The sequence below is a fragment of the Pollachius pollachius genome, assembly GCF_949987615.1.
Source record: "Pollachius pollachius genome assembly, chromosome: 3".
NCBI classification, from domain to species: domain Eukaryota; kingdom Metazoa; phylum Chordata; class Actinopteri; order Gadiformes; family Gadidae; genus Pollachius; species Pollachius pollachius.
The window spans coordinates 9,550,804-9,694,982 of NC_136936.1; the positions used below are offsets into that span (position 1 = coordinate 9,550,804).

A 144,179-nucleotide genomic window follows, 5' to 3' on the forward strand; every position below is an offset into this window, starting at 1 on the left:
AAAGCATTGATAGATCGATTGAATCATTGTTGAAATGATGCCAGGTTTCAACAATGTGCAAGATTGCGCCAGGTTTCTAATATTTTCATAGTTTTATATTACAGAAACTGATTTTTTGGTTTTCAGTAAAAACAAAAAAAATAAAAATACTTCCATATGTTGGTCACAAAAAAAGAAAGATAACAGAAAAATAACATGGCAAAACAAAACTTCTTCTTCTGAAAGTAACACATGAGCTAACAAGTCTGCCTTGCCTTCTGTAGACAAGACAAATTTATATATATATATATATATATATATATATATATATATATATATATAGAGAGAGAGAGAGAGAGAGAGAGAGAGAGAGAGAGAGAGAGAGAGAGAGAGAAAGAAATAAACAGGTCCTAACATTACACCCAGACCCCAGGTGTGCAAAACTTCCCTACTTAAAAATAAGTCACCTTTAGAAAAAAATCTAAATGTCTTTGAAGCTTGCCCTACCTGGAGGTACACACAGGTGAACACTACTGTATAAAGGCCTCTCAAGAGAGATGGGTGACGCAATGTTTCTGGTTTATTTTGAACTTATTCACTTTTTGAAGAGAGTTTGATGGTGAAGCTAGGTTATGGGATGAAAGCAGTGTGTGACAGAGAGAGAGAGAGAGAGAGAGAGAGAGAGGGGGAGAGAGAGAGAATTCTGAGGCAGACTCTGTATGTGGAAATAAATATGCGTATGTGGTCAATATTGTGGTACATTTTGACCACATACGCAAAATTGAGTAAATTGGACAGTGTTGACACATATTGTTGATAAGTAATGAGAGATGATGCGGTGTGCATTTAATTTGGTGCCACGCTCACATTCTGGGATTGAAAAATATGTTGATTAAATCAAAGTAATGATTGCACAGGATCTCTTTATAACTTCCCTGCCCTATATTCTGCACCCCAACCTACAGAAGAACTGTGATGAGGATTTCTTCTCAAAGAGAATCGAATATCACACTGGTAGTCAAGATCTGTTTGAAAGTAAATAGTAAAATGGTGCAATAGTAAAATAGTACAGTAGAGAAAAGGACAGAGGAGCTTCAAACTGGAGCAACGACACTCGATATGAGACAAACTCAGAAGGATTGACCATATAAAAATACAAATAAATGGGAAAAAATTGGGACAATAGATCAATCCCAGGGCCAGGATCAGTATTGAGAGAGTGAAGTAACATCCAGGCCTTCATTCACAAGAACATATTAGTAGGAATGTCATATTGACAACTGATATATTATATTTTAGACCGTGACATAATAATATGACAGACACGCTTGCCATAAGTGACTGATTGTCTGCCTCATTGCTCTCGTTTCCAGGCAAGCACTTCAGGGTAGCTCTTGGACGGGTAAAACCCTTTCATCCCTGCTCTCTCCGTGGAGACATTCGGGAAAGAATTACCCAATCTGTGCGTGTTTGTGTGCATGTGTGTGTGTGTGTGCATGTTTGTGTGTGTTTGTGTGTGTGTCTGCATGTGTTGTGTGTGTGCCTGTGTATGTATGTGTGTGTTTGTATGTGTCTGCGCGTGTGTGTGTTCACGAGTGTGTGTTTGCCTGCCTGCGTGTCTGAGTGTCTTTGTGTTCATGTGTGTATGTGTGCACCTGCGCTTTGTCTTAACTAGCGCGCGTGCGCGCGCGTGTGTGTGTGTGTGTGTGTGTGTGTGTGTGTGTCACACATACACAAACACACTGCAGCTTTCCAAGAGGACAAAAAACGTTAACATTCACAGTGGAGATTCACCGGATCCCCTGCAATCTCGCCTTCCTTCAGCTTCTAAAACACTGTTTTTCTTCTCAAATCCACTCCTCTGCCCCCCCCAAAAATACTCCATCCTCCATCGCCTTCTCAAAACGTGAGCTCTGATTGTTTAGGAGGACAGCAGCATGTATAATCCAATGGTGGTGGCAGGGCAGACGCAGGTGTCAAACAGAATAGGGAATAGGGGATCTCAGCCCTCGGTTTACCAACGCAATCAGGAGCAATGAGACCATGCATCCAATCAATACACAGCACAGGAGCAGAGAGAGAGAGAGAGAGAAAGAGAGAGAGAGAGAGAGAGAGTAGAGAGAGAGCACAGTGAAATAAGGCCAGCAGAGAATCATATGTCCAACTGTTATAAATGGTTCAAATTACACTCCCCGCATGAATTAAAATCATTGCTTCCGCTAGAACTCATACCGGTGTGTCCATCAAGGGAGGCAAGAGGGGAGAAATGAATCAGCACTAACACTGTGAGCTTTCAAGTTTGAATATCTCAAATCGAAATACATTCCAACACACACAGAGCTCTTCTGGTTACCCCCTGCTGTCCATCTGGGGGTACTGGCTGAGATTATGAAGAGTTAGCCAGGCAGAGAGGGGGAGGAAGAAGAAGATATAGAGGGAGTGAAGAAGAGTGAGTGAGGTAGCATGAGAGAGGTACAGCAAGATAGAGGGTGAGAGAGGAAGGGTGAGAGATGTAGATAGAGGGTGAGAGAGGAAGAGTGAGAGATGAAGAGAGAGGGTTGTTGGGGAAAGGTTGTGATAGTGTGCCAGGTAGGAACAGGGAGCGATGTAGACAGAGGGGGATAGAGGTAGTGTTTGCAAAGGTGACTTTTGTTGTTTTAGTTAGGGGCTCAGCAAAGAGACCACCATCTCTTCGATAGGATATCTCTGTGACAAAACTCTCCCCATGACAAGTTTTTGGTTCCCGGCCCAGGCTCTGTGCCGCTTACCCTCAGAAGTTCTGCTATAACAAAGGAGGACTGCTGGACCCTGGATTAACATCTACCAGACTCTGTTAACCACTCAGCACTGCCACTGCCCAGATATGTAGACTTCTGGGGAGAAGTTGGCGGAAGGGAACATTGTGCAGGAGAGGAGAACTTCAATGGCTTAAAAAAAAAGAGAAAAGGCCAGACCAGAAGATCAATAATTACTGTTTGTGACAGTTTATAGAGACATAAGCTGGACCGGGCCGGAGTAGAATAGCATTCTTATCGCCCGCTTGTCTTCGAATTCAGGTCCGGCCATTAATCCAGGGGAAAAGAATGGAAGTGCTTTAAAATATACCGTCATTGTTTTGTAAAGAAATGGAAGTTGACACTTCAGGAAATATTGCACACACAAACACACACACACACACACACACAAACACACTCATCTCTGGTCCAGATTTACTTTCTGCTCAGGCTGAATGCATATAACGACAGCTTACTCCATCTACATGTTCCGCCTTTGTGTGAGTAAAATAGGTTATTCCTTGAGTTAATACAAAAGAGTGAACAGAAAATATAAAAAAGCGACTTAGTTCTCTTAGCTTCTTTAGACTAATGAGTTGAGTGTTAAAGGCATCTTACAATTTGGGGTTCGAACCAGGAACCCTGCGGTTGAGAGGCAGACACCCTAACCACTAGACTATACTAAAAACTCAATCTCTTCCAGTGTGTTTCTCAGCAGAGACGCTAGGCGTCATCGTGTGGGTGTTCTTAGGACTACCAGAGGAACACAGACTCCGGTCGGTGTCGTGATATACGCTACGGAGCCGTAGCTCATGATCCAAACGTGGGACGACTTCCCCCAGCCCATCTCTGTGTCCCATCTCAGCTTTGGCACAGTGTAGACACAACTAGATGAATGTGAGCTTTAATTCGGTCCATTCCGGATGCAGATTTCCATCTTTTTCATGCCGAGGATAAAAATTGCAAGCGGAATGAAATGAAAAGTACAAAGTCAAACAACAGCTGAGCGTTCGACCTAGTCGCTTTGCATAGCAGACAATGTTGACGTCAATAGAAAACCCAAGGGGCTTGAAGCTGTCACCAAGTCGTGTGTCTCTGTGGAAGTGCAAACTTTACAAGTGTGTGTGTGTTTGTGTTTGTTTGTGTGTGTGTGTGTGTGTGTCTGTGTGTGTGTGTGTGTGTGTGTGTGTGTGTGTGTGTGTGTGTGTGTGTTTGCGTGTGTGCACACGTGTCGCTGCTTGCCATGCCAAAACACTGTGTTAATGAGAGATGAAAGCGGTTGGCAGCAGACACATCAACACATCACAACCGGAGATTGGGAAAGAAGACTGAACAAGTTGAGCATTGTTTGAAACTTCTCGAGCGCTTTAATCATGCGTTAATAAACACAAGAAACTACTCGCAAACAGGTTTAGGTGGTAAGGGTGCCAACGTGTGGGTATCGCCTGTTGCAGTGCTAGGCAGGTGTGCTGTTGATAGGCTGCAGCAAGCCATTACCAAAGATAGATCATCCTACCAGCCTTCCCAAGTGGACTGTACCAACAAGCAGGCTGGCCTGTCTAACATACATCTCGGTGGACACTCCCATGTGTGATGTCACAAATGGGTAGGCTTTTAAACAGCCTAATTTGGTTTGATAAGAGCAGGTTAGAGGGGCGTTGTCAAAATGTATGTCACACTAGCTCGACTTAGGTTTTGCAGCTCATAGTTTTATCCCTTGTTGAAGTGTTTTTAGTCTGAAGTAGCAGTCTTAGCAGCCAGAGTTTTCAGAGAATTTCCCCTGTCTCACAACTATATTATTTTTTGTAAAAAATAACACCAAAATATATTGACTTCATGAAACCGAAATGGAAGTTTTCAACTGAAAAGGTGATTTGGGCGTTTACTGGCTCTTTAAGGAGACAGAGAACCACCTTCACGGCCCGATGACAAACCCAAGCTCAAACAAAATGCAGATTCCCCGTATTTGCTTTGATTCAATACAGCAAAACGGATCCTTTCGCACAGTACATTTCCATGGGAGGTCATTTAGACGCTGATCAACAGAAAGAGAATTCCTTCGAGACAAATCTTTTCATTTGCTGCCACAGCAAATGAACAGTCTTCAGAAAACTTCTTTAATCAAATGATACCATCTTGACAGTGGCACACTAATGCAATTTCACCATTTCCTCGAAGCTGCCCATCACGGTGCATCTTAGTAAATGAAGCGCGCGGCTACGAAACATTTTTTTTTTCTTATTAAACAATTATTGTTTGTGTGTGTCGAACGATCGTTGAGGTTTTAAAACCAATTCAAGTTGTCCTTTAAGTCGCGTCAAGTTCCTCCGAGATGTGATTTGCCCAAACATGTGCTTGGAGAGGGTGCTTATTATGCTCTCCAACAATGGCACAGTATCCCTAATTCCACACCCTTGATGTATTCCCTTCCAAAAGAAGAATGAAAAAAAAGGATTCAATTTGTTCTGTGAATACCAGGGCCTCCACAGCCGAGTCTCAGTGTGAGCCGAGCTGATTAATCTCAACAACAACGGGATACATTCACGTAAATCCTCCGGCCCCGTACTGACGAGCTATACATCGTCCTGCAACCACCTGATTGCTCTTCTGGGATTATCTTTCGTGTGCATGCGTGTGCGTGTTTGTCTGTGTGTGTGTGTGTGTACACGCTTGCACCTGTGCGTGTTATTGCCTACCTGTCCTTACAAGGTGCATGCAAGTGTGTGTTTTAATTAAACTTTCAAGGAAACAGCGGTGGGGGGTTGGGAAGTTTAATTTAGCTGAGAGCAGGCTGAGGAATGGTCCGGGGTCTCTTGTCTGGGCTCCGGTGCCATTCCTTATCTTGCTCAAAGCTTTGCCACTGCTCAACTTATCTCCAAATGACCAACAGAACTCATTTATTCTTCAATTGAATTAGGTGGTGGTGTGCGCTGTGGAACAAGCCAGCAGCAGAGCTCTCTCTGTCAGGCCGATTACACTCATCCGCCACCCCGACCACAACCCCGCGATGGGAACCCACACACAGCAGGCTCTCTATCGCGCTCACTCTACCTGATTTCTCTCTTCCCCACAACATCACTCTTCCTTTCTCACTATACCGGATTTCCCTCGTCCTGTAACACTCTCTCACGTCTCCTCTGCTCACTCTACCAGATTCACTCTTCCACCTCTGCTCCTTTCTTCCTCTCGCATCCTTCCTGATGTTGCCCTTCCTATATCACCCTCCTCCTCGCTCACTCTTCCTCCGATATCACTCTAACTCTCTCACTATGCCGGGTTTCACTCATCTTCTCTCTCTCCGCTCAGCCTTCCTTTGCTAATTCTACCGGATTCCCTCTTCTACTTCTCTTAATCTCTTCCGCTCTCACTCAGTCTTCTCATCCACTCTTGCTCTTTCCGGGGACCGGACTTCACTCTGCCTCAGACACTGTCTCTTCCTCTCTCACTCTGTCTTGGTGTCATTTGTCCTCTCTTACCCTCTCTGTTCCTCTCACCCTATCGTTCTTAGTCTTCGTCTCTATCTCCCTCGCTCGCTATTTAATGTATTCTTCATCTATCCTGCCCTGTCCCAGTGTCCTGTCCTCTTCTACTTTTGAAAGCAGTGATAATATTAATAATGAATACGGATTAATAATGTTATGGATTGTGATAAACGGCAGTTTGATTGCTGAGTGTAGTAGTGGACCGATGTACGTTGTAGAAAAAATCAATGCAGTACCCAGCTGTCACATATTAAAGGAGGAAAAGGGAAGGAAAAGAGAAAAATTAGAATGAGGAGGAGAAAAATATTGAGCGTTACAGCAGACATTCACGGATATGTTAAAGGGATTTTACACATACACGCACACACACACACACACACACACACACACACACACACACACCCAACACAACACAACACAAATACACTATTATTTATGGTATATAAATAAGTACAATGATGTGTAATTGATTACAAATAATATATCATGGTTTTAGATTATTACTAATTAGCTTATTAGTTCATAATTAATAATTAATAACATTAATGTACACATTATGTAGTAAACCAATACACTGAGCCGGCTTGAGAGAGACTCTACGTCTTTAAGGTTGCTCATGATTGCTCCCACCTCATCCCCCCTGTAGCCCCCCTACTCCACATCTGCTTTCATTTTTCCCAGTGTGTATGACAAAACGGCAAAGACATTCCAAACTGTGGTTGCTCTAAACCCTGCGGCCTGCAGTCCTCCTGCTCCCCTCCCCTCTCCTGCTCCCCTCCCCTCTCCTCCTGCTCCCCTCCCCTCTCCTCCACACCTCCCCTCTCCTCCTGCTCCCCTCCCCTCTCCTGCTCCCCTCCCCTCTCCTCCTGCTCCCCTCCCCTCTCCTCCACACCTCCCCTCTCCTCCTGCTCCCCTCTCCTCCTGCTCCCCTCCCCTCTCCTCCTGCTCCCCTCCCCTCTCCTCCACACCTCCCCTCTCCTCCTGCTCACCTCCCCTCTCCTCCTGCTCCCCTCCCCTCTCCTGCTCACCTCCCCTCTCCTCCTGCTCCCTCCCCTCTCCTCCTGCTCCCCTCCACGCCTCCCCTCTCCTCCCCACCTCCCCTCTCCTCCCTGACTCCCCTCCCCTCCCCTCTCCTCCTGCTCCCCTCCCCTCTCCTCCACACCTCCCCTCTCCTCCTGCTTCCCTCCCCTCTCCTCCACACCTCCCCTCTCCTCCTGCTCCCCTCCCCTTCCCTCTCCTCCTGCTCCCCTCTCCTCTTGCTCCCCTCCCCTCTCCTCCTGCTCCCCTCCCCTCTCCTCCTGCTCCCCTCCCTCCTTCTCCATCCCTCCCCTCTCCTGCTCCTTCTCCTCTCCTCCTGCTCCCCTCCCTCCTCCTCCATCCCTCCCCTCTCCTGCTCCCTTCTCCTCTCCTCCCCTCTCCTCTCCTCCTTCTCCTCCCCTCTCCTCCACCCCTCCCCTCTCCTCTCCTCCTGCTCCCCTCCCTTCTCTTCCTACTCCCCTTTCCTCTCCTCCTTCTCCCCTCCCCTCTTTCTCCTCCCCTCTCTTGGCAGGAGAGCTCCTCGCCTCTCACATTGTAAACCGCCGCCACAGGCTGGCCGAGGCTGGCCGAGGCTGCTGAGCCAGTGGGTGTGGGGGGGGGGGGGGGGGGGGGGGGGGGGGGGGGGGGGGGATCATGGTGAGAACAGCAGAAAGCTGATCCAGTGAGACGGGTCCAAATCAACGCGCAGGACAGACACTCTCCAGTGTGTGTGAGTGAAGCCAGTTTCTTAGCAGGGGGGGGAATAGCTACGGATTGTATTTACGTTGGCCCTAAAACAATAGGAGCTGGCCCCCGACAGGGGATCGGGATCGGGGGAGAGTAGGGGGGAGGGAGGGGGGAGGGCGGACAGAAAGTTACAAGTTACAGCAATCACCAAGAAGTCCTTGCCTTGCAAAATATCCACAGCAGATTGAGAGAGAGGTGGGGAGGGGACACGTCATACTCCCTGTACGGCGTCCACATTCATATTTCTTACAGGATCGAACATGCGAGCTCTGCCAAGACATGTGTGTTTGGTTAACGAAGACCCGATCTAGCCACGTTGGCCCGCGAGCAGTTTCAACGCTCGCATCCCATTGGCTAACCTCCTCCCCCCCTCCACATTTGTTTCGAGTAATTGCGTCGGCTAGGGGGTCGAGCGGTGGGGGGGAGGGGGGAGGGGGGAGATAACACGTGAACTTAATCGTTTGGACGACATCTCGCAGGGCGGTGGCCGGCGTGGCGAGCTCTATCTGCGGCGGCCACAAAAGAACCCACTTCCACTTAATCTGAGCGTCCGCACAGAGGACGACAGCCGGCTCCAGATGATTAGCTAGCAATCTCGCGCCTTTGAGTCCGACTGGGGAAATGTTGCATTTTAAATTAGCACTTGCTAGGGAATTGCAATAGATGACATTTTGGGCCGTTTTAATCTTGATAAAAGGGGAAGAAGATTAACAACAATTGTTAAGTCAGGAGCTCGACAATGTTTCCAACCCCAGGAAGGGTTTTGATGCGTTGGCGGGGAGTCTATTTTCACCGGTCACTGCGATTCCCTTCCCAGCAATACTCTCCGAGATGCTAAATGGGAGAACTATCGCTGGGAATTAGGGCCCACTATCTGGCAGGAAGTGCGAAGTTTGCTGCGGCGCCGATGATTCCGCGCCCAGGCCGGTACCAGCTGGGTTGGGGGTTTACTTTCCCTCCCCATGCGGAATGTCATTTGGCAAATTGTATCCTAACATGACCAAGTCTTCATATTATCCTTCTGCATGGCTCCGCTCCAGCGTTCCCCTCTGAGTCAGTGGAAACATCCATGGTATGACTCTGCTCCCTCAAACTGGAACAAATGGGACCACTAGAGCCCTTAAAGACAGCTATTGAACATTAAGTCCTTCAGCAGTATATTTTAGCAATATCAAACAAATTAGTAATAGGTAATTTAGGAGCATGTATGAGGGTTTGGCCATGTTGCTCTTGGATGACTACTTGTAAGCAGTGGCCACTGTGAATCGAACACAGAACCTTTTTGGATGGGAGTCAAACACCATTGAACTTATGAACTATTCTGCAACATTGTACAGCGACCATTTTGTTCTCAACAAGAGAGTACAATGGGAGTATGTTACATTGAGTTCATTTGAAAAAATACACATGTGATTAAATCAATTAATAAACTGTAATGGCAGGAACATGGCAGCCTTAGACTACCTTGCATTCTTTGAATCCCAGCGCTATCAGAAAAACTGCTGTCTTTCAATGGTTATCCGCTCCTTGATAATTATTTTACTCTGCGAAACCTGTGAGGCACAGACACTGAATATGATTTCAATAAAAAATATATATGAAAAGATGAGAGGAGTATTAAAGAAAAGAATGTGTAGTCGAACGGCACTGATGTGTGGAAGAAATGTATATGATTGAGGGCTAGGTTAATGATTCAGACCAATAATGTGATAGAGAGGGAATAAAGGGGGAAAAGAGAGGGAAGGGCGAGAGGTAGAGGAGAGAATGAGAATGAGAGCGGCAGGGGGAGAGAACTAAAAATAGAAACACAGAAAGGGAACTTTTCTTCTCCTTCTGGGAAGTATTTAATCTTTACTGTTTTGTTGTTGCTATGCAGGTCACACAAATCTCTGCTTATTCCTACGCCAGTCTACTGATTAAAGACAACATGAATGCAGAATCTATCCGGCTCTGGCAGGGTGTACCTGTTTCTAAGTATTAGTAAATATTTTTCGTTGTAGGACTGGAGAAAATGTAGGTGGGTGTGATTTGAATCAAGATTTGATTGGAAATAGTTTGGGCAATAACTAACGACTGTGTTTTGTTTAAATAGATCCGAACCCAAGAGCAATGCTAAGCGTGGCAATAGGACCGTATCAAAGTACATCCGAACCCTGCCGCGATTTGATTGGCTGAAAAATGACTGTACAGAAGTACATCCTAACCCAACAGTGATGTGATGCCAGCTGACTCAAACTTGGTGTGCCAAATTACATAAAAAATATTTAAATTAAATGTCAAGTCAGCGAAGAACGGATTTGATCAGCCTACTTAGAACAGGGAAATGAGCCAGGGAAGGTATAGAGACAACGTCGTTCTGCAGGCGTAAATCCACACTGGTAATCTAAAACAACCTTTACATTACACTTGTGTTTGGAACAAATCACACCTCTTTTGCTCCAAGATGAACGGCGTGCATCGGATATAACCCAGGGGAAAAGGCAGTGACTCTAGAACGAGGAAAATCTCATCAAAAATAATGATGCCATTACTGCTTCGGCGACTTAAGAAAAATAAAGTTTTACGTTCCTAATCAAGACCGGATGATCATTGGAGCGGGGGTCCTCCGGGCGGCGCTGTGGCGATTAGACCAAGAGCAAGGAGGCTGGAAGAGCACAGGGGCTTAGAATAGTGGAAAACCACTCAGTGGTTTTCTGAGAAATGATTCTGTGGACACTGTCATGTGGTCTCCTCAAAAGCAAAGTGTCATATTTCTGTAAGTCCGAGACCTCAAGCAGGGACACACTAGTCTGTTTCACCCCGCTCCTCCGACCCCAAGAGTTTCCTCTGCAGTGGTCACTAACGCCTTCGCTCTCCATCTGTCCGAAGCGCCGGCGCTGGCCCGTATTTATTTATTTGAACTTGTGTCTGGGTTGTTACAGGCCCTGTCATGGGGGCTGACAATGGCCCGAAAAACGAAGGCTCGCAAACCACTTGTTCTCCGGTTACTCGGATGCCTCTGGAACGAGGAGGAAATGTGTTTGCAGCAGAGAGCCACAGCTGTCTCGCTCCTCATTGATCACGTTGAGCAAGAGGCCCAAAAAAGGGGACACATTTAAACAAACTTCAAACCCCCACCCCCCGCCATAGCACTGAAAGTCTACATTTCAGCCCAGTGCCATCTGACCACATCTAGCTCTGCAGAACTGATCCCACCACCTTTAGCTATAGAACCCACAGAAACCCAGCCTTACATGGAAATAATCTGTCACCAAATGTTGATTCCTCGGTTGCTACGCTAGTTTCAGCGTTTTTTTCAAGTGGAAAACAACAAAGCATTGTGGGACATTAGATGTCATGCTTATTATGACATGTTTACTGTTATTCTAGGGTTGTTTTCAAGTTGGAGAATAATAAAGCATTAATGGACATTACGTCATGCTTATCATAACATGTTTGGTGTTACTGACACTTAAAAGTGAACATTACATTAACATGTTGAGCATTCCAACTAATGGTTAACATCATATGCAATGCTTGCCATAACATATTGTGGTTGCGGGTATGGAATATCAAAATGTAGAACTCTCCTCACACATGGTTAAGATTGAAAAGCTTTCCCTCTTACCATCTTTCTTTTTCAGGCTTTATTCCCCATTTTGTGAGTTGTCAGGCAACCGAGAAACGTACGTTTACACTGTTTTTTATTTTAAAATCCTAACAAATGAAATGTAATTTCTTTGACACTCCTCCATGGGGGGTAATCATGAACAGACTTTCACAAGCAGTTTGTTGAAAAAGGACAAAGAACGGTCTCACACCAGGTACTTATTCAAATTATTCCTTCTAAACGCACCATTAACATTTCACTGGCATTCCCCTTCGCTCTTAAATACAATGGATGCTTCAAGGACGTATATAATATATAAGATTACTCCCATAACTCCAATAAGTACTCGAATTGGCACGTAACACAACTTCCTCCCAAAATAGTTAAACAATAGAAATAACCCTAAGCATTTTATTTTATTGCAGAAGAGCACATTTCAACACTGCAAATCCCTATTTCTTATTTATGAATCATTGCCCAAGATATGCTATCGGCAAATGGAAAAAAAGAGAGAAGAAAATAAAATGGCCTCTTTCACTCCTTCCTGGCCAAATCCCATCGATGTGCGAAGAAGTTCAATATACAATAAAACGTGTCAGGGAAGAGAGGCTGGCACCGCGCCGTACGTCCTGTCACACCAGTCCTGATGAAACCATTAGGCGCCTGGGCTCTGGCTTACGACCGCCGCCACCGTAGATTATACTGTACCACCAAGCTCCAGCGACGGCTTTTTTGGAAACAAGTCATGAATTCAATAGAGAAAGGTCTCTCTCTAACACAATGGATCAGCTGATTGATGGGGGCTCCTGAAGGACCTGCCAGAGCAAAACAAGAGCTCCCTGCTCCAATTCCCTGAGAGCCGATGAGTTTTGTCGCGTGTCAAAATGAACAAGAAAAGAGAGGAGAGGCAGATTCATTCTGCCCCTGAAAATAGATGACAGAGAGAACTGACACAATGGACTACAGCGGCTCCAGCTGAGAGGCCTCGGAGCGGGGCTGAAAGGGGGGAACGCTCGGCTTCAAATGAGGTAAACAATGGGGCTATCAGGCCCATCTCGCCGGCACTCGGCAGAGAGTCCCTCGGAGAGCCGCAATCATTCAAACATGGCCGCCGGCCTCGCCGTGGACGAGGTCTGTTATTTAAAATATGACTTTGTTTCTTGTGTGCTCCGGAGTTGATAACCTGCACCAATGGCCTGCCAGAAGAAAGTTGTCACCAAAAAACTGTAGTAAACCTTATGAAAAGATAGATAAAGAGCTTGAACAAAAATTGCCTTGGTGTTGGTGTTTTCGTTTTTTTCTGTTTATGGTTTCTTCTTCGCAGAGGTAATTGCAGCCGTCTGTAACCGTTATCAGCATATGCTGGTGAACCAGAACTGGTATACTAGTAATGACAGTCATTTGCATATTACTCTTCACAGACATCTGCTTTGTGTTGCACAGTTAAGCCAGAATCTGCCGTTTGGTATTTTCCTGCAGGTTTGGTGAAAGACATCCAGATGTCAAACAGCTTTGCCTTCCAAACCAGAAGCTCAGTGAGTTTGATAAGACGCTGGAGTTAAATATTCTACCTTCCTCTCTGAGCCTCACTGAGCTTATTCAGGGTTATGGAGGAGGGTCTGTCACCTTGTTATTATGTGTTTCGCTTCTTCGTAGCCTAAGTTAATTTTTGATTCCCAAGGGTTGGGCACAGACCAAAAAGCCTCCTGGACGCAATTGTCTGGACCCACACCCAGTTAAATGAACTAAACAGGTAAAACGTAAGCGGCAACCATCTTGGTTGTGTATGAAAATGCCCCAACCGCGCTTCACTAGGGCACCCCTCTGTGCTGTCAATGTTTCAGACCAACCCCATATTAGATAAACGGTTGTGATCGGGCCAATTGTAACTGTTTATCTAATCTGGGGTTGCTGAAAATCGGTCTGAACAGCACGGGGTCAGAAAGATGTACCAGAGCAAATAAAACATGAGCTCCCAAAGTCCTCTGGTTCCCAGGGTTATCCATTTGTCCTCTTTACTGTAAACCTAACAATCAATTGTATATACTTATATAAACTCTGTTTCTATAGCGCCTTTGAAAACAAGAGTTACAAGGTGCTACACAAAATACAACACCATACAATGTCGGTGCAATGAGAATTGTACACAAAAGCTTTACAGACACAGAAAATGCAAAAACAGGGATTTCAAAAAATTTGTCAAATATATAGATACAACTAAAATATCAAAGAACATTAAAGCATTGACTAGAAAAATACAGTAAAAGCACAATCCCGATTTGTTTTACAGCTAGGAGTTAGGAGTACGCAAATGTTAAGAGGAGCCAAACCATGTCAGGATTGAGAATCTACAGAATCTTGAATACTTGAATGGATGGGGTGCCAGCACTGGAGGGATGTGTTCCCTACGTCAAAGTGTTTGTGAGCAATTTTACTGCTGCATTCTGGACCAACTTAGACGGGCAACCCCCAAATAGTAGGAAATAAGGAGTTGCAATTGTCTAGGCGGGAGGAAATAAGGGTGTAGATAAATTGTTCAACTATGTTTTTAGGGACCATAGATACATATAAATATCAAAATATATTTCATGTATAGCCATGGTGTGTTGCAGGTCTTTGTATATTAAGCATCGTTTATTATTTTATTTGCTGAATCATTTTGTTGTTGTCAGTCTCTGGATTTCTATATATATTTTTTCTCTTTCTTCCTCTCATTGCACCTGTAGCTGAAGGCGACAAATACAGATGGGAGTGAATACACCTCCACAGTAAGCACTGCCAGTGTAGTGCTGTATGCTTGAGACTGAGTTAGCAAAGAGGTGCTAATCCTCCCACTGTCAGGTGGGTATTGGGATTAATGAGAGGAAGGGCGAGGGAGGAGGGTGACATTAGCTCTCTGTATGTCCCCTTGTTTGTACTTCTGGAAAGCAAGCACTTAAATGTTCTTCTCTATGACAGTATTATCGCTGGGTTACACTAAACCAACACAGCCACCGACCCAGCGACCGTCCCGGCAACAAACGCAGTGCAAACACATACGCAAACGGCTGTAATTTGCTAATGAATGGGGCTGAACAAACACGTTTTGTAAAGTCTTGACAACAGAGGGAACAGGAGTGAGAACGGATGCACACACACTGGTGAACTCTCGACTCTTCCCGAAGATGCTAATTTCACGATTGCACAAACAGCGCCAGCAGTCCTAAAAAAGCTCTGGGAATTTCTAAAATCTGATTAACGAGCTGGAACAGACATATACAAATATAACAACAAGTATAGAATACATGATGTCATGAATAAATAATAAGAAACTTTTGGATTTCCCAGCTGCAGCTTTAGAATACTTTTATGAAATTATTTTTGGCGGCTACTCTCCCCAGGGGGTAATCACAGATTTCAACCGCAATGTTGATGAAACCACAACACAACAAACGTCGTCTTTACTTGCTAGCCTTCTAGTCGGGGATGAGATTAATCTGTATTTTATCTTCCTTTCAGTTTCTTTCTTTCATTTTGCCTGTCTGTGTCGACCTTCTGTTATTTAATTTATCTGTATTTACTTTGTTTTCTTTCCTTTCTGCTCTCCTTCTTGCACTCTATACACAAATATGACTCGTACTCGACGTATATTGTATAATCACAGTCACACTAATGCACCAGCAATCCATTGTGTCCATTTGACATTAATCAAAAGCAATCAAATCAACAAATCAACCTCTGGTTGGCTTTGTGCGCTAAAACGTATTTCTTTACTTCACTGAAGTGGTGTGAAGCAACAGTCGTGCAGCAGATTCCCAGTATGGCCCGAGCTTTATCAGATGATATTTCAAAGACAAACAAACTCCAAACAACTACAAACGTACAGCTGCCACACTTGATTGCTCTGGAGGAGCCACCCGACACCATAAGCCTTCCTGTTTGCGTTTAGGCTGAAAGGAGAAGTTCTGCATCATCCTGTCAGGGGACAACATTGTAGTCGGTAATCAGCCAGACATCTCCCCCTCCTTGATGAATGTCTTCTACTCAAACAGGAAGCTTTTAACCTATGGAGTTGGTTTTGTTAGCAGAGGGTGAAAACCTGTTGGACCAACAGCGCGCCATCCGTGCTTCCATACGGTGGCGTAGCTTAGCCCTGGGGGATAGGGTAGCGTCGTGTCGCTACTCGCAGCACGCAACTCGGGAGGCTTCGGAAGGGTGACGCAAAGCCTAAAGTCGTGTGTGTTTCAGGTCAGAGGATTATGGACTGAAGGCCTGTGTCATTATCGTCAACCGACAATGGGTCGAAATGTTGCTTCTTGTGGCAACTGCCATTTCTGCCTAATTTTTTTCAAATGTTGGTTTGTAATTCATTTGTATAAAGTAAATGATGAAAACAAACACACACGCACAGACAACACATACAATCATGAAAGCAAACAGCATATGCAAAGTCAACCTCTATTCCTCTTTGTAGGACATACACACTAATAACACTTACACACACACACACACACACACACACACACACACACACACAAACACACACACACACACACACACACACACACACACACACACACACACACACAGAGCAAAGTGCATGCTATCCTTTCAATGACATAATTGGAGTCCATTTATTAAGCTTCAAAGGCAATGTCCCACATTCACCTGTGAATTCACCCAGTCATACAGCTATTCATACAGCCATTCAGACACAGAGTCAAGCACCTTAAGCTACAGCCTTGTCCTCCTCATGACGGTGGAGTATAAGACAATTGGGTTACCTCAGTTTTAGAAATACAGCCGTGTTGGGGTAACGCACTCAGAGCGATTCTATTCAAACACCAAGTGGTGACAGATAATGATCTTTCCAAGGCTACACCTTGGAGGACAGTCATTCACCATCTTCCAGCCAACACAGAAAATATGGTAACAAATTTCATAATTATAATCAGAAAAATGTAATCAGTGAATACTCAACACATAAGAAAGAAAACCTGAAATTACCTGCAAACATGGTTATATATATTTTTTTTTTGATGCTTTTATTCAAAGCACATAAAGATGGGAGGGAGGGGGAGCAGCGTGTTGCTCCAGGATGTCCATGATTGGTAGAGACATGTGGACATTTGGGATCGAACCCGGAACTATAGGCAGGGAGTCAAACACCCCAACTACCACACTATCCTGCCCACCACACACATTGAATCATGTGTGATGACTTCTGTGTTAAAGGCTTTTTAATGTTTTTTATCGATTTATTTGTTCCTGTTCATAACCGAGGCAAAAATAAAACCTTTGATTGAGTTGTATGATTACCAGACTAATCATTCCAGTAAACATTGCTCACGTTGTGAGCAATGTTTACTGGAACGATTCATAAAAGGAAATGGAGGATTTTCAATGAACTTTCTCACAGTTCCCTCATTAACTTTTTACTCCTGCGGAATATACCATGACAGCCTTTCACTCTGCGTTTCTAATTGCATCTATCTTGGCACAAATACCTCTCATATAAAGGGATTGGAACATAAACTCAATTAATGGACAATTTGGCAGCATTTAATCCAAACCAAACTCTTGGGAAAATGTGAAAACCAAACAATTGAATATGTGTGCAAAGCAAAAACAATTGATACGCTTGCCAAGTTTGAATCACTCGACAAACAATAATTTAGTCATTAAAAGTACTAGGGGACAATAAATGAACAAGTTCCACAAGGTAAGCTCTGGGTGAAACTAGGAGAGACTGCTTTTCCCAACTGTCTCTCTGCCGTCAAAGAAAGAAAACAGTGACAGAGTTACAGCCAGGAGAGTGCCTTTCTGCCTTAGCGAGCACACAGATTTTCCCCCTCTTAGTTGTCATTATTTCTGTCCAATTAGTCCTCAAACTGCTTATTTTAGATTTCTGCATTCTTCGTCTTATGTCTACATTTATAGCTCCTAATTTGAGTTAACTTGTAATTATTTAAATTCTGTTGTATTTTCTCTTGAGTTATCTAGCTGCATTCCAGCCCACAGCAGGATTTGTGCTTAAGGAGGGGAATTATGTCCTAAAATTATTGCTTTATGATGGCTAGCAATGACAGACACAACATTCTGTTGTGAGGATTAGATTTGGATGTAAAATAAGTCATAAACCAAAGTATTTGTTTTTTTTCCTCGGTATGCATGTTGAATAAGTGAATAATATAAAATAAGAATGTAAGAACAAGCAACAAACAAGTTTAAAAAGCCTTTCTTTGTCATTGCATGCCCACACCTGTGTTTAATTTTAACTCAGCACTGCTTTAATTGTATCTCAACACTTTGCTCAGCGAAGAAATCAGCCAAAGTACCTTCTCTTATCCCTTGTGATGTTTCAACCTGTCACCACCTCACTGTGCTTTAAAATAAGCCCTTTTGGCACTTTTCTATAGAAATACTTGATATATAAATATCTAAACTGTACAGTTAAGATACGCAAACGTGTTATCTGGCAGCAACATCTCAACATAAGCTGTTCCTTTTTATTGATAACAAGTTCCGCTTGTCACAGCCGATTTGTGCTTCTTTGTGTGTGTGTGTGTGTGTCTCTCTCTCTCTCTCTCTCTCTCTCTCTCTCTCTCTGAACAGTGTAACAGCTTTCATGCGCCATCTTTTCTTTGTATCTTGGCCCGTAGAGACAGAGAAAGAGGGGCAGAAAGCTCTGCTGTCTACAACCTCTGTCAGTGTGTCAATGCAGAGGATAAAAAACAGGGTTTCTATAAGGACTGCAATGGTTATTTTCATAGTCTTTTTTGTATTAGCAGATCAATCAATTGGTCTACAACATTGCAGGTAATAGCAAATGCCCATCACAAGCTTCCAGAATAGAATAGATGTCTTAACATTAAAAACATGCATTATCTGGCAAGCAGCCCAAAAAAATATTAATATAATAATTATTATTATTATTATTATTATTATTATTTTCATATCTTCTTATGTTTGATTCATCCATGAACCCAATATTTTTATTTCTGCACTATTAAGCTGCAAATGCTTTGTATATGTATTTGATTAATGTCTCTAACGATTCATCATTATCGAAATGAGATGCTGTACATTTTCTGTCAAACATCTTACCAATTATTCGACCAATTGCTGCAGCGCTTTCCTGTATGTAAGGATACACCTCGCATAGTTCTGCTGATATTTCAACTAGGAGGTGCTCAAGTTACCAAACAAGATGTAAATAACGATACACAGCAAACATTCCATAAAACGGTAAAACACAAAAAAAGGATTTGTTTGGTGTCGATTCATGGGGAGACGCTTTACTGTACACAGGAGCTGGAACAAAACAAAGGATACTGAAGTGAACGGGGGTTGACAGAGGGCCATTGGCTGTGCATGAGAGAGGGCGAGAGAGAGACATGTACTGATAGGATGTCTCCTCTGGCTTAGTTACTGCAAATGCAGACTGGCGTTGACATTAATGTGGTCTGGTAAAATGGAGGGAAAGAGGGGGGGGGGGGCACATTCGCTGGTTTTACTCATTTTAAGCACAGCTATCACAGGCGGGAGGTCCATGTTGGCTCCAGAATCAGATTAGCACAGGAGTACGATTTGATTTTGGGGCCAAAATGGATGGAAATGCTTTTCCCATTTCCATACCTGTCAGCTCCAAAAGCCTTTTGCCACTCCTGTGAATCTCCCTCCATGTTGGATCCACCGGTATTGTTATCTGGGTTTGTTTGTTTGTTTGTTTGGATTTCATAACAGACGGCCCTTTTAACATCCTCTGTAAACACAGAGGATGTTTACAATTTAGTTAGATTAAACTTTATTAATTATACTTGTTATACTGTTACATCACCACGGAGCAGCTCATCTACATAATTACGAATACGATTCATTCGCAGTCCATTTGATGAGATATTTTGTAATGCTATTAATATCAAATATTACAATTATTATTGTCGAAGTTCATTATAAATAACATTTGTATTAAAAAAAAATAATAATCATCTCAAATGATCATCAGCTCTCTTCTATTACAAATACTATTACCACTACCTCTTTGGCTACCTTTATAGTACTATAGGAGTGGTACTTTTTTATTTGGTTGCTATTATTATAGTAATACCATATAAAATGCCTATTTTCTGAAGGAGAAATCCACTCTGTTTGAAACCTCTGGGAGAGATTGCAAATGTATGGCCGCTAACACTCACAGAGAACCAAAGGACAGGTAGACAAAAGCACACAAAATATGCAAACTCATCCTATCTCCATCTCTTCCTGAAAACACACATACACACCCACAGACACACACACACACACACACGCACGCACACACACACACACACACACACACACACACACACCCACACACACAGAAAGACACACCTTTGCGGGGGCAAAGTCCTAGTCGGGTACACAATAGCACAAAGAATATGCAAACTCACACTCCATGTGTTTTTGAAGACACACACCTACCAACACCTTCACCCATACAAAAACACACCTACCCAAACCTTCAGACACACACACACACGCGCACACGCGCTCACGCGCGCACACGCGCACACACACACACACACACACACACACACACACACACACACACACACACACACACACACACACGCACACACACTTATATATAGAAAGACAGAGCTTGCAGGCCCTAGTATGCCTAAATGGTGGCGGGGACCAGGAAGTCCCAGCAGGACTTAAGAGAAGGAGGGCCGTCAGCGTTTTCTCCACCAAAGGGTTGATTCCTCTCCAGTACGGGCTGCCTTTAATTGGAGAACTCAAATACACAGCTGGATACCAGGGTAGTACACGGCATGCTGAGCATGTGTCTGTGTGTGTGTTTATGTGTGTGTGTGTGTGTGTGTGTGTGTGTGTGTGTGTGTGTGTTGGTGAGAGAGAGAGTGTGTATGTGTGTGTGTGTGTGTGCATGGCTGAGAGACTGTGTGTGTGTGTGTTTGTATGTGCGTGTGTGTGTGTGTGCGTGTGTGTGTGTGTGTGTGTGTGTGTGTGTGTGTGTGTGTGTCCAGTAGCCACCCATTCCTCAAGAGGGGTTTGTTTGTAAGTCCTGTCATCTGCTGAATAATAACCATAGCTAATTTTCTTCAGATCATCTTCGGGTTAATCCTAATAATTGGCATTTCACAGTAATGTTTAGCATTTTATTGAAGTGAAATTGAGTTTGGCTGGAACTCAACCACAAAACAAAATGGCACAAAAGCTGTATGGAACTAAACATACCAATGTAGCATTTTCAAACAGTGAAATTAATCTAATTCCAGTAAGAAACTGTAAGCATAGTAATTATATTGAGTGATTTTCCGGTGCTGTATTATCACAAGTATTTTTTAGCACTTTATGTCTCACCCCGACATAACCAGCGTGGTCCTGAATGAATACAGTACATTTATTTGAATTCTGCAGAATAACATAATAATAGTCTTGCTTCATGTAGAAGGATAAAACGATTGAGTGTTTGTGTTGACTGTATTATATGGTCTCTTTTCTGTTTGCAATCCATAAAACATTTTATAATTATTTTAGTTGAATATTATGGTTTTGGCAAAGACAGGCAGTTAGGAAACAGAAATAGCCCCGTGGAATACACCAGAGATGATATGTTGGTGGTTAACCACATAGCACAGTTGATATCAAACCTGCCAGCTCAATAGATAGCTAACCTACTAGAACCAGCCAGCATGCTATGTTTGTAGCTAACCATCCAATATCTTGGTTTACTAACCATCTAGCTAAATCCATGACTTCCTATTTGAACTCTGGGTGTGGTCCACATTGAGAGATCATATGTTGTGTTGTGTATTAGTATAATACTTTTCTGGTTGATATGTAATCTCATTAAATTATTTACAATGGCAGAACCCAAAGCAGTGTTGACAGCCTGGGATTATGTATCTGAAAAGTTACACACTCTTCAATGCTAACCACTCGAAAACGTATGTGGACATTCAATCAAAACCACGATTTGGTGTCACTGCCTTCTAACAAAAACACATTTACAAGCTTTGACACCTTTATTATTAGTTAATGTGAGCCTGGTGACTACTTTTTATTTTGAAGTATCCAAATTGTATGTGAATTGCTGGAGCAGGCTGGAACAGAAAAAAACAAAGGATTCTACTCCTGGTTTCTCTAAATGACGGTCTTATTTTGGTAGCGGTGACAACATGACAGATTACTATTTGACAATCATTTTATCAAGTTTAAGAAAAATAAGGTTTTTGTTTAACCACCACTTAAGAAATATCAAACAGCAATAAGAAATCAGTTTGATATGATCCCTTTGAATCCTTTAATTAGTTGTGTGGTAATCACTATTGCTGTATTATAAAGAAGACTTTAGTATCGTAGAGTGTAAAAAGAGGAGCAGCTTAAGAAACATTTAATTGACATTTAGGAGATGCTGTTAGCCAAAGTGACAAACAAACATATCCATCTGCTTTACAAACAAAGCAGATAGATAAGTATTTTCTAGGCTCCGAGGCTCCTTGCCTACACCACGTACAGAGTTTACTGCTAGACACGATAACAACTTATGGGTTTTTCTCATGCTTGTAATATACCATTAAAGGGAAAGCTGTGGGTCAAAGAGACCTTGGTCAGAACAGAGAATACAATAGCTCTTTTAGTAAGTACTATTTTAAAGTGTACTTTTGGGACTGCACACGTTCAAAACAGTGTAGAATCTGATCAAGAATTCAAACCTATGCTCGCAAGCGATGATAAAAAACTTAAAACAGACTCACGGGTCATGATTTTTACAGGCACCTGCACCAAGCGCACACCCACAACGTTTAAGAGTTCAGTTCACACGGTGTAGCTTTCATATCGCAACACTCATGTTACCCGGCTGCGACATGGTGTTTTGGTGATAATTGGAGTGAATGGTTTGTTAAAATCCTTTTCAATATTCGCAACTTACCAATCCTGTTTTCTCCACATTGGTAACGTTATTTACATTTTATTCTTGGTAACCACTGGCTTGGTTGAGTGGTTGAATTATGATATTATAATGATGTAATTATGTTTGCGGTGCTGAAGAGAGGTGACGAGGGAAGATATTGATGATTTAACCTGATGTTACAATACATTAATGGTGTTGTACAGCCATCGCCATCTTCAACATCAACAAAGGCCTTCTTCAATACTGCCACAGTATTAGTATTGTATCGTTGTACCTTTGATTATAATTTTATTTAATCATCAACATCATCCATTTCTCTAAAAGGAACCCAGTACTAATATATTTTACGTTTGCGCGAGTGTGCATGCGTGTGTATGCATGTGCGTATGACCATTTGCATACATGCACACAAGCATATACATATGAAAGAATGTATTTGTGCATCTATGCATCTATTTACACATGCATGCATGTATACAGCACCATCAGTATCTGCTGTTCCTATGTATGTGGGAGGGCAGACCTATGTCTTACCCACCACGCTACATCACACCTCAGGCTGTGTGGTCCGCCTCATCCTCCTCCTCCTCGGAGAGAGAGAGAGAGAGGCAGACGACCGCTCTGGCTCCGCCAAGCCTTGCATGTTAAAACTCTACACTCCATCAAAGGCCCTTTGCAGTAACAGAGGGCCCATTCAGCTGAGACACAGCAACAGCTGCAGGCCCCGGGCCCCGGCCTAAGGGATCGTGGTTAAGATGTCTGCTCTGGGGGCCCAGTGGACTGATGCGGAGACGTCTGGGTTAGGGCCCATGTTTCCATCTCCGGCCCCGTCCCTCTGGCCCCACTGCTGTGGTAATGAGACGTCCTTCATGCCCTCCTGTGTTTACCCCGGCGTTGGCTGCTCACCATAGGCAGCCTTTTACATCTTTATATAAAGGATTAAGCTAAAGGTTTGGTTAGGAATTATGTAGGTTGTGGCTGGAAAGTGAACGAGGTTGAGGCTAAGGTTTCGGGCCAAATGGGGCAGGATAGTCTAATGGCTAAGGGGGTTTGAATGGGACTGATCCCCCTTTTCCACAGCCTACCCTGTAGGCATCCTTGAGTAAAGACGCCCCTACCTGCTCCTCAAAGACATGCATCAGACTTCCTCATAAGTCACTGTGGATAAAAGCTTCTGCTGAATGACTTAATATTCATGTGTAGAGTTGATTCATTCATTCACTGGCTGGGTGTGCCGCTTTAAAGTTTTAATAGATTCAAGTTTAACATGTGCACCAGGAGCAGGTGGTGGAGCTTTCAGAAGCAGCTGAAGAGGGCTTCCAATCTCCAATAACATCCGGCGCACACAATAAATCTATTTATCTGAGAGGATATTTACGATTACTTTTTCATTCTTTGACACTTTTATCCAAAACGAGTCGCATAGCTGTGATTTAAGGTACCTGTCACTAAGGAGCAGATTGGGCTTAGTGCAGCTTGTGGACATGAGGGATCAAACCCAGAACCTTTCGGCAGTTTGTTGAGCCCCCTAGCTACTACTCAGGCGGCCTACACTATCCTGCCAGCACAGCCGTAAATATTGAGTTGTTGAGAATCTTTTGCTGCTTGTTTGACTATGTTCTCATATGTTTGATTCTACACATATTGAACCTTTGGGATGTAGAGAAATGTGTATAAATAATAATGGTAGTGTATAGGTATATGTTTTAATTTGTTTATTAAAAAGTATGGGTTGATCAGCAAACAAAAAGGACTATGTGTTAACAAGGGAACCAATCAGAATTCAGCACCACACACATCTAACCAATCAGTGAGTAGCAAGGGAACATCGTTGACTATTGAAATCATTTAATGCTCAAAAACAAATACAGTTTACTTCACTGGGTCATCACAATTGAACATGATTTTTTTTTCCAAACTTGTAACACCCTCAGGAAATATACATTCACTTGGCTGCATACAGGTCTCTCCTTTCTGCCGTAACATCGAGTCAACAAATCTATGCAACACCCCTTTAAATGACCACAAACACGCGAGTGGCATATATCAAAAAAACAGAGTGGCATCTTTGACGAAACTTTGGACATGAGCTATACATTGACCTCTTGTCTATCCATCGTTACCAGGGCTATATCTGCAGTCCAAACAGGAATATTTTACATGAACACGGTTCCTATGCATTCTTCCCTAAATAAATCCCCACTATAATTTCAACGTTATGTACATTATTTACAGTGGAATGTGAACTCTTGGCGTGAGCAGGATGGAATGAAGTTACAGTTCGCTTTTACAAAAATCTGCTGAAATTAAATCACCCCGACAGCATTAAGACAATGTTACATCTGCTAGTATAGAGAGAGAGAATGGAGACCGAAATAAAATAAAACACAAGAACCCCCAATTCTTTTCACTCTTTGAAATTGTCCAGAAAAAAATGTGTGGCAGTTGTTTCATAATGGAAATAGGAGAAAAATAAAATAAAGAGTAAACAACTTAATAAGGTTAACTTAAATGAAAGCAAGTATTGATTTGTGCTTGACAAGGAGCAGGATTGATCTTTGTTTCTCGGCCTGTTCCAACATTGCCTTTGTGATTATTAAACCATATGTCCAAACAGCTTGTCTAGTTGTGCTTTCAAAAGTCAGCAATGTGTGGCTTTTTTTTTTTTTAACCTCCTGTAAGGATTTCAAATGTTCAGTTACGAACAGAAAAAAATGCTGGGACCCCGCAGGTATCTTTAAAGGTTTATACCGACACACTATTTCATTAGTTTTCCCAGTATTGAGTACAGACAGATATTAGCATCATGATTGAAATGTTATTAGCAATATTCCCCTTCAGGGATATTCTATCTAAAACCACACATAATTTTATTTAAGAAAAACGTAACAAATTAAAAATAACAAACTGCAATTTATCATATTTTATATTTTAAATTTGCATGACATGAATAAGCTGTTCGGCTAGTGTCCAAACAATGTGGACTCTCTTGAATAGACTCTCTAAACTCTTTAATAGGCACTGAATCACTGAATGCAAGGATAAACTTTCTTTAATTTTCCATGTTAATCTACGCTAAGGTGTGATATTAAATATAAAAAGAAACTGCATATCAGTTATCAAAAGCTAACGACATCAAACTAAAAGATATCAGTTCATATTAAGCGAAACACCTGCGATACTGCCTATTGGCTGTCCAGTCGTCTGGAGTAAACCTAAATCCCATGTGACTGTACCTTTCTAGAACTACTGTAGTAGCTCACCTACAGAACACTTGCAGAATCACAGTACACCTACATACGGCTGACAAATTTAGGAAAAGATTTGAGGGAAAATATGATGCTTCCGTTTCGCTCGCAATAACATTTTTTGGGATGTTTGTTCAGTGAGTTTAACGTACGTTCGCAGTGTTTCGAAGCCTGTGGAGTTCATGCTCAGGGGAGATACTATAGACACGCCTGAAGGATTTGAAAAACAATGACCGTAGCAAGCTGAAGGCTATCTGCTCTGACAGATGTGTATTTTTTTTCTAAACACATTTTATTGTGAACTGCAGAATGCTTGACCGCTGCACATTTCGTGCACACATACCAGAGAATATTAAACCTGCAATTATTATTATTTTTTAGCTGCAAATGAAGTAAAAAAAATCTAACAATTAAAGCGACATTCTTCCCACACAAATCATGCATAAAATAAGTGATTTATTAAGTGAGTTATTTAAGTTGTTCAGAGCTAGTCAGATACTAACGCCACAGATTGGACTCCTGTTGCAGGTCTCTTGTATTTCCATAGGTTGGTTATGTCATTTTGTGTTTGTGTTGCATTCATTCCTTGCAGTTTTTGCATCTCAGATAATATATATTTATGTATTCTCATTTACCAGAGGCCAAAAAAATATATATATCAATGTTTCAGTCCTTCTGCCATATTGTAGTCATAATGTGTTCCAGGATGGCTGACGTTTGAATTATTCGTTTTAAGTTCCCTATACATTTCTAAATGTTTGCTCGGTGTGTATAAAAAACAAAATAAGTTACGAGAGGTCATTCTCTGTATGTCCACAGCATGGACAGAGGATACCTAATAGATGATGCGGTTGATGTGTGCAACGGGCAACCATCAAGATGATTACGGGGAATCCCGACCACATTGTGTCTACATCCATTTGCTAAAGTAATCAAAATAAAAGAACTACGAGTAAATCCACATCGTTATGACAAATGTCACCCCCAAACAAAACCCCCAAAACATTTCATTACAGTGGTCAATTGTATAGTTCTATTTGTACAGGCACATTTAGTCCAACGTCCCTGGACTTCAACGAAAATCCATCTCATCTAACTCGGTCACCGAATTCAAAACGTTTGAGACAAAGTACACTCCGCCCCTCCTACCACCACCACCACCACCACCACCGCTATTGTACTCGCGACATTTCTGTTAAAACAAAGAAATAAAATCTGTCAGGGGGAAGGAGATGGAACTATTGAGCGAGGGACTTTGGAGCCCAGCGGGGGCCTACTTAAGCCGGTGTGTCGGCATTGGAACACAATGCAAAGGTGGTGTCAGTGGCTTTTGTTTTGCTGGGCACCACAAAGCCTGGAGTTTCTGCTATTACTTACAAAGTGAACGACGATACCTGGACTTAAGAGCGGCGATACCTGGACCCCCTTCGTACCCCTTTGCGTCGGGCGTCGAAGGTGGTGGTAAGACGTGCGTAGCATGCAACGGGCCTGGCTGTGGTCAAAATGAGCAGACACGGTTGGCGCTATCACTGCAAATGATACTGACACCACCTCTAAGCATTGTTTTTCCTGTAATGCGGCCAAGAGCAGAAGTATCTTGAAGTATTTTAGACCATTTGTCCTTTTTTCTTTTTCTCTCTCTCTCTGAAGCATTTGAGTGAATACCTTAACGTCCAACAGTAAATTTGTGAGACATTTCATTAACAATTCTGTTTTCACTTTTGAAATCATACCAAAAAGAAGCCTTAGAAAAACAACCATGAAAAAAAGAAATGACAATGATATTCCAAAAAACAATATGAAAAACAAGATTCTTACATCCAGTGTAGGACTTTTCACGAACACACTCCGGTACACCCCTTTCCCACAGTCACTTTTTTTAATACATTTAATACATTTATAACATGAAAAATACACACAAAATAATAATAATACACCAGTATTAATAAAACAGTCACCTCCCTCACCGTTTCAAAGTCAATGGGGACTGGCGCTCTCAAACCAATCACAGTACGTACCTTGTGTTTGTATTCTTTGCTCTCATTCACAGAAAAATTCAGGACACCGAGATGCTGCGTGGTCGAGGCGATGGTGCTAGCACTTTGAAGATTGACACGTTGCTTTTATTTTGTTTGACCTTTTTTTTTTTTCCATGGACATTAGTTGAGATGCGCAGGGGGAGGGTATATGATGCTGCTGGGAGAGGTTAAGGAGTTGGGGGGGGGGGGGGGGGGGGGGAGGTTTTCAGAGCCAATGAGTGACTGGGCAAATTTACAGAGGGAGGAGGGGGGTGGGGGTCGGCGGGTGAGCGAGTGTGAGGGTGGAGGGGGGTGAGGAGGGGTGTGGGTGGAGAGGTTGCGGGTGAGGACAGCCGGAGGCAGGAGGACTGGTCTGAAGGGTTGGTTTGGCGCGCGCTGCCGCCCCCTCCCCCCACCCTGTCCACGCCACCCCGTCCCGCGCCGTCCACGCCGCCCGACGCCGGCCACTACACGTACCACTCCTTCTTAGAAATGACGGAGCCGTCGGTCTGGGAGATCATGTCGTCGGCGATCTCCGCCTCGGCGTCGTACTGGAAGGCCAGCGTCCGCTCGTCGTAGTCCCGGCTCTCGCCCTCGTCCACCGTGAAGTAGGGCCTCTTCAGGTCCTCCGTCTCGCCGTCAAAGTCGCGCTCGCGCCCCTCGAAGCCCCCCTGGCCGATGACCTGCGCCGGCTTCTTCTCGTCGTCCGAGTCCTCAGGGTACTGCAGGTTCTTGGGCAGGGGCGGGTGCGCGGGCACGCCGCCGGCCTTGCTGTAGCCGTTGCCGAACACGTGCTTCTTGGTGTTGTAGTCGCCCTTGAAGGTGCGCTGGCGGCGGCGCAGGAACACGAAGAGCAGGACGGCGAGCAGGACCAGCAGGGACACGCCCCCCACCACACACCCGATCACCGCGCCGGTATTGTGCGGCTTGGCTTCGATATTGGTGCTCCCGGCGGTCGGGTTGCTAGGGAATTCTGGGTGGGAAAAGACAAATGGAAGGGAGTGTGTCAGTGCTCTGGTGGGAGGGAGGTGCAGTGAGTAGGTACAAGGACAAGAAGGAGGAGGTGCAGTGAGCAGGTACAAGGAAAAGGAGGTGCAGCGAGCAAGTACGAGGAGGAGGAGGAGGAGGAGGGGGTGCAGTGGGCAGGCACAGGGAGAAGGAGGCGAAGGTGCAGTGAGCGGGTACGAGGAGGAGGAGAAGGAGGAGGAGGAGGAGGAGGAGGAGGTGGTGCAGTGTGTCGGTGCGCTGGTGAAAGAAAACGCAGGTAGAGGACGAGGTGGTGGTAGCTGGGGGTGTCCCCTGCGTCTCCCTCCAACTGCACACGGCGCGGTTGGGAGGAGGCGCAGTGAGCAGGTAGTAAAGGAGGCGCGGTGTGCGGTTGTAGGAGGAGGTGCTGTGATTAGTGTGAAAGATGAATTTGGGAACAGGGGGTTGGGGGAAGGAGACGCAACAGGAAGGAAGAAGGAGCCACCCTCCCACCCCAGCCACCGAGGCACAGCCCTGCGGCCCCCCCACACGGCGACGCCCACCGACCGAAGCGGCCCACCCTCTCCTGACCAATAGCAGACCCCGGCCGGTTCCGAGAGAGGCAAAGGTACAAGATGGACAACATGCGCGCTCGGAAGATGAAAGGGAATGGACCACAGAGGAGGCCGGTCTAGGAACAGCACGTCACAAAGGGGGACGTCGCGTTTGATTGAAGAGAAGTAAGGCTTTACATCATGCACCCTAACCCTCCATTTGAAGGCCAAAACGGAAAATAAACCGACGTTATGCCGTGGGTGGGTTGTTAAAAGTGGCCCTCATTCCAGTCTGGTGGTTACGAGATAGTTTCCACACAGTTTCTCTCTAGACATCCATGTATTAAAACAGTTTGTTATGAGATGATACGGGGCATAGCATCGTAGCGTAGCATCGCGTGAAACCCAATATTGCCCCTACTGTATTTGATTTAGCAGAGATTATTATAGAAGAAAACTTATTTTTGCCAGCGATGATTAGCAGCAGCCAAGCAGATTAAAAGAGCATGCCATGATGGGAAACACATTGCAGATACATATGAAAGACGTTTGGCCAGCCAGCCAGAGCAAAGAACAGAACAAACAGAGACAGTTGAGAGAAGAGAAAAGTATCAAACAAGTCAAATATGATTTTTTCCAGCGGAGTGGAGCAGGCTGGGACAAAGACTAATGACTTCGCCATCAAAGACAAACGTTATGAACCTCGCCAGCCTCCGCAGCTCAGCGACAGAGGGGCTGGCATCTCTGCCTTCGCAAATCCTCCTCCAGCGAAACACAGACCAATATATTGTCCCGCTATCCGTTAACGCCGCCACATCTGGGGCTGGGCCTTCAGCATTCACCTCGCGGCGCTGCTGAGCTGCCAGAGCCCCTTCGCCAGCAATAAACAAGGGCTCGCCAGTGGGAAACGCAACTGCTCTTACATTATGATGAGGCTTAGAGAAATGTGTCGCCTTTAATAGCAAGCTTAACTCTGAGGCTTTGAATACACAGGGGCTGCGGCAAACCCTAAACACCGGGAGTGTTATTATCTGAGAGGCAGATGAAAGCACAGCAGAGATAGGCCCGGGCGAAAGCCTGCAGAGAAGAGAGACGTGCATCCCCTTCCACGGCAAAAACACTGCCAAGTGTTTACCAAGAGGAGAGCGAAGAGACAAACGCCGTGGGTGGAGAGGAACGGAATAACGTAAGAGGGGAGAGAGAGAGAGAGAGAGAGAGAGAGAGAGAGAGAGAGAGAGAGAGAGAGAGAGAGAGAGAGAGACTGTGCTACTTTTGCAGGAGACACAGACAAACGCTTCACAATCTGCAGCCCACAGCTAGGGATCCAGGGCGTTGAAACAATGACCATATCCTACCTCTACATAGGGCGTTTTATGTATTTGTTACAAATCCCATTCATATTAATCTGTAAACCGAAGTTTCAAATCTCTTCCAAAACAAACAACATTTCTTTATTAAAAAGACTTTGCTACTTAAATATCTCCTATAGCCACATATAACAGTATTTCTTCAACTTTCACCACTAGATTGGGCCGAGTTTAATATAAAACACATTCAAACATCTCCGGAGTTATTTGCTGTTTACAATCGAACAAAAGAAAGACAGGAAAGAATTACAAAGCCATTCAGTGTAAAAATATTGACAGATAATAGTCGATTCATCGCCCAAGTTCCAAGTAGAACAAACACGATTATGAAGTGAAGATACAAATGAACGCTATAAACGGGGGATCAGCTAATAACACGACGTACAACTCCTGTGGGAAATCTGTTGTTGCTCCAGAGCGGAGGAAACTACAGCGACATTAACCAATATGTAACATAGAACAGAGGAACCAATCCGCCTCCCCAGGGACATCTCAAGATTATGTTCTACATTATTCAAGGTTGTTCAGGATATCTTTATCGGCATACCATCAAAATAACACAACAAAGGCTGAATCCGAAAAAAACATGGTGCCAATGCGAAGGTCTTCGATTTACAGGCATCCATTTAGGGTTTTATGATTTTCTTTTATGTTTTTGTTATAAAAGGTTATTCTTATTTCTATTGGCTTGTCTGCACCGTTTTATTACGTGTTTTCAGTGTTGAGGAGGCATGGCATACAAAATGCTTTTATTGCTATTACTGACTGTTTCTCGTTTAATTAATGTCACAATAACCTTCAAAACTAACACTTGAAACTTGAAACCGACAGAGAAAAGCCACATGATTTCACGCTGATGCATATAGGCCCTAAGTAATAAAAATGACTCGTCAGCAGAGAAAAACATGGAGGGATCCCTTTCTATCTCAAATATAACCCACAGCTAATATGAACGTATCAATATCACCACTAAAACATCTGGATGTCTGAATCACAGCTCAACTCTCACAACGGTCCGTCCAGTTTTTGTTCTTATAAAATACATAATCTTGCCAGAGACATCCCAAGAAGAGGCAAACATACTCTGTCTGTGTTGTTATAACATCAAAAGGCCAAATATATATTATTAATAACAACAACTTGAATCAGGCCATAAAAACCAACCCAGCGATAAGAGTTTTGACTCGATCTGACATCAATTACATCCCCACAAAAGTGTGGCAGTTTAATTAACACCAAATTTCACAAGTCTAACAAGCAATTATGATATCGCCATCGTTCAACACAAAAGAAAGACACATTTCCCACATGAGCGGTGGGGGGGGAACGATTTTCAAATCATTGCGTTTAATTGTTGACTCGTTTCATTACATGCAATTAGCGGCATTCTTCAACTGATGAATGTTTTAGACGGCGCCGATCTAGGCAGAGGAAGCCAATTGTTCCCTCGCCTGGAGGGGGGCAAGGAGACTACAGGAACGGCAGAAAGCCTTCCTCTCTCGCTTTTGATGATCACACTAGCGCTACAGCGCGCCATATACAGCACTGCCACCCAAATATTGTCCTCCGCCATTCTCCCCCCCAAACCCTCGCCTGCATTGGTGGGGGGGGGGGTCTCAGGGAGAGAGAGAGAGAGAGAGAGAGAGAGAGAGAGAGAGAGAGAGAGACAGACAGACAGACAGACAGACAGACACGGAGAGGGATAGAGAAACAGAGAAACAGAGAGAAAGAAAGAGAGAGAGAGCTGGGCAGCGTCTCAAATATCAGCTCAGGTTTTAATCTGTGCACCTAATGGGATTATTCAGACACAGGCCTTCATTACACACATGAATGGCGGAGAGCAGCGACGGGTCACCCCTGCCTGAGAACACGTCCTCCCCTTCCAACGCCTTGCCAAGGCCGGGGAGATGGGGAGCCATGGGGGAGGGAGTGAGGGAGGGAGGCGGGAGTCGGCTCCTGTAATCCTCCCCTCTGCCCTCCAGTGTGTCTCTCTCTGCTGAGGGTTGCCTGCACCCTCATCATCCACTCCTCTTAATCCTAATTGGCCAGCTCCTTTCTCCCCCCTCTCATTTCAAAGGACTCCAGATCCCTATATTCCCCATGCGCGGATTTAGGACCCGTAAAAAAGGAAGGCTACAAAAATAGAGGTTAAAAAGGTGAGGAAGAGGCGAAGGAATGATAAAAATTAAAAGTAGTACTTCTATAGAAGACACGGCCAGTGTTCAGAGGAGCCACTTTAGACCACTACTTAGTTCTCTTTATTGCCGATCCGGTTACGACGCCACTCGGCACATGTATACGAGGAATGTGCCAGTAAACTAGCAGTTATTAGCGGCAAAAAGATGGCAAAAACAGAGGCGCCGAGACCGCTATCTGTGCTGGGAGGCCAACCGGTGTCTTGTATTTTAAAGAGGCCCTCTTTGTTTATGCCACGCAAAAACTGGGAGAGGAATGGAAGGTTGAACTGCCAAAAAGCCGATAAACTGCAGCAAATATGCCCGTTTGTGTGAAGCTGGGAGGTATTTATGTGTTGTTGCCCAGAAATGTGCGGTATAGGAGGTGGTGGAGGTGGTGGAGCTGGTCGATGCATGTGGATGTTCTCCGGTGGGACGGAGAGCCTCTTGTTGTTGAAGCACAAACTTCAGAGAACCTCGGGGGTGAAAGCCAAATCAGCCATTCTCCGGATACCTCCTCCACAGCTTCAGACACACACACACACACACACACACACACACACACTCAGAGGTAGCTGTCGTATTTGTAGATTCAAAACATGAACTGGCGCCGGGGGTACCACGGAATGGTTGAGTAACAAACCACAGTTCTGAGTCCGTTGGTGGGTACCCTTTGCTCTTTCAAATGCTCTAAAAAAAATAACAATCAATGATATTTTTGCCCTCTGTGGGTCTTATTAACCAGTCTGCCATCTTTGTTCAGTCTTCACACTTAGTTCAACAACCCAGCTCACTTTAAGAACCAAGAAAACCCCCAGGTGAATAGGGCCCAGGGGTAAAGCTGTGTACAACTGAGTAAAACTGTGTGAGGTCGAGAAAGCAGTGTTTAATGATAATCTCATTATGTAAAGAACGCTAATAATAAAATATCGAGCGAGGGGTTGCGCTGCGTGGGCCAGTGTTATAGCGGTAGGGCTGGGGGGAGAGGTGTGGGTGTAGCGATAGCACGGCACTAGTGCTAGCACTAGGGCTAGCACCTGCCAAGAGATAGATTAAAAAAAGACTTCAAAGCGAACTCAAAGCGCAGTCGCTGTGATTCTGTTCCAGGCAAACAAAAGACGGCTTCGGCTCTCGGGGGCCCTCTGGAAACATGCAGATAGCGCGGGGGTAACCTTGGCTATCAACGGCTAAAATATACACTATTGAGATTAATAGGGTGGCATGAGAGCCGTGAAAGGCCCATAATTCACCCCCAGGGGCCCCTGATAGATTTACACAGGTAATGTGGAACGCGAGGTACAAGCGCCTGTTTTTCGGAACGTTCACAGCTGGCTTGATCTGACTTGTGAAAAACGACAAGTGAACGGCGTCTGTAAAATGATCAAGTGTCAACAGTTTATAATCCTTGACTTTATATAATCCTATTACAGCATGTTAAAGTCAAGGTTTCGTTTACCCCGTGACCCAGAGGTTAGCCCTTTCATGTTTTATCTTCAATCGAACATAATTATAATTCTACTATTACTATAGTTTGTGTGTTGCACTGCACCTGAAACCTGTAGTGAAGCTGTAACCAGACACATTCAATGTGTCTGTTGCCTCAGACACATTAAAACTCATGTTTTTTTTAACATGAGTTTCGCTGCAACCACCGCAAGACCTCGCTGATCACGTCTGATCGGATCAAGGGGCGGCCTGAGAGGAGAAAGAGACACTGTTTCGCAACCCTGACCCGGAGCTACCGCATCTTGGTGCGCCTCGCTCCTGTCGGAACACGCAAGAGGTACAAACATTCCCTGAGTCTCACTGCAATTACTCGGACAAAGTGTCGTAACATTGGTGCGTGTGTGCGGTTGTGTGTGTGTGCGTGTGTGTGAGTGTCGGGAGGGGAGAGGTTAAAGGAGGGATTTCAAAGAACGGTACAGGGAGTGGTGTTTTAACACGACCCAATGGAGAAGAACAAGGGGGCACGCGGGCGGTAATGAAAAGGTAGTGGGGGAGAGAGAGAGAGAGAGAGAGAGAGAGAGGAAAATAGGAACAGGAGGAGCAGCCCTCTTTTGGATGACAAGGTGAAACATCTTTCTGAGCAAATGGGGAAATTAAAAGAGTAAGAAAAAAGGCTTGGGAGTGGCACCCACGTAGAGCAGGTATATGGGGGAGAGGGAGAGAGAGAGAGAGAGCGAGAGAGAGAGTGAGAGAGAGAGAGAGAGAGAGAGAGACAGAGAGGGAGAGAGAGAGAGCGATAGACCGGGGGAGAGAGACCAAGAGAGAGAGAGAGAGAGAGAGAGAGCGATAGACCGGGGGGGAGAGAGAGAGAGAGAGAGAGAGAGAGAGAGAGAGACCGAGCGAGAGAAGGCGAGCAATAGGCAAAGTCACATTAAGTCAGTGATTCAAAAGATCCTCATTACTGCGGCTGTGTGGAATTGCCGGTGGTTGTGAAGACGTGAGAATGCATCGCTGCCACGAAGAATGGCTCAACACCAAGGGGGGAATTAAACACGCATGTCCGCACACCATGAAGCAGTCCTTTCCCTCCTCGCCATCACGCCCACCCTCCCCCGCATTCACTGCTTATTTCCGTACACCGTTAACAAAAACAGCCAGGCGATGATAGTTTCCACCGCTATTCGCTGTGCTATCACCACCTGAACAGACGCATAAGCCCTTCGTTTGTGTGAAGGTAAATGCCGCTGATGTGACGGAAATCATCAGCGCTTTCGGTTTGAGAAACTGTGCCCCCCCCCCCCTGCCCGCACTTTGACAGGGTGAGAGGAGATAACACCCACCTTCATGACATCATCGCTTCATGACAGCCAGGCAGTCGTGCCGAGACCTGAGCGCCTATCTGTCTCTCCTCCTTCCCTTAAGGAGCCCCGCTGCTGCTGATATTCTAATCCCACGCCGAGGAACATCCCCGGGTAGACTCGGCGCCGCACGGGGGCCCCGGCGTGACGGAGGCGGACCGCTAGTCTATGCACGGCTCTAGATTGCATGCGTGCCCGCGGAAAGGGTAGCCACGGCGGTGTAGATTGCACCCTGGGTAATCTCCCTACACAGTGTATATTTTATAAGAGAGGATTTACGGCCCCTGTGACTACACAGAAGGTCGTAAACAAACCTCTCCGTCGCTCTCTCCTTTATCTCTCTCTCTTTCTCCCTCCTTCTCTTCATCCCTCCCTTCTTTCTCTCTCCCTCCTCTGCCGTTTTTTGTCTCTCCCCTTCTCTTCCTCCCTTTTTCATTCCTCTCTTCTTTCTCTTTCTATTTCCTCTCTTCCTCCCTCTCTTTCTCTCACCCTCTCCCTCTCTCATTTCTCCATCTCTGTCTCTTTCTTTCCACTGCCTCTCTCTCTTTTCTCTCCCTCCCTCTCTTTCTCTCTCACTCTCCCATTTTCTCCCTCCCTCCCTCCCTCTCTCTCTCTGGAAGCCAGAGCCCTCCACGCTGTGTGTGCCTGCTCACTCTCCGCACCTCCACCGTCACGCGGCCTCTCTCTCTCTTTCTCTAGCCCCTCTCCTACCCTTAGTAATCTCATTTCTGTATCCTGCTTGTTATTGTGGAACATGAGTAATGAACGGATGTGTACTGAGCCGCGACAGCAGCGGCCGCAGCCAGTGGTCAAGCCCAGGGACAGCGGCTGACCTACTTTAGACGTCCCCTCCGCGCCTCGTCACAGACCTGACACCACGGGAGCGGAGGGCGGGGAGGAGGGGAGGAGGAGGAGGGGAAGGGGGGAGAAAATGATAATGGAGGGGGAGGAGAAGGGGGAGGAGCAGGCTGCCAACGCAGAGAGAGGAGGAAGAGGAGGAAGAGGAGGAGGAAGAGAGGAGGGGGAAGAGGAAGCAGGGAGGAGGAAGAGGAGGAGGGAGAGGAGGCAGGGAGGAAGATGAGGACAACTTGGAAGGGGGAGGAGGAGCAGGAGAGGAGGGGACGAGGAGGAAAGGAGGAGCGGAAAGACGAGGGGCGGGGGGGGGGGCACAGTTGCTGAGCAAGGCCGAAGGGCAAACCCTCCCTCCCCTCCTCCCCTCCGTCAACTGTCTGAATCTCCATCCCTTCCCCGCTCGGCTGACTATCCTCCAGAGATCCGAAACAGCCAGCATGGCAGAAACAAACGTTGAGATAAATCACATCGGTTGCGGCGCCACGCATCACGTGCAGAATCGCCGCTTCCTGCTTCCCCCCCCCTCCCGACAATACCACCGTCACCGCCGCCACACCTCGCTCCTCCCTGGACTAAACCACATCGTCAGGCTGAACCAGACATCCTCTCTGGCTTCCATTTTATTTAAACACTGAGCGCCCGCCGCTGCTGCAGCCAGCTCCTCTTCCCCTTTAAAAGAAGAAAATCCTTTCCTTTAATACTTTGGCTCAGGCGCGCGGCCGCCCAGGCTCTTTATGCGCGGCCCACTGTGCACTAGCTAACGGAGCCCATGCTAATGCCTCATTTGGATAATGAGCCGTGAGGCTGGCAGGAACTGAAACCCCCCCCCCCCTCCCGGGGGGACGGAGCCGTGCTCCATGAGCAGGCATGTCCTGATCCTCCCAGGACTTAGACATACCTGGGTGGGTTCGAGAGGGAGAGGGAGGAGGTGGAGGATAAGGATGGTGAGTTGGGGAGGGGGGAAGGAGGAGGGAGGCAAACGAGGACTCACAGCAGGAAGGGGAGGCGCACGCAGGTGACACGCTGAAGACCCCCGTGTGCTGGCGTTGCTGAATACGCTCCTCAATCGGCCTGAGAGCGTGTCTGTCTGGTGCGCGGGCGTCGCCACGTAACGTTATACGATGAGTACTGCAACAGGTGTGTGTGGCCTCCATGAATAATACACGGCGCCAGCCGCGGCGCAAGCAGATGGCGAGCGGCCTTCGCCGTGACGGGCGCCGAGACAAACACGTCTCAGAATAGCTGACATCATAATGCTTCCCGTCTCCCGTGCTGGGGAGGGAGACGCAGACAAATGGCCGTGCGAGGTGTCTCGGCGGCGAGCCAGGTGCTGTGTGTTTGTGATTGTGATACACGGTTCGTCAGAAGGATGCTGGCTGCGCATGCAGAGTGATTGCTTTCGTTTTTTTTAATACCGTGTTGATTGACGTGTAGATATATAAAAACCAGCAGAGCCAGTGCTGCCATAAAAAGCGACCCTGAGCCCCTGACACTTTGAGTCCCCTAGTATCAGGGTGAAACGCGGAGAGATGTGCCGTTGACTACCACACTTTAATCTAGCGGCGTACACTCTCCTTCTTATCTGCCACCGCCACAGAAGGACATGCCGTCACCGCAACGGTGTTGGGTGGTGAAGGTAGAGCGGCCTTCTCCTCAGCCACTGCCGCGTGGGACTATTATGGATGCCTGCAGGGCACCTGCCATTCATTCCAGCGCTTCAATCCTGCAAGTCAGCCAGCCAAGCATTCCAATCCGTCACGGGGGCCCGACATTAGATATTCATATTTCAGTCAGGCTACACGGCTTATTCATCTTATTTTGGAACTTTACGTAGGATTTGTATTTTTCTTCCCCTCTGTCCATCTCTCTCTCTCATTCCCGCTCAACTTCATTTACCCACAGCAGGTCTAGCTATTGGTTGTGCAGGAGAGCGTGAACGGATGTCAGGCTCCTTTTTGCCGGTGCTTGAAGTAGGATCCATCTCTGCACTTTCTTGCTAAATTGAGGAGCGCAAAGTCACTCCATCTAGTTTAACCCTGTTGATGTGTGCCTACAGCGAGACCAGACTACACTTTAGGCGATGTGGGGCTACAAACCCGACAGGAGGGACCGTATGATGGCCGCCAGACCTTAGACATAGCTATTAGCCCTTAGTAAGTACAGCAGGCAGTACATTAACTGCCACTCAGACGGACGTATAGAACTGGTGTGACAGCTTTCAGGCTTTGCTATGTTTTCAGGGGAAAATAGGCCATGTTGCGACCACATTGCATTGCAGCATCGCTGTTCCTTTGTGATGGCCCCTCCGAAGCAAAAGGCCAGTGGAGTTTGTTGAAGGTCAAGTTATGGTCTCCGTCGCCACCATTACACAGTGGGGGCTGTCTCAAGCTCCATCTAAGTTTAGTGCGACTGTACACCCCCCGGTCCATCTCAGACATCCCATGATACACTGAGGCAAGCTCAGTGTAATCCTTCAAACAAAGTTCAATGGCTATGATATTTGGGAATTCATGCTTTGTCATTTAACAGCGGACCAGTGCCCCGTCTCGCTAAAGGTTAAAGCAGCAGCCTGGGACATATTAGCATCTAATCAACGCAATTCTGAAACGGCGTAAACAAATTAGATCGCAACTAAATGCTTCCGCCCGTCGTGCTAGCCGCGTTCCCATCGCCGCCCCACATTGCTATGCTACAGCGAAGGCCGAGCCAATCAAAGCCACACATCTCTTTTCCCAAGGGGGATAATGACATAATTGGAAAGCCATCTTGACAGAATCATCATTCATCAGGTCCGCTTAAGTGGATATTTAAGATGGAAGCCAACTCTTTCTTTTAGGAACAAAACACAGTGTGGTGGTGGTGGGCTGACTGTCATTATAAAAATGAGCTGATAGAGTTCTCTTAAGTTTCAAATGGTCTCCGGGGTTAACCACATTGCTCAACCCTTTACTGTGGTTTAGGACCTGCTCAATTTCCCCATCTTCAGGGTGAGCGAATGTTCCACTGGCTCTCCGATTGCTTGCATTAGATCAACAGAGACTGAATCGTCCCGGAAGAAATCCAGCTTTCAACACAGAGCATTTAGGGTGTCTCTGTTCATTTTTTTTTTTTCATGACCTCTGATGGCCCTCGGTAATTAGTCGATTAATCTTCTCCGACTTCTCCATCAACTTCTCCTCCCGAGGTTTCTGAACTGAATGTAAATGAGAGAGAGGGTAAAGGACAGGCCTTCGAAACACGAGCCCTCGCCGGGACACACACACACACAAACACACAGACACACAAGCACACTCCTTTTATTACTGCTTCTCCCCTTCTTGCCTCCCTTTGCACCAATTTTTCCCCCTGAAAGGAAGGATTGATTAAAGCAGAGGAAAAGGTTCATTAAATTCTGACTAGCAACAGCACATCTCCAAGAACATGTGTCCTTGGAGAGTGCGCCTCTGAGCTCGCCGCGACCCGCCATTGGTTCACAACAAAAGGTACACGCCGCCGTGAACTAATTGAAGCACGGCGGCCCGGTCCCTGCGCCTATCTCCCCGGGTCACACTCATTCCGCCGCTCGCCACTCCGTCACCAGCCCAAAACACAAAAGCAAAAAAGGGGAACAGGGGCTTCATTAAAAGGTAGCATCCTTAAGTACGCCCGTGGACACGCGGGAGACGGAGGATGGCTTGTCGGGGAGAAAAACAGAAAGACGAAGACGGGGACGTTTCGTCAGCGGGAGCTGGGGGCTGAGGGGGTGGGAAGGGCTCTCACGTTGGACGCTTTATATTGCTGTAAACACAGAGAAGCACAACCTTAACGAGTCAGCGGAGACATTAAGGGTAATACAGGGCGCCGCTTTTTTAGCAAATAACGTTCTCCGCGGTGACATCAAGGCGTGCGTTATCGCGGCGCCGACAGATTCATAAAGCGAGCTGTGCTGTCATATCGCCTCCAGCGTCACAATGATAACTCCAGGAAGGGACGCCGCAGAGTGTATACAGAACGCAATTAAACCCTTGAGCTCTCCGCAGGAACGCAGCACAGGTCCGGGGCAGGAAGATATGTACGGGCCTGTATAGATGTTCAACATTAGTGACCATAATTGCAGTGTGGTGGGCAGTCGTGTGAAGTGAACTATCGAACGAGCACTCTTGTAGCCGTCCACTCGGTCAACCTCCTTTATTTCTCTGCAGAGAACACTTAGCTAGCCTTCCTTCGCTAACTGCGTGGAGACAGCCCTGCTCCTCCTGCTGCTGCTGCTGCTGCTGCTGCATCCTTGAACAAGAGCCAACTGCAGGACCTCTTGTCTGCCTTCTCCGGCAGCAGGATGGAGATGCTGTTTGAAGTTAACCAAGCATCTGCAAACTCCTCCACTACCTCCTCCTCCACCGTCCCGGATCCTTTGTCAGAATCAGCGTCACAACGCATGAGAGAGTGATGGGATCAGTGCGGGCTTCCCCTTTCAATGCGGCTTTTTTCTTCCCAAAACGCTGGTGTATTGCTGAAGATTCTGTGTCGGAGGGTATTAATGTATCAGGTTTGTAGGGATGGCTGGGGGTGGGGGTGGTGGAGGAAGGGGGTGGTGTCTCTCACAAGGTAGTATGGTTTAATTTAATTATTGTCTTATACACCAGTATGGATTGATAGCTTGTTTAACATAAGTTAAGGTATTATTATTATTATTTCTTTCTTTCTTTTGGACACATACTAGTGTTCACACAGACCAGTGCTATTGAATACTCAATCCTATTCACTAGTACACTTTATTGCCTCTCTTTTTTCTTACAAGCTTGTAGATTATAATTTTTAATTTGTCCTACTTTATTACACAAGATAGGAGAGGCTTTTAGTTTGTCCTTTACACAGACCCCAAGGGTTTAATACTACTCCACAGGAGATGGCGAGAGAGAGAGAGAGAGAGAGAGAGAGAGAGAGAGAGAGAGAGAGAGAGAAGAGAGAGAGAGACAGAGAGAGAGAGAGAGAGAGAGAGGAGGAAGCAGAGAGAGCGAGAGAGGGACAACGAGAGAACAAGAGAGAGAGCGAAAGAGCGAGAGAGCGGAGAGAGCGAGGCAGAGATAGAGAGAGATAGACGGAGAGAAAGATATGCTGACGTGAATGCATTAAGTCAGGAGCGGGGTAGCATTTCATGCTATCAGCGAGGACAGCCAGGGGAGTTGCAAGGTCAGCTCGGAGCTCTGGCACAAGTATTCTATTATCCCCGAGTAGTATGTCCAAGTACATCACATCGACCGCTCACGTTAGCATGCTAAGGGACAGGCTCCAGTCCGTAGTGTACAGGATCACTGCTTCTTTGTAACCCTCAAAGCAAAAATCCTTTGGACTTGAACTGGGCAAAGACACTACCTAATGCTTTTTTCCCCTCCCACGTATGTAGTTGTAGGGACAACACTACTCTACAATTCTCTTACTTGAACCTCATTCACAAAAGTGAAGGTGCAGCATATCCAGCCGCAACGTTTCCTCTGGGTTATCGACAAACAAACGGTGCGCTTTGTTACTATGGGAACTGGCCAAGCGTATTCCAAGGCTGACATTGTAGGTCCTTGAAGTAGGACTGCAATAAACCGAGAAACTCAGGCAGTCAGGCGGACCAGAGCGAAATCGCAAATCAACCGATGATTGCGTTTTGACAATCGTTATTTAGGCCAAATGGTCGGGGTTGAATCGAACGCTGAGAGTGGACAGAGTGGCCGGGGATAAATGTACCACTCTGGCTCGTCTAAACGAGATGGACCCGTTCCAGCTCTACAACTCAGTTTGTTATCGATTGAACGTGGGCCAAGTCGAGGGAGTATGCGGTTAGCAATTATGATAAAACAGGTTGGTTAAAAGAAAAGCTGATCACAAGTGCGGGGAAATAAAGTGTTGTTGTTTTTTTTACAGATGATTGTATTTTCACAAAACAAAGACCAAAAGGGACACACACATCGATTGGCCTTGCACTGGGTTCACATGCTAGAAACACTCAACTATGAATCCTCTGGATGAATACAATAGAGAGAATGTCAGGAGGATGGTGAACCGGCGGGAACAAACGTTGGTGTTTACGGGAGGTAAGCCCCTCGTTCCTAACACGAGTAAACACCTGCTGTTTGAGTGGTCAAACTCGCATAAGTATATGCAAATTTCGCATTTGCTTTGCTTTTTGTTTTAACACGACGTAATACCTATGACTGATAATCACATCAATAAATACGCTTCAATATTTGTTTTCCACCATTTTTTATGGATTCCTCCTAACACAACCCAGTACACTCGGTGGGTTGGATGTCTTTCAGTTCAGCAGACAGGATAGAGGGTTTCTGACGGTAAACCTATTTTTTCCCCTTGTTCCCTGGTTATGTAACCGCGGCTCTCCGATTGCTCAGGGATTTCTATAACCAACAGACATTAACCCCAGTTGTCCAAAATAGATGGGCAGAAAGCAACGTCTTATCTGACAACGTATGATCGACTGGTTCTCCATTCATCTCATATCAATGGAAGATAACACCAATTAGGAGAAGGAAAACAACATGAAACCAAGAGAGAAAAGACAAAAAGGCAGTGCGAGAAATAGAGAGAGCAAGAGTGGAGGACTGACCGAGAGACAGACTGCGAACGAGAGAGAGAGAGAGAGAGAGAGAGAGAGAGAGAGAGAGAGAGAGAGAGAGAGAGAGAGAGAGAGAGAGAGAGAGAGAGAGAGAGAGAGAGAGAGAGAGCGAGAGAGAGAGAGAGAGAGAGATATGCATGGCTCTGTATGCCACAGCTGCTGCCATCACTCCAAGCCGTGTTTTGTCAGACACACACAACGCGAGTCAACATGCAAAGCAGTGCAAGTTAAAGCGTGTTCAGACACACACATACACACCCACCCAGCCGGAGGAAGGTCTCTGGCATATCACGTACACATACACACACACACACACACACACACACACACACTCACAGCTTAACACACACACATGCATAAATGTACACAGACAAACACACACACACACATGCGTTTACACACACTGAAGCACCCACACATACGCTCACACTCACAGCTGGTACCAATAGACAGAGGTTTCAACATGTATGTAGAGCAACGTATTGCAGTCTGGGACTGGTTTTGATTTCGTAACCCATCACCACACACACACACAAAAAAAAAACAACCCACATACATACACACACACACAAACCAAGGCAGTAGTCACAACAATAGTCAACATCTTATCTGGAAAAGTAGAAAACTTGCTTGGTTTTGTTCTACATGTTTACCAGAATAGAGGGAGATAGAAAGAGAAAGAATATGGTAGTGAAATTTTAGAGAAACACAAACACAGACAGTCTTAAGATGTTCCTGATGTTATTTTCAGGTGATATCAGATCTACTTTCCAGTGTACTTCTGCCTGTGCCTAGAAAAAGGGATGTGTGTGTGTGTGAGTGTGTATCAGTGTTACCAAAGTGAAGAGTGCCGTGAGAGATTGTACATGTGCTTTTCCTTGTTGCACTTTATCTCAAGCCATCTATCTCACTCACGCGTTCTCTCTGACCTTCCCCCTCCCTCCTTCCCTCTCCCTATCAGTCTCTATCTCCCCCCACGCCATCTCCCCCTGTCTTTCTCCTTCTGTCCCCACCCCCCTCTCTCTCAGCAGGGGGGCAGTGGGAGAAGGTGTGGTAGGACCCAGGACCCCCGTGGAGCAAGTTATTGCACTGCCACACCCGAGCTCTCCCCCGGCCCCCCTGTCAGCACCCCATGACTGCAGGGGTCCCCGCCTACACCCCCTAGCTGCGTGTTTTCCTACGTCCTCCACGTCTACTTGTCTGTCTGTATTTCGATGGAGGGTAGTGGCGAGTGTGGTTGTGTGTGTGAGCATGTGTGTATGAGTGCGTGCGTGTGTGTGACTGTGTGTGTGTGTGTGTGTGTGTGTGTGTGTGTGTGTCCGAAACGCGCTCCTCGCATTCACCACCACCAAAAACAAAATGGATTCCAACGCATGCAGCGGCGTTACAGCTAAAACAACAGAAAAGAAGATGCATCTCAAGAGCCCATCAGAGAAGCAGCAGCAAACCGGAAGCAGTTTGTTGTCGAGGGGGGTCGCGGTCATCGCCGGGGATTACGTACCGGTGATGTTGACCTCCACGGAGCCGGTGCGCCGGCCGATGTTGTTGGTGGCCTCGCAGACGTAGGCCCCGGCCTGCTCATAGGTCACAGGGCCCTTGAAGAATAGGCTGTTGTTCTTCACCTCCACATTGGTGGGCATGGAGCCGTTCAGCCTGGAGGAGGAGGAGGAGGAGGAGGAGGAGGAGGAGGAGAGGGGGGTAAAGGGGGAGAAGGAGGAGGAGAAGAGGGAGGTGAAGGGGGAGAAGGAGGATAGGAGGAAGAGGAGGAGGGAGAAGTGGAGGAAGAGGTGTGGGAGGTAAAATGAGGAGAAGAGGAAGAGGAGGAAGAGGTGGTGGAAGGGGGGTTGAGCATCAGAGGAGGAGGAATAACGAGAAGGAAGAGGAGCAGGAGGGGAATGAGGAGAAAATAGGAGGGGGAAAGAAGAGAAGGAGAGTTTATAAAACAGTACAATAACAGCAGACCACCGTGCCGAGACCGCCACGCTGGGGACAACAACAGGCCTCCAAAGGAACGGGGGCAGCAGAGCGACCCGTGGATCATGAACCACAGCCCTCGGAGCGCAGACACCCCTGCAGGCGGCTAGGGCTGGTGGACGCCTGGCATATTTACCAGCATCATACATCCCTCATCGTCCCTCCGAAACAGAGTTACGAGGACAGTAGAGCTGCAGCAGGTCTCTGCAGGTAAAGGCAGATCGCTCGGATAACCAAGAGGATACAGGTTGGTTCGAAACCCTGGGGGAGCTGTGTGTGTGTGTGTGTGTGTGTGTGTGTGTGTGTGTGTCAGTATGCATGTGTCAGTGTGACGGAGTGTGTCTGTGTGAGTGAGTGAGTGTGCGTCTGTGTGATTTTGTCAACGTGTGTTTGGGTGAGTGAGTGAGTGTGTGAGTGTGTGCGTGTGCGTCAGTGTATGTGTGTGTGGATTTGCATGTGTGTTTCTGTGTGTCAGTGAGTCATTGAGTCAGTGAGTGAGTGAGTGAGTGAGTGAGTGAGTGCCTGTGGTGTTCGAGGGTTTCATGTAAAAAACACCCTGGTTCGGGAAGGGGGGGGGGGCGGGGTTTGGTGTGCTGTGATGTTGAGGAAGTGGAAACAGTCATGGCTGGGTGTGTCATTCTGAAATGTTTGTCTTCTCCTCTTTCCCGGGTCAGTGTACCTGGGGCCTGTCCGGACCTGCCCCGGCACAACCCGGCAGGGAGGGGGGGGTTCAGGGGACCATGAAGGTACCTGTCCTACGCTCCTCTTATCAGGGGCTGCTTTATGGGTAACCTCCTGGTGGAGGGAGGGGGATGAGCTGAGGGAGGACATATCGCTCTCCCTTTCATTTGACACTCCTCTACTGACTGGACTTTTCCTCTCCGTTTCACATGGGGAACTGGAGCGGGGCGGCTCGGCGAAAGGGGGGGGAATTGCGATTTAATATACCAAGGGAAAAAGAGAAGGGAATGTTTCCTCTGGAGTGACTGGTGTTATTATATATATATATATATATATATATATATATATATATATATAATTCTACGGGGCAGATACTGTATACAGTATACGCTGATGATGCCAAACACACATCACTCCGACCCGGTCTCATGGAAACCACTGCAGGAACCACTTTTCAACAACACCATTTACAAACAGCAAAAGCAGTCAGACGATGACTGGTTCTTTACATCCCATCATGTCTCTGTAGACGGCACCGCGGTTGTCGTCTGCTTGTTTATTTACTCTACAAACAAGGAGGGGTGCCCCCAAACAAACGCGCTCTCTTCTCCCACCGTCTCCGTGCCTCACTGCAGGGGCCCTTCAGAATCGGGATGATGCTTCCGACAGCGGCTCCCCTGACGCCGTCATGCTCCATTTGTTGCCGCGGCGACAAACAACACGGAACGCGGCGACGAGGCGGAACAACGCGGTCATCTCCGCTAACGACGTCAACTTAGCCGGCTATTAGAATCCCAACGAGGCCCGCGACTTAATGACGGCGGGGAAACCAAACTATCGGTGACGCACTCTGTGTGTGTGTGTTGAGTCCGGGGGCCGTTCTCAGTCCAATCTAAAATATGGTTAGAATTAAGTCTAACAATGAAACCCCGTCGAGAGGGGACAGCCATGGCGGGGACCATGGTGATGGCGGTGGCCATGGCCATGGCGATGGTTCTCGGAGGTCCACGTCTTGTCTTGGGTGTCACCAGGCTAGCCCGGCCGGCCGCTCCAGGGAACGGCCGTCTCGGTCCAGACGTATTCCCTTTGATCTCTTCGGTGGCATTTTAGTAATTGAGCTGCTAGCGAGCCTCGATACTGTATGCCACAACTCAATAGGCAGTTAGCTCCTGAGCCAATAGAAAGCGCTGACCGCTGTTGCACAGCGTCGATTGATTTGCCCCCGTGAATGAAAAGCTGGCAAACAGAATTTGAGAGGGATGCAGATTCTCCTGGCGGCCCGCAACGTCTGTGAAGCTGAATGCATGTGTCAGGCGTGTGTGTGTGTGGCTGTATGTGTGTGTATGTGTGTCTGTGTGTGTGTGTGTGTGTGTGTGTGTGTGTGTGTGTGTGTGTGTGTGTGTGTGTGTGTGTGTGTGTGTGTGTGTGTACCTCTCTGCCATATTTCCAATGCAAGAATAACAAGCACTGCTTCAGAATGGGGTAAGAGGTCTATGCCAAACAAGGGCTTGAATGTGTGTGTAGAGAGAGAGAGAGAGCGTGAGAGACACACTAACGCTCACACACAAGCATCGGGTTTGTGTGTGCGTGTGTGTGTGTATGAATGAATGTACAGTAAAAATCTATGAAAGAATGCATGAATGGGTAAAACTGTATTAATCAACTGCACAGTTGAGGGAATTAGTCCACTTGAAGGCCCAACCGTGTATTAGTCAGTGTGGATCTATTCCCGCAACGCATTATACAACAGTAACCTTTATTACCTGTAGTGCATATTAGTGAAATAGTGAAGTCAAAAAAAGACGATTCAAAACCTTTGATTTGGAAACCAGTAATTATGCTAATACTGTGGAGCTCAGGCCACGGTGAAAGAAAGTATTTCCGGCTCCAGTTTAATCTCCCTGCCATCATAATGATTATGTATGACCAGTCATTGTAGTGCCTCTCACAACACAGAGTGTGTGTGAGGGGGGAGGGGGATGGGTTTGCAAGCTGTGACGGGGTTTAATTCCTGGCCGGCAGGTTAAGTCTATTATCAGAGCCGGGAGTCAGGGATACTTGACCTCTGACCCTGATCTTTAGTGATAGCCACACAGGAGCTCCAGGCTGCCGACCCGTCACCAGCGTCTGCTCCTCCGCCCGCCCAGACTTGTGTCCTCGGTGCTGGGCAGGGTCAGAAGTAGGTAGGGTTATCTAACCTCCACACACAGGCCCTTCTTCTTCTGTAGCCAGGAGACTAGCCGGGGCACGCGTTCAAGCGTGTCCCAAAACAAACACGACACAAAGCGTCTTGTTCGCCTGTTTTTTGTTCCAATCTTGTAAAAAAAAAAAGGAATCAATGGCAATGCTGTTTTTTAGAAGAGACCCCATTTGGCACCCAACAAAAAGGGAGAGGATTGAGATGAAAGTAGAGGGAAAAGCCAGTATTTTCTTTTAAAGAGGTGCATTTTTCTAAAGAAAAAGATAATTAAAGGATTCCCCACCGCACACGTATCTCAGCCCCTGAAGACAGCATTGCGAAATCAAATTTAATTAAAAGAAGTGGTAAACACCGAAACAGTGTCTGATCAGCATCTCTTCACCTTCCTCGTTAGCTAAGAAACACCGCCAGCGTGTCTGAGTGAGTGTTCGACGGGGATACACTCCCCTGCGTCCGGCACCGACGCCAGGCACCGCAGGCACAGGCAGCAAGGCACCGAGGCGCAGGCAGCAAGGCACCGAGGCACAGGCAGCAAGGCACCGAGGCGCTGGCAGCAAGGCACCGAGGCGCAGGCAGCAAGGCACCGAGGCGCAGTCAGCACCCCACTGAACTGAGCTCCTGTGGCTCCGTTCACTATCTGGTCATTATGCCGACTCTGTTCCCCCAAAGGGGCTTACAGTGAAAAGGATGAGATACTAGTCATGAAGAAGCATATAGGGGGTGAGGAAGCATCTAAGAGCACAAGGATGTTTCGGGTTAGGCTGCGGACTAGTCTAAACTCAAACATCGAACCCACAACCTTTCGGCTAGGAGTCCCTAACACCCTAACCCCCTAGACTATCCTAGGGGTCAGACGTTTCCTTATCTGCCTTCCTGCCCGTTCTAGAATACCAGAACCATCCTCTAGCTCTTTCATAAATCGTGTCTTCTGATGCGCTGTCTCTGTGTATGTGTGTGTGTGGGTGTGTGTGAGATGTGTGTGGGTTTTGATCTGTGATGTGTTTGTGGGTGTGTGTGTGTCTGATATGTGCACATCTGTAATGCAATGTGTGTGTCTAAGATGTGAGTGTGTGTGTGCATGTCTGCGATGCCTTTATGATGGAGTGTGTGCGTTACTGTGATGTGTGTGTGCGTGTATGTGTGTGTGTTTTACTGTGATGTGTGCATGTGTGCGTGTGTGTGTGTGTGTGTGTGTGTGTGTGTGTGTGTGTGTGTGTGTGTGTGTGTGTGTGTGTGTGTGTGTGTGTGTGTGTGTGTGTGAGAAAGCGGGTTTGCCCTGGCAGCAGAATCCATGCATGAAACAGGCGAGGAGGAGAAGAGAAGTTCTGTCCTGGTCCTCATTAAAAAACCAAACCAGTGCTTCTAAGAGCATCCAGACCAATGGCGGTGGGCCTATTAATCCACATCCACTCCAGTCCAGCCGCACGTTGCTCAAACAATCTGTCACCCCACAATTACACGACAAATTGCCTCATTTATTTTCAATTCCAGCGGACAATAGCCCCCTTTCAAAGCTATGACAGGGGGCAAAAAATCCATGTGAATACAGAACCTGGACATGGAGGAATAATCGGCGTTGTGTCACAATGGAACCGTTTTTTTAATACGAACCAAGGCGGAAAAAAAAGGGGGGACCCTTGTTTCAAGTATTGGGCTATGTATCGGTGACTAATGTTTAGCCAGCACCGCTTCCCACGCGGCCCCGGAGCGCGCTCAGAGACCCTGTGATCCCACCGAGGGAGCTCCGGTTACCCTGGAGCCTGAAAGAGTCGTGTTTCCATCTCCTAGAAGCCCCCCCCCCCCTCGCGCTCCTCCCCCCTGCCGTATGACCTCCTGTGTTTGTTGTTTGAACATTTTGTCAGTCAAAGCGCTGATGATGTCACCTGGTGGGCATGCCTGGCCCTCATCCCAGGCCTCTGCGCCCCATTCAGGGACCCCGCCCAATATGAAGCCCCGCCCCCTCACAGGATCTTCGCCCCCCCCCTCTCCTTTCCCGGTCTCACCACTTCACACGTCGGGCCCTTTGCAAGACTCTGCACGTTGTCACTCTCATGACTCTCCCACCGCTTCACGTAAACTTCCCACTCCCAGGCCCCACCCCTTTTTGTGCCGGAAAGACATAGCTCCGCCCACCCCGAGGCAACCACAAAGCACATGCCCGTAGCACTCAGTTAGTAACCCCCCCCCACCCCCAGCTCTGAGGCTGTACCTACACGGCTGGCTGGTAAGGCTTCAAAGGCTAAGACCCAGAGAGCTGTTTGTGTTGGGTATCCACAGACAACACACAGAGAGAGGGGGGGTTGCTTTCTTCTGCCTTTAATGGGAGCAGGGGCAGCCAGCCCTTTCTTATCTCCATCCGTGTTTCACAAATAAACAGGAGCTGCGAGAAGCCACCCCGGAGGTGGGAGTACAGTGAGTTAGTGTGCTCTTTATCCGTGAAGATAATGTTGCTCAATAGCTCTCTCTCTCTATCTTTCTCTCTCTCTCCCTCTCTCTTCCCCCTCCCCCCCCTCTATCTCTGTCTCTAGCTGAACAAATGTTTGCCGTCACAGGATCTATTCCTCCGTTCACGCTGTTCATATTAAATTGCTTCACTGGTGTGTTTTCCAACCAGCGAGACCATCCCTTATAGCAATAAGATATCTGTCCAGCGATCGATGTTTCAGAGGGGGGTAATGGGGGAGGGGGGGGGGGGGTTGTGCAGTCCTGGGGACCGGGAGGTATAGGAGGGGATGGGGGGCGGGCGTCCCACAAACTCACAGTTTCCATTGGTAGATGGTGACGGGAGGGTTGGCGTTGGCGTTGCAGGTCAGCTTGACGTCCTGGCGGTTGAGGTACCAGTTGCCGTCGAAGCCCTCGATGGTCACCTCCGGTTCGTCTGCAAAGAGAGAACGGCCACCGTGAGAGAGAGAACGCCCACCGCGAGAGAGAGAACGCCCACCGCGAGAGAGAGAACGCCCACCGCGAGAGAGAGAACGCCCACCGCGAGAGAGAGAACGCCCACCGCGAGAGAGAGAACGCCCACCGCGAGAGAGAGAATGCCCACTGCGAGAGAGAGAACGCCCACCGCGAGAGAGAGAACGCCCACCGCGAGAGAGAGAATGCCCACTGCGAGAGAGAGAACGCCCACCGCGCGAGAGAGAACGCCCACCGCGCGAGAGAGAACGCCCACCGCGAGAGAGAGAACGCCCACCGCGAGAGAGAGAACGCCCACCGCGAGAGAGAGAACGCCCACCGCGAGAGAGAGAACGCCCACCGCGAGAGAGAGAACGCCCACCGCGCGAGAGAGAATGCCCACTGCGAGAGAGAGAACGCCCACCGCGCGAGAGAGAACGCCCACCGCGCGAGAGAGAACGCCCACCATGAGAGCAGGGAGCAGGGAGCAGGGACACACACTGCAGGGGGGGATTTAATCGGGACGGATAAATGGCATGTTTGATTCCTTTTTTTGTCTTATCCGAAGAATATAAACAGCGAGTGAAAATAAAGACAGAGAAAACCATAAATATTTATCCGGGCATCGACACAAAACACTGTTGACGGCTGACAGCTCACAACAAAACACGGAAATAAAAGATAAAAACAATGGAGAATTTGGAGGAAAAAAAAGTGGCGTAGCGTGTTGTTTTCACAGTTCACGGTTCACGGGCAGCGGAGACGGTGGAGACAGACGGCAGAAAAACACAACAACACCAGAAGACACAACGAGACATAATGGTAAAAAAAAGTTGATGGTATTTTTCCGTTGAGGAAAGGGCGAGGGACTTACACTGGACGTTGAGCACGACGCTGTCGGTGATGTGCTCGCTGCGGTACCTCACGATGCACGTCAGCTTCATCTTGTGCATCTTGCTGCTGGGCATCACCATGTAGTTGCTGCGCACCGTCACCGTGCCGTTGGCGTTTGTTGTCTCCTTGAAGTCGAATTCACCCTTCAGCAGTGTGTCCCACTTGATCACGCTGGTGGGCTTCCCGTTGGCCGAGACGCACGTGGCCACGGTGGTCTTGCGGCTCGAGGCGCGCGCCACGATGGTGGTCGAGGTCAGGGACAGGCGGGTCATGGGTCGGGCTGGCGGGTTGGAGAGGCAGAGTGGTGGGGTTAGAACAGGAGGTTTTCATTAAGAGTGATGGACGATGGTCGAGGATGTGAAAACCTTGACTGAGCATGACTTATCACAGATCACAGATGGGATGCGTTTGCTACACTCCTGGCGAAATATTTTGTCGCGAGAATGTCAGAAAGTGTGTGAATATACATCGCAAAGTTGTTTATAAAGCGAAGGTATACAGCTCCCGTTAAATAGGTTTGATGAATAGAAGAAAATCGATGAAGGTGGGATTGCAGTGGATTTCATGCAACTTCATTTTCTGATGCCTAGTGCCTAGCCCTACCTTGGTAACCCTTAATCACATGGACGTATTTACGCTGTCTCTCCCTTTTAGTGTGGCTGAAAGGTTTGTTGACATCTGCACCAAAACACATCACAGCTTTCTCTCTTCAAAACAGCACAAGGCAAATGTATAGTTAGATTCCAGCCCCAGCTCCGAATCCAACTATACATTTGCATGCTCTCTTATTTATTCAGGTTTCATGCCGGGCGTATAATCATCTTAACCTCACCTTGCGTCGGGGGTCTGCTTCTGAAGATAACAGTAATTTGAAGCAAATTAAAGTAAATAACTAGATTTTTTGATTTTGAAAACACTTTCAGTGGTGATTCAAATCAAGGTCCATTTTGCCTTTTTTACCCACATCAAAATAAAGCTTAACGCCTCCGCACAGAAGCAGAGACCACTCAACAACCTAAATGCACAGTCCTCCATTTCCAATCCACGTTGTGCTCCCAATTAGCAGAGTGCTGCTAGCACATCAAAAAGCAGGCTTAAGATCGCACAAAAGGAAAAACTAGCTCCCTTAGGTCCAAATTGAATTATCTAGGGTTGAAATACTAGATTTGTGCCCAATAATGCATTTGTGCTTACTTCTAGTATACGGTATTACAAATAGTGAAGACACATGTCTAAACTGACGTTAAACTGACAAGATGTCTGGGTAATAACAGGGTTCAATTGTCATCTGGACTCATAGCACGGTGATTGACAGCTAGCTTAGGTTTTTTGAAACCATACTACAAACTATACACTCTACTATAGCCAACACAACAAACCCTTCCACATTTTAAAAACCTCGCAAAAGATGTTTCGAAAAAATGCCCTCTTGACTTCTGTCGGACGGAGCCGTTAAAGCAGGCTCAAGTGGGCGTGGCCCCTAGATATGAGCCGGGTCTGGTCCCGGGTTGAGTTATGGAGAGGCAACGGGGGCTACAGCAGACGACACCCACAGTCGGGGTGCGGGACAGAGTACACAGGGCTCAGATCCAAAGCTCAGGGTTCAGAGACCGAAGCTCTTTAAGACGCGGAGGGGATAGCTCAGAGAGCGTGTCTTAGTACTCGGTCGGAATGGGAAACAAACTGGACTCTCCTCGTCTGGTTAGATCTCTAATGAGGAGGAGCACACAAGCCTCTCAAAGCTGAAAGGCTGGGAGAATCTCTCTCTCTCTCTATTCAAAGAACATCGGACCGGACTGAAATATTAAATAGTCCTGTTGCTGGCGTCCTTGTGTTGAACTTACAATGCACTGTGCTAGGATGTAGATATATTTGACATAACTATTTTGCACTTAACTCCCACTAATAATACATAATGTATAACATATATAATATATAATTGTAACAATTTCATTCTAAATGATCCATGCTGCTATTTGACAGTTTTTATTAATTCGATTATATCCTTGCTCTTCAGTGGCTTGAGTACTTTGTAAAGTGGCATAAAAAATGTATTATAATTATTATTTTATATACTATCCTGTTGAGTTTATACAAACCTATGGTTGCAACTCTGCACTCTTTTCAGTCGCTTATTTATTAGAAAGTAGGTTGTGCATTGTACAGCATTTTTGTTTTTGTAGAGCCAACTGTTTTTTATTTATATGCTTTGATTGCTCTCAGCATTAAAGCCGCTTTGGATGAAAGCTTGGGTTAAATAAGTAAATGAAGATGAAATAAATGAAACAAATTTGGTGGCAAGTTTCATAATTAAAACAAAGTAAGAGGACCCGGCTGCCTGTTGCGTAGATGGCATAAGGTGCTGTACTGCCTCTGAGTCCCCAGTCACTATGAACAGCTTTGATGTGTTTACCTTTCAAAAGAACATATTTTGGTGTATTATGGTTCACCATTTGAATATTTAACGCTAATGAAAGACAAAAGTAAAACACAATTGAAGAAAACTCATTCTCTCCGGTTGTTATTGAGTGAGAACGATTAGATATTAAACGATTTGGTGAACGTTTCTGGGAACCGAGTCAATCGCAGGTATATAATACAGGTATGGATATCGTTGTATGGTCATGGATTATACAGGCATCAATAAAACCGATACTTATAACGCAGTCATTGACAATAAAGCAATTGATAACACAGAAATGGCTAGTTAGTCATTGATAAAAACCATTACGGGCTTTACAGGCAGCCATGACACACTCGTTGATACCCCACATTAAGGGGACCACTCTGTGGCCACGCCTCACTCACCGAACACGCTGAGGTTGACCATGTTCTCTCGGTTCCCCGCGGGGAAGGTGGTGTACTCGCAGATGTAGGCGGCGTCGTCCGACAGCCGCAGGTTGGAGAACACGATGGTGGTGTCCTCCAGGGAGGGGGTCTTCTTCAGGTCCTGCTTGAAGGACACGCGCTCCTTGAAGGGCGCCAGCACCGAGATGCCCAGCGCGGGGTTGGCGATGGCCAGGTTCTGCTTGGTGCTGTTGGTCAACTTCTGCCAGGTCACCTGGGAGATCTTGACGGGCGGGTTGCTGTTGACGAAGATGCACTTCAGCTCCACCTGGGAGCCCACGAAGCCCGACTTCACAGAGTCCATCTGCACCATCTGGCCCGCGCCGGCTGGAGCAAGAAGGAGAAGAGGAAGAAGAAGAAGAAGAAGAAGAAGAGGAAGAAGAAGGAGAAGGAGAAGGAGAAGAAGAAGAAGAAGAAGAAGAAGAAGAAGAAGAAGAAGAAGAAGGAGAAGATGGAAGTAGCAATTAATTGTGAGTCACAGACATCCAAGGCCGAGCGAGGCAGTCGATAAGGACGCCGTGCGCTGAAAGTAAACAAGTCAATTGCGCTGCTCGGTATGACGTGCACGGAGCTGACATGCACGCAGCGTCCCTGCTCGCACGTGCTCTGACTGCCATCGTTTATACGCACACACACACGCACAAACACACGCACAGGCTCACCCCATATTCAACGCAGGCACCCCCACTAGCCCTGTTGGAACACCTCAGTGTGTAAAGTTGGTAGGAAGCAGTGCATTGTGGTAGTAGTAGTAGTTATTAACATAATTGGCACGTCCACACAGGCCTCTCTTTGTGCGGCTCCGATGAGGAGGGCGGGGCGGAGGAAACAATGCATCTCTAATGAAGGGGAACAAGGCCAGTGGGCCGGAGCCAGACCTCCCTTCTTCTCCTCCTCCTGAGCACCAACCTGGCTGCCCTACTCAGACTTTAATTACTTTTTTAGTCCCAAATACTTCAGCGGCCGCCTGGAGCACCTATTAAGAAAGAAAACACACAGTGGGCCCATGTGTGGCCAACACACTGAATTAACCACACGAGAGCCACCGCAATTACTCAATGGATGGGCAGCGCGTCCGCCCGTGCGCCCGCGGGGAGTTCCCCCCCCCCCCCATAAAGGTCAATTAGAAGAAGGGCGGCCGTCTGTAAATGTCTCCTTTAGGGAGCCCCTTCATGCATACACTGACCTCTGCTTAAGCACGTCGACGTAAAGACTCCCGGCCCCACTGTGTCCTTATTGGCCTACAGGGTTTCCTCCTGTGTCCTTATCGGCCTACAGGGTTTTACCTCAGGGGTGTCACACCCTATCGGATCGTCCTGATATTGCAGGACACGCCTGCACTTATTCAAGGTCCCCCCCGCTTTGGGGGCAAAGTGTTCCCTCTCCCCCGAATAGGCTGCTCCCAATGCGTCTTAAGACACGGGATGGCCGCTCCGGAGAGGTTGCTGGTTCAAATCCCTGCGCCTCCCCCCCCTCCTCCTGAATGTCCTTGAGCAAGCTCCACGTGAGCGTTTAAACGGGTGCGTCTGTTAGCCTGCTGGGTGAATGGGAGGCATTACCCAAAAGGTTATTAGGTCGACTGGAGAGGTGCAGCATAAACGCGGTACATTCAGCAGAACACAGGGCGGGGTAATTCGTGCGAGTCTGAGTGTAAAACTACACAGACAGAGAGGGAGTGTGTGTGGGGGGTGGGGGGGGAGTAAACATATCTGTCTACTTCCTGGTCGTTTCATTGTTAACTTCTCACGATTTATCACCCCTCTGCAGGTGAGGCATGATGACGTCACATCCTGTCTCGGTCTGACAACCCCTACGCTGTGGCTGCACTTGCGACCAAGGTGGTAGTGACTGTAATTATCTCTGCAAGGAAACCATCGGGGAACTGAACCAACATCCCTCTTGTAGTCACAGAGGACTCATAAAACCAGTGAGGGGATCAGTCCATAAACACGGGGAGGAAATAAGCACTGGCCTCCAGCGAGTGTGTGTGTGTAATGGTGTGTGTGTGTGTGTGTGTGTGTGTGTGTGTGTGTGTGTGTGTGTGTGTGTGTGTGTGTGTGTGTGTAGCATCTCTACCAGCAGGGCCTGGCTGAAAGTGAGGGATTATCAAGAAGGCGAACAGATAAAACTCTGTCTTTACGACGGCGGAGAGGATGTATCTACGATCTCAATCTACAGCAATAACCAAACTCTGAAATGTAACATTAAACACAACGGCGCTCGCGGAGCGCAGGCAAAAGCTTACCTGCATTCATAAGACCTAATTTCCCATCTGGGATTAATAGCGTTTACCTTTATCGTACGTTTCCTTATCTTGTATTACATACATTTAGGAGCCAGCTGCCTCCGACTGGCTCTGCACCAAAACCAAGCTGCTCCGGAACCCGTGGGCCTGCTCTGTCCTCCTCCTCCCTTCATACAGGTGTGTGTGTGTGTGTGTGTGTGTGTTGTTTTTCCCCCTGCATAAGCTGTCAGTGTGGGAGTACTGTGCGGTAATGCAGGGCAACAGCAGCCTGCCAATTTATAACCTTTGCATCGCGCGAAGGGCTTGCTCCCGCCGCCCCCCACGCTGTCAACAGTAAACGCGGTGGAGAAAAAACAACGGCTACGACCACCTTTTCAGCGTCCTCGATCTTATCCCCCACCCCACCCCCACCAAGTAGCCCCCCCTCTTGTGTCTAGGTGGCCGTCAAACTTCACGCGTCTCGGGGGTGACAGATTGATTCTCTAATATGCTCTGACAGGAAGGATGGGTTGCCTGATCCAGCCCCCCTCACCCTGGAACCACCTGCGTCCGTGTGCTCAGCAGGGGGGCTCCTCGCTCGCGTTAACGTGGCCGGATTACCTCGGGCAGCAGCTGTACCGCTGTGGAGGCTGATGCTTTTTCTCCTTTTGTATTGTATTTTTTTTCTCCCCCCCCAGTCGTGCAATTTGCTGCACGACAACCGCAGTTATGGTTTCATCTTAAATCAAAACCAAGCGGGAGGGCGGAGTCGGTGCCGTGGAAGTAGAAGAGAGACAGCGAGGGATGGGATAGATGTACCCGTGGCCAGATATTGTTCCCCGGAACACTGAAACAATACCAGCCGTGGCTGGCTGTCACAACGACTAGATCTCTCCCTGCTTCCCACCCTCTTCCACCTCGTCCACCACCATTCTTTTTCTCCTCCTCTCCCCCCTCCTCCTCCCTCCCTTCCTCCTGTTCCTCATCATTGCTCCCTCCCCCCTCCTCCATCACAACTCCTCTCCCGTCCCTTGCTCCTCCTCCTCACTCCTCTTGTTAATATAAATAAACCAAACAAACAGCCACCCACGCAAAGGAAGACCTTTTGGAGCATTGGCACAATTACACCGCCACCACAGATTCTACTGACCCCCCAGGCCGCCTTGGCCCTACAGGGAGGGCTACGAGTGGCTCCCTCGAGGGGCCCCTACTGGCAGCGGCGGGGCCATGGCAGACATGTAATTACAGACCGGAGGAGTTATTCAAGAAAAGAGGAGCAATACAAATGAGAAGTCGAGAAAGAGGGACTTGAGGGGGAGAGAGAGAGAGAGAGAGAGAGAGAGAGAGAGAGAGAGAGGGAGGGAGGGAGGGAGGGAGGGAGGGAGGGAGAGAGAGAGAGAGAGGGAGAGAGAGAGAGAGAGAGAGAGAGGTGTCAGATTGTGTGGAGGCCTTGAGGCCAGCAGCTGCTGCTGGTGTTTGTTGCTGCTGTAGCTTTGTTCTCCAACTGACACGCAGGTGACTGGAGGTGTGTGAGTGTGCTCCTACAGGGGTTGAAAGGGGAGGGGCGGGGCAGGTGGTCATGGATTGATACACCTGGAGGTCATACAGAGACTTCAGGGTTACCAGTGGAGGACGATAGACACGTAGAGACAGAAAGAGAGACAGAAAGACGGAGGGACAGGCAGGCAGAAAGGAAAAGAAAGAGTGAGAAAAGAAAGATAGGATTCCTCCAAGAGAACCACCGGTACACCCCAGCAGATGCAGTGAACGCACCTAACTGGCGGAGTAATGAAAGATAGGGATTGTAGAATGTTCGGTCTGGAAGGTTCTATCTGAAAAACTACCTAGAAGGTTCTTTCTAGCAGCTTTCGTGTCGGATGTTCTGTCCAGAAGATACTGTCTCCTTCAGGTGAGCTGAGGACTCTCGAGACAGAACCAACAGCTGTTGTACCGTCTGTATCTCTGGGGGCTGACAGCAACGCGCAGGGGGGGAGGGGGATGGGGGGGGGGGGGGGGGGGGGGGGGGGGGGGGCTGAACATCCGGACGACCCGGAGCGTACAGGGACGGGCGCATGCTAGCTGCTGTTAGCATACGGTGCGTTAAGCAGGGGAGTGTAGCCGCACGCCGCATTAGGCAGCAGCTCAAATAACCCCTCTGCTATAAAACACATGCTGAATATCACCTTTATTATTACTATCATCATTATGATGATGGGGGCAGCGGATGGGTATGAGTTGTCTCCCAGGGACCTTTAACATGGCGCTGAAATCTCCTCCCCCCCCGACAGTGTTGTAGTTAGTGTTTGATCAACATCGAAACCGAGCAGACACACCAGATACCGATAAGGAATCAATAGGAGTCAATCATCCACCGCCAAACACAAGCGTGTGATGACATTTATGCACCTATGTGTCCCCTCTCGGCCATCTTGGAGCAAAATATTGATTGTGCCAATGGTAAATGTAGCCTTGTATTTTAAAAGCATGTATGGAGAACTATTTGAGTTTAGCATGTATACAACTATAACATTACATTATATTTCTATGAATCATTGCGATTCATACATTTCCAGATAATCTTCCATTAATGTAATATTATTGTAATTTTTTCCATCTTTTTGAAAAGGTTTATTACGTAAGTACTTTCCTCTTCTGCTTTCCTTTAATGTGCTGCTTTGAAGCCAACATCTCCCGTCCTCAATTGCTAAAGAAAACCTCACCTTACTTGACCTCATTGCCTCTAATTGAGCACTTGATGTAGAAATAAAGCCTTAACTCAAGTTGACACATTTACAGGCATACAGCCTTATCGCAACGCCACTGGCCAGCAGCCAACCAGCGTGTTGTCTCCAGTGGCTCTCCGAAGGCAGAGGGAGCGGCGAGCACACCTCTCCAGCATGTTCCCACAGGATAACAGGGTCACACATGCAGCCCTAAACCACCTGAACGCAGCGTTCTAAACAATACTGTACGAACAGACGATCACTCTACCAACCTGTGCGCCCTGCTAGCTGTAGACTATTGGGTCGGGGGCACGGGGAGTGTGTTGGAGTGTCTGGACGTGTGTAAGACGGTGATGGTGTTGGGCTGTTGCTTAAGTGGGCTTGGGGATAAATCTGGTGTGGATTGAGCCGAAGGATAATGGCTGTTTAATGTTCTGCTGGTTCCCACGCTGAGGAGGACGCAAGCCCCCACTTCTCGATTACCACACACACACACACACACACACACACACACACGGGTGGTGAGAGGGCGAGGGTATAGGGGGGGAGGGACGTTGTTCATGCATGCAGCAATGCATACACGCTTGTTGTGGGCACACACATAGCACTGACGTACTGATGCATATACTATACACGCACACACACACATTGCAACAAACACACACACACAAACACCCACATGCACACAAAAGAGGCAGGCATACACTTGCATACAGATGCACACACACCCTCATATCCACAGGGATGCACTAAGAAACAGAAACGCATGCACACATACTGTATGCACATTCAACCCTAAGACACACACGAGAACATACGCACACAGCATTGTGCAGCATAATGTATCAGTGTGCGTCTCTCTCTCTCTCTCTCTCTCTCTCTCTCTCTCTCTCTCTCTCTCTCTCTCTCTCTCTCTCTCTCTCTCTCTCTCTCTCTCTCTCTCTCTCTCTCTCTCTCTCTCTCTCTCTCTCTCTCTCTCTCTCTCTCTCTCTCTCTCTCTCTCTCTCTCACTATCTCCTCGCGCTGCGTTTCTTGACGGCCCCAACACAATGGACACAATCTCCCAGAGACAGCCCTAATGCTATTACCGACAGCCGCGAGACGAGTGATGAGTGAAAGTCGTTTGAACCGCGCCGGTGGCTTCCATTAACTGAACACTTCAATTAACGAGTAGGCAGCGGCCGCATTCCAATCCTGTCATCCACGGCAGTCCGCGTTCCTACCTTGCAAACAGGGAGAAAAACGCAAATGGCATTCACCCACTTCCTCCACCAGTTTTTATTAGAGAATACTTTGTTAGGGCTACTTTGGGAACAACAGTGTGACTGGTGTGTGAATGTGGTATCAAGCGGTTCCCCGTTCGTTGTTTAGCTGTTTTGTGAGTCACAGAGGGTCTCAGTTTGCTCCCCGCGGGTAAACAGCAATGTGGCGTTCCGAGCTGGCCGCTGCCTTCCTTTTTCCCGCTCCAAACAAAGCGTGGCGAGGTGGGCCGGAGGGGGTAACGCGGCGGCTGCAACAGATGGTTTCGTACCCACTGCTCCCAGTTTCCCCGCTCTGGTTTGAATTTGAAGCTTGGATTGTTTTTCCCGTTGCATTTGTTCGAACAGAAACTCCTTTATTCAGCTAACATCTGCTGGGCTGTAAAACGTAACGATTATCGGGGAAATTTATAGCGCCGCGGCTCTGTTCCAGCTAGTCGCAACCGCACTGGGATGGAAGGTGGATTATTCTGTCCAAGGGTTTCGTGCAGGACATGTTGCTGCATCGACGCTAGTGAAACTTTTTTTCCACAGCGGCACCTAGCAAAGCGTGTACCTCTGATACCTCCCCTCAGCCCCCTCTCGATGGATTTCGGTGCACCTACTGTGTGTTTCTCCGGCGTGCAAAGTAACCCACCCTCCCACACAGACTCTATCCTCAGGCAGCACAAAGGCGTTTTAAATGACAGGGGAACACTCTGGTTTTCTTTATGATCTTGTCTTACTTTCTATTCTTTTATTTATTTAATTAATTCCTAGCCTTGCCTGGCTGTTAATGATTCACCCTTGAATGAACACAGCACACAGAAAATAACCACAATTAATCCGGGTTGCTTATGAAAATCTCCAGTTCGTGCAGAATGTGGGACGTTAAATTATAATGGCGGATCTGATTTCACCTTTTAAAAAAAACTGTAAGGAGAGATGGTTATGAAAGCAATAGTGTGCATGGATTTTCCATAATTAATGTTTTTGATTCTAGGCCATTAGTCTCCTAATAATCTGGGATTTTCGTTGTGTCTGACCGCATCAATGACGAATATAGCTGGGCCAAAAATAAAGCCCTGTCCCTTGGAGGGAGAATGAGGGAGACAGCCACAAAGAGGGAGGGCAGGAGGGGGAGAGAGAGAGAGAGAAAAGAATATACAGAGAAGTGTGGAGGGAGAGAGCTGGAAGGAGAGGGAGACAGACAGATAGAGAGACAGGACGGATGATATAAGGAGACCGAGCTGGAGGGAGAGAGAGATAATTATACAGAGACAGACAGAGTGCTAGGGGGAAGAGAAGGAGACCTACAGACAGGCAGACCTACAGACACAGACAGACAGAGAGGGAACGAGAAACACAGAGGGCTGGGTGGAGAGACAATGAGAAAGAGCTAGGAAATAGAGAGAGCGAGGGAGGGGGGTTACCAGTGGTGGGGGTAAAGAGAGGCCGAGAGAGAGAGAGAGAGAGAGAGGGAATAATAAGGGAGATCGGGAGATTGAATGAGAGAAGGAGGGAGCAGGAGAATGTGAGCGAGAGGCTCTACAGCACATATCAAGTGTAAACACAATATCACAGAGAGAGAGCTGACTCTAAACTCTGCCTCCAGCTTATCCAAACAGGCTGGAGCAGAGTTTCGGTTCGACGGCACTGAACAAACTAAACAAACACAGTGTTGATGTTACCTGACCGGATGGCTGCATGACATCAGCGCTGATACGAGACAGCCGATAGCAGAGAGCAGGTAAACAGCAGGGAAAATCCCCCCTAATGACCAATGAATGCTTGTCCGCCAGTTCAATCACGAGGGGAAGTTTCATTACAACTGGCAGAAACTCAGGTGAAACCGAGACGGACTATCGGGTCAGGGCAGGCTGCAGGTCACCGTACTAGGCTGAGAACTCTTATATAATATGAATGACCTTAATAATTATAACCCCTGTATATTTATGATGTGTATTAGCCCATATGTTGAGTCTGTTCATTTACCCCCTAGTTTATTTTTTATACTATCAGACATCCCTTTATCCTATGTCAAATAATGACACCTTGTTTTTGACCGATAAATATCAAAGTCATAATTAATTGATAATAATTATTAATAGTATTTATCAGATTAATAAGTGAATAGAAATGTGTTTTGTTGTTATCATAGTCATTTTAGTTCATAGTCATGTTATTATTGATATGCTACCTCCTAGTATTAACATTAATATTGCACGTATTTGTTCTGCTAGGCTATGCTAGGTTAGCAGTCCCCACACGGCGGTGGAACAAGGCTGTGTGTTCAATAATCCAGAAGGATTCCCCACCCGCCCTGAGCAGCCGCTCAACGTCTTAATAGCAGAGTGCTGATCAATAAATAACAACGACCAAGGGCACTTGGTCCACTGATGCATTATGGTCCGAGACGGCCTGCCATCCTTCATGGTAACGGAGAGGCGGAGGAATTGTGTGTTTGTGTGCGTGCGTGCGCGTGTGCGTGCGTACGTGCGTGCGTGCGTGCGTGTGTGTGTGTGTGTATGAGAGAGAAAGCTAGAGTGTATGCGTGTGTGTGCGTCTGTGCGCTCGTGCGCGAGTGTGTGTGTGTCCCTGTCTGTGTGTGCGTAGGGGGAGGATTGAGTTTTTCATAAATGCAATGAAGAGGATTTCGGGGGGTGGTGGTGGTGGGGTGGGAGAGAGAAAGTGACATGTGAGGGGTCGGAAATGGCGCCCAGATTACAGCACTCAGGGTATTAAAGTCTAGGAAAGAGGGGGTGTTACAGTGAACCACCCACCTCCACCACCTCCACCACCACCACCACCATCACAGAAAACTCTGTCCTCACAACTACGTCCTAACCCCGCTGCCGACACACTCTGAATACAAATCCACTGTCGCTCGCTTTGTGAGCCCTCCGTGCCTTCAAAAAGAAAGGAGAGAGCCGTGTATTTATAATTTACCAAAGGGAACAAGAAGCAGTGCTTTCACTACCACTACCGCTACCACCACCTAACACTTGCAGTCACATTGAAACGCCTTCCGACCGGAGCATTTAAGTTACAGCTTAAAGCCTTTTAAGTGTGTTCTTGCCATTTACCTGACTCTTGCATTATGCCATCATACAAAACTCAGGAATTGCTGTTGAGGATGAGTCTACTCCATGTCCTTAAATTAGGACCCGTTTTGTTGAGTGTGTGTCGAGGCAGCATCTACACACACAGTCACAGTGTGTCTACGCCAAAACACCCTGGACTGCCTCAAAGCGGTGCTTACGGAGGGGGGCGGTGTTTATGACGGGAGGGTTGTCTCGGCCGGAGCCATGTCACGACAACTATTCCTCGTACGTCTCGGAAAGCGTTCCGCAAATGCGGCATGAAATGTTTTCTAAAATCCTGCCAAGAAGTGCTGAAAAAAAGTCTGTGGCAAGTGGACAGCCATGCGTGGCAAATCCTGCTCTCACACCATCTGTTCTATTGTCCACAACTGAAGATAAGTCGTCCATGAAGTACAGACACTCAACAGTTCCATGTAATTAAGGTGCGGGGCCGTGGCCAACATTAGCATTTCGGGGAGGAAAGTCGAAACACTGAAGTATGCGAAAACAAGGCGAAAAGCGACTTGACGGGTTGGATTTATGAAACACAGGCTTGTGATCGCAACAAGAATGCTTGAGTTTCATGACTGGGGGGGGGGGGGGGGCTCTCACACGATGATGATAAAGATAGGGTTGGGTGGACGGTGTCACCGGATGCAACCTTTATAAATTCCACAAGAGCACAAAATATTTTATCTGACATCTCTGACCCACGCTGACCTTTACTTCCACAGACTAGCAAACTATTTATTTATTTAGTTACAGAGTCTGGCGGACGCCTTACGGGCAAACTGCAGACACGGAGACCCAGGGGTCTTGTAGCGCATAAGCAACAGAAACCATCACATGACTAGGGGCATATTATGTCGAGAGAAAGAGCACACAATCAATATTTGATTAGACGAAACTTGGGAGAGGCCTTACAGGGATTTCTGCATCTTTATGTGGGCTGCGGGCTCCATAGATTACTTGAAAAGAAATTAATCGTGTGCATGTCATACATTTTTAAAGATGCACAGAGGGAGGAGGAACACAGAAGAAGAAGAAATAGACGTTGAGAAGAAGGGGCCGTCATCAAAGTGCATCTCTAATTGTAGAGGGGGACGTAAACAGGACAGCAGGGGCTGCCTGGCTTGTTGTTGTGAAAGCGAGAGCGAGACATATCTCCTCGGCAGGAACGGAGAGAGAGGCTGTTGTGCAGTAGACCCATTAGCATGTGGGAGAGGGAATTCACACTCCAGCTGGAGTGGGCAGTGGGCCGTCCGCTATCAATTAACAACAACACTTAGTGTGTGCCAGGCGAGCCTTCCATAGAGTACCCCAACCATCTCCGCGCGCGGAAAGTAGAACCGCTGAAAGGTGTTCGCACAATACCGCTGGAGTCAGCACGGAAAAGGAAGTAGGCCCGAAAGCAGCCTGGTCGGAAGGGGCTGTTACCAGCCAATGGGTTCTCTGCGATGGATGGGGCTGGTACCAGCCAATGGGTTCTCTGCGACTCGCGTACTTGGCCCGCGGCGATCCCTCGTCGGTCGGTCTTCTAAGCCATGTAATGTTCCGATCCATTAGGTTGACTGAACAACATAGACTCAGACCATTAGTTCAGGATGACATTATTAGGCACTAATTCTTTGAACCTCATTGGGAGGAATTCAACTCGCTTTCATGTGAGAGAGCGTCAGAAAGCACATTCGCCTCTGTTTAGTATCTGCCGTTGTCGATAAGGAGTCCTTCTGTTAGTTATTTTTCTCGGGGCTATTTTCAAGGTGTCCACACCTTTGAGCCCCCTAGTCAGACGGTTATGTGATCAGCATGAGCATTCATGCATCCTCAATGTAAGCCCCTCGTATTATCCTTTATGGTAAAAAGACTGCATAGAGTTATACATATATCTCTCTATATACTATGCAATGTTGTGTGACATGCTGTAAAGCTGTCCACAAGACGACACACATAACATGCCTTTTGTTTCCATTAAATGCGCCATGCACGAATCAATATCTATGTACCTAGCCTTCAGCCCTTTATATGTCTTCATCATGTCCTGCATTTTATTTCAGTTATATATGTCTCGCTAACAAGACAAAGGGACAAAGAGTACTACTGTTCTTTAGAAGTAATATGACACGTATTTGCTTTTGATTGATGCCAACATATGGTAGAAATGGCTTGGGAAACACTTAAGTGTTTAAACATGAATGTTGTACCAGGACCACTGCCAAGGCTCTAGTTCTTTTCATGTGTTTTCTGGTCTAAACCAGATCTCTGGAAGCTGGCCGTTCTGAGCAGCATACTGGGACCAGGGTTGAACCATTTCCTAAACCATGACCACAGACTATCTTTCCTAGGGGATCCGAGGGGAACGCACACACACACACACACACACACACACACACACACACAGACACACAGACACAGAACTGTTGGAATGCTGACCACATCTCTCTGTACTGTACCACATCTCTGTGCTGGGTTTAAGTTCTACTGCATGTGCTCTCCAGCTGTGATCCAGTATTGCCTTTCCCTGCTGTGACCTCATCGCAGGGCAAATCTTACCTTTGCCACCTCCTGCGAAGCGGAACTGTTGCTATCATGGTATTTCACTAATGGTCCCATGTCCCACCTATGACAGATTATAATCTGAACAGACGACAGCATCTAAATATCTACTTTGGTTCTTTTGACATCAATATGAGTTTGTCTTTTGAGAACATTTCACTGCGATGGGATTTAGGTAACAATCTGTTTCATAAACACTCACCCCAAAAATTAAAATAAAGCTTAATTCCACCACTGACAAGAATGCCAGTTCATCCTACACATCTGATGTGTGTTGCGACATCAACGTAATATATTTTCCTGCTGGATGGGAACATTCGGTGGTTACACTTGAGTGAATGAAAAAAAAGAAAAAAGACCAAGATGAAATAACAGGACCTCAGCCTCAAGGTTTCCTATTGGTCGGTACGGGGGGAAAGCAACTGGCTCGGAGACGCTGGTATGGAACCACAAAGCCGCAGCGAGGGGAAAAGTACGAAGCGAAGGCTGAGGCAGGGCGGTATGGGTTTCTGCCGGCTCCAACGCTCGGTTAGAGGTCTAACAAAGTGTATTGACTTAATAGACCCGGGACCCAGAACCCGGTCCCAGAACCCTGGACTGGGACTACTCCAAGGCCCTTGAAGCAACACAAGAGGCAGAATAACAGGACGCTTAAGAGGAGAGGAAGAGGCAGATTAAGAAAACGTGAGGGCTGACTGAGAGACAGTCAGAAACCTAATTGGTTCGTTGGGATTTTATTTGAAAACCACGGCTGTGGGTGGGCTGCCATCGGAGGCACACAGAAACACCCGTAAATCAGAGGTGGTAAAACCCACCTGCATACCGCTAGAAAGCTGAAGAATTGCTATTTTCTTACCTTTGTTAAAACACGACTTAATCCGATACGCAGCAAGAAGGGTAAGAAGCCGTATTTTCTCAATTTCCGGCTTTGCCCAGAGCAACGGCTAGCCGGCTACGTCCGGATGGAGTAACGGTGCACAGATCTGCCAGCGTGTAGAGATAATTGTGTGGTTCAATGCAATTTCAGGGAAGCCACATTGCTACTGCTCAGTGAGTGCTTTTCTGACAGCTTGCGCTATTAACTGCAATCAAACCAGCAGCGTAATTACCCTCGGAGTAAAAAATATATTCTGCAGTTAAACTTCAGTCTTCACCAATCCTGACTTGAAACGCAGTTAAGATGCTGAGTGAAATTAGCCGGAGAGAAGGGAATAGATTCCGTCGGCGGGGCCTCTGATGAGAGCTATATATACACGACGCGCCGTGATGGCGCATTACTATTGATCAGAGGCAAACGCCAGACCGGGAGACGGGCACAGGGAGACATGCAACAACTCAATTAGGTCTCATACAAACCCCACGCCACCCGTTCAGAGGGGGTTCCGCCCAATCAGAAAGCATTTGTCGTGAAAAGAAATGGCAAAAATAACATCTCGTCGGCTAGCATATGCCACCCCCTCCTCCTCTTTCTCCCGGTACACCGGCTCACCCACGCCCTCCCCCATACGGTGAGCTTTTCAGGCGACAAACAAATATTATCCCTGGGTGAAATCGCTCTGACATTCATGGTCGCTTTTAAAAAATCTGCGGGAGCGGTTTCGAGGAGGGCTGCGCCCCCGATTTCCAAGGGCCTCCCCTCCGGGGAACTGGTTCGGCTGCGCAGGTTGTGTGTACTCATTCTCCCCTCCCGCTGGGCTTGTTGGCAGGGGAGCTGTGGGGGGGTTGCTGACCCCCCGCGGGCCGGGCCCCTCTGTGGCCTGTGGCTGTACGGCGGGGGCCGGCCTGTGGTTAGACAGGATTGACAAGCTCCCTGACCGAGCTGATTAAAAGCTTTAAGGTCAAAGAGGTGGAACCCATATCGAGCCAGACACCTGTCAACGTCGCCCGGGAGCAGGGTGTCGGCGGCGGCGGCGAGGGGGTGCTGGGTGGGTGGGGCCTGTATCGGCGCAGGAATCAATGGCTCTATTACACCGCCAATCAACTGCCTGGACCTGTGTCGCTTCGACTCACAGAGACACAACCTAGCCCCACCTACCCTTTTCACCGGTACTTCCTGTGGGGGCTAGGGCTTGAATCGACCGCCTCCAGTCGCACTGTTTGATTTGGATCAAATCGCTTAATATCGGCGCGGTGAGAGTAAACACTTGAAGCAATATGGATGACTCCTCCGCTCTCGCTGTCTCCCACCAGTTTATGAAGAATATGGAGGAGTTGGAGCTCTTCACTGCAGCTAAGCTTTGCTATTATGCTACCAGATATAATAACCAATATCCCAGATGATCACCGAACCTCTTCCACAATCTCTACCTTAAACGCAATGTTTACTAAAGGTTGATGATATTGGACATCAGTGCCTCATTTATTCTCCTTCAATTATCCCATCAAACACCCCGAAGCCATTGATAAACAAAGTGGTTGATTGTATAGCTAGGTCAATGCCGTACCTAAACACCTAGAATTTAAGAATTAGCTAAAAGCAAACACGAAAGTGATTTTATCCAGCCGCACACATCTTCCCGCCTGTTTTCCCTCTAATCCCGGTAAAAAATAGCTTTAAAGTCTCGGCTGTCTGCTGAAGATTTGCAGACGGATTAAAGCTCATTAAGGCAATGTTTGAAGTGAAGATGAAGTCTCTCAGAGATGTGTTACCCGAGGTCATCCATTTTCTCTCACTGGCAACCCTGTTTTTCTCTGAGGAGAGAATATCATACCGTGTGATGGCACATCACATTCCCTGCAACCATAATCCCGAAATTGACATTTCAATTTACTCCGAGTGAAGTTTGGACGATGGCGAGTCTGAGATACCAGGTCCTGGGCACACCTGACGTTTCCATTCCCAGCCCCTCCTTTCCTCCTTTCCTCCTCTTCTCCTCTCGCTGTTGCACAAAAGAGAGACGGCTCAACTTTCGTTGACACTTTATCTGACAAAAATCTATAAAATGAAACCTAATCCGATGGCTTCACCCCCGGGGCTAAGACTAGAGCGATGGCCGCATTCCATGAAAAATATATCCAAGCGCGGTTTCAACACCTCTTATCTGCTCTTTTATCCGCCCGCAGTAGCTCTCGGTTTCTCGCGGGTTGGTGGATATCGGCAACGCTCGGAGCCGGCGACCCCAGTCGGCCCTGAGCGATTCAGCGCGAAGACTTGCTGTCTCTTTATAAAAAACACTGATATTGTGGTCTGCTATGCCTTCACAAAACGCTTACTTATTGAACTCCCATGCATCGAAATAATATTTAAGGCCAGGGTCACCGGTGCCAAGTGGAAGCGTCTCAGACTATATTTCATATTCAATTTTGTTCATAACACATCAGAAAACAACACACTACATAGAAGTAAACAAAATTCAAATGAAGAACAGGAAATACCGAACACGGAGATACATATATTATACATGGCATTGGGACGTGTGATCATACGAAGCAGCTTGTGGTTGTCTTCTGTCAATTCAGAGGGAGACGACATTGTTGCTGTTGCTGTAGTGTTTTTCCAAAGACAAAGTAATTGGGCAAAACCGATGACACTGCACTTTCCTGAGCAGGTGTGAACTTCAGGCTTTGTTTGAGGAAACGGCGAGACCAGCGACGTGACAGATATAATATTGCATTCCCTGCATAGCACCTTATGGGTTGCCTCTGGTGGGGGGGAGGGTTAATCTATACACAAACACAGTCTCTCTTTCAGTGCAATCATACGAACACACCGCCAATCTTCTGCGCCGGGGAACAGGTTAGAAAAGAAATAATAGAACGGAAATAAAACATTCAAAGGGGGAAAATGGAAGATGGGAGAACACTCTGCCACCGGGATATTAGATGTTGTGTGTATTGTATAATGTAGCCCCGTTTCCCTTTCATTTTCCTATGATACTTGATCGTGTATGAAATTGTTTGAGTGTAGCCTAAAAAAATAAAAAATACCGAATCATAAATCATAAAGGCACTAATGTGGCACATCATAAAAAGTATGGAAGTAGCATAAACACAGCGGTGTTGGGGTCAGCTGGCGGACAAATTGCTCCCCGGTCCTACTGGTCCATTCCCCTCTCCTGAGCTCCATTGTTTGTGTACGGCGTTACCCGTGTTATATCACGGGACAAATCCTGCATTTACTTCACAATCTCTAAACTCACACATTGCCAAGAGTTCCCCCTGGGGCCGCCCCCTCGTGTCGCGTCACCCCACCCCCCACCCACCCACCCACCCACCCCACCCACCCACCCACCCCACCCACAGCCCCTGGCCCCTCGTGTGGGACCAGCCCCTGGCCCCTCGTGTGGGACCAGCCCCCGGCCCCGTGCGGGACCTGCCCACAGTGTACACAGAGCCAATGACGTGTGTCGCGACAATTCACTAAATTGCATTTCCTAACCAAGGCAGGGGCCCGGTGGGTCCCCCTAGACACGTTGGTACTGTAATTGGGTCCTGGAATAAGGCCCCTGGCTGTGGGGTGGGGGGGGGGCCGACAGGGGCTTGGGAGGAAGAGAGTGTGGAGGCATGGCAGGTGCATTCCTATTGGAAATAATCTCCATTAATCCTGTTGATGGGTTCCTGCGACGTTCCTATTTTTTGCCCATTTTGCCATCGCATTAGAGCGTTAATTACAGCAAAACCCGTGCCCAACAACCAGTGTGTGTGTGTGTGTGTGTGTGTGTTGAGGACAACTAGGAGAGAACTCTGTGGGTGGCTGTCCAATTGTGATTCATGTTACAATGTATTGGCGCTGCTGGGTCTGTTTACAGACCTATATTAAAATAAGGATACACAATGAGGCATTTTCCTTTCGCTGGGAGGATTTACTGTAAGGCCGCCCTCACAGAGGGCTGTGTATTAGCATCTGCGACATGAAAGGGATAACTTAGCAGATGAAATGGCTCACCAGTAATGCAACGGTCAAACACTCAACCTGTGTCACCGCCTGGAATGTAAATGAATAAGTGGGGGAATGGAAAGACATCCTGTTACTATCTGTTTAGACCTCAAACAGATCCAAGAACTACATTAAGACAAAAATGATTCCAATGGGGTTAAAATAAGAATTCTAATGTAAACTCTGGGTGCATGTGATTTTGTCACACCATTTTGATGCATTAGATACACTTTAAGTCCTACAAATGTGTATGCCTTACCCAATTCCCATTTCTCCTGTGTGCACATGCCTCTAGAAACACCAGAAAATAAATTCATCCCTTTTTTCTTAAGATCTGTCATGTTTGATAAAGACCTTGTTCTTGAGCTTTGGTAGGGGAAACATTTGATAATACCATATTCTTAGCAGATTCTTAAAATTTTCTAATTTGCAATTGTTCCTTTGATTTGACCATGAACAAGTTAACGCTGGGTGGCTTCAGGTCTGCCTACAACATTTTCAAACACAAACAGCGTATTAAAATGTCAGTTTAGTTTACCGAATAAAACGAATTAACCAATAAACATGAATATGTGACGCATTCAGACTTAACTACATATTTTGTCCGACAATGAGCACAAACAATAGCTCCCCAAGGGGAATGGGCACTTTTTTTTTTTTATGCCATTTACCAATGTCTACTGTATTCTTATTATTCCTAAAACCAACAGTTCTTTGGCAATTACCATTCCCAAGGCAATTATAATGTTGCTTATTTCACGTTCTACTTCAGGAATACAAATGAATAGTTTTCTTTAATCCTGTTGTTGTTCCGTGGGAGGAAGGGCTCGGGAGGGGGGGGGGGGATGAGAAGAAAATAGAACAAAAAAAAAACGGTTAAATATTTATGCGGCCATTTCCAAGCTACAAGCAGACTCGGTGCGCTGCGCCAAAGTGAACCTTGTCGTGACCCAGTTTAGAGGAAGCCAGCTGACAAAGCCCTACCCCTCTCTCCCGGAGCCAACCGAGCAGAAACCCCACATCAAGCTCAGCTTTCTGCACACGACTGCTCATCAAGCGCCACTTATTTCCAGAAAGTAGAAACCCCAGAAATACTAATACTACTAATACAGGTCGGTGCACTGGGGCTCGCTGCGCGGCAGAGGCGGACATTTTGGGGGCTGCACTCGGGGGGGGGGGGGCGGATCGAGGGCAGAGCTCTGGGGCGGTAAGGCATCTCAGGGCTGAGGGGGGGTGGAGCGTGGGGGGGGGCAGTAGGTTGTTAATGTGCTGCCACTCCCTTGCAAGAGAGAGAGAGAGAGAGAGAGAGAGAGAGAGAGAGAGAGAGAGAGAGAGAGAGAGAGAAAGAGAGAAAGAATAAGAGAGGGGGGAGAGAGACCGAAAGAGACAGGGAGAGAGAGATAAAGAGAAATAGCAAGAAATACAAATAAAGAGAGAGAGGCTAGAAGAGAGAGGGGGAGAGAGAGAAAGAGATAGCCAGTTAGAGAGCAAGATAGTGACAGTTAGAGAGCAAGAGAGAGCAAGGGAGATACATAAAAAGAGAGAAGCAGAAAAGAGAGGGGAAGGGAGAGAGAGACAGTTAAAGAGTGAGAGAGAGACAAAAGACAGGGAGAGAGAGAAAGAGACCAAGAGGGAGGGAGAGAGCAAGGCTGGACAAGCCGCGAGAGAGACGCTCCTCTTTCCCACACCTCTGCCTGCTTCTCTCCGCCCTCCTCGCTGCCCCCCACCCTCACACCCCCGCCCACCACCACCTCTCTGCTCGCCTGGCCGACGATCTGTGACGAGTCGTCGCTTCAAGGTTGTTTGTGGCTCTTCCTGCCAACGCAGAGCGCTCGGGGCGAGGAGGAGGAGGGGATGGGGAGGAGGGGAGGAGGAGGGGAGCCATCGGGGCACACGGCCTTATGTCGCCTTATGTCTCTCGACCTCAGTATCAGGAGCGGATCACCTGTGCACTCCTGCGCACCCCCCGACACCCACACACACCCAACCCCGCGAACACACCGACACACTCGGCCGGACACCTGAAGTGTCTTCAGAAAGTCAGGACACAGTGGCCCCTGAGGGTCCGAGGGGCCAGCTGCTAATGTTTCAACACAAACAGGGGGATGGTGGGGGGGGGGCGGTCGTCAAGCGCAACGGCCTCCCGACCAACGGGGACACGGTTTTGCCTCGCCACGCCGCCGCCGAATGAATCAGCGTCCCACGGCAGGGAGAGGGGGGGGGGGGGGGGGGGGGGCGGGCTGGCTCCAGAGAGCTCTGCTTCACCGGTCAATCTAAACAAAAAGCCTCTGTGTTTGTGTTTGGGCGTGCGTGTGCGCCCTGCGTGTGAATGTGTGCGTGCGTGCGTGTGCAGCGAGCCAACGCGAGTTAACAGGGGTGGTCCTTTATTTTGTTTTTCTCCTTCCTTTAAGAGTATTATTGTAAACCCTTCCAGTGGGGGCTTCTGTGACACAGAGTAGAAACACAACACAGCCGGGGTATTTACAGTAAACGTCTCCAGCGAGATCTACGCCGCTACACCTCGGCCGTGCTCTTTGTACAGATCCCTCCTCGCACCTGCGATGTGTTGCCAAGTCTTCCCTGGATGTGTTGGTGAGATTCTAATTACGGGGGGCTGCGTTCGCTCTCCCAGGCAGGGCCACTGACGTTGGTGTCATCACACCTCTCTCCACTCTCCCTCCACACCCCTTTTGCTCTGGAATACATCACGGGGGGCCCGGCCCTTCACACAGATGTCGTGGCCCCGGCGCAGATCACCACAGAGGGCTTAGGGTGTGAAAAGCAAACGGGCGATTGACCGTTTTCTGGTGTTTTCTTGCAAGGCAACGTAATGTGATACCGACGAGGCCAGAGAGGTGGGGGGGAGATGCTGTAACCTCTGCATGCTTATCACACAAAGAGCCTCCTCAGAATCAGCCCACCAGTCACATGCCCACAGAAAAAAACGGAGGCACTGAAATATGTCGTCTCCCGAAGCTCGGCTGATACGGGTTCAGTCGAGTTTCTGGTCAGAAGAGCAGCCTCCGAGGCAAAGGGACAGGCAAAGGGAAAGCTTTTTATCCTTAATGCCTCGACGTCTCCTCTTAGTAGTTTTGATCAGGAACCCGAGTCACGTTGCGCTGCAACGGAGAACCCAGTGAAATGGGGCGAGAGAAAGAAAAAAAAGCTGCAGAAGGTAACTCTGGCTTTTCCGCAGCTCGGTGCTGGCGTGTTTAAATAAGGGGTGTCAGAGGAGTTTTAGCCTGAAGCGAGCCGAGCACCACAGCCAACGAGTTCACAGAGAGATTTTCTCCTTCTGCGCACACAGAAATAACAAGTGAGGAGCAAGCTGTTTAGGGTTTACAGCCTTAGCTCCCATAACTCAAACAGCAGTCACCGAATATGTTGAAACCTGTCGGTGATAACATGTTTCTCTCTCGATCATTATCACCATAACCAGGGCTGTAAATGCAGGGTAAACAAACATGCCCACAAATTAGCTTGACGCCAACCGTGGGAAAGTGAGTTTTGGGGCCCTTAGACCTTTGTGGCAGCTTTTGCTTTGGTACAACCGATGCCGCTATCTTAGGGCTGGGCGATAAATCAAATTTTGATTTTTCATTTTTTTTTTATGCTTTATAGAAAGGGCAGAACAGCTGGATACATATCTGTATATTATTTTAGATTGGAACATTTTCCTTTGGACAATTTTGTGTATTATTTTAGGTGAAATTTCAAAGTTCTCATTTATAAAGTTTTTTTTGGTAGAGACTTGCTGAATAAATACAACATGTTTTCAAACTCAAAAATAATCGTTTCAATAATCGTGATTTCAATATTGACCAAAATAATCGTGATTATGGTTTTTCCCATAATCGAGCAGCCCGACGCTATCTTGTGTTATCTCGTTAGACAATGTGTCAATGTAGTCATGACGTCCCCCCTGTTGCACCTAGTTACCGTGGTTTCCGCCCGGCAACAGGAACACGGTGCATTTCGGCGATGAATAGTGCCGTTGTTCGTCTGCCATGTTCCTTATTATGACAGGGCATGACAGATGTACTCGGGACTTGTTCCGTCATGCATTATATTGTATTCTTTTTTTTCCCTGTGTAAACTGATTAATGAGGGAACCGGTTGTGAGTACAGCACTTTGATTGGTCACAGCCTGGCTGAGGTTGGCCTCGACCCACAGGGTGGTTCCAATCTACGCAGAAAATATATATATTAACCTCAGGTGAACGTTATATATCAACTAAGGATAAAGATGGGAACGATTTTATATTTGTTCAAATTAAGAAAATCTATTCCGAGGCTCCTTGCCGAACAAGTTACACAAATTGTGGTGTTCAATTTCCATGAATCTGAACATTTGATATTTCATCAGAACCATCACTAAACACTCGAACTGTCTCACACCCTTAAAGCCGGTTTGTGGCGTCGATGAAGCAGTTACTGAACCTCTGCCTTGATGCTCCCGTGCAAATCAGACGGTTAGCCGGTCGAGCTGGTTGGGTGGCTCAGGATGGTTGCCCCGCCCGATCAACTGAATATCTTTATAATCCTGTACACTGTCCTCCCAGGTCCTGTTTGTTTATGTCTCGCTGTTCTCTCCAGAAACACAGAGCGCTGATCCAATACGCTACACCTCTGCTGGCACAGAGTAACAGCCCCACTTGTAACATGAATCTATACGTCAAAGGATCAGAGAGCAAGGTTTTTAATTTCTAATGTGATTGATGTGTGTCTTTGAAAACAGATCTTTGAATGAGGCCTGTTATCCGACACCCCTACCTGGTTTGGCCAGGTCTCAAACCGATATCTATATACTCTGGTGTGGCTGTGGACTCTGATGTGGATAAACGGCAGGTCGAAATGATCTCATTGAAGGACCATTGATTGTATAAAATGAAATAACTACTGAATGAAACAATGCAGATGACGTTAAACAAAAGTGTAAAGCATTGTAAAATTAAACAACCTCTTTAATGAGGTTGAACTGAAGTATCGCCACTAGATGAGTGTTTCATTGCTCAGTACTTGATTGTGATAATCAATTGATAGTTGTAGTTGTTTATCAATTTTTTTGTACTCATCTTGTGCAGCTTACAGCTTCCGAAAGGGGAAATGGTTATTTGCCTTTCACTGTGTTTGATTACAACATGAGTACTTTAGTATTTCTTGGCTGCTTGTCAAGACAAAGCCAGATCATTCAACATCACATTTGGCTCTGCTAAATAGGGATTGGAATGGCGGACCATTCCAATCCCATTCTATCATCTATTTAAATATAGCTCAAATAATTGCGTACTGTTAATTAAAGCAATCTTTATCGCTAAAGCAATAGATTACTCAACACTGAAAATAATTGTTAGTTTGCTAACCTAGACATAGTTTCATTTTAAAACAGGTTTGGAGAACTGAAACATTTACACCAGCCAGACTATAAGGAAATTGTCTATTAGAAATGGTCTGCTGTGGTGAAAGATGAGGTCATCCGATTCCACTGGCTCAGACCGGTTGGAGATCCAGTAAACCGGTTGGTAGAGTCTCAACCGCTTAAGGGAGGGATTACAGGTCATCTAGGAAGAATTAAGTGTAGGTCCAAAAGACTCGATGTACAGGCATTGAAACATGTCACACTAACCAATACAGTGAACAAAGCAAGTGTTTAATTTCTCATGTCCTTTTATTGTATTGGGCAACACAAAGCCATAGGATTTTGAAAGGAATATCCGCCATAACCATCGAGGCCATCGATGACTCTTCAGATTATACTTAACTTAACCACTCTGTCGCCTTTGAATCACTTCGCTTACTGTATGGCTTTGAGGCTTAATGTAGTTCGTTCTCATTTGGCTTGGCCGTGGCTCTTTATCGCCCTTTACAAAGTATGTCTCAATGCTGTCAACCTGCTCTGCTGCGCCTTGATTTCTCCTCAAGGATAAATAAAGATCTTGATATTTTTATATGATAATCCTATCTAGAAATCCAAGTATTTCACTGAGCGGAATATGTGTGCAGAATGCGTGTGTCTGCGTGTTGTTGTTCTGAGTTTAGCCGCCAAGATGCCTCAGGGTCACTGTGACCTTGGAGGACCTAGAGATGTCTCGCTCGACCCAGGAGCCTCATGGGTGATATTGACCACTCTTGTCTGCTCTGCTCAAGTGGGAGTGAACGGGTGGCAGCAGAAACCCAACCCCCTTGCAGGACGCTCAATGACAACACACACACACACACACACATCTCACATACCTGTTCCTTTACAAACTAAATGCGGGCAATGTTCACTTGCAAAACGCACACATGAGGGGGAGACTGCACTGTCGAGAGCAGTGGTCAAACATGAACACATCGAGTGGAGCCGGAGATTGAAATGTTTCTCTCCAAAGCATGGGATGGGGTATTTTCTCTGCGTATTGTGGAAGGTCACTGCTTCTTGAGGCATTCCCAGGCAAAATACAAAACATCCACCAGATACCAGCTTGCCAGATAGGGGACCAAAAGTAGGAGAAGAAAAGAGAGAGAAGCAGAGAGAAGAGGAGGAGAGAAAGCAGGAGAAGAGAGAGAGCAACTGAGACGAGGGGTGGAGAGAAAGCAGGAGAGAAGGAAAGGAGGAGAGAAAGCAGGAGAGAAGAAGAGAGAGCAGCTGAGAGAAGAGGTTAGAAAGAAGGGGAAGAGAGAGAGAGGCAGAGAGGAGGAGAGAAAGAACGAGAGACGAACAGAGGTGGGGGGGCTAGAGAGAGGACAGGAGGAGTGAGATAAAATTAGATAAGACAGAAGGAGTGGAGAAGAGGAGAGCGCTGAACAGTAGAGGAGGAGAGAGAGCAGCAGAGATGGCCGGACGAGAGACGAGGACAGGAGCTCAGGAGAGGCAAACAGGAGAATTGTAGGCCATGAATCTTTCATGGAGAAAGGCTGACATCTTCCCCTGTGCCTGCCTCTCTCCTTTGGAAACAGACCAAAAACAGAGGGGAAGTATGTGTACGTTTGCACGTGTGTGGTGTGTGTTTCTGTGTAGGGTTGTTTGTGTGGTTGACATTTCGTTTGTTGGCACTGCAGTTATTATGTTTGACAATTTTGTGTACGGGACAGTGCGTGTGTGTGTGTGTGACAGTGTGTGTGTGTGCGCGCGTGTGTGTGTGCACACAGCAGCTGGGTAAAGGTGAGGGGGGGCGGCTAGAGAAGAGGGGGGTTACGTAAGGATGATTCAAAGCGCCCTCATCCCCCCCCCTTGGCCTAAGAAACACACTAACTGTCCAACGAGAGGACAGAACTAACTTTGTGAAATGACTTCAACTGATAGTCTTTCCATCTCAGACTTTCCGTAATAAGTTCTGTATGAAGCCAATTTACCCCATTCCCCCCAACCTCCCCTTAAATGATTTAGTCCATCAGTAGGCCAGATGTCCTTAATACACTGCTTTATATAATTGAGAAACGTTATTAAATAATATGTGCCGGCAAGGCCACATTGAGTCTGGAATGCGACAAGAAAAATTGATGTTTAGAGTTGATAAACGGAAGGTTCTATCAATTCTGCTGCATCAGCATCCCTCTACCTTTTGACCTTGCTGCATATAGCTTGGCTTATGAGCTAACATACATTGAACTATTGGAGAGGAAGAGGGGCAGTGAGTGAGGAAGAGGAGTAGTAGCTAAAAGAGAGAGAGAGAGAGAGAGAGAGAGAGAGGGACAATGCAGCGCTTTGGGCTGGAGGACTGGGAGATGGAGAGTTTAACAGCCACACTCTCAGGCTTGCTTTGCTTCAGTGGTGCAGGGGTGGAGCGGGGGGCTTGGGCAGTGGTGAGGGTGGTGGGATGCGCCAAGTGTGCGGCGCATCAAATTTTAATGGGAGCATCAGTGCCCAGCCTCGGACTGCATTACCCCCCCAAAGCAGGACCGGCCACTGTTACAGCAGGATCTAAGTGGAAAGATGAAGCATTGTCGATAACGCGGACACAAAACAGATTATTTAATCTGGTTGATTGCAGAATATCGATCTGCCATCGTCGACGGGACACGGCGGTTTTCGATGCGGGATAGCGGTTCCATCTCAAGGTTCAATGGCTGGAGGATACTGTTTATCTGCGGTTCAGTCGTCCACAACTCCGAGGCTAAAGCTAAGGAAAATTGGGAATCTACTGCTGGATTCACAACATCAACTCATTGTCACATTGTATAGATTAAATTAGATTAAACAGAGCAGACTAAACAATACAACATCCTACAACAACCAACCTTAAAAAACAACTACCCGATAACCAGTCAGCGTTCGCTAGGAAACCAAACAACAACCATCCTCTTCCCGACACAATAAACGCAACGGAAAAAAAAAGGGGACAATGCTGTTAGAGAAGACAACGGTAGAGTGCCCGCCGTGCCGCGTGCGTCCCGGGTATTAAGTTCTCGGCTCGGGGAAAGTGACACGCTACCAGAGGACGGCGGTGGAACGGAGCCATTGTGCGCGGGGAGACGACCCGACGCCTGACAGGCAGGTCTTTGTCTCGCCGCTCAGGGGTTCCCAAGCACACCTGCGCTGTGCCACGGCTGGCGGCCATCTTGTCATCTCAGCTGACAGCAGTTGTGGGCCCATTGATAAAGTAATAGTATAATAATAAATATAATTATAATAATGATAATCGATGGTGTGGGTTAATAGTAGTAAAACCCAGAATTCAGGCTGATTGAAATTATTATTTTTTTTTTGTGTTTACTTCTTCATTTATTTACGAAAAGCTGAAAATGGTTCAGGGCTAGATGATTAGGAATCCTGTTACAACACCAGGAGTACCTCAATGTGATGCTTTTATTGATTTCAGATTTTGATGGAGAGCGAGTCAATGCCAGGTTAGTTTCTCTCCAGGTTTATACTTTCCACAAATAATTGTAAGTATTATATTTTTATACAGTTGCCTCATTCTATTATTATATACATGTATGATTCAAATTAAATCCAAACGCATAGTGAAAATAAAATAATAAAAGCGCATTTATGAAACCTATGACTCACATTTAATCAAAATGTGTCATGACATGAGTCATGACATTTTATCCTTTCCTCACTGGAAGATGTTCACTGTATTCATCATTCCTAATTTCCTTGGGCAATATAGGCTTCATATTTCAGTTCAAGTTACAAACCATAACTACAATCTCATCGCATTTACGGATAGGGCTTTCGGCGTAAGTTCAGAATTAAAGTATTCCCATTTAAATGTTGTCCCTAGAGATCAACCCATCATAATTATGTGCAAGCTGACATGCACTACCCTAGCTGCCATAGGCTGCAAAACACAGGCCTGTGCACTACCAAATATATTACTCTGTGACTGCTAAAGTAAATAAAAAAATCTGTCTGATCAATTGTAGGTTTATTAGTATCTAGCTTGTTTAGTAGCTTTTTCCTTTACACGGCTATCCTTTCTTACCATATTGTCTATTGCTTCCGATTGAAAGTGCTGACGGTTTCACCTGTGGTTTGTAACTTCCTTACCTGATAGGCCAGCTAGCTTGGCTATTTAAGTCCCAACAAGCTGTCCTCTGGTGAAAGAAGGAGCTACCACTGTGGCTCAAATCCTTGATCCACAACACCCCCTGGCCCGTTGCAACACCTACTAGGCTCTCAACAACCTGACTCCGTCCTACCTCTTCAACCTACTCCACCACCACACCCTCCTGCACACCCCCAGGACCAAGCACCGAAGCTGGGGTGACAGGGTGTTTTCAGTCGCTGCCCCCTCTCTGTGGAACTCATCCAAACTGCCCCCACACTGTCATAATTTAAAAAGGCCCTCAAAACCCACCTCTTCAGAATAGCCTTCCCCAGCCAACCTTCCCCCCCCCCCCCCCCCCCCCCCCCATCTCCCATGTTTTAATTCCTACTTATCTTTTATGTTCTATTAAAGTTTACTGCTTGATTTTATCCTAATGCATGTAAAGCGTCTTTGAGAACTTTGTAAAGCGCTAGATAAGTTTGATGTATTATTATTTTTATGTTTTTAGAAAAGGTAACACTAAAGTAAAGTGTCTTTTTAGCACATTAGAGAGGAGAGTGACAGAGTGATTGGAAAGAGAGTGATTGGAGAGAGAGCAAGAGAGTGAGACAGAGGCAGAATAAGAGCCAGTGCAAGCCTGGGTAAAGCTGGACAAGGTCAATCTGTACCTTTCACAGGGCGAGAGTAGCGAGCACCGAACACGTCTCTCAAATGGAAATTCCAACTAAACAAACACACCTACTTGACAAATACAATACACACACACACCTTATCCACCTGATGGCAAGTTTAACGGCTTTTTAAGATTATGATTCCCATCTAGAAGACCAGTTTAACTGCTCAGCTCTCAGCTGATGTCATCCGTGTTCTCTCTCTCTCTCTCTCTCACTCTCCCCCTCTCCCCCTCTCCCCCTCTGTCTCTCCCTCTCTCTCTCTCTCTCTCCGTGTGGCCCAGACGTGTGGGCGAGCGTGGGCGTGACGGGTCCATGCCACCACCACCACATCCCGTACCGCCGTGCCGTACCGGGCCGGTCCGCCGTGTTATTTCCACACTTCGGTGGGACCGCGACATGGCCCAGACGAGACGTTAGGGAACCCGCGAGGAGGAGCCGTGGCCGGCCCGGGGACGGCGACGCCCGCGTCTGCCCAGGGGTTCAAAGCCTTAGCAACCGCCGTCGTCGACCAACGCCCGTGGCCCTGTCTTCACCATAGCGGGCGGAGAGAGTGTGTGTAAGGGCGACCGTGGAATGACCAACCACTTGCACACGCACACACACACACACACACACACACACACAAACACACAGAGACACAGACATCCCCAATTTCTGCAGAGAGGATACTGAGGATTCACCGAGAAAACAACAGGCGAATAAACAACGCTGTCATCGAACACCAAAAGGCGGAAATCTCTCCCATCATATTTCTATTCGACCCTTGATTCCCCAATGGAGTCACTGTGTGAGTTTTCCCCCCCAGGCATTCAGAGAATACTCTGCTACACTCTCCGAGTGGGATGAACAAAGGACATCTTAATCTTTATCGTGCCTTATCCGTCATCATCAGATTTCAGCGAGGTTAGCCCTCGCCTACATTTGATGTGGAGGTCTTTGTGTAACCGATACAGAAAAACAAAAAGGCGCTTATTTGAAATCCATCAGGTAGAAAAACTGAGTATGAGATTTGATGTTTGAGCAGCCTAACAATAGTCCCATTCAGGGCTGTTTACCGTGTTTCTGCGCTGCGCAGCGCTTGAACCCAGGCCAGCAGAGTTTTGCTCAGGGATGGTCGGGCACGCTGTGACTTGTCCTGTCGCTGCTCAAATATTCACTTCCAAGTGCGTGTGTGTGTTTGTGTGTGTGTGTCGATGTCTGTGTGTCGGTGTATGTGTGTGCGTGTGTGTGTGAGAGAAAATGTGTACGTGCTAGCGTGTATTTGTGCGAGTGTGTAGGTGTGTTTGTGTTCCGTATGTTAGAGAATGTGAAAGTGTATGTGCGAGCGTGTATTTGTTCGAGTGTGTGTGCGTGTGGGAAGGGGGTGAACCCAGGCAAGAGAATTAAGATCTATCACCAGATTGAGCGTACGTTGTGATTATTTATTTCAAACATCAGTGACGTGCACGCATGAATTCCCCACACACTGTATGTGTCATTCTGCAAAGAGAAGGACAAACTCTGAGAGTGTGAATCCCTCAGAGAGGGAGAGGGAAAGAAAGAGGGTGAGGAGGGTGGAGGTGGAGAGAGAGAGAGGGGTGAAAGAGAGGAGGGAGGGCGAGTGAAGGGGAGGAGGGGGAGAGAGAGGCAGAGAGAGAGAGCAACGGCTGTACTCAAAACACACTCACTACTATACATTCCCTCCTCTTGAGATGGTGAAAACACAACCTTTATCCCACCTCTCCCCTGCATCTAGTGTGTCTGCCCCACCTCTCTGCTCCTCCTCTCATCTCCTCACCTCTCTGCGTGCCCTCCTCTCTCTATTCATATAGCTCTCCTCTGCTCTTCTCCTCCTCTCTCCTCCGCTCCAACACCACTACCGCTCTCTACCCTCTGAAGTATTTTGCTCTGATTCATGATTTTCTTTCACGGGATCAAATCAACCATCAAAATAAAAAATAAATGGCAGCTCAACGGAATCCCTTGCCGCCGCTGCTTTCTTCCTGGATCCTCTGCCAATCAGGTCATGTTTTATTCCTGAGCTCCTCCAGATAGGACAGGCTTGTTGTTGACAGCCTCTCTGATAACGCCTGGTTATGGTAACGTCATGGCTGTCTGTGTCCACAGAGCCATGGCGTTTAATCTATAAACCACTTAACACACATCCTCTGCCCTTAATAACACGAAAAGAGGTTGGGGGGAGAGTTAAAGTGAGAAAATGTCAAAATAGAAAAACAGCTGAAACAAAATTTGTTGGGGGTGGGGGTGGGGGGGGAAGTAAAGTTAGGAAAACAAACATTTTTATTTCAGAGTGCCTCCCACGCATCCTGTCTTAAACATCTCCTAACAGGAGCTGAGTAGGTCTTCCAGTGTGTGGGACAGAATTCTGCGCGTGGTTAATGTTATTGCACATAAATAACCACAATGGCTACCAGATGAGCCCGGCTGTCTCGTTGTTTCTCCCATGCGTTCTTAATCACACTAATTCTGGGAAGAGAACAGGAGCCTACTGCTTAGGACAGGAACCCTGATTACATGACATGTTTATTTCCCCCCCCCTCGTCGACAGATTTTACATTCATGTTGGGGGTTGTGCTGGGTGTTCACTCTAAACACTTATGTTATGACTCATTCTGTTAACGCCGAATTGTCTCCTGTGCAGCCGAAAATTACTTTGCTGTGTACCGAATTCTGTTCCTTGTTCTCCTCGACCTTTGTTGGTGTCTGATACATGAAACCCCATTCCTTCTTGTTGTTCATACCAAGTGTTGATATCCTGTACTTGAGTCCAAGGTCATGCACTCACCCAATCTAGGCAGAGAGCCCATTGAACGCATCATGAAAGGAATAAACTGTCTGCATCTTCTTTCGTGATTCTCCAACGCTAACTGTATATTTTGCTGTATGTGTGGAAACACATCTTTAGAAGTCTCTGGTCAACCCTGCTGCAGTGTCTCCCATTTGTTCCTGGGCGGGCTTCAGAGATGATCATGTACCAGAGAGAACTTAGCAGCACTAGAGGAACACAAGAAACATTGCATATTAATTCACAACATCGCTGAATAATAACCTATGGCTTAGTACCAGGGCTGTATTGTCTTCACACACACGTACACACACCAATCTCTCGGCCAATATCCCACATCCACCCCCACTGACATGGATTAGTGTTCAGTCCACGGGGAAACACACACTCACCGCAAACTACAACACTCTCTTGTTTCCCTGATCACGTGTTGATTCAAGACTCCAATCATCCACCTAATTCCATCCCGCCATGATGTTTATCCTCCAGCACCCCTAACCTCCTCCTCACCAACACCACTACCACCACCACCCAGGCTCTGAAACGGGTCATCATGTGTTCCTGTCCCAGTTCCATTGACCTTGTCTATTGTTTTTCAACACGCTGTTCCCCCCGATCTCAATCCCTTCACAGGCCGGGCTCCAACTCTCCCAGCCCGACAAGGCTCCTGTACAACGCATTACTGTTTGGCATTTATCCACTAATTACACCAAACTGCGGGTTCCCGACCTCCTTTTATGCCCAATCAGGAAGGGGATTAAGAGGCTTCCTGCTTTTGATTGGCTGTCATGGTGGTCGGGGGGTAACATTGCTGTAAGCCAATCTGAGGGGCAAAGCCATTAGGAAGATGATCAAGACCTCCCTCGCCCGCCCCTCTGTACTGCTTCTCTCTTCTTGTTCACAGCTCAAGCAGCCAATGGGAGTCGAGGGGCGGGGCAGAGCGGCTATAGGGGCGACAAGGCCAATTATAAGGAGCTCCCAGGTGCCAGACATGTCATCTTAATGGTCTCTGCTGGTCCCTGGGCAGTTCCTAGGCCTTAGAGAATATTATTTTAGCAGATGGAGCCGTCAAAGGAAGCAAAAGGAGGGGTCTGCTCTCTCTCCTGGTCGCCCATTATGAGATGATCACGATATATTTCCTTTGTTCAAACCAGACAAAGGGATGTTCAGCTCATTACCGCCACGTTTCCGTAACCTGACAGTACTTTGTTCGGCCGGAACAACGGCTCTCCGGCACACCGTTTGCTGATACATTCTGAGACGCCACTGTGATCTGAACCCTGGGTTTCTCGCCCCGGCTCATCCTAGCTTTTCTTTGGGCTGAATGGGAGGAAAGTGCAGGCCGGCATATGAAATAATGATCGCAGTAGGGACGATGTTCGCTGGGAGTGACGGCTGGAATTTCAGCCCGGGCGGCAGAGATAGGGTCCAACAGTGCTTCTGCTCCAAGGCCGCAGGATGTGGATATGGGAGTTTTTTTTTCTGGGTTGAGGATCAGGTGATGCGGCCAGACAGCGCAAATGCTGTAGTACAAAGTCTCCCCAGGTTATGACTATAAATAAAAGAAGACGGGGTCGAAACGGACAAAACTGTTAGCTTGTACCCTGAGGAGGAAGCCGGGCGGTGTTTTGATGAGTCAGCCTTCCCCCGGAGTGAGCAGGAAATAGAAGAGAGGAGAGAACGCCGGCTTTAGTTTCACAGCCTCGGCGGCCATCACTCCTCTTTACAGGAGCAGCAGAAAGCCTCTTCAAAACGTACAATCCCCGGCTGGCCATAAAGACATCCCGGGAGGTGGTGGGGGAGGTGGGCATGGAGGAGTGGGGGTGAGGGTTATCAAGGGGGGACTTGGCTTGATGACCACCTACAGCCTCCCAAACCTCCCACGCATGGCTCACCGTGAGCAGCAGGCCGTTACACCCTCGCAGGTAAAAGTGTGAAGCGTTACGGCAACACATAAAATGGAGGCCGTCATTAAAGGAACAGACGACAGACTTCGTTTTACAAAAAAAAAAAGACTGCATGACGACCAAAGAGTTTTGGAGTGTCGAGCGGGAGCCTGAGGTAAAAAGGCAGCTAGCTTGTAGTCGTTCGTGTAGCACACGATACGCCGCTAAAGGTACCTGCTTTCATGCCATGCCTGTTTCATGGTGCTCCGAAGAGGCTGGCTTTCATTTTGAAAAAACTGTGTCACACAGGGATGCTGAATCGCAGGTTTAAACTGCGCTGAGACCCAGTTCTTGTTCGGTCGGGGGGAAAACATCTTATCTCACTCGTCGGACGCGGCTCTGCAAATGGAAGGCCCGCTTGTTTATGTCATTAGCAAGACAGATGTTTGGACAATACCAGTAAAAGGAGATCAGACTGTTTCATTTGTTTTCACAGCCGACAGCCATAACCCTCACCCTAACATTTTCTATCCCCACCTTCTCTTAATTAAATACATTCAATTATTTTACTTCCTACTTCCATTTTACACTGAGCCAAATATTCAGTGTTCTTTACTGATAAGATACTAAGCTCAAAATATTGTCGCATTTAAAAGAAGGAGGTTGGTTTACCAGTTTGTTTTAGCCAATGAGATTCCTTGATCACGGCCCATATAAAGCTAACTCCTCCCTCTTTTGTGAAAAAAAAACCAGGCAGTGATGTCATAGTGTTACAAGGATGGCGGAGGGGAGGGTACCAGACACAGGTCTCATGAGTTTGTGGCGTCGTGTGAAAAAAGTGAGTAAAAGTACAACTTTATTGGGTAGAGAAGCCCCACCCCCAACACACACACACACACACCCTCCCTACCTCCCATTGAGATAATGACTGCTTTACGACCAACTGGTTTTTGTGTTGTCTTTAAGACCAACTGCTTTTTGTGTCGTCTGTGCAAGGTTAGCCACAAATGCCCAGTGGCTCCTGTGTAAATAACTATGGTCCATGAAGTCCAGCCTATTCCAACAGACGTAGTGTAATGGGAAAGTGTTTTTTTTTTTAAGTTCTCTTGAAAGTAATTACTTTATGTCCGACACACCATTTCTAAATGTCATAGTCCTAAAGGAAGAATGAAAGGGTCCCCCCTTCATTAACCTGGCCCCTTGCAACTGTTAATGTACCGGCTGATTTGGGATGTGGTGTAGGTACGGGCAGGGACTGTTTTCACTTGAATTTCCGTGCTTGACAATAGGAGTAAATAAATAAGTTGGCATAAACGTAGAACCTGTTATTCTTGCGGTTGGAAATGGTTGGGACACCTACCGATGGCACGCTTATCAAATATAGCTGATATCCTTAGTCAAAAGGAAACAAATGTTACTACTGTACCTGCTCTCCCTAATGTTACCAAATAATGGGGTGGGACCATTGATAAAATATAGCTACAACACCAAGGAAGAAAAGGGGCCAGGGATAGGGCTGCTATGTTTTCACAGCACAACTCTTTGAAAAGAGTAAACTTTTCAAGGACTCCCAGTTGATTCCCAGTCAGACTCCATGCTCTTGTGTAGCAACAGCTTTTATATGACTCCTATACGCCAGGGCCAAGGGCAGACCTGGAGGTGAACTGGTTGTTCAAAAAACCACTGTTACTAGCATTTGCGGTACACTGTGTACTGTAAACTCTCCCCACAGTTGCTGCACTCCATTCAAACTTGAAAACCCGACTTGACACACCCTGAGCAAGAAAAGCCACTTCGGAAAAAGGGCAAGACACCGTAACTATGACTACGCAATCGAGATGTGTGTCTTGGCCGCCTTTCTATTAACCCAAATCCCTGCTGAAGATAAGACCAATGTCAAACGGCATTTTATATATTTATTACTTTGACTAAACGACGCAGAACTGCAATTAGCCTGCAGGGCATCATGGAAAATTATCATTACTTTAACATTCAAGACCTTTGACTCTTGTTATCTCAAGCAAATTTCCAGGCAAAATGGGTAAGAGAGTGGAAACAGAATGGATCTCCTGTCATTTCCAAGGTCGCCTTCAAAAGAGTGAATGACAGTTGGTGAGCAGCACAGCGCCAAAGCCAATGTTTACTCTGCTTCTGAAGCCCCTACAGAGAGATGACCACAACCTCCAGGGAGGCAAGAAAATTGGGTTCAAATTGAAGATTTTGTGTCGTATGACCATTTATGAAACAAAATAGGAATGATATGTTCTGTTTTTGCTCCAAATACAACCACAGTTGTTTTACTCCTGTTTAAAACCCTAATTCTGGCATTAGTTTTTGTAGTTTGTGTATGTATTTTAAGATACACCCCTTTTTTTTCTTGAATCATATTCAGCAATGCCCCAAGCACCGATGCAATGTACCGTCGCAATTCAAGCAAAACGTTTTTAAAAGATAATGAGCAAAAAAAACAAAAAGACAACTGCCACAAGCATCAGCAAGAAAAGAAGGAGGAGAGCCGGAGCTGAGCCAGGGAGCCGTCATGGCCGCCGCCGCTGTAATGAGATTCCGGGGCGGGGGCTTCCTAAGTCGAGTGAAGCCTCCTCTATAGAAAACAGCCCTGTCAGGACCTGTGCGGCCAGCCCTCTCTTTATGCCACTGTCATTTAGCATCTGCGCTAGCGTGTCAAACAGAATGCCATCCAAACTCTGGCAGTGGTCCCACCTCCAACCCCCTCCCCCCTTCCTCCCTCCCTCCCCCCCCCCTCCCCCCACAGAGGGGGAAACAGGAAGCTGAACAATAGCCCCAGAAAGACAGATGATGTTACACCACCGCCATTGCCACGGCATTCGTCAGCTAAAGAGGGGGAGAGGCAGGGGGCAGGAGGAGGAGGAGGAGGAGAGGAGAGGGGGAGCAGGAGGAGGCTGGTGGGTGTTCCTCTCCACAACTATTGATGGATGGAAGGTTGAGGTTGGGGCGTTTCAGCGCTGACGGTGGCACGATCAAAGGACAAGTGGATGAATGAGTGGATGAAAAGATGAATTATTGACCAGGGGAAGAAAAAAAAATAGGGTAATAGGTGCGTTTACCTATAGGTGTTTTTAGTATTTTTTTTACAGTCAAATATGAATGTAAAAAAAATGAACACCAGGGTGATAGGCTTAGTCATACCAATGTGGTTATAATGGGGAAACATTCTGTCTCTGCCTGTCTTTGCCTTTCTCTCTCTCGCTCTCTCCCTGCCTCCCTCCTTCCTCTCTATTAACATTTTGCTGGGCTCACATTTACAAGGACCTTAAAGTCCTGGGTCTCCCCAGAAGGAGGAGTGGGATCATCCATAGGGTCGGGGTGGGGGTGGGGGTCCATGGCTGCAGGCTGGCCAGATGCAGAATGACAGAGCAGGCCTTGGGCTGGCACGCCAAATGCCACCGCTCTACACCCGGATCACGCCACTGCAGAGCAACAGTACGGTGCCGCAATAAACAGACACTGCAGCGCAACAGAGTACGAAGCGACACAGCACACACCACAAAAATAACAACACACTACACGTCACGACAAACCACACAGGACCGCAAGAACCAGATGCAGCAACACAATAACACGACTGAGAAATGGGGCAAAACCACACCGGACAACGCGCAACATATGGGACAACACACGGCACAACGACTTGCTACAATACAACAACACAACAACAACAGAAAACAAAGACAGGAGCGCTCTGTGAGGGAGGATGTGCCTTAGGAGACAAAATGAGCCCAGAGAATTTGCATTTAAAAATCTAAATTTGTCAGTGGAAAAAGGATATTTTTGACAGGACTGAAGTGAAATATAATAGTAGTGCAATAGTCCCTTTTGCTGTGTGTGTGTGTGTGTGTGTGTGTGTGTGTGTGTGTGTGTGTGTGGTGTTGAATCCCAGGGAGAGGAGAAGCAACCCTGTGTAGATTGTGTTAAATATAAGTTTTCATCATCATCCACAATGGAGTTAAACATAAAAATAGCATCTAGGTTTCCTATCTTGATTCTCAAAGCATGAGGCTTAGTCTGAATCGAGTGCCTCTTAAAGAGACAATATGTTGGCAATATGCTTTAGTATTAATAGCTGAAAAGCATGAAAGGTACTCAATGTGAAATAAATGGGAACTAATGCAAATGTGATGTTCCACACAAATCAGCAGCCCCGAAATTAATTTAAAGGAGAAAAAGATTCAAAAGTAACATATATTTTACCGTTGTTTTTTTTTGTTTGTAAGAAACACCATGAAAATCTAGTTACCATGGATACCTTGGTTCCATATGCAATGAATAAAATATCTTGCTGTGGCACAATGGAACAAACAAAACTTCCGGAAAGGTCGGATGCATAATTAGATTCAGCAAAAAACTTTCTTGAGAAGTAACCTGACAATAACAAGACGCTTACCCTACTAAAACAACCCGTTTGGTTGATAGGAGTGAAAACACACCTAAAACCTTCTGGTTGATCATTCTACATATACAAACCAATATCTAAAATTCACCCAGAACCTTTTTCAGAGACGATTGCAAAACACATTCTCAGCCGACCTGGCCTTAAGCTCATTCTGTTTTCACTTTTACACACTCGACACAACAACCCAAAACACTTGTGGTGTTAGAGACAAGAGGTCAAAGGGCAGACACAAAGAAGTGTGTTTTGACAAGGCCACACCTCTTTGGAAAGCCCACGCACGACAGAGGCCTGGGTTAGCTGTGATTAACCCCCCCCCGGCCTGCTAGCTTGCCATTCTTCAGGGGGCACCTGCTTCCAGGAAGCCTGCAGCAGAAGGAGAAACAGCTGTGATCTCAGAGGGCCAAAATGGTGGGGAAATGGGACTTCCTTATGGGAATCACCTTATGATTGGCCATCCTATGGGGACTTGGGTATGGCTACTTCCTTATGGGGACTTGCTTATGTTCGAAAGCTTTATGGGGATTTCTTTATATGGACTTCCGTTTAGGGATATAGACCTAGTGATGGGGACGTGGTTATGGAACTAATTTATAGGGACTTACTTGTAGGGACATAGATTTAGGGACTCATATATTAGGGACTAACTTATGGGGTCCTCAATGAGGGGAAGTGACAGCCAATGATAGATGCCGAGGGCCACCTTGGGACGTGCTTACAGGAGAAATTGGGTAACCAAATATCTAGACACTGGGGGGGGAGTTTACACCCGCACAGATGCTTTGCTCATTAACCTTGGGCCTTGATGAGGCATATCAATTACAATTATTAATCTATTCGATGATCGACTAAAAGTTAAATGATTTTAATCTTCTAGCCACTGGTATTGTTGTAAAAATATCCCGGTAACATACTGCAGAGAGATCAGAATAGTAGACTAGCACATTATGCAGATGAATTTTTCTTGCTTGTCTGATCATTCTAAAATGAATACTTTGGTATTCCTTGGCTGCTTGTCAAGACGAATCAAAGCAAACAAAGCAAGTTTTATTTTTAAGGCATCACTTTGTCACATGTTTTTCCATGAGTTATGCCATTATAAATACTACATCTTTTCACATTATCCAAAATAAATTATAGAGTAGAACACAATCGGAATAACAGCCATTATATGTAAACATATATACATGCATACATAAATATGTTACGTACATTGCACATGCAACTATTTTCACTAGAGGTTTATTTTCAGATGCCTCATCTGCTCTTTCATTGACACATGGTATACAGTTATACCATATTGCACTAGTGTGAAGATACCTTGCGCTATAATAACTGCGATATACTATGCTAAGCCATACTATAACAGTCTATGAATGCGTTACTCTCTATACATTACTACACTATCCCATACGATGCTAGAATAGATCAAACAATACTAATTTTTGTCCTTTTTTCCCTTCCGTGTTGATCTCGTTATGCAGGGAGAGCTGCACAACACTCACGCAGCAGTTACATTTACTCGTGCACACACAATGAGGTCAGCACGTGACCTCTCTCTCTCAATCTCTCTCTCTCTCTCTCTCCCCCCCCCCCCCCCCCCCCCTCCCTCCCTCTCCGCTCCGGGCACAGTGTTAGTGTGCTTTTTCTTCATCCGGGTGAATGTTAATGTTACGGCGTTCTGACACATTGCGTTTGAGTGCGCAGATTTGCCCAGCGCGAACACACACACACGCAGGTTACTAAAAATACCGCCGCGCATGCTTGCAAGCTAGTACACTCAAGGAAGCTTGCGCGCCGCCGCAGCTCCCATGTGGCATGAGACTCGGTGCGGGAGAGGAATCTCTCGGAACGCCGCTGGGTTGCAATGGACGCATGTGAGCTTGTTTTGCCCTTCTGTGGGGAACATGCATGCATGGCCCACCGACTCATTACACATGCATGCATGTGCTGCGAGTCTACCATTTAGGGGTTACAGCACACACTTTCATTCACAGCAAGTTACGCTCAATGTACATACATGCCACTGAGGACCAAGAAGAAGGTCAGGGCACTTTGCTCAAGGACGCCTACAGGTAGGCTGCAGACATTAGGGGATTGAACCCACAACATTTTGGCAGGGAGTTGAAACGCTTACCAGCATATCCACCCCCAATGCATGTAGGAGTAAGTGTTCTGCTAAACATGGCACAAAGATAACACGCAGCCCGTGAAGGAAGGCTAGCGTTTGTGATGCGGTCTTCCTGAAGGCGTTTTGATGGACTTCAAGGGGTTTATTTTGTCTGCTCGCGGTGGTGGGGTTCCGGCCGTGCAGATTCAAGGAGGAAACACTTGTTCCACAGTCTGAAGGGCGCACAACCACTCCTGACATTTCACATTTCAATATTAATGACACAGATTGATATTCAAGTCAGGAACACAAATAATGTGAGGCGGGAGGAGAAGAGACACATCTCCAGTCACGAATATTAATTGGCCAAATTGAATTAATCTTGCAGATAAAACAGTTGGAATCGTTTCTTATCAAAGTAATGAAGACAACATAAGCAGAGACACGCATAATACCGACAGTACAAATAGCAATCTATGAATCATGCATTAATTATTATTACTTATTGACATTTGACTAAAAGTGCACCCCTCTGTTCATCATGTAGATGAAGAGAGTTTACGATTACATCGTCTAGCCGACCGCAAACATCGTGCCTCACAGCACAACACAAGATTCTCAGAGGATAAGCAACCGAGGACAATTAACACAGCCATAAGATGAACCCGTGTTTATAATGAAAAATAATCCATGCTGCAATCCAGCCACTCAGTATTCATATGCACCCCGCACGGATCTCTATCTACACCGGGAACCGCCACACAAACCAGTCTCCCAGAGGACGCACAAAGAGCCTATTCATGGCAGCCTGGCCTGTGACCCATCCTTGAAATTCCTTTAATTCAAAATACAACATGGGCTTAATAAGCTCTTTGTCGCTTCCCCTTGTTGTACTTGTACGGCGCATTTAAAAAGCCAAACAGCACCATTGTCTTGGCCAGGTGAGAACCCAAGGTGTGTAGGCAGGCAGCGAGCGTTCAAAGCTTACAGATACCTCTTTCATTGGGGACGTCTTTGTCTACCTCCGGGAGCGGTTGACAGACTACTCATTAAACACACTGTATATCTGCACACCCACACTGCAAGCAAGGCTGGGTTTGCTTTGTTAATCACTTGGTGTAAAAAGTTAAATAAACTGCCCCTTTGGTACCAGATTCACCAAGAACTAGAACAAGGGTAGGAAAAAAAAATTATATGCTGCCGCCCAAGGCTGTGAACAAACGTAAAAACTGGATTGACGCTGTGTTTCTATCCCTCATCCAATAAAATACCAAATCGGTAGGGATTATTATAGCATTATTCATGCTAACTCTATTTGCACATATCTCCGCTGACAAATATCTTCGGCTGTTATCAACGAGTGTCTGCCAATTCAATTTTATATTTTTTCTTGACATCCGCTGGAGTAGGTTCATAGTTTATTTATATGATAGAAAAAAGCCTGCTAAGCATCGAGTAAATTGGACACATTTTACTGACAAAATCCCACAAATGGACTACACTTAAGCAATTTAATGGAGGCATTTGTGTGCGTTATCGCATATTGGATTAACCTAAAAGTTCCGAACCACCAAATCCATTCATGAAATCTAAATCGAATCAACCAATCGTTTCTATTTCATTTTTCCAACGTACCTAAAAAAACAGCTGAACATGTGAAGTGACTCAAACCATTGTTGCCTGGATGGTGTCAATCTAAGGGGAAGGAAGTGGCAGCAGTCTGGGACGTGGCCTTGGGGTTTCGGCGCCATGTTGAATTCTGCAAAGCCCAAAGCGTGTAGCGCAGTTGGGGATGTCAGTATTCCCCAGACACTCATTCACCAATGATCAATCCTTCCATCATCCTCCAATTTCTTGGCCTTGCCCCACACACACATCAGCATCCGTAGATACCGCAAGTGGCTTCATGCATTTCCCATTCTCTCTCTCTATTCGCTCTCTCACTCTCTCGCTCGCTCTCTCTTACTCCCTTTCCCTCTCTTTCTAACTCAAAATGGCAGCTTGAGTAAATAAATAAATATGCTGTGTTGAGTGGTGAGGAAGAGTGAATACTGTGCGGATTCTGAGCATCCTCTCCCCTTGCCGCCGCCCCCCTCCTCTCCCGTCCCCTCCTTTCACATCCTTTGTGCACTCCTCTCTCGACAGCCCCGGCATCCCAGTTGCCCATAAAAAGAGACAAAGACAGTTGTCCTTTTTTTAGCCCGCAGTGTTGAGCCTGAAAACCAAACACAAGCGGACAGAGGCGCACTCCCCCTTTTAAAAGTGGGATCACCCGCAGTTCAGCGTCGCCAATCAGCAGCCGGAACGCGGCTCCGACGGCAGAGACGCGAGGAAAGTCAAACAAATCAAAAGGTGGCGAAGACGCGCCGCTCTTATGGTGGTGGGTGTAATCACATCCCCCTCGCCACCGCGGGCCCCACGCCGACTGCAATCAGGGGGGAGAAACACCCATACGAAAACCACGCGGCGCTGCGCAGGGGACTACGCGCCCGCCCAACCCCCCAGCCCACCCCAGCTCCCGGAAGAAGGACACCATTTGCGCTCCACGTCGACGTTGGTTTGTGTCAAGTGCTCGGTTTGCCGTCCCCTGGCGAGGACACGAAGGGCACGCACGGAAATAAACAAAACAACCCTTAATGTGGAAACATTCCCCCCACTGGCACCGCCATTGTTCTGATCAGCCCCGGCGGTTCCCCTGCTCTCCATTCAACACCGCATCCATCACAGCTTTTGATTCACCGGGAATATAACCTAATCTATCCCTCTAATCAGTCGGCAGCGCCACATTCTAACTCTGCTGCCGCCGCCGTGGCAACAACAAGCACGGCGGAGTCACCGCCCGCCCCCGACCCGGAGGCGACGCCCGCGGTGGCGGCGGACGCTAACCGCCATGACCTTGACCTTGAGGGAGCGGGATGACGGACAGCCAGCACAGCTTTCAGCTTCCGTCTCACCCCTACCTCCCCCCTCTCCAGCACACCGCTCCGACACCGCCCCTACTCCCCCCCCCCCAACCCTCCCAACGCTACCTAGACACAGACTCCAGCGTCCAATTACATCGGCCCGGCTCGCTGGTCTCTCGTTATCCGCCAGGCTCCGACTTCACGTCCAGGTAACGGCAGGTGGAGATCAAGCACTGCCTCTGCGCCAAATTGACAGCCTCTACCTTTTCTCTCCCTCGCTTTTCCTTCCCCCTAGACAGCTTCCAGTCGTATTATGTCTGCTGTGAATGACGGGGGGGGGGGGGGGGGGCAGAGGGAGTTCGTCTTCGGCGTTCTTTCATGCAGATACAACTCTGGCTTCAAAGTTACCCACGGCTGTCAAGGCTCTTGGTAGACGTTTTTTTTGTGTGCCAGTCCCCAGTCTATTATGGATTTAGTGCACAGGCCTTTGCATGACACAGTCCCTAAACTATAAGAAGAGAAATCGCAAGGCGAGATGGGGATTATTTTGTCCATAGGCTGCATGCTATGCGCTAGGCTGCGCTGTATGCAACACCAAGGGAATGACACAGTAGGAGGCGGGAGACACGTCCTATTAAATCCAATCATAGCGATGGACAGAATATGCTACTTACAATATACGTCCGCTATATTGTATTCTTAGTATACAGAGACAAGGGAAAGGAATTATAGAGAGAGAAGAGAGAAATGATGCGTCCGACTGCAAAATGCAGTTTAAAACTAAACTTCATCTCATCCGCGCCGGGTTATAAACGAGGTGTTGACCTATGAGTAGCAAACTAAAATAGAAAAGACACCAATATTGACCTTTTAAGTAGCGAAGCAGTAAATAGGAACAGATTCTCCCAGATTGGTGTGCGGCGAGAGGTCGATACCAGCGGCCCATTCGAGCGTTCAAACAACGAAACGAGGTTGTGAATTTAAATTAAAGTAGCACAGAGCGCGTAGCATTTGAGCGGAACTGGCCTGTGGGACACGGGAGGCACGGGGTGGCAGCAGCAATGCGAACTGTACAACAAGCGGCCCCTGAATCAAGTGGTGCCGACAGGCAGTGTTAGCGTGGAGATGCTAGCGTAGCGATGTTAGCGCAGTGCTAATTAATTAATTGGAAGACGAAGACAACTTCCCTCTCAGTGAGCCGTGTGATTGGAAGGGAAGTCAGTAGAAGTAGAAAAAAAAAAGAAAAGAGCCAGAGACAACGGTTAAAAAAGACGTCTAAAATGCCCCTCTCGTCCTGATTTGGAGCAGACAAACGAGACCACTGCGAGACTGAATATGTACATCTAAAAAGGGATGATTTTTAACAGGCTAAAGCTAATTATCTCATTGCATATTCGTTTAAATAGGCTCCTCGCGAGGTTTAAGAGAAGTCCTCAGAGTGCCCGTTTTAGAACAGTAAGCGCATACAAAAAAAGACGTGCTCAACACAAATAAACACCGGGTGTGTACACACAAATTTGAACAAAAGAACAAAGTTGCAATTATACCAATATAATATTGTGTTTAACCATCAACTATGAAAAGAACGAAAACTGTTAAATAATTAACTATTAAATGCGAGCCTAACCAGCGAGCCTCCACTCACTGGAGCACTTCTCCTTCCCTGTGCTCCACGGTGACTAAGACACACACACAGCCCGCCCTGTGTAGAGCTGCACACTACAGGTGTGTCCTTTCAAAGCACACAGACCCCTCTCCTTTCCTCTCCGGAGCACCTATGACCGTCCTCGAACCCTACGACTCCTCCACCACCCCCCACCCCTCCGCCCTGACCTCCATTTCCCTATTGCTCTGTCCGCAGCAAATCCGAAAAGCCTTCCAGCGTCTCCATAGCAACGGAGCGCCGGTAAGCAGATGGGCCGAGTGTAGCGAGCGGCAATTAAAGCGGCAGCGATGAGCGGGGGGGTGGGGGCGGGGGGAAGTGGGTCAGGATCACAGGGGGGGGGGGGGCCGCCCGTGCATGCGCATTCACGCGTGGCTGACATCGCCCTCGCTACTCTGCCCAGAGAAAACAAATAACACTATCCCTCCCCCACACACACACACCCACTTATATACACACACACAAATATATAAATATCTAGATAGACACGCACCAACACACACATATACAAACACCCACACCCCCTCCGTCAGAAAGCATCAGTGTAGTGAGTCTGACTGACCCCCACCCCCACAGGCCCCTCTAACACAACTCTTTACTTCTCACTACCAACGTGTGTGCGAGAGGGAGAGGGAGAGAGAGAGAGAGAGAGAGAGAGAGAGAGAGACAGAGACAGAGAGAGAGAGACGTGAGAATAAGTGTGAAAGGGGGAGAGAGAGAGAGAGAGAGAGAGAGAGAGAGAGAGAGAGAGAGAGAGAGAGAGAGAGAGAGAGAGAGAGAGAGAGAGAGAGAGAGAGAGAGAGAGAGAGAGAGAGAGAGAGAGAGAGAGAGAGAGAGAGAGAGAGAGAGAGAGAGACTTCCACCAGAATGACGGTGGTAAATCCCAGCAGTGTATCAGTGGGATTAACCCATTAAACCCCCAGCCTCACGCTGGAACCTGGCCCCTGCTAGGATTACCTCCACTACAGTTGGCTTCGGACACAAATTGCTTTCCCTCCTCCCTCCCTAATAACTTTAAACCCAGACACACTCAGTGGACGGCAGGGCAAAACACACACCCAATCTAATCAGCCTGATCCCTTGACTATTTTTACATTAGTTTGTGTGTTTGCAGCCATCTTGTGAATAATGTGCTGTCATTTCCCAAAACCGCTCTGTTCCTCCCTACAGTAACACTGAGTTTCACAATGTTATGAGTCATAACAATTTTCCAAGTTTTGCAGTGGGGTTGATTAGTGAACAAACACAACGGCAGAATCACCGCTGAGGTGCAGCCACGTTTCCCGCTCAGCATCGGCATGGGAAGCCCGAACAACAGCCTTGTCAGCTGCCGCGGGAATAGAAATTAAATGAAGTTATTTTTGAATAACTGTCTTTATCCAGCAAGACTCCCCAGCCGCTTTGCACAAAAGGCGTTTTTCAAGCCAACAGCGGTATTTCAAGGAAGACTGGAATAGCTCTGGAACAGTCTCATTGAGCAACGCTGTGACCCCCCTAGCAAACCCCCTTAGCCTCTCGGCTCCCCTGCGGAGACTCTACATATAAATCTCCCCCCGCCCCCCCATCTCGGTTGTTTTTCTTCTCGTCCAGCCCTTTACTTTCCATCGCAAATCATTGGGCTCCATGACCGAGCGAAGAGGTCTGACTCTGGCAGACGTGCCGTGGAGAAAAGCGGGGTCTTTGGCAGCTGGAGGACCGGGTACGCACGCGCACGCACACACACACACACACAAGGCAAAGCAGGAGAACGTCATCCTTAAAGGTGGAATTGACGTTCACTTTCTCATTACAAAGAATTTGGAGGAGAGGGTTTGGTTTTTTTTTTTTATGCCATGTATTCGTTTTGAAGACAGAACGCTGACGCAGGAAACTGCGTGCCAGGTATACCAAAGTTACTTCGCCAACAGACCCCCAGGGACACAACGCACATCGTTTCCACCCTCCCTGAATACAAAGCCATGTTGGAGTGTGTGTGTGTGTGTGTGTGTGTGTGTGTGTGTGTGTGTGTGTGTGTGTGTGTGTGTATGGGGGGGGGGTGTTGGGGTCATGGAACAACATGCTGTTCACTTTAGCTGTGCGTGGCCTCGTCCGGGGTCTGATCAGGAGGGGGGTCATGGTGGGTGATGGCGGGGCTGATGATGCTGATGGGGGAGGGGGAAATGTGACTCAGATGGGCAGCCGGCAGCGGCAGACAGGAAGAACCCCCCCCGAACCTCCCGAGCCCTCAGGGTCTGTCAACCAAACCGGAACATTTGATGCCGTTGGCTCGGATTGAGCCAACGGCCCCCCCCCCCCCCCCCGCCAACCAAAACCCCGCCCTCCTGCCCACATTTCCATGATTTTGAAGGCCTGGGTGCAGAGCGCGCTGGGGCGTTCATAGCGAGGGGATGAGGGGGAGGAGAAGAGAGAAAGACTTCCGAAGCACAGAGCTTCTGGAGAGCAGTGGAGAGGACTGGACCTCGATGCAAACTTTGATGATGATGCATCCGGAAGAGTCGTGTGCGTGTGCGTGCATATCTGCAGGATAAGGTATACACACACACACACACAGAGAGAGAGAGAGAGACAGAGAAACAGAGAGACCGAGAGAGAGAGACACCGAGAGAGAGAGAGAGAGAGAGAGAGAGAGACACAGAGAGAGAGAGAGAGAGAGACACAGAGAGAGAGAGAGAGAGAGAGAGACACAGAGAGAGAGAGAGAGAGAGAGAGAGAGAGAGAGAGAGAGAGACACACCGAGAGAGAGAGAGAGACACAGAGAGCAAGAGCGAGAGCGAGAGAGAGCGAGACAGAGACACAGAGAGCGAGAGCGAGAGAGAGAGAGCGAGAGCGAGAGCAAGGCAAGGCCCTCTGGGAGTTGTAGTAGTTGTTAGAGGTAGAAGGGGAGAGGTGAGGGAATGGGAACGGTTGGGAGTGTGGGGGGTGGGGCGAGGGGGGGAGCAGGTAGGAAAGACAGAGCTTCAGAAGCCAGTTCTCCCAGGAGACTTCAGGCTTCCCCCGCGCAGCTCTCGTCAGGAGCGCTGCGTCAGACCCCTGCAGTGGTGGGCGGGGGGGCGACCGAAATAGCGTCCACCAGCCGCGCCGCGCAACGCGCACGCAAGCCCAACACATACGCACGACACATACGTCCCCAGAACAGGCAGCCCGCTATGGTCACGGGTGCCCTGCTCACAGATGGAGGGATCATCCTTAAAATAGAGGAGAGAGAAATATATAGGCAATGGTAGAAACCAAATAGTGTAAGGTAATTAAATATACAACAATTAAATATATATGAAGTATCTAAAAAGAATATGCATATATATATATATATATATATATATATATATATATATATATATATATATATATATATACACACATACATATCCCTCACACAGACCCGCAACAATGTACATTAAATATCAAATAGAGCTATAACTGCTGGGACTGGATGTTGCTATATTAAGCATACAAACATGAAGTATTGTAAGTCATGTGGTGGTAAAGTGGTCATGCTCCACTGTTGCTGCACTCAGTCATTTTTATGTTCACGGCAAAGTGACCGCATTTGGCGGACTCGTTAGGCAGCGCAACCTGAGGGAGATGGAGGTGAATGCTTCTACCTGCCGCACTCTCATTCCCACAGCGTGGCAACATTAGCGCTAATTGGCGAAAAGCATGGTTTCTCAAATTATTCCTATTTCCGTTGTTTAACTTAAATCCCGTCTGACGTCAGTCAAACCTCGACCATCCCCCCCGTATCACCACTTCGGTGGAGCCATGGGACAAATAGATAGTGATACTTGATCCAGTCAATAACGTCCAGTTCTATCCAACGTCCGGAAACCTTTTGGGCCGGCTTTGCATAGAAAGCTACACTGTGTGCATGTAGTGATTGTAGTCCAGCTCTCGTTTCAGACATGTTCATGCACAGAGCAATGGTGTGTGAGAGGCATGCAGCGCTGTCGGTAAGCGCTTTGCATTTGAATCGATATGAAGAGCTGCTAATGAAGTCCTTTGTCCTCTCAGGCGATACACGGCCACTCTATTCTGAGACCATGCAGGTGCGACCAGCGGTGTCTGTATTAATGCTTGCTTCTGATGTCACTCTCTTGCAAGCACACCCACACACATACAAGTACATGTACACACACAGACACGTGCACACACACAAAGACACATACACGCTCAAATGACAAAGTTAACCTGGGCTTAAGACACTTCTTTCAGAACATCCGAAACGAGGACACAGGAACAGAAAAGAAACGGAGGACATACAAAGAGCGGTCATTTGGCCAGATAAAAAATAAATAAATATGAACACAAACAGTACAACACTAAAGCAGAACCCAGCCAGGCATGAGGCCGGCTGTTCGATAACCGGCTACATTAGGCCCTTTGGTGGGAAACCTCCTGGTGAATGAAAAAGGAACAAATCGATAGCGGACCAAATCGCCCTCCATCTCGGCGACTAGCTACACTGCCAGACTGCCCAAGCCGAAACGCAGGAAGCCACCACGTTGATTAACAGCAGACAAACACGTCTTTTAATGTGTGTGCTGTTGAACCGGTCCTTTACAGGCTACCCACAGCGTCCTTCATTAGAACACGGCCACTTCATAGCAGGAGTGCAGATCTTTGGAAAAAGAGCTGGTGGGGATCACAGGACGGCTCAACCCGCTAACGAGCTAGCCATGTAGCCTTGTAGCCACCAGAGGTTCGATTCCCACCCGCGGTTCTCGTCAGTGCCGCATGTCATTCATTCCCCTCTCTGTTACATCCCCCGAATCCCTGCCAGTCCTCACCGTGCTGTCCATAAAGGCCCTGAAAGCCCATAAAAAGGAATATAAAAAGAGAATGATGACATGGGCTCAGACAAGGTACTGGGGCCCGGTCAGGAGAGACCATCACTGTCAGTATAGAGACACATAAAGCACCCAGGTATCAATGTAGCTTTTCTATAGGGAGCTCATTGTTGCTATTCGCCAGCACTGCAAGGTTTTGATAAGGCGGCTTTTCTGACGCGCCTCCGACACTCATGAGCTTATCGGTACGTCAGCGGGAAGACATAAACCTGCGGTGGTGTTTTCCACGTGCCACCCATCCCCATTCCCCACGTTTACAGCCAGGCTGTTGCTTTGAAGCGCGCTCTGCTCCCAGAGAGATGGCAGCGACGAATATCAAATGGGTGAACAACGCCATGGCTCATTAAAAAAAAGAAAAAAAAAAGAGCGATTTTCACAAAGACACACAGACTCAAGCTCACCGGGCTAGATCTCAGCGTGCACCATGGGGGGGTGAGAGGGTGATGGGGGCAGGTAGGGGAGGATGAAGGAATGAGAGGTAAACTTTTATATGGGAATATTTGAATAATAGATGGTTTTGGTTGAGGATCTACATAACACACACATACATTACACACACACACACACACCTAAAATCTCCTTCCTGCCATGGAGTTCTCTCCATTGTTGCATTTCTTGATGAATGCGACCGGGAGCCGAGGTACCCCGGCTAGATGTACCATCTATCATTCAGAGATCCACATTCAGGCAACTTTATTAATCCTGAGGGAAACGGTTTGTCACTCCCACTGTCATTGTCGCTGTAGACAGAAAAATTGTAATACAAAACCAGAGTAGAAAATGAAAGGAAAGGGAAAACATGAAAACAAAATCACAGACAGGAATGTGAAATATATATTTATTTCATAAAATAACACCCCTGGATTCCAAATCAAAATTCAAGAACATAGACTGAGACGGTTGTTTAGACAGTTGTTCAGACGAGTCCAGGCAGGTGATACATAGGCTGTATAGGGGTTGGGGGGGAGCTAACCGGCTTTTATTTTGTAGACATACAGTTTTAGTGGAAACACAATGATATTGTCTGGCGAGGGGCGGGGGAGGACCACCTTGGAAATGCTCACTTTAGTCCTGTTGGCTATTCTACAGTTACTGTATCTGATGTGTCAGCATGAGACGCCTATGCTATGAGCTGTATTTGTAATGAAGGTAGGCTGTGTTTGTCACGCATTGTACTTAAAGAAGTTGGATTATTCATGATATGTAGAGTTATGTGCATAGTTGATTTATCGGGTTGATTTCTTCTGATATTTCTATTGTAGGATGAATATTGCATTCGGCTAATATAAACTAAAGCTGTTTCAATCACAGCCACAACTTTACTCAAAGTATTCGGGGACGCATGAGTAAATACATTACGTCACAGCCTCAGATTCAGCCGGGGAATAAAAACAACTGAAATGAATTATCGAAATAAAAGCCAATACCAAACTGCCAGAACTTTGAGGGATGACAGATGAGTCAAAGTTTGAGGAATCTGCTTACAGCCAATCCTGCATCACAACAACAAATACAACAACTACATACACAGTTGGATTAGACATGCAAAGGAAATGGCGCCCACTCGGCCCCTTGAGAATAGCAGCATCTTGCTAGAAGGAACCATGACAGTCCAATCTCCAGATGCTGGCGCAATAGCGAAGAAAGCGTGGAACAAGGCTAGTCAGTCATTTCCTCCACCGAACCAGAAGAAGGATTTAACCGTTTAATCTCTGAACAAGAGGCAGCCAAATCAGACAGAGGGGGGGGGAAATCAGTGGAACAGATTAACGCCAAATGAGAAAAGCATATAAGCAATATCGAGAGGCCCTTTATTGATTTCCGTTCTTCCCCCCCTCCTCCCCCCCAGAGCTGATTCTGCGATTTGAACTGAAACAGAAAATAATTTCAAGGATCTGAAGGCAGAAAATTGCAGCAACTGCTCACAGTTAAACGTGCTCACCATTCCAATCGCATGCTAAGACAGCACAGCCTCAAGGAGCGTACACTAAGACCGCCATGCTGCCGAACAAAAGCAAGGCTTGCGCTCTCTGGCAAAAGGCTGGGAGGATCAAGTCCACACAAGGACAGACATGACGGATTAGCCCTCAAGCATAAGTGATCCCTCATCCTGTGATTCATAGGACGATCTAGAACAAACTTATTATTTTCTATGATTGGTGGACGACCCGTATCATTTTACAGCAGGCTCCAAAGCAGTATGAAGTGTGTGTAGGGAGAGAGAGAGAGAGAGAGAGAGAGAGAGAGAGAGAGAGAGAGAGAGAGAGAGAGAGAGAGAGAGAGAGAGAGAGAGAGAGACTCGCAGAGAATTAATTTACTTTCGCCTTAATACTGTTTGTGCAGCCATGCGCACACCAAAGGCACTCCATTTGTCATAACCTTTCCATTATTGAGGTTCAGTGCTTATCGTCATGTTTTATTTATCAGCGGCCTGATACGCGGACATGCACCGAGGCCAGGCGATGCTCCAAGACGACAGAGAGACATGGGCGACTGGAGGGGCATACGAAACATTAGGATCAAGGTGGGAAAATGTGTCAATGTGAAAACACCACACGGAAGAAAGTATGTTGTATGAATAAAAGGAAATGCACTTTGGTACGAACAAAGGAATACTGATTGGAGAGGTATCCCTTGTAATCTACTGTAATTCGGGTATCCATTCTCTCTGTTTGTCCGCCTCTCTCCATCGATCCACAGGGTCCCGAAAGGGAGGGCCCCTCCCCTCTCCTCTCCTCTCCCTGCTCCCGGGGGAACCGGGAGCACACCACTCTGCATTCACACGTCAACCTCCGAGGCCTAACTAGCCCATAATGTCACCCCATAATGGCTGCTGCTTCTCCTGCGACAGGCGGACCACAGGCCACTAAATGCCAGGGGGACGCGGTGGAACTGCAGCCACGCTCACAAGGAGAATAAAGGAGAAAGAGAGGGAGAAGTCAAAGAAATAAAGAGCGAGACAAAGAAAGAAAAACGAGGGAGAGGAAAATAATTAAAGAAAGAGCAGAGAGAGAGAGAGACAAAGAGACAGATGGAGAGACAGAGAGAGAGAGTGAGAGAGCAAATGAGCAGAAAAAGTAAATCAACCGGACCCCCCCACCCCCGCAGCCCAACTCCCCTGAGTGGACAAGGACATTGATGCCCGGGCTCATCTGTGGGTTGTAAAAAACAACTCACCGTGCCCAACCCTGCAGTGCTCACCATAAACTGGCCAATCAAACACACATACCCCACACAACACCAGACCCCTCATCGGCCCCCCGTGGCTCTGGTATACACACCTGTTTCCGCTGGTGACGCAGTTGCGACCTTGTCAGGGCGGCAGCTTTACCACAAGACAATTTGGGGGGGTAATTAATGCTAAGCAGCCCAATCAATGAAGCCGTCCATCAAAGTCCGACCGAGGGACTTCCTCAACGCTCGTCCACAGCCATGGGAGCACATGATGGTGTAATCAAACACTGTGTTATCCTCAGCTACCCCACGTACTGCGATACATGGAATAAATCAATTGAATATTCAGAAAAGCTCCTAAACAGAGGATCTGTCTAGTATGGCCACACACACACACACACACACACACACACACACACACACACACACACACACAAACACCAAAACACTCTCACACCCCCCCGAACCATCTGCGTCAAATATGGCACCAAACAACGGCAAGAAACCAAGCAACAGAAGGTCTGAGCGGAATCATTTGTCGAGTTAAAAAGGCTGCCAGGCTATCACCGGGATTATGTTTCAGAGCTAGACAAATTCCCCTACCGAATCATTGAACATCTAAAGTTGATGCCGATCCATCATTCAGGAGCAGACATTCCCCAAATCAAATGTTTGATCCAATTACACTTGGAATGTGAGGCGGGAGAAATCCCCAGCTCTGAGAATGTACAGGTATGTACAATACCCGGCACTACTTGAAAGTGAAGCCAGCCACCTGGCTGGCTAATTCAACGCCGACTCGATTAAAATATCAATCTGCATCACAAGAAGAAGCCCAGTCCTCGTCTGAGACAGAACGTCAGACGGATGGAGGGGGAGAGCCAAGCGATGCGGTCTGTTTGGGATGAATCTGTAATGAGCGAGCAGCAAATAATCACCATTCTGTGCATAATGATGTTTGTCTGCTCTTTTCTCAACGTGCTTTCTTACGGTAGTCAGGACTGTGGCATGTTTTTGGTGGATTCTCCACGCTAGGCTGGCGTAAAAGGAGAGAGAGCCTCTGACGTTCGCATTTGGAAGACCACGCATCCCCAATGGGGGGGTGGAGGGCCGAGGGTCCTGGACACGCTGTATATCCATCAGGCTATCAAAGGAGCAAGGCCTGTTTATTGCTCCGCCCTTTGACCCCAAAGGGTGAAAGACAAATTCTTTGTTTTTTTTACATGTCAAAAGCTATAGGTCTGCAAAAAAACAGACGACAAAAGCCTTCTGCTTTAAAGGTTGCGGCCCTGCTTACTCTCAGAGAAAGCCGGGGCTTATTAAGTCATCAGGTGCAGGGGGAGGGGGGGTTAAAAGAATCTGTGCCATTATGGAGGGATAGGGAGGGGGGGGGAGTTAGCGTCTGATCCCACAGTGATCAGTTACAATCAGAAAACATCCCGTGTGTTATGTACAGGGGACATTTCCCGCACACTTGAGGAGCAATTGGAAGACATTTCCTTTCACTTGATTGAACCGCTTCAAATGAATTCTTACGCGAGGTCTCAGGGGAGCAGGTTAATCCTGATCTTCAGAGCGAGAGCAGGGATCATCTCACCGTGAATCACCCGGGCCTTTTGATCACAACGTCTCCATCCGCCTCACAACACATCCCACCAACCCAAGCATTTGATAACATCTCAGGGGTGACAATGCCGGAGTACAAAATCAACCGTTTGCATAAAAAAAGATTGGAATAGCCATGTGTGGGAATTTTGCATTGAGATTTAGTGACTGCATTGTTGGCTTGTTATGACCGTATTTGGGGGATTATATTTTTAAACGTGATATATCGCAATATCTATGGGTCAAATATGTAAAAAGGGTGGGATATAGTGCAGTACCATGCATGGACACAAGGTACCCTTTAAAAAGTTACAGAATGTAGTGTTAATAGCAGAAAAAACGATACTACTAAATAGTAGCTTGTAAACATAACTTCCGCCAAATCCATGAAATACGTTCAATTAGTCAAATTTAGCTTTGCATTACGCTAATTAACAAAATTGAAGTCAACCACACAGAAGTCCTGGTTGGAAGCCTACAGTTCAGTTCCCAGTTAGCTGGCCTTGGCTAACACCCTGTGAATAATGCATCCACTCCTTGCGTCAACCGGTCTTGCAAAGGCTGGGTCGGTTTACACATGCCACTGCCTGCACAAATACTACTGGAAGCACCGACACAGGCAAACACATAAATTACCCATGTGGAGCTCTTCACTGCGTTTATTTTCCACTTAAGGTGGATTGTCAATGCAAGTAGAATAACAGTATTTTCAGAAAGTCCTTCAAATAACTATGAAGCATAGGTGTAAGTTGATGCATTAAACATGTCTACAAATAGGCCTAAGTCTCCATTTAAAGGCCTGCAGATGCTTCAAAATGACTGAATGTTCAAACCCCACTCCCATCCACAGACATCAAATGGAAATGGCATCATCGTGGTTCTCTCCCGGAACACACTTTTGCTGTGTCTAGAATAGTGCAAATGTGATGGTGTGGTGAAACTATTGTCAATTTTAACCATAGTTAATCTGTGTGATCATGAATATTCAAATATTGTATTACATCCATGGAACAAGGCTGCACACATACTGTACAGAATGTGCAGGGGATATTCATTGAATATGGTTTGGAATATCAAAGCAACTCATTTGCGAATATAAATCTTCAACCGAGGACAGTGCATCTGAACATAGTGAAGAAAGCATTATCAGCGTACGATTCTAGGGTGCAAGCGGACAACTACTCTCGGCTCGAGCACATCGCCATCTGCCTGCCAGCACAGTAAATTCATTATTCTAGACTCAGCCAGGGAAATACTGCAGCCAGGCTCAAATAAATGCATTTGATGGACGAAGGAAAATTTTAATTAATTTGCATACACTTAATAGTCCAACGACAAACCATCATTTAATAATTATTAACAAATTATCTGTTTTAGTCTGTTTGGTCATTGCACATTACAATGAGGATGCAGGGGGCATATGGATAAATCAAGAAGGATCGTGCAGATGAATGTAAATATAATGTTTTAAACTTACAGTGGACGCATAGCGCCAGCAGGACGATCCATGCACCTACGTACACAGCCATGGCACCGCGACTATCCGGATCTTCTCCCTGATAACCTGAGTCGACCGATCGATACGTTTACTCGAGATGACCAAGAAGACCGCGCATGCAAGTTGCGCCAATCCAGATGCTTGGGGGAACTTCACAGTTATCCACTTCTTGAGGGCTAAGCGACTTGTTTCAAACTAGAACCCCTATGGAGATGCGCTGGTCCGCAGGAGAGTGCATCAAACTGCGGTGATTCCTCGGTGGAAGAGTTCAGACTAGAAGTAATCGACTCGGTTTTTGTCCGCCCTCCCAATGAAATCCAACCGTCAGCAATTCAAGCTCAGCGACGGTCTCTTCTGAAGCCTCGGGTGAAAAGAGATGATTTGTTCAAAGCTCTTATGGGTTGGTTTCACCAGAGACCCTATTCCTCTCGCTGCGTCCACCACTGCAGCTTCCACACTGAGGCTCCGTCCCTCCGAGGTCCGGGGGCTGAGAGAAGTAGGCGGGAGGGCTGCGATCGATGGCTGTGTGGACGGCAGCGAACTTATAGTGCTTAGGCTGCTCGTGTCCAACGCCGTTTGTGTGCGTGTGTCCAGGAGAATAAAACGACCCACAGATGTCCCAACGGTAGCTTTCAGAAAAGCTTGTCGGAGGCGATCTCTCCCACCATGTATGCTCCTCCAGCCAAGTCCCTTTTGTCCGCGATGATGAGTCAAACAAAGGCCGCTCAACTTTATTTTTTTCCAGTCCCCTCCGATTTACTTGAAGCTGGCTTGGCTGCAGAACAATGTGTCGTTATGCCGCTATGTGTAGTAGTACCGCCCAACGCACTGTACAACCTGGACTACTACACAGTGTGTGCGTGTGTTGCTGACAATCGCTGACGCCTGGGAGAGAGCGGTGGGTCGGATGACGTTTCACGAGGAGGAGCCTGGGTCGTCCTGCAGCCAAACGATCCTCGGGAAACTCAAAACTAGTCGTTCGACGTCGTGTGTGTGTGTGTGTACATGTGCACAAAAACCATCGATAGGTCCGCGAATGCAAATGTAATGTATACAATGCACCCTATTTGAATTATGTTAAATTAATTTGCCTGCAAAACAGGGCTACGTTCGTGTTAAAGTGACCTGTGCGACGTTGACTTTAAACTCGGTATGTATACGGACGTTCAAATAAATAAAGTTGGCGCACGGTTCGGGTGACTTAAAGGGATAGACATTGAGCCACAGGGGGCCGGAGTGTGTGGGGCTTTTTTTGTATTTCTTTGCATTCCGTTACAGCTCCCCTCCTCGAGTCCTCCATTAATCCCTCCATCTTCCCTCTAAAACAGAAAGTAGGAAAGGCACTGGACTGCCGGGATGAATGTGATAAGACTTCCCTCTTGTGGACATTATTACCTCCTCAGACGGTTGATACAAAAGCCCACTGCCCGGCCTTGTGCTTAGAGCGCAAAGCAGCAGTTTTTTTTATTTTTGCAAGATTTTAAATTATTTGTGACTGAACCTCGGATGACATTTCGACGTTCGCTATTAGGGCTTATTATTGAACGCTGGCCCGCAACGGGACTCTGTTTGAAACTCCAAAAATACATTTGAATTGGCAGTGGGAACACGTCAGTGGTCACTGCTGGTCTTTACAGAGTCCATTACTGGTCGCGCCAACAAGCTCATGTGAAGGAAATGGAAATTCAATGGACTTGCGGAATGTAGGCACACTTCTTTTCCATGGTTTGGGGGTTAGGAATTCATCTCTCTCCAAAATGTGACCAATTTCGAGTTTGCCTTAGCAGACAGACTTATCCGATTTGGTTGTCAGTGAAAGGTCAGGGCAGTGGGAAGGGGATGGAAGAACTGCTTGGTTATGATTTGCAGCATACCAATTTCAAGACTCCACAAAGACGAGCAGCGTCGAAAACCGAGCAGGAATAAATGCACTTTCCCAAACTGAAGATGTCATCATGCTTTTATCCAAAAGCAACTTGGTGAACTGATTTGTTATATGCATGTAAAGCAGCAATTATTGATGTCCTGATTAAACCTTGTTTTGATTGAGTTTCATGGATCTCATGTTTTCAGATCCATAGTCGGCCCAGTAGTCAACACATGCAGGAAAGCCATGCCACTTAATCAACACGTATGTATGTAATAAAAACAAATGAGGGCAAGCTACAAATGCTGAATGCAGCTTTCCTCATTTTGCGCAAAGATGACTACAGGTAAACTGCCAAGTGCAAACATGGTGGTTCGAACCCAGAACCTTGCAGCTGGAAGTCAAACGATCACCCACGTCCAAATCATCTCAACATTGTTCCAGTAGAGAGAGCCCTGAGTTGTAATGTTGGAGGATAGGGTTGGGTATTGTAGGTTATGGTCACCTATTCACATTCCCAGGAGGCATCAACGATTGAACCAGCAACCTTCTGGTGGCCAGCTGGCCATCTCTATCTTCTCAGCTAGCCAAACTTTACACTGAGACTAATCCCCTTAGCAGTGGTTCTCAATCTGTGGGTCGGGACCCCTAAATGGGATACAGCAGGGGAATGGAGTGGGTCAAGGTATGACCACAATAAACTTTCTCCTAAAAGGTATTGAGTATGCGTAGGACTATGCTTTTTCAGCTTTCATTCAACCATTAGTGACCATTAATACTGGGATATAAATATATAGAAAAATCGTAATAATCACACTGTTCTGAAACTGTACCTGTTGAAAGTTCTGCTGGATCCTGGCCGAAAGGTTTGTGCACAGGTTATATGAAAAGTGTAGGAACACCTGCCTGTTATCTCCAGGCAGGTGCATTTGCGGGGTGAACTGAGATACCTCAACAGCTTTTGGTGTTATTTAATGTACTAGTTTTTAAATACTAGTGTTGCAGCTCACACAAGCAACTTTTGGAGGTACTGAAATGAAACGTGAGTGCAGTTAGGGTGTGAACTGCTGTAAAGACTAAACAACACTATACCTATTTGGGGTGCATTCAAAATGTAATCAAAAGGTGCTACCTGCCTGAATATACTTCACAAGCCTATTAAGACAGACTCATTAATATGCCAATACCATATTCATCACTTGGAAGCATTATGTATTACATTCTGTTACCAAGCCTACATGTTCATCCATAGTGACAGACAGTGACTCATACTCATTGCTCATTACAATAAGTAATAAGTATGAGTGTACATTGCATGAAGATGTCTTCCACTGCTGTCACTGTGAACATGCCTGAGTGGGAGAGCATCTGCTTAACAAGCTGTCTAAAGGTCCGCTAATGTACCACCATGTGTAACGTGGAGTAGCCATTAGAAGACATTTGAAATTACACCCCATCCATGACATCACACGTGGGAGTGTCCATTCTCCAATGTGTGATGTCACCAAGGTCAACTTTCAAATGGCTTGTATTGTAATTAAAATGGAGAAACAGCAGCCTTTAAGGGTTATAAGGGCCATTTTATACAATGGGAATCATAGATCACAGACATTTAGATCAAAAAGGCGTCTTGAGGAACCAGAAATATTGATAAAAATAACAGCTCTACAAACACCTGACATGCATTTGGCAAGATACCAAGACTAGGGGACGTACGACTTGTCTGAATATAACTTCATCAAATGAAATGCTGTCACATTGAAGCAGCCTCTTAGCATGGAATCCTCCCTGTATTGTGGAGAGAATTTATGAGCCACTGAGCTGAAGGATGAGTTATTACAATTGTGACGTTAACATAAAGGAGACAAAGTTTGTTTTTAACAAAGGGAAGTTACATACATTAGTATGCTCCACACGTTCACTCACTGACACTCGCTGTCGTTTACATTTTTTGGGGTAAATAGACAAGGCTGTAGATATCTATAGGGTGATATGGTTTACTGTGATATGGAGTTTACTTTCTGCCTAAATAAGTGATTGTTCACCACTGGTCTTTTGATAATTTGTATGTAAAACCTGTTACTAGGCCCTTGAGAAGTATGTTATAGGGCCCTAATTGTACCATCAGCTTACCCTTAACTCTGAAAAAACTGGTAGGCTGGTCGTTGAATCTCGGTGGACTCGTCCTAAAAGGTAATAACACTACTTAGGTGACGCAGGATCTACTAAACCAAATTGAATTCATATGATGCACTTTGCTTAAGAGATACAAACCCTGTTCAGCCCTATTATGGACATAGATTGCATGGTCTTACTTAGCATCCCCGAGACAGGTCCCCATAGATCAGAGCACATCCCTCGACATGAAAATAAAGCTAAACTACACGGGCATGTTACCTCTCTTTGTGTCCATGTTGTTGGATTAAATTAAAGTTAGGTCTTCCAGATGCTGTATAAGTAATTCTGCTGTTTGTTCATGAAATGATCCAGGGGCCATCTCTGTGGGTTCTGTCAAGTTATCAACATTAATTATATTACCATCAAGTCAATCATGTCTGGCCTGTCATCTGTCAAGACAGAAAGATAAAAGAAAAAGCATGCGGTCGCACATCATGTTGCAGTTAAGTACCGATGCACAGCCTCACTTACTCTCCCAGTACCATCCTCACACCCCCGCTAAAGGCTCATGTCCACTAGGCGACTTTGAGAGCCGTAGCTGACTTCAACAATACACTAAACAACTGGTCTGGACCATCGGTCTTGCATTGCCGTCGGGTCGGGGGTCCACACTTGGCGACTGGGGATATGTGGGAGCGGGGGTGAAAACACATGGAGACCACTGTCACGTTTAATGCCCTCTTCTAATTCCTCTGAAATGAACATTTCAAGCACTGTGTTTTGCAGATAAGATATCTTATCTGCTCTGGTAAATAGTTACATAGCAGTTTAAGCCCTTTAAAATGTGAATCAAGATATCAGGGACATCCGTTACAAGGAATGGCCGGTGGGTTTCACTCTATTTTCTGTCGCCACCGAATTCAGTCCCAGGCCCCCTGACACTATGTGAGTCGGGAACGATATATCAAGCCGTTCTGGAAAACTCTGCCCTTCCGACTCTACGGGGGGAGGGGGGTAAAGCAAAACCGCATGTCTTGAGACCCCCCACCCTACACGACAATCAGAGCCCACTTCATCCCTGGTCGGCGTCCAGTGCCGTCCACCCACCCTATTCCCCCTGACTGATTTGTTCAGTGATTTGTTCGTTCACTGATCGACGGTCTTGACCCCTAGTGGGTAGAGGCCTTAACTCAACCAGTACCAGCACAACCTCACTAACTCAACCAGTACCAACACAACCTCGCTAACTCAACCAGTACAGCACAACCTCACTAGCTCAACCAGTACCAGCCACCAAACTCACTAACTCAACCAGTACCAACACAACCTCACTAACTCAACCAATTCCAGCACAACCTCATAACTCAACCAGTACCAACATAACCTCACTAACTCAACCAGTACCTGCCACCAACCTAACTACCTCAACCAGTACCAACACAAACTCACTAACTCAACCAGTACCAACACAACAATCACTAACTGAGGATAACTAAAACCCACAGAAACTGCAGAGGAAGCTTGGCGTAAATGTCTTTCATGTGGTTCGGGCCTTGGTGTAACTTCCAACCCTGGCTAGCTATGCTTTGTGTCTCCTGCCGTCTGGATCATTAAAAGAAGTGTGTCTCAGCCTCCCTCGTTTATTTATTTATATTGCGTTGTGTTGTTCTGCTTTTCTCAAAAAGATTCAAGACCAGTTCACTGTATCACAGTGGCATGGTTTTCACTCACAGCCCCAGAATACAACGTGATACAATGCAAAGTAGGCCAAAAGAGATTTTTCTTTTCAGAGCAAAGTGCGGTCGTTGTACGGTTTGAAGGTGAGGTTGAAGGTTTATACTAGATTCTGCTGTACAGGAGAGCCGCTTAATCAGTTTTAACGATATGACGGTGGGTCTCAGAGGAAACTGACCTCCCGGGCTCATTGTTTTAACCCTGCTGCTGGTAATTAATGTACTAGAGAAGACCACCCTGCTACACGCCACTGGGTTCCTCCAAGCACCATGAGTTCATAATGGACACAGAGTTTGATGTTCTGCAGGGAAATGCATCCGCGAAACGATGTTACGACTTATTATATCACACAAATGAGCCCTTTATAAGATGCAGGTGAGACGGTAAGGCAAGAAGCAAGACGTATGGTCTATGTTCTATACCTCACAGGTCCAGTCGAGTTAGAAATAACAACCGGTCTGCTGTGTTGACGTTTGAAAGATTTTGTATATACATGAAACTATAATCTAAACTATAATCCTTCTAAAGTTTTTAAGATCAGCGTTTGCTTTGCATGTAATATGTGTTTGCTATTTTAAGATTAACCAATATTTTTGTAGTGTTTCAAAAATGATTAACTTAGTACTTAAGCAGATGCTAAAGCAATCAATCCTATCCAGTGAATTCAGATACATGTCAATAAGTAGCTGCGAGAGTCTTTGGGAAAGAACCCATAAATCATTTTGGGGATTAAATCCAGACCCTTTTGGCTCGGAGTCAAACACCCTAAACATTGGACTGCCCAGACCTCAAAGTCCTCTCAATATCCCCCCCACCATAAACTTCATTAAAATGTGAAAGGAGTTTCCTTGTAGCGGGGCACACACCGGTTTGTTTACCTGATGATGGATGGCTCATTCGAGGAGCAGCAATCAGAGGCAACAAGTCCCATCATAGCTTTCATATCAAAGTGCTAAATAATATAACGTAAGCCACCATGCATTTTACTGGGGATTTGAAAGTTGTGGTTGGGTAGGAAGGTTAGAGTCCATGCCTGCACTGGACACTTTACCTTTTTCTATATTCAATTAATGGACAGTTCAAAGAGAAAGTGACAGTGACAAGTGACATAAGGGGCAATGATGAGGAATGGTTTCTGTCTGTGCTAGATTCGACAGCATTCTCAACGACAAGGCTTTTCAACATTTTGAATTCTTAAGAATATCCACTTTCCTGGATTCATTTAATGGAGAGTGAATTGAAACCCACTTTTGTGCCAACATTCAAAGCGCTGGTTTAGTGCCGCCTTCAGATTTTCACAAATGTGAAGGAAATAGAATATGCTTTGGGTGTATGATAATAAGAAAAGTCTAATATATTTCCCTCTCTTTCCTGGTCCTTTATAAACTTTAAACCATGACCATGTGAGACATGCAGATGAGGAAGGCCCAGGTGAGACCAGATCAGAACCGGTGAGAACAGATCAGACCCAGTGAGAAGTGGTAGGACCATGTGAGACCAGGTTAGAACAGATCAGACCAGGTGAGACCAGTTTAGACCGGGTGAGTCAAGCAAATGAGGTAGGACCATGTGAGACCAGATCAGACCAAAGTAACAGATAACCAGGTGAGACCAGATCGGGACAAACTTGACCAGGTGAGTGGGTGATCAGGTGAGCCCAGGTGACAAGGTAACCAAGTGAACACTTGAGCAGGTAACCAGGTGAGTGGCTGAACAGGTGAGTTGGTAACCAGGTGACCCAGCAAGAAAGCAGCGTATCAGAGATAATAGTGACCCAATGGTGACCATGCAGCCATAAGCCATGTCTTAGCATCAAATGGTATCATCATGAATACCTCTTCAATGATGCAACTACAGTTTTACCTCCCCAGCATAAATATGTCAAAAGTCCACTGAGGAATGCTTAGTACCTTGTTAAAAAAAAAAAAGAAAAAGTGGTTATTCCCATCATATCTCTGCCAAGCTCAGAAAAGCACAAAGGACCAGACAGGATGTGATAAAGCCTCCATTTACTCCGGGCTCATCTTCCATTTTGGATCCTGACCATGTCTGTGTTTCAGGATTACCTGGCCGGAATACCATTACGAGTTGCATCAAAATGTCTCTCGGTCACCAAGCGGGTAAATTGTGGAAAAGTTTGACCATTGACTTCATTGATCCTATATCCCTACGGTATATTCCTTGGTCCTCTGTGGAAACAGAGTTGATTCAGCATTTGAATTAAGTAGTAGGCAACTCTGTTGCCTACTACAAAAATAGCTGATTGTGATGGTTACCATTTAAGCATTTGAAATTGTCCGTGGGATACTTTAGTATGAGAAGAAAAAACGGTTCACAAACACATTCCAACGTAATGTTTACCATCTAATCTGTATTTGACATCATCTCTCCCCCCCACCCCCTCCCCCCCCATATAAGGTTTGGCTTATGTGCACTTCCTGTTTCTAAGTAAACATGTCTACTTACCATATGGACGATGTGGACCAAAGACAAACTGCTGTATCTGTTTGCTTTGAATGTTTTGTTGTCTCAGGGAGGCCTGGCTAACCAGATGTCAGTGCAGCATTTGTACTTTAGTATTCTAAACATGTTGCTGTCATTTGATGAAATATGTAAAAGGTTGTAACCGGGGCTGCTGAGTGCAAGACAGAGCGAGTGGTACAACGGTCCCTGTAAACCATGTAATTTAAGGAAGTTTGCAATGTATGAGGACTGGCAAGCAATAAAGACACGTATTCATTCTCCCCCCTCACATCCAAACTGCTACCCTCTGGCATGCATGTTGTTTTGGAAAGTATGTTATCTATCAGGTTCTGGTGTGCAATAAAGAAAAATAGAAATAAAATAAATAAATATTCCCCTTGATCATGTTATTCTGGATATTTTGTAACCGTATATGTTAAATATGTATTTACTTGCACATTTGGAATTTTTTTAATTTAATACCAGGAAGAACCATGTTGTACTGCACATCTGATAATAAAACACTTTGACTTTGACCCACAACTACCCCTTGTGTCTAATCCATTGTGAGCTGTACCCCACAAAGGCTTCCTAGTTAACAGAAAGGGAAGATGTTTCATTAAAACAGTGCTTTAACCCTTTGAGATTACTTTCAGTTTGTTGATTAGATTATTATTTTTAGGCAATACCTCGCAACAAGCGTTTGTTTTTTACCTCACCGGATTGAATCTCTGGCCGATAAAGTGTGCTTGGAAAATGGCTTTGATGCAGCAGGTTTAAAGGCTGCACTAATTAGAAAGGAATTAAGTGAACACTTTTATTTTGTCACTTTGGTTGATTAAAGATAGAATTTAAGAAGATTGGCTACACGTGTGACCTCAAATGAAAAACGCCCCTGTCTCAAAGGTAAATCAAAACTTTTTTGTTCTGTGCTTCCCCGTTGGTTGACTGGTGTTTAAAGAATATTCTTATTTTCCAGTTCAGTCAATTGAGGAAGACAGAATGTTCCTTTCTCAGGCTGGCCCCTGACCACTTCAACTGTTGAAATCAACTGTTCTTCTAACAGTCTGTGGAGTTCTGAGCAATCCCACCCCCCTCGCCAGTCATTTTGACTCACTGCTTGTCACCTGCAACAACGTCAATGATAAACAGAACAATCTGTCTGCACACTAAATGAATCCTCCTTGACAAGGCAAGACACAAACCTTCTCCTCCGCTTCGATTATGCACTTAACGTGCTGGCTGTAGGAATTAAAGTGCTGAGCTAGAGAGATCCGAGGCAAGCGAGAGCTACCCAGAGGCAGCCTCAGGGGGAGGGTTTGCTATCTGTAAATCTATCATTTCACTCATGGCCTTCAAAGGCAACGCAGGGAAAATGAGGAAGTTGCCAAGGGTCTGCCAGGCTATCGGGCAATGGGTGGCCGCTGACATTTCAGTACAACAGTGATGACTGGACTGCCCGGTTCAAGGATACAGCTCTGGGCAACAACACTTTCCCTCTTAAGGCGTTAGGGATTAGTCGGTGTTGAAGGTGATCTGATATCCCGGACATATCTTTATATCTCTGTTGATAGTCACAGTAGGCCCTATTACTCTACACACAGTCTTTTTTTCCCCATCTATATGCGAACACAGGACGTTGTTTGAAGTGCATATTTTGGCTCTGTTTATTTTCCCTACAGATTCACAATCTAACTCTAAACCAAAATCAATCCTGCTTGACTTTAATGCGATAAAAACATTGTGTTAATTTAGGTTTCCAGCGAGCCCCGACAACAACAACCAGGGGTGGTGGTGGTGATGGAGCGAGAAGGGCTGGGGAGGGGGGGGGGGGGGGGGGCGGGGGGGTGATCTATTTGGCACACGACACAAACAGTTGTCACCTGGTCCTGTGATAATGCCGCGGTTAATGTGGCTAGCGAGCAATCTGCTCGGAACAAGAGCCTAAGCCTTCTGCAGTATCTTAAGATAGGGCCGTGCGGCCTGCCTCGGCCGATAAGGTGCAATCTGATTGGGAGAGATCAAGCGTGTGGAGGGAATTTAACTTGTGTCAGAGAAAAAAAGAAATCTCTGTCACAGCTCACAGATTAATAAATCCTCACCTTTAACAGTCAAAGCCAAACGCAGCTCCTCTATGTTATTGTCACGTAGACGCAAAGCAGGCCAGCCAGGGCCACCTCTGAATCACTAATGTATTTTTATTTTGTTCGCTCTTTTTCTTCCCTTCCCTGCGTGAGTTTGAAGAATTCTCCCTTGAGGTGTCAGGGGGGTTATCTGGTTTCCCCCTTCCGGTGCACACCTGCCTTATAAAGTTGTTTGCAAAGGGTGATATTCATCTTATTCAACTTTTTTCTGCCAGAGAAGCAACATTTCTCAGAATAAGTAGATAACCAAAAATTCAAAAAAAAAACAGGATCTGCAGTGGGTGATAAGAGAAAAAAAATGAAGCAGCTCTTCCGTCGGGGGGGGGGGGGGGGGGGGGCAGAAATGTGCTGATCCAGCCTCAATCGCCAGGAACAATACAATTGAAGAGACCTAAACGTGCCGCTTTTAAACATCCATTATACGTGTTGTTCAAAGAGTTTTTGCGTGAGGCTCCTTCAGAGGAAATGAAACAGAACGACGGGTGATAGCGGTGGGTTTTCCCAGCCGACCTTCTCCCCGCTCTGCGCTGTTAACATTCATCTTTGTTAAGGTAGCAAACCAAAGCTGCATTTGTAGAGTGTGACAAATTTAGGCTAATATGATCAATGGCGGCATGGTGCCACCTCTGCAGCGTTTATTGATCAGGTGGCTTTGAATAGGGTAATCTAACTTCATGTGAAAGGGGAGTGTGCTGCTAAATAAGCATTGGAGAGAGAAAAACGAGAAATAGCAAAATAGTTTCCTTGACTGTAAACACATTAAAATGTGTACTTGTAATATACGAAGTGTAAACAAGGACTGTAAACTTTATGGTGGAGGAGACCTCACAAAAGTAAAGTGCGTACTGCACTTTTTACAAGGCAGCGTATCAATTTTCCCAGGGTGCTAAATTCCTGAGGCCCTATTTTCAGACGGTTCTTTTGTTGCCCAGTTCAATATTAAAATAGTCTTAATATTTCATAAATATGATCAACTTACTGAATTTAATTTTTTAACACTTTTTTTGAAGATCTCTAAAATGAATCATTAAGCTGTGACTTTTGGTGATTCCATGACTCCAACCATTGGATAAGATCCCTCAAGTGTAGGCCTATTGTATTGAGAGCCATACTTCAGTGCTGAGGAACAGAAAACCCCTGGGACCCTGGGAACGTAGGACCCTGGGATCGTAGGACCCTGGGGGAGTAGGAGTCTTTGTCATGTTCCGATTGGGTCCCATTAATCTAATACAAAAATGTACTCTGCACAGCCTGATGATCTGATGGGGATTTCTGATAAGGTCAGACAGGGTCATTCCATTATGCAACACGGCTTAACCAAAACAAAACAGCCGAATTGCTAAAGAAGAGGAACTTTCATATTCCATGTTATATCTAATTTGAAACTTCTTGTTTCAGTTGAATTCAGCTGAATGAGAGAGCACAGAAGTCAACAGAAGCTCACCTGAGCACACTCTGGAACTAATCCTCAATGGTTGGTCATTTAAAGATCACATTGGTCAGCCTGCAAACAAAAACCAAAATCCTGTGACTCATTCAAAACACACTCAGACTAAGACAATCGAAACTCAAAGAAGGCTAGAAATGTAATATGGATATAATGAACATTTTACAAAACTCACAGGACACGTAATGAAAAAGTTAAGACAAGCACAGCTCACAAATACAAAGTGTTCCACCACAGAACTCCTTCGACGCAAACGTTAATTGTTTACACCTATATAATCAATTCGGGTTAAGTGGATACAGCATATAGTGAATAACTGTCATAAATCGCCTTACACGCTGAAGCTAAACATAAAGTCCATCTCTCGCTAAGTTTAACGCATGTCCGATCGCCACGTTATTGTGTAGGCGTACGTGTATCTCTGTTGACACGCATAAGCCATGTTTCATGTCTGTCTATGCGTGTGAGGGACAGATAGAGGCTGAGAGAGGGAGCAGAGAAAGGTGACGTGGGCAGCTTCGGGTTGGCAACATTATCAGTTCCCCCACCCAAGCAGGGGCTTAGCGGCGTGATAACACAGGACCCCACGTCAGGCTGCCGTCTTCTCCCGGAAAAGTTGGCTAATCAGCCTGATGCGCTTATGCTTAAGGCGGGGGAGCCGAAGAGAGCAAAGTCGGGTCAGATAATGAGACGTACATCTGTAAAACAGAGAGCGTGATTTCCTTGAATCCGTGCGGTGGTAGAAGGAGCTTATTATCTTTATCGGCTGTCGGAGAAACGGCAGCGCAAGCGATATTATGCATGTTCTCCGGGGGGCTCTCGCTCGGAAATTAACCGATTCCTACTTCTTATTTTGCTTTTTCCGGTTTCCCATTTAGTATGCCCTGTTCTTCAAATTCAGTGATTCTGTTATTGTACAAGGTCAAGGTTTTAATTCATCTCCTGTCCTCATTGATATTGTATTGTGTTTCCTCAGAAAGTCGTTCCTCTTTTAGTAAAGGCCATATTCTGGCATCGCTGCAGATGTTATATAATTTACCAATATTAAACATAGATGGGTCTCGCTTCCCCAGGAACAGGGGTACTGAAGCCAACGTAATGAGGTTGATGGCAAGGCAGGGACAGAGGCTTAAGAGCAACCAGACATTCAGATGACAACAGTACATATACAGGCAATACAATGCTGGTGTTGTTGAATGGTTAACATGAGTGTCACAGTTTGTGCCATCAGCTGGCACTAATATTAGCCAATTAGAACCATGACCATCAACAAACACTGGAAATACGAGTGTAGGGGCACGGAATGAATTAATCCTCCTTAAAAGGAAAACACAAAAAACGCAAACAGCAAAAAATTACAGCAACCAATGTATCCTGTTTATGTATGTGTCTATATATACACAGGCAGACCATATGTGTAAGGCTTTGTCAGTTAATCTTATATAAGTATATATTGAGCTATATCCATGTGTATGGTCTGTTAATGCTATGTGAGCATGTGTCCATGTGAGTGTGTGCATGCGAATATGAGTGTGTGCTTGTGTGTGTGTAACGTTTATCTCTGGCGATATTAACTAAATGATTGGCCGTGATGGCCGATTAAATGTAGGTTAATTCTGTTTCCCTGCCGTGAAGACGAAGGTCAGCCGTGGGTCTGACCTATTTGTGTTTATGTTAAAGCAATTTAATATCTGATTTGCTATCCTCGTAGGGACTTGAAGGAGCATATTGAGTTATAATGCGGTACACTTCCCAAGAATAAAATACAGTGCAATGCAAAATTACACAATACAAATCATAAGTAACATAGCTTTTAAAAAACCTGATGAGCCATTGGGGATTTCGGTGAGAAGGCGAGACAAAAACAAAACAAATCATCTGAATTTCGTGAAAAAGACGAAGCAGGACTTTCATATTGCATGTTAAAGCTAGGGTGGGTAATTTTTTTAGTGTATATTTGGCAAAACTGTCAGTCAGCTATATGTAGGTGAAGTGCTCTGAGAATATCTGCCCATTACTTTGCTCTCCCCTGCCTCTGTGTGCCGCCCCCAAAAATTGCCACCGCTCATGTACACTTTGACCAATCAGAGCAAGGCTCTGATTCTCCGTTCTTATTGGCTGTGGGACTGTCCGTTCACCTTGGCAACGACGTTGGTGCGTCCCTGCGTGAGCGTTCACAAGCCTAGCAGTCTGACAGTTTTGCACTACATTGTGTACATCTCACAACGGCTGTTTTCTCCAAAATTACCCACCCTAGCTTTAACACGAAATAAGTCCTTCTACCCTATTCCCTGGAACCGGCCCTTAAAACAATCAAGGACTCGATCGTCTTCAGTTAGGTTAGTGGGTTTGTGTGTGTGCGAGTGTGTGTGTGTGTGTGTGTGTGTGTGTGTGTGTGTGTGAGTGTGTTACATAAGGAGCTGTCAGACCAGGTCAAGCGCATAAAGGGCTGCTAGCTAGCTGCACAGGCCCATGCTTCCCATCCATGAATACTACAGCTCCGTCGTAAGCATCACCCTCATGAGCCTTTATTTAGCCAACATGTATAACTAAACGTATAACGTGTCTGTAAAGTAACATATTCCAGATTTCCAGTACATTTAGTACATTTTGTTTGGATATTTGCATAGTTGTTTGTACAGTTCCACATATAACATGTGTTTTCAATATATAAAACAATTGTATAGTTCAACATACAACTTGTGTATAGTTCAACATATTCTTCTTCTTTTATGTTCCAGTACAATCTATCCACATCATACATTCAGTCGTTCACTGCTGGAGAACAGAGGCGTATCTGTTGGCTCACCCTTTTCATTCATGATACTGTAGCCACCTGTGAAGGTAGCAGGGAAACACTGAATCTGATCTATTTATTTGACAGAGCAGATCCGGATAGAGTTGAGACGGGTTGCTTTCCTTAACCATAGGTTGTAGTGTCGTATCACGCCTGATTTCCACCGGGGACGTACGCGCCGCGGAACGGCTGCGAACTCTGCCCTGTGTCAATCTCCACCGGGCGCGTAACGGCAGCGTAGCGCTGCCTTGCGAGCCAGCCGTATTCACATGAGATCACGCGATAATCCTAAACCTAATGTACTCACCTTCCACTCCCAAAACTACTGCAATTAAATGCCAGGCTTTGTCCTTTCTGACATTGTCCTTGATTTATTTCATAAATTATTTTATGTTGCTCCACTTCGACAACTCGTCTTCCATGTTGCCGACCCTCTGAGACCCTTTGATTGATTGACTGCTGACCTGGTGCCACCGGTCATGACGTAATGTTGATGTGACGTTGTGATAGGCTACATGAGCTGAGTATTGTGTTTTATTTTGAAAATGGACCGGATGCTCTATGGTTTTTACTCTTTCACTTCCTGCCCGGCTCGAACTGCTCTGTTGAAAATGACGCGGTTCAGCAATGGCTCGCGTCGAAAATAGAAGTGCTACGGAATAATAGCGCTGCGGCACGGCGCAGCGCTCCTGGGACGCTGCTGAGACGTTCCGCAGCGCGCCCAGTGGGGATGGTTTCATTGATTAGAGTATCAGCGATCAGCAGCGGTGACCGCGGCGAAGCCGTTCCGCGGCGCTTACGTCCCCGGTGGAAATCAGGCGTCAGGGTGTGGTGCCGTGAGCCAGCCATGAGCGTGGCCACGGTCCGATAGGGTTGGATTTAGTGATCCGTTTTCGCGAACCAGTTCGCGTCATTCAGTTCGCCAAGAGGAGTCGTTCGCGAATCGTTCGTTCGTTCGTTCAGTCGAGTTTCCGGTAGCGGTAAATCGAATCATACACGGTTCTCTGAGTCAGTCACACTCAGCCCCTCGTTCGTTCGTTCGTTCGTTCGTTCGTTCGTTCAGTCGAGTTTCCGGTTCAGTCGAGTTTCCGGTAGAATCATGGAATGAACGGCTCAGACTCAGCGCCTCCCTCGTTCTCATTCTCATACGTCAACATTACAACTTTAACCAAACGCAGCGGGATGGGGGGTGTAGTTGATTATTGGATGTTTAACATATCAGCAAAATAATAGACTTGATTTAGCAATGATGGTGGGTGTCCCAGGTGTTTTAGGCTCCCATAAACAGAACCCTGTGCAGCCAAAGACTAAATCTAGCTGCCAAAATTAACACTGCCTTCAAAACGAGAGCTGGTTAATTGTGAAAAATGCATTAAACTGTCATCAGACAACGCAGTTATACGCTATTGTAATGACCTCGCCGGTGACAAACCAGGTCACTGAAAACCCGTAACCAACGGCAAAAAGCCACACTAACAACAACCGGTTACCCGGGCAACCCCCCAACCCGGTCCCTTCAACGTGCAAGCCCCAACCCTCCTGTTCTCCCAAGGCCCTCCCCCAGCTGACCCTGTGCCCCCCACACTGATTGACAAGAAGAACATCCAATGCATGCACAGAGAACAACTGGCATAACGGACAACGAAATACAATGCAACACATTACACACAAACTATTTAAATGTCCCAGGGTCGCTACACTATAGACTCTAGAGTTTCTGGTATAAAGACTGGGACGAATTTCAAATGATAAATATGTACACTTTATGTTGAAAGTATACTGTCGCGATTTCCATTGAAACGAATTGCGCGGTGACTAGTCTTCACAATGAGAGCTGGTAGGTTGTGAAAAATGTGGTATAAAGGCTGGGACGAATTTCTTTGTTTTTTTCCCCATTAAACCTGTTGATTTCTGTCTCTCATTGACTAAAATTCAACGAGAGCGTCCTAGACTCAGTCCTAGAACAGCATACGATTGGCTGGCTCTCGTGAGTTTTGACGTCTCTCAGTCGGTCCCTCCTCACCACTCACACAGTGAGTGAACGAACTGTCAGCGAGTCAGCGACTAGTGGGTCTGGGAGGAGTCGAGTCTGAGAACGAACGAGGCGAACGAGACGAACGAGGCGAACGAGACGAACGAGGCGAACGAGACGAACGATGCGAACGAGAGAAAGAGGAACAAGTTCAGTTCGTTCGTGTTAACGATTCGTTCATTCGAACTGATTCGTTCGCGAACGAGTCAACACTACGGTCTGACAATGTGGACAAACCAAGCCTGTGGGTTGAGACCCCACTTCGGGTTGCGGGACATCCATCATCTACATCAGGGGGGCCCAAATTCTTCCCAGTGGAGGGCCAAAATGTAATCGTGGGGAGGCTTGTGGGCCAAAATTTAAATTTTTCAGTATATTTAGTCAAATATGTGGGAGGCGGCTGAACAGGATAGGAGCTCAACAGCGCCACCCTACCATTAATGTATCACAATGTTATTCTAGGGTCAGGAATGGAAGTGCACCAATAAATAATATTCAATGAGAGCGAGTGCAGATTCCGAGCGCTGATGGTGGAAAACAATAATATATACAGTGGGTAAGGCGCGGGCCAAATAAAATCAGTCAGACCCGATTTTAAAATCGGGCAGCCCTGATCTACATATTTGATATTTTTTATTAAAACAAAAGAACAAACCAAATCAATGATGCAAAGTGATTTAATGTGTGACATAGCAGTGCTATAGATTGCTCCTGGTCCAAATGTCGGCTTTAATCCAAGTCCACGGATAAGATGTAAATATCAATGCAAACTAAGTTAGTTGGATGCTATTGCTATTTATTATTATATATACTATTTTTTTTTTTGAGATTCTGGATACTGGAAGATATGGGATGTTTGTGCAAGATATTAGGGGTGCAGGTCCTGGTTACCATTTGTGGAAAGACCAATGATGAATGAATTTCGGCGAGATGAGGGTAAACAAATACAAGAAACGTCTCATGCCGATCGTTATTTCCATTTGAGTAATTCTGCTTCCAGTCGCAGCTATAGTTCAAACCGCATAGAGTATTATCCAACCGGCCTTTCTCCTACCCAAAAACTGATACCCCAAAACTCTCCTTCCCTACCATCTGACAAGATGGTAGGGAAGATAATCAAACATAATCAAACGATTTGTAATCGTAAGGCAATAGTAAGAAAGAGTGAGTTGGTTGACGGTGGGGATAGGAGGATGGGAGCGCTTCTTTCATGCCTCCGGGCTTCCCCAGAGGGTTTGGCGCTCTCTGGGTTTAAGCCTTTCAACTCAGTCTAACCCCCCACCCCTCCCCCCAACGATACTCAAACAAAAGTTACGCCGAAGGCCACGGAGTAAACCAGATGAAGGCTGTGTTTTACATGAGAGCTGGAGCTGAGCGTTCACTGCTAGCAGTTATATAAGAGAGGCGTCAGGGCTGAGTTAGCTAATGTTCCTTTAAGGTGCTCAGAGCTACACATCCATGTCTAACATCCCGCCGGAATGTTCCGCCGCGCCGGGGTTAGCCCGCTACGCTAGGTGACTCCTCCTGCTGTAAACACGTGTAATCTAGCGTAGCTAAACTCAAAAACATGATGATATTTGGCTAAAGGAGTACACATAATAGGTTATGTATATATTTATATTCCGCAATTGTTCACAGATTTCACATGAATTTAATAAATATTCTAAGTTACAATGGATTCCACATGCAGATCATATGGTTGAGGAAAGCTCTAAAATAGCCCACTAGACATATTACTAAGCCAATACACACAATTTAAAGTAAAACTCAACCTACATCACTTTAAGACCAAGTACACTTACAATATTTGTTATATTTAGGATTCAAAGAAACTGCCATTTGAATATGTTCAGATAATGTAGTGTGCATCCTTATGGTTTAACAGGCTCAGTCAAATTCAGTTACTGCTACAGATTACAGTTATCATTGTTGCCTATTAGATTATTATAATCCTGCTGCATGTAATTCAAAATCCTACGCTGGCACACAGCCTGCTCGTGACTGACTTTCCTTCCATCTAATCTGTGATTACTTTCTCTGTCTGCCTTGCATCGCATCTGTTCCTACTTTCACTTCCGCTTTCCTGAGAAAATGCTAAAGAAAATAAATATTTCTCCCGTAGGACCGTAAAAAATTGGCTTAAAAAATCAAAGGTTTTCCCCATTCTCTGATAACAGGGACATTTGTGTTGTTTTGGCCGATAGCTTAGCACGATGGCAGTGGCCAACCCTCCTCCCCCACACACACACAGATGAGCCCAAGGAATTTTATGCTCTAATTCCTTCCTTTAAATTAAGCAGAAGGCATGAAATATTAACAAGGCGGGGATATTTCCAGAGGTCGCGTGATTTGTGACATCCAAACTTAACGAACCTTTTATTATGTCATGTGCTCTTAACAATGTTTTGTGTTATCACGGTTTAAATGTTAAAGGCCAACACAGTTGAGCCTGATGCCTAGTGCCTAATGTTTATACATAATGTACTATTTCAAGATATAATATATAATTTGATTACATACAGAATGGATATTGCAATTTTCATGAAGTTAATGTAATAAAGTATGTAGCTAACCAAAGGAAAAAATTAACAAAAGTTCACAAATACATAACAAGTACACACCGCAGAATATCCAGGCTTTTGCCTGGATATGAAAAATAATTAGCTCTCACATTAGATTTAAAGTTTGTGTGTGATGAGAATATAATTTACAAAATATCCACCTCAATTTTGTCATGCCAGGGGCAAAATGTAAAAGAGTAACCAATAGCTGAAACCAAAATGAGTGTTGCATCATTACATCTTCCGAAACATGGACAGACCTGTTGAAGATGCCCGAGCAACTTAACTCAAGTCTGCCTACTTCCCACGATGAAATATCTTGTTTGTGTGTATTGCGCTGCGCATGATTGTATATTTGTACGTACATGTACCTGAATCACAGAGACAGGCAGGGTACATCATCAGAACACATTACCTCATTACAAACATCATCGAGGAGCCACTCATTTGCCGGACAGCCCTCTCTCCTCGAACACACAATGCGTTTCTCCTTGCTGCGGCGCGAGCTAACCATCCTGTAGGCCTCAACGTACATAATACTTTGTTATATCCCTAAGACAATATCCGATGTTTTGCTTTGGCATTGTTGTCGCTGTCTGATATCATCATATCATGATTTACGATAAGAGATGCCTGGATTTCAGCGCTGGACATCCGACACCTTTATCTTGCATAACAAGCAGCACGTTGTTGAGGTGGGGGGACAGGGGGGCGAGGGAGATGGGAGGTCTATTAATTCCTGTCACATCGGTGTCATCTGTCCCTGTTTTATGTGCTGTTGTATCTTGACGGCGTGGGTAAATTGCATGCATGAGCCCCGCCTTCAGGCTGTGTTGTTTCTATTTTCCCTTCTGAAGCCGGCAATACCCGGACCACCGCTGCCACCCAGGACTACTGGCTCCACCAGGAGGTGTGTGTGTATGCGTGTGTGTGTGTGTATGTGTGTGTGCGTGCTTGTGTGTGTGTGTACACATGTGTGTGTTTGGTCCAGGAGTGAGATGCAGATAGGCCTGGTTCCTGTCCCACTTATTTATGCACCCTCCCCCCGTCAGTGTACTTGGAAAGTGCACAGACAGTTGTTTACGCCACCGGCCCCGCCTGCTTCAGTTTCGGCCCCCGGCCTCCTGCCTCCGCCCCCGTTGATGGAAAGCAGGGAATTAAAAAGTGCATTAAAGTTGTATCTCTAACAGTTTTAAATATAGACGGAGGGGGGCAGGGAGGGGATGGACAACATGATTACAATTCAGACGGGGATATGTCGGAGGTAATTCTTTTGTCCCTTTCTTTACCTTAAACCGCAGTGCATCTTCGTCAATCAATCTTCCGTGCATGAGCGTGTGCACGAGCCTGTTGTTTCCTTATGGCTGACACCCACGACTGTATGCTGTGACGATCGTTATTCCTGTTTGGTTGCAAAGTGAGATCAATGGAACGACGGCCACACAGCGCTCTGACAGCCACAGGTCTTGAGTCTGGTTTAAAGCCCTGGGGACTTCGACATGAATAGTCTTTTCCACCCGGGGCCAACCCCCGGAGCCGATAAGGTTAGGCGCTAGGAAAGCCGCCCGCGCTCATTGTGCTGAGTCGGTAATGCAGTGTAATCGAAGCCTGACTCACTGCACCTCCTCATATGCTCCTGTTGTACCGTTTTCCACCATAGAGAGAGTGAATGGGACATTATGGAGTCCATTTGTGTTCACTGTTGTTTTTCCTACACACTTCAGCTCCTGAAAGTGCTTCACAGGTAGTGCATCACATCAACCCACACATCCAGACGCACACACACACACATACAATCACACCAGGACTGCTGTTAGCCATGAGCGCTCGGGATTAGCTCAGCAAAGACACAGGTCAGAGATGCTGCCTTCCTCGAGAATACTTTACTAGAAAGAGCCCGGGTTTGTACCGGCAACCCAGACGACAACCGAAAACCAATGCCTAAAAATACTTATTTCAGATAGAAGGTGATGTAGTGGGTTATATAGCAGTGATAAGGATTGATCGTAGTCAAAATCTCAACATCAATTCACAAAGTTTTAAAAACATAAGATGTAAATTTGGACTGAAACAGGTACTACATGCTACATGCTGCAAACACATGCTATTGTAGGTGTTAATCAATACTGGCAGCTTTGGATTACTAGGTAACATCCATCAGACATTCTGGCCTCATCCCCCCCAAGTCTGATTGAAATGAGTAGAGATTGCAAGAGTCTAGGAGAGGGGGCTGAGTATTATCAGCTGGGATCCGGTCAGCTCTCGTCCCCTCTACATCCAATCTACCAGAAGGGAGGCAAACAGATTACCATCCGTCCCTGGTAAAAGAAAATTACACGTGCAAGCAAGAGCTCTCTCTCTCTCAGAACATTCAAAGCCGCCAGCAGTCAGTTTCCAGGTGAGATGAGAACTCCAAGGAACGAGGATAAGTCAGAGGTTGGCTGACATGCGCTATACATCTATTCACTATGAGGAGCCCGGGATCGAACCCAGTAACTCTCTCGACTGCCCCTCCCCCCTGACCCTGACAGTTCAGCAACGAAGGATGCTCTAGCACGCGATTGATAACAAAAGGCAAGAAGGCCCATTGACTTTGTGTTCAACGTCATTTGATTGGCAATCAACTTTCAGTGATCCTTGGCACACAGGTTTTGGATTTATATTGTGGTTTGCAGCACTTCCATCGGCTACGTCGTGAACTCCCACAAACAGCAACAAGAGGAAGCTCTGCTGGAGCTCCACTGTTGCCATGAGAACTTGTTTAAACAAGTCTTTCTTAGACAAAACATTCTTAGACAAAATTAGAGGTTTTCAGATGTTCTTCCGCCAGTCAGTTAGAACAAAGTCTGTTTGCTGCTTGGCTGCTTTCATTGTTACACTTAACTATTTAGTCATTTAGCAGATGCATTTATTTATTTATATTTAAGATACAGTGCATGTCATTAAGGAGCAAGTAGGAGTTGGCGGTCTTGCTCAAGGATGCCGACTGGTCAGGTACGCCTGTGGAAATTGTTGATTCAAACTCAGAACCTATCGGCTAATATTAAATCTAGGAGAATAGCAAAGGTTTGGCAGACAGAATGAAAACAACACAGTGTGTGCTCAGGGGGTGAAGAAGGACCTTGAAGTCTGGAACGATATTACATTCTCCATCAAACTAGAGAAAACATCTCTGGCCGCGAGTCAAGCCTCACTCTGACATGTCTTCCTGACACGTACCAACAGCAGAACGCTACGTAGCGTATATTACCTTTATATCAACAATGTTCCTTTGGAGCGGCTACACCTTGTAGCTCCATTGTGCTTCTGGAAGATGGAGGTTCAGATGCCGGCCCCGCTGCAGACCCTAGACCCTTCCCAGGGGAGGGAACCTAGCAATAGGCTTTATTCATGGGGACGGCTGAGTGCCTTGTGTCATAATATATAAAGAACACCATCTCTCTCCAGGGACAGCTTCTGACACCATCTTCAGAGGGTTCCACGCGCCGACACACTGACTGGCTACAGGCTTGCTGTAGATATAGACTATATAAATGAAACACTATAGTAGAGGTTCACTGTTCCAATATAGGTTTATATTAACACATCTATATTGATACAGTAAACCTCTTATGCACTGTGAGGCTCACACTGTATCGGACACTTACTGTCCCGAGATAGACAGATGTGTTCATATAAATGACACACTGTATCCAAAACATAGCTAACAGCAAAATATACAACACTCAAATAAATAAATCAATTTGAATAATTATTTAGGTTAAAAAAAATTGACAATATTCTGACCTATAGATAAGGGTGAGCTTGATCATCATGATTTTCAACTTCTGGAGGTACTGTTATGCGAGCTTAACGGCTAACTCATTAGTTAGCTAAGTAGCTATATTATACTGGCTGGGTAATAAACACGTCCAATTCAATTCCTATTATCTTCAATCATCTCTTCACTGCCGTTAGTTTTAGGTGTAAAGGTGCACTGCATAACTTTGTGACATTCACACCTTTTTTCTCCATATACCAAATTGATTTTGAGAGAAGTTATACCTGGGTCGATTGAGGTGTGAATTTGGTTTTAATCTTTGGATTCAGAATCAAACAGAGTGCAGGTTTATACAAATTGAACTTCAGAAATTAGCTTCAGCCTTCCTGAGTTTATTGCCGCTTTGCAGTTTATTGTCCCTTAATAATCAGATAGCAACCTAGTATGCTTAAGGTAGGGCGTTGTTTCATTAGTAGTCTTTCATATCCCCAACATGTACTGAAGATGCTCTCAGGCTTATGAAAATCCCATTTCAGTGTGTTAATATAGAACCTGCTTAAAATCCGAATGATTGATACGTATACATCTTGATCGATTCAACAGAACATGTTTGCTGTGCCTGCGGGACCTTGTGATCCATGGAAAAAATGTATATTGATTTTCAGATGACTTTTATTTTAAAACGGCCCGGTAGCCCACCTCAGTGAATATCCCTGAGGGGCACATTTCTCGGTTTTTAATGAGATTTTTTTCCTCCTCTCAGTCACCATAACTCCAAGTAAAACGAAGCAATGTTGGAATCCAGGTAATTGGTGAAATGGAAGCTTTAAGATATGAAATGTCAAATGGCTTGATGGCTCATAAATTAAACCGGAGAAGCACAGAGCGAGCGAGACAAGCTCACTGGCTCAAGGACCCTAAGAGCTTTTTGTTCACTATTCACAGACTCCACTGAGAAGGGATCCTGTGTTTTCTCTCAGTAATGTACGTGTCCACAAAAAAGCTGTCCATTCCATTGGCCCCTCACCTGGAGGGCAGCAGTGGTTCATTATTCCGAGATAACACCAGGTGTGTGTGTTTTTCTCCCGTTCATTAAGGTCATTCTCGTCAATCATGCTCATTTCCCCAGATGCAACATGGGAAAGCTTAATGTTAATTATTTCTGTAAAACACGAATAAATGAAAAACAAGAAAGGCAAAGCACTTTTGTTCAATGGCTTGTGAACGTGAATATTTATGCCTTTAGAATTATTCATACCTAGAAATGCTTTAATTCCACCAGATGGTCTCTTGTGGAAATCAATTGAACAGGGTTTCCTCTTGGAGGTATGGAAAATAAAGAACCTAGGCATTTTGTTTTTAATACCTTGCTTACAAATTACTCCAGATCCCTCCTTCCTTCCCTCCATTTTGCAGCCTAATAAATGCTAATGTATTTGTGTGTGTGCGTGTGTGTGTGTGTGTGTGAGTGAATGTGTATGTGTGTATTTGTATGTTAAGCTGTATGTGTGTGTGTAGGTGTATGTGTGTATGTGTACATGTAAGTGTGTGTGTGTGTGATTGTGTGTATGTGTATATGTGTGTGTGTGTGTGTGTTTGTGTGTATGTGTATATGTGTGTGTGTGTGTGTGTGTTTGTGTGTGTATATGTGTGTGTGTGTGTTTGTGTGTATGTTTGTGTGTATGTGTATATGTGTATGTGTGTGTGTGTGTGTGTGTGTGTGTGTGTGAGTGTGTGTGTGTGTGTTTGTGTGTATGTGTATATGTGTGTGTGTATGTGTAGATGTGTGTGTGTGTGTATGATAAATAGCAGCCAGGAAGTATTAGGGTGGTTTTGTATTTTGACTAACAGGAAGGAAGCGCTGGCGGCAGCAATGTCACAGCACGTTACGCTCATCCAGAAATAGGTACAGGGAGAACGTCATCCCAGCTTAGGTCAAGAGGAAGAGGTACTTGCGAGGATGAAGAAAAAAGCTAAATCAGCCTAACTACCTCCTACGAGTGCTATACTTTTCCGCCGCCAGCCGCACACAGCCGCTTGGATCAACACTTTAGCTGGTTCGAGTTTATACCGCGCCACAAACCTAGGCGCGTGTGGCCTCTCATTAAAACGGCCTCTCAATAATTCAGCGCTGTATCGGGCTTTTAATTACACGAATCCACTTGAGCGGAACGCTTTGGCAATCAGCGCTTGTTTAAACCTTGGATTTGCATAACATACGTGGCGTCGCACTCTCCTTGTGTTCCCGGCGCTGCTCCGCGCAGAACGCAGCGACATACCCAGGCCCAGTGTTCAGACGGCGGTGTTTTGGTGGCTCCTGGAATGTTTCAATCTGGAATCTTTCATCTGTTGTGACGAGTCAACACCCCATCTTGCCCGTATCCTCGGGGATTTGCCGCTGGATATTGATTTTAGATGGAAGATTACAGCCTTGTTCACACACACATAAATAAATAAATATAGACACACACATGGGCACAGATCCCGTTTGAATGGTTTTTCTCGGCCTCTCAATCTGTATTTTCTCTCCCTCTCATCTCTCTTTCCTCTCATCAGCATCTTTTTTTATTTTTTTCCTTTAGCTCATCTCCCTCCCTCCCTTTCTTTCTCTCTTATCTCCCCCTCTATCTCTCTTTCCCTCTGCCTCTCACACACCACATAACCTCTCTCTACCCCCTACCCCGCTCGACCTCTCTCTCTTCGCCTCCCACTCCTACTCCACCCTGTATCCCCATCTCTCTCGCTCGCTCTTTATCAATTCCTCCTTCATCTTTCTCAACCTACCACCCTCCTCTCTTTACATCGCTCCACCCTTAGCCGTCTCTCTCCAGCTCTCCCTCCAACCCTATCTCTCTGTCCCACCCCAATTTGCCTCCCTTCTCTCTCTCCCTCCCTCTCTCACCTCCCTCACCTCTCTCTCTCTATCCCTCTCCCTTGTCACCATCTCTCTCTCTCAATCTCCCTCCCCAACCCTCCCCTCCCTCCGTCAGTCTGGACATGGCATGTCAGTCATAATCAGCCTCCCGGTGGGAGAGTGCACTCAACCAGAAAGGGAGAAAATTCACCACAATCATTTCCCTTATTCTATCTCCCGTCCGTAAGCCAATCAAAACTTCTCAAGAAAGGCCAGTGCAGATCTTGACCTTTACGCTGTCGGCCGGTCCCTGTAAGCCGGTGGACAGAGTTGGTTTTGCCGTTAATATTGGCATTGAGGCACACTGGTGGCCAAGGTTTGATCAGGGGCCGACAAGACGTGTATGGGCGTTGGCGCGCAACAACCGGGGTTCCCCGGGAATAGCTTCACACTGGAAGCTCCGTAATGAGCTGTAGCACCTCAGCGATACCTCCGGGGACAGCTCGCGACAAGTTCTCTGTTGTACTATACGCCTCCACGCAAGTGTGCATTAACACATGTAAAAATGGTATGAAGGATCTGCTTAGAAGGCTTGTGTTGAAACGATAATGATCAAAAGAAGAGCTTGTATTGAAAAGATAATGATCAAAAGAGGATATCCTAGCGGGAGGTCTTTAATATGGCAAAGGAAAACACTTGTTTGCCACATTTCCAAATGGGGGAAGAAATCCCCCTCCATTATTGTGATTTGCGTTTGTGTGTGTGCTGACAGGGATGACGCATTCCTTGTAGAAAAGGTCTTTTCAGTCCATGAGAAAACAACCCGCTCCTCTGAGAAACACCTTGGAGAACGAGGCACAACGGAGCTCCAGGCTTTTTCTGGAATGTGGAATGTCCTGCAAGCATGAAGACATGAATTTGAAAGCGGGGAAACCTTGAAAAGGGAATAATTTCTGCAGGTAATTCCATGAGGGGAGCAAGACTCAGCTTCCTGGCTGATACTGCTCTCCACCCCTTCTCTCATCCTACCCTTCTCCTTCCCCTCCCTACTCTCCTCCTCTCCTTCCCTTCTCCTCCTTCTCTACACTCCTCAATTATCCTTCCTCCCTCCCTTTACCTTCACCTCCTTTCTCCTTCTCTCCTCTCCTCTTTATCTTTTACTCATTTCCTTACCTTTTCCTTTCCTACATACCTCCCTCCCATTCCCTTCTCCTCCGTCTCTCCATCCATCCATCCCTCCTGCCTTCCCTCCTCCCCTTCTCCTCCTTTTCCACCTCCACTTCGACTTCCCTCTCCTTCTCTCAATCTCCACCGCCTCTTTCCCTTCTCCTAATACTTTTCCTTCCGGCTGGTGCAACAAGACCATGGATCATTCCATGGTCCATGGTCGGGAGAGAGCTCCACGCGGCGGTCATTCCAACAAACGCTAAATGCATTTGGGATTCATGATGTCGTCGTGACTACTCCACTAGCAGCGCCGCTCCATCGGGAAGCAGGCGGAGGGTGCTGAGTCATGGTTTAAACAGGCCGGCAGCGCACTACATGATATGTCACATGATAAGTTAGGCAACACCGGAGCGTCGACACACACGCGCGCGCGTACACACACGTATTCTCAGGAAGCTGTGGCGTTAATGCTAGAACATTACAATGTTGGATAATACAATTTCCCCTCGAATCTGGGGCGGACGGAGCGAAATGGAGAAAAGCCATTAGCTAGCCCACAGCCCTGGAACAGGTTACCCTATTCATACGGTGGAAGGAGAGCCAAGCTGCTAGGGAATTGGATTCCCAAGCCGAAAGGTTGAGGGTTCGAACACCGATGTCTGCAATCTACGACCTGTAGACATGCTTCAGTAAAATGCCCTAGCCCCTACCTGCTCCTTAATTACATGCATCTAAATAACAATTCTCTTCAGTCGCTTTTGAAAATAGTCTGGTATAGTAGTTCTGGTAAATAGTAAGTGCTACAGTCACTTGTATATTTGTAGGAATAGTAATATAGGCAGCTTATTTTAATGGAGTCTGGTGAATGTCAATTTTATCAATTTATTTATTGTCGATTAGCTGTAAATAACACCTGAACATAGAAATTCAATCAGTTTGCCATCTCTAAAGGAAAAGGTGGAGGTAGCTTTAGTGGCAAAATACAGCGAGCGCTTTGCTTTTTATTTATTGTATTCTGCGTGGCGCGGCGTTGCCTGGATGGAGGCAAGGTGAGTGAGGACCCCGCCGCAACCGGCCTTAAACACGCGCGCCACTTTCCTGCCGAGAGAACAGCCCATTAAACAAAGCCGGCAGGCATCCCCCTCACCGTGTAATTTACCTGTTCTCCCTTCTAACCAGGGGGACCCATGCTGACCTAGATGAAGGCGGGGGTAATTCGCATCGCACAGACATGAATTACCCTCCCATCTCCTCCTCCTTCAGTAAAATGAATATAAATAGTTGTGCCGCTGTTTGCTTCCATCCTCTGCTCTGTAATTGTTTTCGGTTTTTTCCAGAGTCTGTGTACTGCGATGAGTCATAAGCCACAGGGTTGAAGCCTGGGCTGGAGGGCTCGAGGTGAGCCCTTCAAGGAAGAGTTATTAAACTGTCTTGGGCTTGATTATCAATGGATTTACATCAAGTGTGCAATTATGCAGAATAATATAAAAATGTATTCAAAATGCCTGTGTGTGTATATGAATTCATAATGTGTGTGCGTGTTTGTGTGTTGCTGTGTATGTATTCATCATGTGTACGCATTCATAATATATGTGTGTGCGTAATGTGTGTGTGTGTGTATTCATAATGTGTGCATGTGTGTTTTTGTGTATGTATTCTTAATGGCTGCGTGTGTGTGTTTGTGTATGTATTCATAATGTGTGCGCGTGCATTTGAGTGCTAGCATGTGTGTGTGCGTGTGCGTGGATGCGAGTGCGTGTGTGCGTGCATGTGTGCGTGCGCGTTTGTATTCAAATTTGTATGTGTTTGTGTGGGTAAATAAGGACCGCTAGTCTTGGAAGCAACTAGCCGCCCCCTTAGAGCTTCTGTTGCTGTGCGCGGGTGCCCATGGGGCAGGAAAGGGGTAGATGGGGGGCTTGAGGTGAGGTATGCGTCAATTATGGCTGCTGTATGTAAATGATGGCGTCCACTGCACTCCTACCCAACCCTGGAAAGATCTGTGTTCCTTCTCAAGATTTCCTTCTTGATAATGAAGGGAGTTTTTATCTCAGCCTTTGTATAAATATAGATAGTCTGTCAAGCAATCTGAGACTGTAACTTTGATGAAGGGCTATACTTGGCTTGGATTTGTTTTGGACTGTGTTGATGATCTCCTGGTGTATGGATTTATGTCACCTCATCCGGAACGCACATCAAAAGCTTTCACATTTATATCACACTTCTATAAATTCAAGATATACATTGTATATTATAGCTGAAACAAGTTCTATTTAGTCGAGTTCACGTTGTTTGAAACAACAACAAAAAAGCTATTTATTTGTGGGCTGGAATTTTACTATTACAACGAACCATTCCACCATGCCTTGCCCCATCAGAAAAAAAACAATATGATTTCGTTCTGAGCTCAGAATGTCAATTTGAACACGATTGACAATCCTTTTCCCAAACCTCTACTGCACAGTACACCCATCTCCCACCTGTGTACTTGAGTTACTTGTGAGTTCTGACAATTGAGCAACTCAACACAGAAAACACAAATTACAACACAGGCAAAACACACAACGCATCACAGTGAACAAATAATACATCTATAGTCAACCGCGCAGCCGGTCGCTGTTGCCCTCGCAATCAATCAATTTATACACAGCTCAATACTAAACGTCCCTTTGGAGATTGGGTTCAAGCCAAGTGGTTGCTACAGTTGTGCTCCGATTCAAGTGGAGTAAAGTCCTGGAAAGTCGTGAAAATTACAACAATTATTCATTTCCCACAGAGAATTATAGCTTCTACCACGTTCTTTCCTCTTTTTTTTCTCAAATATCCCGGAGCAAAATCTAAAAAGTTACTGAAAATATCACTTTGACAGCAATGTGGGTAGACGTAGAAAAAAAAAAAAGGTGAATCCTCTATTCAGGGTACAGCATTTCCAATTCCGTTCTGTCACCGTTATCAGGGCCGTGTCATATTTACGCATCATGTTTCCATGCTCTCTAAGCCCCAGTGACAGCCCCTGCAAAATGTACTTCTTAACTTTTCTGTTTCATTTCATCAGAGATGCACTCTCTCCCGGCAACCACCACACACCGTAACACTTGTTTCAGTAACCTTCCACACGTTGGGCCTTTCCACAGAACACTAAGGGTAAGAGACTGTTCCTCTCTTCGTTAGCCTTTTAGGGGTCGTATGGGTTATACTGGTGGCTCATTAAATGTTTTTTCTACACAGTAGTAGAAAAGTAGAATAATCATATGATTAGGCCAAATGTAAGGTAAAATCAGTTTCAAATAAGGCAATTTGGTGCATTGTACATTTTGTGTTGATTAGTTGTACCTACATTATATTTATAATATAAGACTACCATATGTGAATGTAATTAGGACAAAAAGCACCCAACAGTCTTCCTTTTTGCATTGTTTTAAAGACACATCATGATGTAATCGCATATATAGTTTTCTTTGAAATACGCGCATATTGTATTGTGTCTGAGTGTGCGCATGTGCTTGTGCGTGTAAGCATGTGTTTGTGTGTGCGCATGTCTGCACGTGAGCAGAAATCCCGGCGCAAAACTGCCGGCCTTGGCTCGCGTGGCTCTGTCGGATCGGCAGCCAGCCTGTTAGCTCCGTTACACTGGATGTTCTCAGATACTGCTTGGTCCCTCCCACCATTCATCACATCGACCCGAATCCTGGTGCCGGTACGCGCAGGCACACCGCCACACTGCCACACGGCATCCAACCAGCCACCGCGGCGACAACTAGCGACGAGGCTACACCGGCGTCGCCCTGAGTCTCGCTGAAATCCTCAATATCTGTCGCCTCGCTGCGCTTTGTCACACCTGGCCGCGCATGGCCAGCCCCACCGTGAGCCTGTCACCGGCAGCTCGGCCTCATTTGTAATTCTATGTAAAGCTTTACCTGCGAGGTGCCACTGGCGCGGCCGCCACTGTGGCTGACATCAAAGTAGTTCCCTCTGTCTGGTTCCCTCCCAACCCCTTCCACATTGAGCCCGACGAGCTGGAACCAAACAAAGAGGAAATATATATAAAAAAGTGCACCAAAGGCTGACGCAGTAAAAGCATTCCAATTACCTGCCGCGGAGACAGTTTGCGATGCTATTTAAGATATTGTTTGTCGTTTCCCGGCCTCAGCAGATTCAATCACGGCAGAAAACGAGAGGGGCATTTTTTTTTCGGTTCTCTCACAGCTTAATTGCAGGCGTACCTTTGAACAAAATGGGGCTGGTAAGAAAATGTACTTAGGTTGCCATCAATTTAAGTTACACAAAGACTTAAAACAGATTAGCTATTCAAAGTTCAACGAAGGTAATGTGAACATGGAGAGAGTGAGAGTTGGGAAACGTGTGAAGGAGATAGAGGAAGTGGTGGGCTCATCAGGATCCCTCTCCATTCAGCATACTCTGAACTGCTCCCTGTATGTTATGAATGCTAGTCTGATGACCACTTTGAAGTTGCTTTCTAAATATTAATCTTGTTTAATCTATTCGATATTGATATAGGTTGGATAAATGATATGTGATTGATCAATACATGCACATGCAGGGATTACATGCAAGATTTAAAAATATCTATATATATTTATTACTATTTCACTTATATTACTTTTTTATATTAGCCACTAATACCCTCAGGATCTCTTCCTTTCTGTTACTACTTTGTGTATTTTTGGATCTGTGTTTTCCTGTGAATCAATACATCCATTTGGACTAAAAGGGTGTTTTCAAAGCGTTTGAAAAGCTGTGGGCCTCAGATTTAGTGCGGAGGGCTCTGCTCTTCAACTCCTCCAGTGGGGAATCGCTGGCTGGGGCAGCATCACAGCAATAACACAAGCTCTCTCATGTTCAGAATAGAGACAAACTCAACCCTACCCTTTGGACAGACAACCCATTCGCTCCCCAAGCCCAGTTTTCAGTAGTTCAGAACACATTATTTTGTTAGTCTTATAATACCTTTAAAACAACCCCACTCTCAAGTATCTCCCTCTTTGTTCTCGCCTGGTTGATTTCATAGCATGTCTTTATATCAGAGGAGGATATCCTGTTGCTCCTCTGAAGTATTCACAATATCACAGGTCCGCTCATTAGACATTGAGAAGTATCAAACACTGCATATACAATGGATGTAGCCTAGCCTATAGCTAGCAGGTCAAACAGCATATTGCTTTGATGAAGCCTTTACTAGCAACCGAGATTCAGTATTGAATATATGTTCTATCAGTTCATTTCCCAAAAGATCCCCTTTATCTATTTATCAATGTAAGATGTATAAACCCCAGGGGTTGTAAATTGCATTGACCTTCACCACTTTGGGAGCATTGTAGCATTGTAATGAAAGTTATTGTGTTGGTAGTAATGCTTTATGGTCATTGTTTAGTATTCAATCATGATATTATTGTCACTATGGAGAGACATAATTGGGTTTGAAACTGCCACAGCGTTTTTCCTTTGAGAGAAAGCTTTTGTTAGCCTAAGTTAGGGTATATTTGTATTGATTTAGAATTTGGCCATACTACAAATCTCTTGAGTCTTCTCAATATGGTGGTATCTCCATATGGAATCGCAAAAAAAATATCCCATAATGGGCTCTAATGTACAACCCCTATTTACGATATGTAGTTGTCAGACGAAATAAGTCTTATCTTTTCAATGTGTCCTTTTTAAATTATGATAGTAAGGTCTAATGGCTTGTTTAATTGAGGCTAGAGTAAATGCGGTACTTTTTAAAGGTGAGTGCACCTAGACAGCGTTGGAAGAGAGAATGTAGGTCATTGCAGGTAGAGGTATTCCATCCACTCTCAGAGCCACGATTGGTCACATTGATCCACATAGCCATGTGCTGAAAATAACTATTGTATAGTTTGTGACCAGTGCTAATTGCAATGAATGTGAAATTAATTAAATGGGCTAATTACAAATAAATGGAGATATGATAAGTAAGTGTTATCTTAATGTTGTCAGTACAGGGCAAAGAGAAAATTAAGGAATATTACGCACTATGATAAAGATAATAATCCTGGATGCATCTCAAACACATACAATACATAATCTTGTTCTCATCCTATCAGAGACAATCCAGCAGATGATCCTGCTAGAGACTGAATAAAATTGAATTTATTGAGAGGAAAGCGTGGGAGAAGATGTTGAGGAATTCCTCTTCAAGGTTTCCTTCTCGATCTCCATTACCCAGATAAATCCAGCGAGTGGTTACAGCCCAAACATACACATCAAGCCGTTCGCAGAAGTCAAGCATCGCCATGCAGACATGTTGATCCTGGCGTTTAAGCACTAACATGCACTAACATGCGTCAACATGCACAAGGCATCCAACTGGGTGCTCTTGCGAGCCCACTTTTCAAATTGCCTTCATTCACAAAGTTAGGAATGGCATGGGATATTCAAATGAACAGAATGGTGAATGCGTTGGATCTGAAGTACTGTCAGAACAATCAAGTACTGATCAAACCAAACCATTGTGTAGCCTGCAGGAGATGATGAGATAAGCTACGGTGAGCAAAGGCTGAGCATTCAGCTGTTCTGTATACTAGAAGTAATGATGAGAAGGAGAATAGCAATGATAATGACAGAGATGATCAATTAGATAAATGAGAGATTATATGTTTATGATAATGATTATACTGATAATTATGATGATGATACCAATGGTGATTATAATGAAAAGGATGATAAAAATAATGCACATACTCATAATGGTGATAAAAGGCTTTTTATGATGATGATATTCTAAGGATGTTATAATAATGATGATGATAATGATTGCAGCGGTTATAATAATAGTAATAATGATTATATTATTACGCTATCACTACATTTAATTATACTAGCCTTATACTAATAGTTTCACTTGAAAACTACTGGACACACCATACTAACTGAAAGTTCCACCGGTTTCCGAATATTCTTGGTTTGACATAATTTAATATTTCATCCTGTCTCATTGTTCACAAGCTTTTGAATAGGGCATCATTGAACTTCATAGAACGCTTTTATATGGAAAAGATTGCACTGTAATTGTATTTCAGCACATTGTTGGCGGTGCAAAATGTATCACATAATTTTTAATGTCACTCGTCAGATCACCCAGATCACAAGATTCAATTATTCAATTCCCAAAACTGTTTCCCAACGATCTTTCATCTCCTTGCAAGGCAACCATTTCCTGGTTTTACTCTCCCGTGACTCTGAGACTTAAGTTAATCATTTATCTCATTGTTTTTCATATTCTCTCTAGCAGCTGAACTCCCAGGTCTAACACACTAGTCACTATCTTCCGGAAGTCTGCAGCAATAAACCACCTCACTTCCTGTGGGTCTTCCTGTCCAGCAGACCGGCCCTCATACTGGTGCATTTAAAAAGGGCCCAAAAGCATCACTTTCATCACCAACACCATCAGCATATCATCCTTCATCACAGTCTTCATGACTGCATTATCTTTCTCATCATTACAAACACCACCATCAGCTTTTCTTCATCATCATCATCATCACCATATTTAGTTCATAATCAACACCTTCGTCATCATTTCCATCATGAGGAACTAACACGGCTCCGCAGAAACACCTCATGCCGTCTAACTTTGGCTTGCGTTGCAGAATTCCAACGACTTTAATTTCCTGCGAAAAAAAAGTAACTGCATGTAAGCAAATGGTGAAGAAGTGGCAGTCTACTTTAATGTGCTGCGTTTAGATGGCTGCACGCTGTGAGGATATTCCATGAACAAAAATGAGTTCAGTCAAGCGTCTCGCACAAGCCAGCCCACATTCTAGCCCCAAACTAAAGATAGTTTAGCAGAGATGCTTGTGAAGGAGGAGATGAAGCAAAATGTACACAAATTATGTGCAAAATGAGGCGATGGCATGCACACTGCTCTCGCCCGTCTAGCTGTGGCCCACAGAATAGAGCCAAAGAAATTTCTTCTCTCTTTCTGTATCCCTATGTGTAGGTGGATATTATATTGCCTCAATTTACTGCCATTCAAGGACAAAAAGACGATGGGAGGAGTAGGAGAGGAAACCGGAGCCACCAGACACTGTCACACTCTTGTTATCCAAGTTCTGTGCCGGTTATTCAGTTATAAAATAGGACTTGATTCAAGTCACAAACAATACCAGCAAAGGAGTCTGGCTCTTGTGTGATTCGCCCTTAAATATTGCAGGATTAGTTTAACCATGCTTGTCACTGTTGGGTAAGAATCAGGGAAACTGTAATGCTGCGAACACGAAACGAGAAATATACTTTGGAAACTTACTCAAAGGCTACAAAACCTCTGCACTTTTAATCTGTTTGATTACCTCCGAGCGAGGCAAATACCTGACTTCAACATCTCCACAAAATGGCGCCCCAAAAATGCTGAGATTGAAAGACAAGAAAATGAGTAATTGTACTGTGCCCTTTCATCCTAAAAAAAAAATCGTACTTTAATCTCACCCCAAAAAAGAGTGTTGATGCGGTCTATGCCTAACACTTCTTCCCCACAACCTATTAACCTGAATAGAAACTTCAAAACCAGATCCTGAGAGGCTCCTCGCAAGTGGATGATAAATAATTGTACATCAAAGAAAATAATAAGGACAGGACAAGATTTGATGAGTCAGGCACAAAGCAAATGGCCACGCCACTGAGGTGTGAACAAAAGGTTTGTATACAACAGCAAGAACACTAATTTCGAGACCCCAGTGCATGCCTATTCAACACGGACCCTTGACAAAACTGGCAGAAAAGATAAAGAACATATCAACCCATTTTTCTTTTTCCTAGAAAGACAGAGTGCAATTTCACACTTGGTGCCAGGCCTGTTCAAGGCAGGCAAAGTTCTTTGTATTTTCTCTTAGACGTCCCCAACGAAGCGACCAAACCAACAACTTTTACACGTTATGTTCTACATTGGAAATG

General features: G+C 46.3%; 1 protein-coding gene across 1 annotated transcript; it reads right to left on the reverse strand.

The window, feature by feature from the left end:
• Positions 1 to 24,177: 24,177 nt before the first annotated feature.
• On the reverse strand, positions 24,178 to 109,165 carry nectin1b (nectin cell adhesion molecule 1b). Its single transcript, XM_079732096.1, has 6 exons — positions 108,290 to 109,165; positions 54,525 to 54,890; positions 51,697 to 51,996; positions 50,688 to 50,805; positions 44,574 to 44,725; positions 24,178 to 28,727 (listed from the first exon to the last, which is right to left on the reverse strand). Exons 1-6 carry the CDS (start codon positions 108,339 to 108,341, stop codon positions 28,222 to 28,224), a joined length of 1,494 nt encoding a protein of 497 aa, XP_079588222.1. The 5' UTR covers positions 108,342 to 109,165; the 3' UTR covers positions 24,178 to 28,221.
• Positions 109,166 to 144,179: the final 35,014 nt, after the last annotated feature.

Bases quoted from the DNA above. Each gene is read 5' to 3' on its own strand.
- nectin1b (XM_079732096.1), bottom strand. From the start codon at position 108,341: ATGGCTGTGTACGTAGGTGCATGGATCGTCCTGCTGGCGCTATGCGTC. The intron at 54,891-108,289 runs GTAAGTTTAAAA...TTCTTGCTCCAG, and splicing joins GCTGGCGCTATGCGTCCACT to CCGGCGCGGGCCAGATGGTG. The intron at 51,997-54,524 runs GTGAGTGAGGCG...CCAACCCGCCAG, and splicing joins GGTCAACCTCAGCGTGTTCG to CCCGACCCATGACCCGCCTG.